Source organism: Archocentrus centrarchus, chromosome 18 (genome assembly GCF_007364275.1).
Source record: "Archocentrus centrarchus isolate MPI-CPG fArcCen1 chromosome 18, fArcCen1, whole genome shotgun sequence".
NCBI classification, from domain to species: Eukaryota; Metazoa; Chordata; class Actinopteri; order Cichliformes; family Cichlidae; genus Archocentrus; species Archocentrus centrarchus.
The window spans coordinates 23710012-23852426 of NC_044363.1; the positions used below are offsets into that span (position 1 = coordinate 23710012).

The 142415-nt window shown below is 41.2% G+C and overlaps 8 protein-coding genes, 2 non-coding genes and 2 pseudogenes across 20 annotated transcripts in view; 6 read left to right on the top strand and 6 right to left on the bottom strand.

The window, feature by feature from the left end:
* Window positions 1-1181: 1181 nt before the first annotated feature.
* hgfac (HGF activator) lies at window positions 1182-19974 on the bottom strand. 3 transcript variants are annotated; one of them, XM_030753949.1, is made up of 15 exons: window positions 19737-19974; window positions 19586-19637; window positions 19150-19243; window positions 14669-14742; window positions 14421-14564; window positions 13155-13286; window positions 10661-10771; window positions 9987-10161; window positions 9067-9164; window positions 8306-8347; window positions 7911-8175; window positions 6058-6197; window positions 5590-5730; window positions 5049-5191; window positions 1182-1383 (listed from the first exon to the last, which is right to left on the bottom strand). In XM_030753949.1, exons 1-15 carry the CDS (start codon window positions 19800-19802, stop codon window positions 1195-1197), a joined length of 1866 nt encoding a protein of 621 aa, XP_030609809.1. In that variant the 5' UTR covers window positions 19803-19974; the 3' UTR covers window positions 1182-1194. The 3 variants fall into 3 exon arrangements, with proteins under 3 accessions (XP_030609809.1, XP_030609808.1, XP_030609810.1); XM_030753948.1 differs by having other exon boundaries at window positions 6058-6212; XM_030753950.1 differs by lacking the exons at window positions 9067-9164; window positions 9987-10161 and having other exon boundaries at window positions 6058-6212.
* Window positions 19975-23392: 3418 nt separating this feature from the next.
* On the bottom strand, window positions 23393-67193 carry LOC115797188 (regulator of G-protein signaling 12-like). Of its 5 annotated transcripts, XM_030753695.1 has the most exons (18): window positions 66992-67193; window positions 64362-66217; window positions 61000-61092; window positions 41528-41549; window positions 39129-39298; window positions 38215-38307; window positions 37491-37634; window positions 36670-36852; window positions 36415-36562; window positions 35590-35687; window positions 35249-35440; window positions 34042-34115; window positions 33800-33926; window positions 33273-33369; window positions 32921-32976; window positions 32351-32462; window positions 31567-32124; window positions 24595-24878 (listed from the first exon to the last, which is right to left on the bottom strand). In XM_030753695.1, the coding sequence occupies exons 2-18, from the start codon at window positions 66150-66152 to the stop codon at window positions 24595-24597; spliced, it is 4242 nt and encodes a 1413-aa protein (XP_030609555.1). In that variant the 5' UTR covers window positions 66153-66217; window positions 66992-67193. The 5 variants fall into 5 exon arrangements, with proteins under 5 accessions (XP_030609557.1, XP_030609556.1, XP_030609560.1 ...); XM_030753697.1 differs by lacking the exon at window positions 61000-61092 and having other exon boundaries at window positions 23393-24878; XM_030753696.1 differs by lacking the exon at window positions 66992-67193 and having other exon boundaries at window positions 23393-24878; window positions 64362-66152.
* Window positions 67194-68860: 1667 nt separating this feature from the next.
* Window positions 68861-71302, bottom strand: msantd1 (Myb/SANT-like DNA-binding domain containing 1). The gene is made up of 3 exons (XM_030754027.1): window positions 70867-71302; window positions 70494-70787; window positions 68861-69491 (listed from the first exon to the last, which is right to left on the bottom strand). Exons 1-3 carry the CDS (start codon window positions 71118-71120, stop codon window positions 69200-69202), a joined length of 840 nt encoding a protein of 279 aa, XP_030609887.1. The 5' UTR covers window positions 71121-71302; the 3' UTR covers window positions 68861-69199.
* A 5216-nt stretch (window positions 71303-76518) lies between these two features.
* dtx4a (deltex 4, E3 ubiquitin ligase a) lies at window positions 76519-89772 on the bottom strand. 2 transcript variants are annotated; one of them, XM_030753906.1, is made up of 9 exons: window positions 89642-89772; window positions 89203-89417; window positions 86586-87777; window positions 79058-79119; window positions 78755-78916; window positions 78613-78674; window positions 78097-78417; window positions 77902-77991; window positions 76519-77812 (listed from the first exon to the last, which is right to left on the bottom strand). In XM_030753906.1, the coding sequence occupies exons 2-9, from the start codon at window positions 89408-89410 to the stop codon at window positions 77582-77584; spliced, it is 2328 nt and encodes a 775-aa protein (XP_030609766.1). In that variant the 5' UTR covers window positions 89411-89417; window positions 89642-89772; the 3' UTR covers window positions 76519-77581. The 2 variants fall into 2 exon arrangements, with proteins under 2 accessions (XP_030609766.1, XP_030609765.1); XM_030753905.1 differs by lacking the exon at window positions 89642-89772 and having other exon boundaries at window positions 89203-89425.
* A 733-nt stretch (window positions 89773-90505) lies between these two features.
* Window positions 90506-90577, bottom strand: trnaa-cgc (transfer RNA alanine (anticodon CGC)). Its single transcript has one exon. It is a non-coding gene; the product is annotated as a tRNA-Ala (tRNA).
* Window positions 90578-97020: 6443 nt separating this feature from the next.
* coro1b (coronin, actin binding protein, 1B) lies at window positions 97021-109451 on the bottom strand. 2 transcript variants are annotated; one of them, XM_030753643.1, is made up of 12 exons: window positions 109280-109451; window positions 109027-109159; window positions 107121-107326; window positions 106796-106918; window positions 104948-105077; window positions 102356-102537; window positions 102083-102202; window positions 101527-101631; window positions 101286-101431; window positions 99094-99151; window positions 98668-99006; window positions 97021-98589 (listed from the first exon to the last, which is right to left on the bottom strand). In XM_030753643.1, exons 3-12 carry the CDS (start codon window positions 107322-107324, stop codon window positions 98467-98469), a joined length of 1530 nt encoding a protein of 509 aa, XP_030609503.1. In that variant the 5' UTR covers window positions 107325-107326; window positions 109027-109159; window positions 109280-109451; the 3' UTR covers window positions 97021-98466. The 2 variants fall into 2 exon arrangements, with proteins under 2 accessions (XP_030609503.1, XP_030609502.1); XM_030753642.1 differs by having other exon boundaries at window positions 109011-109159; window positions 109280-109450.
* Window positions 109452-110597: 1146 nt separating this feature from the next.
* On the top strand, window positions 110598-110685 carry trnar-ucu (transfer RNA arginine (anticodon UCU)). Its single transcript is given in 2 exon segments — window positions 110598-110634; window positions 110650-110685. It is a non-coding gene; the product is annotated as a tRNA-Arg (tRNA).
* Window positions 110686-111033: 348 nt separating this feature from the next.
* LOC115797144 (oxysterol-binding protein 1-like) lies at window positions 111034-124573 on the top strand. 3 transcript variants are annotated; one of them, XM_030753630.1, is made up of 17 exons: window positions 111034-111350; window positions 112888-113060; window positions 113167-113375; window positions 114236-114398; window positions 114670-114781; window positions 114912-115095; window positions 116497-116614; window positions 116912-116969; window positions 117203-117367; window positions 119187-119432; window positions 120133-120253; window positions 120396-120499; window positions 121524-121619; window positions 122030-122217; window positions 122688-122923; window positions 123042-123080; window positions 123194-124573. In XM_030753630.1, the coding sequence occupies exons 2-17, from the start codon at window positions 112924-112926 to the stop codon at window positions 123334-123336; spliced, it is 2319 nt and encodes a 772-aa protein (XP_030609490.1). In that variant the 5' UTR covers window positions 111034-111350; window positions 112888-112923; the 3' UTR covers window positions 123337-124573. The 3 variants fall into 3 exon arrangements, with proteins under 3 accessions (XP_030609490.1, XP_030609493.1, XP_030609491.1); XM_030753633.1 differs by having other exon boundaries at window positions 116915-116969; XM_030753631.1 differs by lacking the exon at window positions 111034-111350 and adding an exon at window positions 111415-111588.
* Window positions 124574-130598: 6025 nt separating this feature from the next.
* On the top strand, window positions 130599-132976 carry LOC115797145 (N-acyl-aromatic-L-amino acid amidohydrolase (carboxylate-forming) B-like). The gene is made up of 6 exons (XM_030753634.1): window positions 130599-130914; window positions 130998-131193; window positions 131284-131377; window positions 131452-131559; window positions 131646-131758; window positions 132684-132976. Exons 1-6 carry the CDS (start codon window positions 130622-130624, stop codon window positions 132927-132929), a joined length of 1050 nt encoding a protein of 349 aa, XP_030609494.1. The 5' UTR covers window positions 130599-130621; the 3' UTR covers window positions 132930-132976.
* A 428-nt stretch (window positions 132977-133404) lies between these two features.
* On the top strand, window positions 133405-137748 carry LOC115797086 (N-acyl-aromatic-L-amino acid amidohydrolase (carboxylate-forming) B-like; annotated as a pseudogene).
* Window positions 137749-139525: 1777 nt separating this feature from the next.
* On the top strand, window positions 139526-141744 carry LOC115797087 (N-acyl-aromatic-L-amino acid amidohydrolase (carboxylate-forming) B-like; annotated as a pseudogene).
* A 473-nt stretch (window positions 141745-142217) lies between these two features.
* Window positions 142218-142415, top strand: part of LOC115797088 (N-acyl-aromatic-L-amino acid amidohydrolase (carboxylate-forming) B-like) — a 4320-nt gene continuing 4122 nt past the window's right edge. The window contains exon 1 of the mRNA XM_030753561.1: window positions 142218-142229. Coding sequence (XP_030609421.1) covers window positions 142218-142229 — 12 coding nt within the window. The remainder of the gene's footprint in view (window positions 142230-142415) is intronic.

The following is a 142415-nucleotide window of genomic DNA, read 5'->3' on the forward strand; positions in this document are numbered from 1 at the left end:
TTCCATTTACAACAGTCAAGGATATTTATATACCTATAGTTCATTTACTATGGTCCAAATCAGTTGATACATTTGTAAACTTGTAGCTTTTTCCCAGAGTTTGGATAAATTTCACACAGAGAAAAATAAGCAAAACCAAAATGCACCAAGAATGTTCAGTTTGCTCATTGGCCAGATGCTGGGGTGGAAGCAGCAAAAGCTGTTTTAGTTCGCACCCGAGTGCGATTACCGTGTTTACACCTGCACAGAAGAGCCACACCAAGAGGAAAAATGGACTAAAGAGCTCAGATGTGAAAACACCCTGAAAGCATATTTATAATTTCCAGGAGTCATCTTCACCCCCGGTTCCCACTATAATCTGTGTCCCTGCATTTCATCGACTTGACAAGCAAAGGGGGGGCAGTCTGATTTCAGGGGTGTGTTTGGTTCCCCCTTTAGCCATGACCCTGGAGCAAATCACATGCTCTAAGTATCTCTTGTCCTGTTAGGGTAATTTTAAGCATATTCATAATACATATCATACCCCTTTATTATCTTTAATTTCAGGATAGTTGTTACTTTATGTATTTGGTTTCATAGTTGCAGGTGTTTCAAAAGCTCATTCATAAAACCACCTTCAAACTGAACTATTGAAAGTACCACATCATATCTGTACAGTCTAAACTCTTCATGTAATAATATGGATATCAGCAATATTTTTCCCAGTTGTGCAAATGCAGCTGTTTCTCTTATTTTATTATTGATATTTCACTGAACAATGAGGCCTTTCAGCACTTGTACAGTTGAAGGATTCCAGACCATGAGATTAATCCATCTACTATTTCTAAGGCCAATTTTGATATATAATTAAAAAAAAAAAAGGTTTATAATTTCAATAAATAAATTGAACAGTAACAGATCTCAACTCTCATAAAATCCAACTTCATGATAATGGAGAAAGACTGTGGTATTCAGCTGCTGCCCTAAAAGAAAAAAAAAAGCTGGTAAATGAACTTTGACCTTAGCTTGTTTTAACTATTGTAAACAGCACTTTAACAAGGACACTCAAAGTTTTATGAAGTCACTGAAGGTTTATTCAGTCATATTTCACAGTTAAAAAATGATAACCTATAAACTTCCACAAGCTTTACAATAATAAAATAATTAAAGTTCAACTATAATATTTTTAAACATCTCACACACTAAAGATTATTTCTAGGTAATATCGTTTCGTGAAGCCTTGGGTTTGGGTTTGATCACTGAATCGATCCAGTCGATGTAATTCACTACTCTTGTATAAACTCCGGGTTTATTGGAGCGGCCGCAGCCCTCTCCCCAGCTGATGATCCCATACAAGAAGCTGACGTCATTCCTCGCACAAGCCAGCGGACCCCCGGAGTCACCCTAAGGAGACGCACAAGTAGATGTACAAATAAACATACACACACAGATCAAAGTCTAGGTACACTAACGGCTGAGTCACACACCTGAAATTTAATATATTCCCCAAAATTACACTCCATCTATGAGATAAACAGAGGAAGGAGTTTAAATATTTTGCACAGCAGGACGAGTAGGTACTCTGGTGCTGCAGACATGTCTGACTTTTACAGACTAAGACCATCATTACCTTCCTTCAGTGCTTCACCAGAGGAACCCCTCCTGCCATCTTAAGCGCTGTTCCATTACTGTGAATGTCAACCCTCTGATGTCAACCCAAAGCTGACGCAGGAGGTCAACTACTGTCCCAGAGACAGTGAAATAAATGTATTTATTTTTTATTCTATATATTATTTGCTATTATGTCATAAATTCACTTGCATTTAAGTTTGTAATTAAATTGTCTTAAAAATGCATTAAGTAAAATGTTAAAAAGGTAACATGTTAAAAAAAACTGTCTAGGTGTGCCATTGTTAAAATAAGTTATTGGTTAAAATATTGTGATCTTTATGAAAAGTTTGTTTGATGCAGAGTGTAATGGTCACATGGTCAGAGTTTAGTTGAGAGCATGACCATTAGCACTGTGAGCCAGAACTATGTATGGATGCAGAGCAAAAACATACCACCACAAAGTAACCTTATTCTGCATGTGGTCCAAGAGACGCACACAGTAATGGTCTTGATTTGTTTATATGGTGTGTAATGTTAACATGCCTTTACATGGACATTTTCAGTGATTTCATTTGAGCTTAGCACGTTTCTGTTGTGCTAGCATGTTTGAGATTGTTTATGAATGGATATGAGCATGAGAGACTTTGACGGGACTGAAAGCTTTATGTTGTAAACCTTTATGTCCTTTATTTTATTTTAGAAGAGAGAGAAAAAACATCTTCAAAGACAGCAGTGAGATGCGTGGCCATTGTTTCATTGGACCTACATAGTTAGAACTACTGTGTCAGTCTCAGGAGTTCATATTGCCCACAATGCTTGATAATCTATATTTATTTCCAATACTACAAAACAATAGGAGCAAAAAGCTGGCGCAGCTTGTGCCAACTCAAACTAGGTCTCACAGTTTGGCAGTGAACTAGACAAACTGACTAAGCTAATGCTACCTTCATGGGCATGAATGTCATGGTTATTTTGGGCTTTTAATGATTTCTTTGAACTGTTCTTTTCGGTCACAATGACAAGAGGTATGTTTGGAGGAGTAAAGGTGAAGCTGTCAAACCTAAGAGCATGTACAAGCTGTCAAGCATGGTGGTGGTAGCATCATGCTGTAGGGCTGTTTTGCTGCCAGTGGTACTGGTACACTGCACAAAGTGGATGGAATAATGGAGATGAGTACCTGCAAATTCTTTTACTTCACTTCAAATCAGCAGCTATATCAGGGGTGGGTAAACTACGGCCTGTGGGCCACACCTGACCCATTGGTCTTTTTAATCCGGCCCGCTGAAGATGGTACAGAATCGCCCAAATCAAATCATATCATAATTATGACTGATGTCAAGGATTCTGAGAACTGCTACAACAAAACTAACACCAGACTTCGATGCACCAGCAAAAACAACACTGTTTCCACTAAAAGTAAATGTAAGTACTAACACTCTAATGCCTTTTTATGTTTATGTTTGATATGTATGCATCTGGTGCTGGCCCGGCCCATCGATGTGGCCCCAGAGCCAAGTTTGCCCACCCCTGAGCTAGATGATTGAAAGTTGGACACAACTGGGTGTTCCAACAGGACAATGATCCCGAACACACATAAAAACTGGTTTTGGAATGGATACCGAAGGCTAACATTAAGCTTCTGGAATGACCCGCCTAAAGTCCTGACCTCAACCCTGTTGAAAATTTGTGGTTTACACTTGAATGCCAGGTCTGTGCCAAGAAACCAAACAATTTAAATGAACCAATTCTGCCAAGAAGAGTGGTCAAATATCCAGCTAGAACTATCCCAAAATTATGGTGGCCCTGAGATGTCAAACGGTGTCATGCTGTGAGTTGTTGCTGCGTCCTTTTTTGGCTGAGCCTTTCTGGTAGGCTCCTCCCAGTAGGGTGGAGTTTTGGTTCCCACTCTTTGGCTGCACACACCTCATCTCCTTATCCAGATCCAGTACCTAAGGACCAGTGGTGCCATCCATTCTCTGCCAGATAGTCTGCTTTCCACAGTGGTAATCAGGCCAACCTTTACTCTCTCTCCACGACCTTGTTTCCTGTGCTTACCTGTTTTTCCAGAAAATCCTCCCTGTCAGCCAAAGAGCCTCCACGTCCTCACTCCCCGTGTCATCACTGAGTTTCACTATACCTGCCTTACCTGTTCGGATCACTCACCACCTGGACTCCATCTGTTCATCACCCTCCTACCTGCCTGCCTGCTCACCCTCCAACGCTTGTTAAACTCCAGACTCTCGCAGCACCCAGTTTCCCCCTCTCCCAGCACCACCTCCTGGAGACCAAGTAGGCCAGAGACTTTTCTGATCATGCCATCTACATTGTTTAGGAAATATAGTTGAACAGACTTTAATATCCTTCTCTCTCTCCTCCTAGCGGCTTCCTGTTCCCTGGACCTTCCCTGCTCACTCCCTGAGACAACTCAGTACCTATTACCTAATCTTGTATTAAGTAACGACTGTTCACTGCAAAGCTGTTTTCAGGTTCTGCATTGTGGGTCCATTTATTTGTCGTTTAAGGAAGAAGAAAGAAAGAACCAGCAAGTGAAAAATGCTGCAAAAGCACACAAAACACAATGAAAGCTGATTAAAACACAAGAGAAATAGGGGGAAAAAAAACAGGAAAAGCTCACAAAAAAGGAAACCCATGAAACGCAGTGTTTTTGAGGAGATAATAACATGACAGAACAGCTGTGGAAGTGACAAGCTAACATCTACAGTATTATATGAATCATGTGATTAAAACACTGATTAATTTGCATCTTTTTCTCCCTCAGAACACTGAAGCATCCTCTACTTCTTTTAAGTCTCTCGGTGCAATCCTTCGCACGTTTTGGTTTCTGTCACTTCTGCATCATGTTAATGTCTCCCCAGAAACACTCATTGTGTTTTGTATGATTTTGCAGTGTTTTTCTATTTGCTGTTGTTTTCTTCAGTTCTGATGTGTTTGACCTCTCAGGGCCACCGTACAGAGGATTGGCAGTGACTAACAAAAGCGTCGGTGCAACTCGCTAAGACATATTTAACCAAATATTAGACAGGGTGTACGTATAGTTTTGACCTTGTGTGGATTGGAGAAAATTTAAAAAATATAACAGTTGAAACTTGTGCACCAAATTCTTGTTTTTGAAAGTCATTAGAGATGTATACTGCACATATATTCTACCCTGGAAAAAGGACAGTTCAAAGAAATCATTGAAAATTGATATGGTACAGTAATTAATTCCTGACTACAATCATCACTCCCATATGAATGGGATTTTTACCTCCAGAACCTCACTGTTGAGCCCTATAGCGCTGGCTCAATCTCCTGCCTTAACTGGAACTAGAACCTCAAGCCTTGAGTTTATTTAAAATTTAAAAAGATGTTTCTATTAGAGGACTGTATATTAGAACACTAGCACTTCTTTGGCAGAGTTATATCCAATAATGACTGTCCTCAAAATGCTTTCCTACCTGGCACGCATCAGTGCAGCCGTTAATCCCTGCACAAATCATGTCAGCAGTGACGTGGTTGCCATAGACTTCTGGCTTCCTGCAAATATCATGAGGAATCAGTCTCACTCCAGCCTGCTGCAAAGTGGAGTACCCCTGTCCCTCTGTCAAATAAAACACAAATGAGTCATCGTGTTAGATAAAAGATCAGAATAGACTGAGCTGTCTTCCCATTTTTTTTTTTTTTGTTTGTTTCTTCTAGTCCTTATGCTAAGCTAAGCTAATCGACTGCTGGCTGTGACATTTAGCTCTCTAGATGAAAGCTAACGAGCAAAGTGACAAAATGTTTCTTTTATGTGCATTAAAAATAAATCTAAAACTTTTCTCAAAGAGGAATAGCAGTCTAAACACATTTGGCCCTGCTGCTGCAGTTTAAACATATAAACAAATAAATCATTCACTGGAGTTGCGCAACAAATGCACTCAATGCACGAATGTAAATATTTGTCATCATGATAAAACGGAAATGACACGGTTCTGCCATGACCTCCTCATTACTCACTCTCTTCTGTATGTCCCCAGCCACTAATGGTGCAGCAGTAGCGATCAGGGAACGTCATGCTTTTGTCTGGGAGGCAGATGGGCCTGATGAACGGGGTTTTCCTCACACATTTCCCGTCCTGCTTCTTCAGTTTGATCAGAACTGCCCAACAGAAATAAAATGTTATGAAACGGGCAAAGAAACAGAAAAGTTATGAAGGGAGTGGCAGACTTTCAAAAGGCATTTTCTGCTGCCTCGAGAAAATGCCACACCCAACCATCAGTGTATGTAGGTGTGTGTACGTGTACTTATGTGGGGGGAGCGCAGGGACACAGCTGTTCAGTGATGCACAGCTGTGCACACAGACTGGGGTCTTAAGAGGGTTTGTGTGTTTCTGAACAGGGACAGGAGGTCTTCAAGTTTGTGTGAGTCACTGGCGTGTATGTGTGTGTGTGTGTGTGTGTGTGTGTGTGTGTTTTTAATGATTACCAATGTCATGCAGTGTTGGGTTAAACACTGAGAACTGCTTTGGAAAGATGTAGTCCTCCACTCCAAATGTCCTGGTGTTGGGATCCGTGGTGTTAAACTTATGCTGGCCCAGCACCACACGGATTTGAGATTTCAGGGGGCTATGAAAAGACATTCTTAATTTATTCATTAGCATACTAAAATACACACTCATAATACTCATAAAGTCAAAAACTTGAGGTAACCTGGGTACTTCACCAACTACTGCTAGTTGGTGAAGTACCCAGGTGGGAAAAAAATTAGAGAACCCAGACTGCCTCCAGACATTTGTTGTAACAGGACATTTAGCTTTTAAGGAGCTGAAAAATGACGCCAATGCAGAACTTCCAAAAACTGCAGTTTTTGCATTATTAGAGATGCTGCTGCTTTAAGTGACAGCAACACCCCATCTTCTGTACAGAAATTAAAAAAGATGGACATAGCTTCCGGGTCGGAAAAGTGAAACTATTGCAGACGCGTCTTAAACCTGCATTCTTTTTATTGATCAGCAGGGGGCAACTGTTCTGGATGCAAAAAAGATTTTGAAATGTAGAGAGGTTGGATTATTGGATGTGATACAACCACTGGTCACCCCAAAAAAATGTGTGTTCTCCAACCACATGGTGGGCAGTTGCTGGAAGCTGCTGGCTGTCACTAGGCAGAATTGGTTGCAAAGAGTGTGCTGCTCCAAAAACCTCCTTGTGATTGCTTGTGTCGCACTTTGAATGTTTTGCCACCGTTTGGAAAGTAGTTGGCGAGTGTTTGCAGAAAAGTTAGCATCTTCCATGCAAACTATGGGGAAACACCTGACTCTGCAAGCAACCAAAGCAATACCAAGGAGGTTTTCACTAATACACATTTTTCCCTGGTGACCGGTGGTTGCTAAGGGGGTCACTGACCGGTCTGCAGCCTGTGTGTCTGGAGCTTTAGAAATCAGTTTCACAGAGACAGTATATAGTTGCAGCGTGCTAACCGAGCTTACCAACCAGTCATCGGCTGACAGCACTTTCAGCCATGTGGCATGAACCCTTACCACTTGGCCAGAGGGTCGCATCAGTTTAAGGTTTTTAAGTTTACACAAGCTATATTAAAATCTAATGATTTTAATATAGCTTGTGTTATGAAAGTTTCAATTAATTCTGTAACTCTCTTCTCCGTCTACACAAAAGCTAAATCCCCTAGAGGTTGATAATTATGTTTTATACTGTGAATTGAAATTAATTTTTTCTAATTAAAAAAAGCTAACCATGCCCTAAATGTGTTAAAAACACAGTTTAGAAGTAAACAGAGTATTTAAAAAGAAGCCTTGCAGATACCATATACTGTATTTTACTATATGCACTCTGCTAAGTGTTTCCTATGTAACACTGAATTGCTTTAGCTAAAGCTTTGACGTACGCACAGACATTTGCACGTAAACATGACCACATGTAAATTTCGACATTCAGACATTCGAGTAAAACCTCAAACTTAATGTCTAAATATGGTGTGTTCATATATCTTTGATCCCAAAGGGTCGTGTCTTTGAAAGCCCTTTAAATTGTGACCTCTTCCTCAGCTGGTCAGAAAAAATTTCTGAGAAACAGTAGAAGTATTGTGATTTTTCTTTTCTTTTTACTTAGCTGCCTTTAGTCTTTCATACACAGACTGAACTGGGCTCCCAAAGACATGCAATTTCTTAAAAGACTCACACTTTCCAAGGTTAATAACTTTTTCCAACTTATTAAGAGATAACACTGTGTACAGTGGTCGAAACGGCTGGAAAAGCTCAAAGCATTTTCTATTTTTCAGTAATATGCATAACATCCACTGTAGCTGTAGGACATAATACATACTTGCTGAAGAAGCAGTGGGCCGCAGAGATGACCCAACAAGAGGAGATGAGACTGCCGCCGCAGAAGTCCGACTGTCCGATGTAAATGGCTGCCATCCATGGATGAGCACCTTCCAGAGACGAGCTTCCCCCCATTATCCTCGCTCTGCTTATCAGTGGCCTCTTCTTGTGCTTTGTCCCACACACAGGTTTGCTGGCCGGCTTGGAGGTTTTGGGCTTTTTAACGGTGGGCAGGACGTTGGATGGAGTCAACATTCGCGAAGAAGCTGAAAAAGTTAAGACAGAGGATTATTTTAAACTTAGTTTGTCACTATAAGCTGCAACTTTCTAAAAGCAACTAAGAGCCACTAACAGATAAGATCAGTCTAACAGCTTTTTTACGGGCTACCAAAATACCTCTTTTGAATATTTTTGATTCAGTTGCTGGCTGATTTCCCCCTGCAAGAAGCAAAAAAAGAAAAGCATGTCTATAGGGTGCTCAGGGTGGCAAAGCTTCCTCTGCTGCAAATCATATGTTGAGGAGGAACCAGAAAAAGCTCGTGGATTCTGTGCATACTCCTGGCATCATGACAGACAGACAGCTGTGCCAAACCCCACTCACCACATAAACATTTGGCTCCGCCTCACATGGTGATTCACGGTGAGTCATATTATTTTCCTCATATCTAATCTAGCCAGTGCTTTTTCTTTTTCTTTTAAAAAAAAAAAAAAGTCAACTTGGCTGAATTAAACTTTTGAGAACAGCATGACTCAGCAGAGATTAGCTTTGTTTTTTTTTTTTTTTATCTCAAACACTGGATTTTTCATTAAAAGCGGAGGCATTTAATGAGCCACTGAGCAGCATTTCAGTGTTTCTTGAATCAGACAAAACAGTGTGTATGTCACACAATCGAGGCCGAGAGAGCGAAGACGCTGCTGCACTGTGTGGCCTTTGTGAATGATCGCTTTTTGTAGCGACAGAAGGAATGTTCAGAGAGTGGCAGATGAATAAATATGCTTTCCCTGAAAAAAAGGAGTTGTACAAGGGGGGGGGGTGCCTTAATTTTATGATAAAGCATATCTAAATTCCAATATACCACCTCAATTACAACATTTACAACATAATTATGCATTTATATTCTGCACACAAACTCTGTCCCTGTGTCCTGGTTACTCACACACAGCCATCACACAGGAGGGGACGTCACAGTACTCCCAGGAGATGGCGCTGTCTTTTAGTGTGTAGCACCACGGCTTCTTGTCCCCGTCTGGGTTTCTACACACAGAGAAACACAATGGACAGAGTGTGTGTGTGTGTGTGTTTGTGTGTGTGTGTGTGTGTGTGTGTAGCACCACTGCTTTCTATCTTTATATATTGCTTCATTAGCTGAATGGCTCACATGGGCTCCATCACTATTCAAATCCACACACTGATAATTCCACATTCTCCTCTGCATTTATGTCGTGCTTTAACAACTAGGATTAAGGTTTTAGTTTTAAAGCTGCAATATGTAATCTTCCCAATAATTAATACTCTATCTGAGCCTGCATGTAAGCCTAAATCCCACTGTTTGCTTTAACTTGGGACAATTTGGGACACATGCCGTTTGCTGTCAGTATGTCTGATATATGTATGATATATTAAAAAAAAAAAAAAAACAGCTGAGAAAAGCAGTAATAAATGCACTAAGGGTGAATGTGGCAGAGATAGGCCTGTTTTTTTCTTTTTCCTTTTTTTTTTACCCCCCTGATTGCAGGCAGGGTGCATTCAGCATGATAGTTTCAGGGTTTCCTGAGTCACATGAATGACAAGTGTTGGCACATGGAGCTGACAGATAAGAGGTACACAGCTTTTGCTAGCTCAGGGTAAAAAGTTGGATACTGCAGCTTTAAAATATAAATTATGGGAAAAGTATACAGAAAAGTGGCCATCCAGATAAGCTCGTTTGTACCACAGCACCCACCAGAGGCTTTAATATCTAACTGTTTGAGGAACTTTACATTTGTTTTGCATTAAGCTCTTCTATGTCTGGATGCTATTAGGAATCTACAATAGCAGCCATAAAGACAGGATGATTTAGCACACACACACACACACCTGCAGTAGGCATGCTCCCCAAGACCTTTAGCAGATGATGCAACCACTGTGCCCACATGGAGTTCATCAAACAGCAGGTCTGAGTTCCATGGCAGACACTGGGCGCCGGACACGGTGGTGCCCACCACCCCTCTGTAACCTGTGCCCCTGTTGCTATAGCACTCTGTCTCTGGCTCTGCTCACGCACACCACAGGGAGAGACACGGAAACAATCTCAACCGTAACCACAGTAAAACACAGATATGTAAACAATATGAATGTGATCGAACAAACTCCGGATGCAGCTGATACCTGTGTGACGACAGATCTCATCTCTTGACATCAGAATGAGTCAGAACACATTTTAAAACCTCTCCGAACGTGTTAATGACACAAGTTACAACAGCTGAGTACAAGCTAACAAGCACACCCTCACCAGCAACCATTAATCAAACTATTATCGTCCACACATGCATGAACATGAACCTATGCATACATGACAAAAACTAGTCGCCTTCTTTTTAAAGCTCTTCGGAGTACCATGACCTGGATGACTGGGACTCTACACAGACATACTGTTCTCTACTATTTTCAGCCTGATACAAACACCACTTCATTATAAGGACGCTATAAGAGCAAATTTTGCATTTTGAACTGAGTGAGGGAAACAGAAGCATAATACTCCTATTACTTACCAAGACTACAGTGAGGTCCACTGTAGCCATGTCTGCAGTAACACACTTCCTTTCCAGTGGATATGATCAGTCGGCATGTTCCATCATTCTGGCAGGGGTTTGTACGGCACACTGCACACATCAAGACAGACACTGTCACATCCTGATGCTGTTATCTTTGGCAAATAACTGCTATCTAATTTATAAACAGAGACAAATTGCCAACACATTGTAGTTGTGACTGTGTTAATGAACGCAACTCATCTGCAATGCATCTCTTTTACATTAGGGGACAAGACTCGACTGGTTGCCAGCTGGTTATATTCTGGTTATATTTCTATATAAAAGCAAGGCCGCTGAGTGTCTATGTTATTTTGCAGTTAAATCACCATCCTGCAGCAACTACATCACTATTTGTGGAGGAATTTCTGAATTGTTGCCTTCTACTCATCATCTTGACACACCAACGTTGCTACAAGCCCCAGTCTTCAAAACAAGTATATCAAAGGTAACAAGACTGCAATTTCATTGCACACGATCACAATAATGTGGTTGTGTCCAGTCACTGTGACAATAGCATTAAGCCCCAGTCACACAGGCCTAGAGACTAGTTGGCAACCATCTGGCAACCATCTGGCAACCACCGGTCACAAGGGAAAAACATGTATTCCCAGACTGGTTGGCAAGTGGTCGTGGGAGGTTGCTTGCTATTGTTAGGTGAAATTGGTCGGAAAGAGGTAGTTTTTGTCAGAAGTGTACATACACTCATCATAGGCATGAATGTCATGGTAATTTTGATCTTTTAATTCTTTTATTGAACTGTTCTTTTTCCAGGGTAGAACGATTGTACAGCGGACATCTTTGATGACTTTAAAAAAAAAAACAAGAACTGGGTACACAAGGGAGCTTTTAGTGCTGCATCAAAAACTGCAGAAACAGAGACAGTTCACCTTCAAAGTAAAACTTGCACTTTTTGGAACACATTGGTTTCAGCATTAAGGCACAACTTTTACTTTGAAAGCCTGTGTAACTGGGGCCTTGAGGTAACTTTATGCTGTCTGCTACTCCTAAAGAGAAAGCTCAAACAGCAGATAGATGGAGCTGCTGTGCTCACTGCCAAAGCTGTGTGTCTGAGAGGACTATATTAGGGATATTCACTCTTTATTAAACCATAGAGAGCCAAGTATGGGGAAAAAATGGACATATATTGACCTCATTATTTAAAACTTCATTATGTTGACATCTGTGGATCAAAAAAACTTTTAAGTTGAAGCCCCAGTGAATTTTAACCTGACTCTACAGTTCTTTGATTTTTGGTTCACTCTTGCTGTTCTATCTTTTTTTTTTGTTTTTTTTTTTTATTCTTGGCAGAAACGCTCTGGTACCTGTCTAACACCAAAAGGCACACAGACCACACAGTGACTTGTTGGAGAGCACAGTGGAAATTGAAGCACCGCTCTTTCACCCACAATAATCGTTTAACATCAAAAAAGAAGTAGAAGAAGAGGCCGAAAACATGACTCTGAGTAATCACGCTCTCTGCTTGCTAAAACTGTTCCCTAATATATTCATATTATGTGCTCTAATAGTGTATATGTTATGTATCTGGGTCTGAGTAGCCTCCTGTGAAATATTACAACATACATAAACCATGCTGGAGAACAGTGATGCCAGATGTGTATTGGGTTTTATTGGAAGAGGGCAGTTTGTGCTTTGCAAGAAAGAAAAAATACTAAGTAAAAATAGTGTTTAATTTCAAAACAATGTTAAAATGGGGGTGGGGGGTCCTGTTCAGATAGCTAGAAGAAAGTTTTTTTTTGTGATTTTTTTGTGTTCTGTGACTGGTGTAAGCTAAGCCCCTATCATCATGACAAAACCAGTTTCAGCTGAGGGAGCATGAAAATACCTCCCTGATTCTATCTCCTTTATTCTGGGGAATCTGCTAAACGCCCGTGAACATCCCCCCCATTGAGATGAAAGCACCCTATGGACCCGAGGGGTGTGTCCTAAAACACCATTCCTGAGTCACAGTGAGTCATATAATCTGCCTTTTCTTCCACGGCAAAGTTACTCTTGTAACTATGGAGCTGTGATCAAAGAAAGGGTAGGGCATGTCTTTCAAACCTTCTGTTATGAGCTGATTTTTGAGAGAGTGAAAAAAAAAACATTTCTTCAGGCAAAGAGGAGATCTGACACTTTTTTGGAAGTTTGAAATCAAGTTGTGTAATTAAAAAAAAAAAAAAAAAGTATTTGAGTTGCTGAGGTTGGTATTTTTTCCTCTTTATGTTTGTTTACTGTAAATAAACAACTCCAATAAGTAGTAAAATGTAACTCATTGTTAGTTCAATGAACTGACAATAATCTCAAATGTTTGTCAGAGTGAATAGCACTGAAGTCATTGTAGCCCACCGTATTGGGTTTCACCCTTATCATCCCAACAATAAGAGTGAACCACGGAGCAAAAAACCCCGGACACAGTCAGAGCAGAGAAACAAAAGCAGAAAGCACGTCTTACTTGTGTAGTGGACTCTTTTACACTTGATTTCCCCTGCCACACATGTGCACTGTTCCACATTACGAAGGTGAATTCGTCCCCAAGACTCTCCGATGTCATAATAGCGCAGGTGCACGGTTTCATGGCACTTCTCTGAAAAGCCAACACAACACATGAAAGGCGTCGGGTTGAAATGGGAGAGGAGATTGAAGAGCTCAATGGAGCATACAGAGCAAATCTCTGATGGCTAAGCTGCTGCAATGGATACATTTTCCTGTGTTTTTCTAGCTTCTCTGACCGTTTTGGTTGCAACTGATTGGACGTGTGAAAAGTGAAATCTGTTTACCAATGGCACACAACTGCATGTAATTATAATATTATACCTCTCAATCAGTTATTTTGCAGGGTATCTTTGCAGAGCCATGATCAATACTCTGGACGTAAGACTACGACTCAGTCTTTCAACCACATCCCAGAGTCCAGATTAGCAAATGGAGATTGCTCAGTTGTCAACTTGATAACATCAGGTCACATCTGTCTGTGGCTTGTGAACATTCAACTGAATGCAGTTAAACCGATTTAAAGCCAATTACGCAAACGCCATTTGCTGCTAGAGATGAAACCTCACAGTGTCACTACCTTGGTTCCTTCTGAAGTCCAGCCCACATTTTGACAGGTTTGGGAACCAGTCATTATGTGAACTGATAATCACAGTCTGATGCTGCGTTTGTCCATCATTGGTGAATTTCTTGCCCCTCATATAAGTGATGACATCAGTGATTCCACCTTTGGGCGCAGCAACCCATTTTTCATTTTAAATGTGTAAATATGTGGAACTGACTCTTCAAGATGAGGTGGTGGTGCTGGCAGAGGCAAAAAAGGGTTATATGAGATGGGACTGAAAACCCAGGATAAAGCTGGTAAACAGCCCCTTAACTTAACTACTGTTATACTCTGCAACCTTTCTGAAAAGCCAAGTTAACAGATATAGCCTCTCTTTGTGACTCAAAAGACTCCAGAGAGGAAGAAGTTAAGGCTTTATAGTCTGTTTCCTTTACTAAGCATGCATTTGATTACAGTTGTTTAGTTGGCATGCTTTTGGGGGGAGTTCAGTCTACATCTGTGTGTGACAGATGACTAACAGGCAGCCCAACATGCACTCTGATGTGAAAATTTTCAGGGAACAGGCAAAAAATATATATATATGATCTGGCAAAACCAAATATGAATAGTTGAGAATGCTAATAGTACAGAGGTACTGTGTACTATTACTATAAGACTACCTACTTTGCTCACATATTCTCCCAGAGAAGCTCTCAGGACAGGAGCACTCAAATGTGTGCCCGTGTGGTATCGCTGTGCAGACGCCGCCATTCTGACACGGGTTCACCTGACATGGATCCGTGACTTTGCGTGAAGTGTGGACAGAAACTGAAACATATCCAAACATAATCAGAGGGAGAGCAACAGCAACATTGTAGTTTCTCATTAAACAGAACTGGAATGCCCGTCTGCAGCCAGTCTGGTGAACTAACCATTTGGCTGCGTTTTCTCTTGAGCGCAGAAGCCCCACTTCCTGTCCCGATCAAAATTGTGTGTGAGAGAGCACCTGGGACAAAGGAAACAGGAATATAGTCACCGGCAAATCACCTGGATTACAAACTAAATAAAGATGAAATGAGGGCTGGGGAGTACTGTGCAAAAAATGTTGAGCCACCCCTCATTTCTATATAGTTAGCTAGGAAAATGAGAAAAAGGTCCAGCAATTTACTGAAATGTGCATGCATACATGGAAATACAGTATAGAGGGCAAAAACAGCATTTGTACAGCTCTAATGCGCTTGAAAAACAATATTTGTTATGACCACTTTTACTGTTCAACATAGCCTGAACTGCTGCTTTTTAGTTATTTCTTTAAGTAGTCTTCAAGAATAGTTCTTCAGGCTTCTTGTCAAGTCAAGTGCTGCATCTCAAAACGGTCTACAGTGCAAAGAGCAATGAAATCAGAAAATCACTTTTACTTTCAACACTCACAACAGTAGAGGTTACAGTATATGGGAGGTGATTGGGATTCCAACTTTTAGTAAGGCACCAAGACCCTGTTTCACTCTAGCTTCATAGTGAAAACTACCACTAACTAAATAAAAGAGAATTATTCTCATGATGCTATTAAACATGTTGATTATTAAATGCCTCTCCAGAGTGACGCGCTGCAGATGGTGCTCTGCAGATAAGCAGAAAAAGTCTCCTGTCAAAGCAGACTGTTTTTGAAGTCTGATATGTAGGAATCTACTGTAACGGAATATTTATTTTTAAAGTGACAGCATTTGGTGCTGTTCCTGCCTGAGGTTTCATATTTCATATTAAAATGTAAGTTAAATGGCACTGCTGGAACGAGCTAAGTGGAAAGGTGATTCAGTCATGTCGAGCCACATCTGAATCTGAAAAGAAAGAGACTGAAAACATGAGACTGAGAATGCAACATAAAAAAATGCATTACAGTATTCTTATAAACACTGTGGGTGTGTGTTTACATTCTGAACTTTTTAATTGAAGTATTTTCATTAAAAAAAAAAAAGAAAAAAGAATTATCCCTCCGCTCCTTTTTTTTTTTTTCACAAATCACACCCTGATTACAACCTCAGTAAGCATATCCTGACAAAGCTGTTAGCATGTCTGCAGACTGTTATACTGTCTGATTTGGACATATAGATATTGTGACATAAAATTGCTTAAACCATAACAGAGGATTTTACCCAACCCTAAATCAAAGCCACAAGCACTGACACCCTGCTGTAGCACCCTGCTCTGTGATGCATCTTATACCAAACTACACTCGCCAACTCTGTCAATCATCCACTAATCTAATCTACGTAACATTAACACACCTCTTCTCTACTCTTAATGACAAACCCATCCTGACGGTGAGCTGATGAGCACATCACAGAAACATGCGGGGTCAAACTGCTGCAGCTTTACGTGTAGGTGGACCAGAAAATGTTGGCCCACGTATAATTGCGTACATGTTGCTCCAGCTTGCTGGCATCCACCCTCTCTGTCTCATTTCCAAGTAGTGTGAAGACTGAAAAGCCCTCCAGCGAGTCTCATGTTGTTTTTTTTCCAAAATCATAAAAAGATTTTATTGTTGTGTAACAATCTGACGTGATTAAAAAAAAAAAAAAAGCACCATGATGGTTTTACTGTGGCAGCTGTTTATATACCCTTGGGATAAATGCTATGAAGTCGCCAAACTTCATTTATACTCACATTTTTAGAGATCAATTCTCCATTTTAGCTTAACAATTGCTAGTGATAACAGTGTGTTATGATAGAATCATCATAGTCCCCACTGGCAATTCAGCAATAAGCATTTTATTAAAGCTTTTTAGCTCATTACTTCATTAAATTTGTGATCGGATGGCACTGTCGCATAAATCCCTCATCTCTGTGAGCTGTAATTAGGTGTGACTACACACCCCAAATACTCTGCATCAGTGTACAAATCACTGCTATTACAGCAGTGATGGAAAACACCAGTGTTTTTGTTCTTTTAAGAACATGCCAAAAGCCAGGATTACTGATTAGAAATAAGAACACTGATGCTACATCTCTCCCTCCAGAAGAAACCTGCACTCTGGACCTTCCAGCCTCACCAACAAAGACCGACTGTGTCTGGATTTTTTTTTCTTTTATATCTATAGATAGGAATTTAAAAATATGATATTAATATATTGGCTTATATTCTTTATACACACGAATCACAGTAGACTCTGACCATACTGTGAAACTCGCACCACTGCAATCATCTCTGACACACCACAGAATCTGTCACTTAAGAGGAAAAAACACACCTAAAGAAGCAAAAAGTAGGAGTATTTCTATCATTTGGTAATGATTATTAGGATTCTCTTTGCACAGCTGTCTGCCATTTCCCCACGTGGGTTTCTTCTTCTTCAGCGTCAGTTCACTAAAGCTCATTTTAGCCTCTTCAATCAATAACTACCACCACAAAGAATCATGAAGTCGTGTCTGGTATAAGGAATCCAGATATTGATTTCTGGAACCAGTTTAACAATAATTGTACTACAAGGGGATGCTATACAGTATATCAAAACATTAATATTTTGTCACCACTTTACACATGTTCAACTGCTTATTACCACAAATATCTGGTCAGCCAATCACATGTCAGCAGCTTAATGCATTTAAGTATGTAGAGACCTGCTGAAGTTCAAACTGAGCATCAGAATGAGGAAGAAAGGTGAATGAAGTGACTTTGAAGGTGGCATGGTTACTGGCACCAGGCAGGCTGGTCTGAGGATTTCAGAAACTGCTGATCTGCTGGGATTTTCCCACACAAACCATCCCTGGGGTTTACAGAAGACAGTCTGACAAAGAGAAAATATCCAGTGAGCAGCAGCTCTCTGGGGGGAAATACCTTGTTGATGAAAGAGGAGAATGGCCAGACTGCTTCAAGTAGATATGAAGACAAAAGTGATTCAAATAACCACTCATTACAACCAAAGTATGCAGAGGAGCATCTCTGAACACACAGCATGCTGAACCTTGAAGCAGATGGGCTACAGCAGCAGAAAACCACACTGGGTGCCACTCCTGTCAGCTAAGAACAGGAAACTGAGGCTACAGTTCTCAACAAAATTGGACAACCGAAAATTGGAAAAACATTACCTGGTCTGATCGGTCTTGATTTCTGCTGCAATATTTGAATGTTAGGATCAGATTTTGGAGTAAATAACATGAAAGCATGGATCCATCCTGCGTCGTGTCAAAGCTTACAATCTCATTGCACATTCTGTATGACAATAAAGGCATTCTATTCTATTACGGCTGCTGGTGGTGTTGTAATGGTGTGGGGGATAGTTTCTTGGCACACTTTGGGCCCTTTAATAGCAACTCAGCATTGCTTAAACACCACGGTCTACCTGAGTGTTGTTGCTGACCATGTCCATCCCTTTATGAGGGATGTGGTCCTGCTGATCTTCCAGCAGGATAACGCACCATGTCACAAAGCTCAGATCATCTCAAACTGGTTTCTTGAACGTGACAATGAGTTCCCCTCCCTCAAATGGCCTCCACAGTCACCAGATTTCAATAGAGCACCTTTCAGCTCTACTGTGTTGTATGTGGTGGAAAGGAGAGTCACATCATGAATGTGCAGCCAACAAATCTGCCGCAACTGTGTGATGGTATCGTGTCAATGTGGACCAAAATCTCTGAGGAATGTTTCCATCATCTTGTTGAATCTGCGCCACGAACCATTAAAGCAGTTCTGAAGGCAAAAGGGGGGCCAACCCAGTACTTGCAAGGTGTACCTAACAAAATGACCAATGTGTGTAAATACAATAAGTTCAAGTGAAATTCTGCTGCATGTGCAGACTGTGCTGAGAATATTGTCAAGTCAAGGCTAGTTGCTTTTATTTCCACGGCACATTTAAAAACAACAGGAGCTGAACCAGAGAGCTTTGAAGTCATCGTGGTAGAAAAAATGCAGTGACAACACTGAGTGGGCAGAGCAAAAGTCTGAAATGCAAATATGACAACCGCATATCATCAAGATAGCAAATAAACAAAAGATTATTAAGACATTAAGACTGAAATGGAGTTTGTGTCATTACAAACTATGGAGTGACAATTTGTAAATTGTGTTACTGAAAAGCAGCTTTTTTACATTCCAAATCATGTGAAATAAAAGTGACACATCACAAATATCAGACAACATAAACAGTGACACAGATGTAAGTGATGGCCCGATGATATCGGCACACACAATCATGAGCTAACACTTGTGAAGTGTGTGAGGTGCAGTGCAGGTGTGTGGTTTGTTGGTGTGTGTCAGATGACTGGTAAATATGACGAGGGAGCTCTTCTACCTGTTGACTGGTGAGCTGTCATTTTGTCTGACACGAGAGCATTTTCACTTGATTACAAGGACGTTACAGACGGCTTGTGTAACCGTAAACAGTAGATTCAGACAGGCTGGCTAATAAGGACTCACCACGGTCTTGAGGACAGGATGGTGATGCATTGATGATGAATCCTTCCACCCTGACGAAAAGGGAATTTACATTCTTGGCCTGCGATAGTAAGAACTGCAAGAGGAAGCAGACAAAAAAATTATTTACAGAACACAAAACATTAGCAACCAGAAATTGTCTTGAAAACATTCCCACCCACACTGGTTTGCACACACAAAGACACCTTTAACCTCAAATGAAGGGGCAACAAAAAGCAAGCAAGCTGCATTCCCTCCCCAAGACAGACAGGTAACACTTATACAAACATCAGCCCACTCAGGATTTATGTGTGAAGCAGCACCAACTAGATGAAAAAAAAGGATGAAATTCAGTGCGCATCGGCCCCTCCATCCCCCGCGTCCTTCTAAATGAAACACAGGATCTGAATACAAAAATAAAAAAAAAAAAAAAACCTACCTTTACGGCTCTCCCTTAATGCCTCTGCTTCATACGTAGGTGCTAATGTGTGCTGAAATCAAAGGAAGAGAAATTATTCCACAGTTTTAATGCTTTCAAAACGCGCAAAAACAGAGACGCGCATAATTTAAGTAGGATGGCTGAAACTTACCGCTCCTGCACTGAAAACGCACAAAAGAAAGAGCGTCACGGTGTGTGCCATCACGAAAGTTTGCATCTGTTGGTCCCGGGTGTCCGGAAAAGCTTTTTTCCTGTACTCGGAAGAAAGTCCGTGTGCGTGTCACGTAATATCTGTCAATGTCAGAGTCCTCAGCCCGTTTTTGGTCATAGGAAACCTGGGAAATCCTGCAAGTATTATCCTGTCCCTCATAAGTTGAAGATGTATTGAGTAAACCCGTTGCGTCATTAGGCATGTCTAACGTGGAGGCATCCTGTATCCCGGCTGGTCTTCCCTCTGCAGGCGCCCGTAGTTTATCATTGCAACTTATCGACTCAAAAGAGAAACAAAAACTTTCTTGAGGCGGGGGGGGGGGGGGGGGGGGCTCCCTGCGGGCTGCGCAGTCCTACCCCATGTGAAGTTTAACGGTACTTAGTCACACAATATTAGTTTTGTTTTGGTTTTTATCCTTGGTGTAGTTGTGCATTGTTTCTGTGTTTATCGTTATGATATTTGAATAAATAAATAATGTAAGTATACACTCACGGGTCACTTTATTAGGTACACCAAGCTCTTTTACCTGTCTTAATTCTTCATGGCACACATTTAACAAGGTGCTGAAAACGTTTCTCAGAGATTTTGGTCCATATTGATATGATAGCGTCACACAGTTGCTGCAGATTTGTCAGCTGCACACCCATGACGCAAATCTTCCTTTCCACCACAACAGAGCAAGTCCAGCTCTCTGGATACACTGTGTTCATAAAGGGATGGACATGTCAGTAACAATACTCAGGCAGGCTGTGGTATTTAAACAATGCTCAGTTGGTACTAAGGGGCCCAAAGGGATCCATAGTCACTTCAACACAGACTACTTTAGGAAAGATGCTGCATGTTCCAGGGATCTATCCCTACCTGATGCTCTTAACACCTTTTATGCTCACTTTGAGGCATCTAACAAATTTCCCACCATCCGACTCACCTCATCACCAGACGAGCAGCGTCCCAGACGAGCAGCGTCCCAGACGAGCAGCATCCCAGACGAGCAGCATCCCAGACTCACGATTGAGAAGGTCAGGAGGTCATTCCAGATCCACATCTTTAACATCTCACTCTCATAGACAATAGTTCCATCCTGTTTCAAAACAGCAACAAGCATCCTTCTTCCTAAGACCTCAGCTGTATCATCACTGAATGGCTATAGGCCAGTAGCACTCATGAAGTGTTCTGAGTGGCTGGTCGTGGAACAGATCAAACTACTAATCTCTCCCAGCATTGACCCGCACCAGTATGCATATAGGAAGAACAGGTCAACTGTGGATGCTGTCTTAGGGGTAGTCCATCTGGCTCACACCCACCTGGACAGCAGGGACTCATACATCAGGCTGCTCTTCCTGGACTTTAGCTTCACCTTTGACACAATCATTACACCTACACTTGTTCCTGAGCTGGATATTCTTGGCCTGAGCTCCTCACTATGCAATTGGGTCTTGGATTTTTTTAACAAACAGGAAGCAGACGGTCCGAATCCACAACATCACATCTGCCCCCATCACCCTAAACACTGGCTCCACTCAGGGATGTGTCCTCAGCCCTCTGCTATACACTTATGACTATTCATCCATATTCCCGAGCACCCACATCATTAAGTTCGCAGATGCCACAGCAGTGGTTGGACTCATCTCAAATAACAACGAGATGGAGTACAGATTGGAGGTCGAACACATGGAGACCTGGTCCAAGTACAACAACCTTTGTATCAACGTGGCCGAGACCAAGGAGATGATCTTGGATTTCAGGAGGAACATCATCCGCTGTTCTACCCCACTGTGCATGGGAGGAGCAGCAGTAAAGTTTGTCTCCAGCATTAAATATCTGGGGGATTCACATCACTAACACCCTCACCTGGAACACAAACTCTGGCTGTCTTAACAAGAAAGCCCACCAAAGACTCTACTTCCTGAGGAAGCTGAAGAAGGCTGCCCTGGGGACCAAAATCCTCACTTCCTTCTGCAGGTGTGTGGTTGAGAACATATGCATCACCATGTGGTATGGGAACTGTTCTGCTGCTGACAGGAAGGCTCTGCAGAGTGTGGTCAAGTCTGTTTGTAAGTTATTATTTGTAAATATATACTGTGTTTCTTTTGCAACTTGCACTGGAGGGACCTCGGAATTTTACATTCATTCCTGTCACGTTTTACATGAGAAGAATGACCAAAAAAAGCTTTTGAATCCTTGAAATTGTGCCATGAAAATATCCCCCACACCATCGCACCACCACCAGCCTGAACTGTAGACACAAGGCAAGATGGATCCATGTGTTCATGTTATTTACTCCAAATTCTGATCCTACCATTCAAATGTTGCAGCAGAAATCAAGACTCATGAGACCAGGCAACATTTTTCCAATTTTCAGCTGTCCAATTTTGTTGAGCCTATGCAAACTGTAACCTCAATTTCCTGTTCTTAACTGACAAGAGCAGCATCCAGTGTGGCCTTCTGCTGCTGTAGCCCATCTGCTTCGAGGTTCAGCATGCTGTGTTCAGAGATGCTCTTCTGCATATCTTTGTTGTAGGGAGTGGTTATTTGAATCACTGTTGTCTTCCTGTTGACTTCAAGCAGTCTGGCCATTCTCCTCTGTCATCAACAAGGTATTTTCTCCCACAGAACTGCTGCTCATTGTATTTGTTGGACTGTCCTCTGTAAATAAACGCTAGAGATTGTTGTGTGGGAAAATTCCCGTAGATCAGCAGTTTCTGAAATACTCAGACCAGCCCGCCAACAACCATGCCACGTTCAAAGTTGCAGCAGGTCGTCTTGACCATGTCTACATAAATGTACTGAGTTGCTACCATGTGATTAGATGCCAATGAATATGAGGATAAAGAAGTAATAAGCATTTACCAATTTACTAATATCTTTAATGGGTCTTTAATGTGCACTCCCTTCACTGACATTTCAATTCATATTTTTTAGGTAAACTGTCACTTGCCTGCATTTCAGCACAGAAACTGTTCCTGTGCTTCTCATTTTGGAGTTCACTGTCGCAAAATGCAAGTAAAACAAGTGTGTGTGACTACCAAAAGTAGCTTCAGCTGGAAGATATTTACAGGTGTTTTACTCAGTAACATCTCAAGCAGTTAAGATAACTGAATGTCCAATCAGGAAGTGAATTCAGGACCTCAAAGGAATTATTCTTAAGAAGAGCTCATCAAACAAAGTACCTCTGAAATAGGGAAAGTATGCAAGTAAACTATCCCTAAGTTTCATATCTTGTCAGCATTCCAGCAATAACGTGCTGTATCAAGTCAAAATCCCCTAACCTCTAATTTTCACCAGCTGTAATAATCTACTTCCAGATGTTGGGTTAAAAATACAAAGAGAAGGCTGGGCCTCTAAATAGCACATAAGTAGCAAGTGAAGGTGGAGTTTCCAGATGGGAAACCATTCAGCCATGACAACTATGCTGTTAATTATTTGCAATGCTAACTAACTTAGCAAACAGAGCTGATCAAACATGCCAAGTATGAAATTAAGACATTTACAACAAAGAAGTATTCCAAGTATTCCTTGTCCCCTTCTGTTACCCAATTAAAGTACAAAATTCAAGACTGTGTGTTGGTTGAAATTAGAGCCATCAAAGCTTTTTAATTATTCAACAATTTGGACAACCTCACAACCACAGAAGCAGAAAAACCAGACAATAAAGGTACCGCAATGTATCATCTGTAAAACATAGGAAGACAATATAAACTAGATATAGTCAAATATTCAAGATTCCTGCCCAGGTATGTGGTACTACTTTCTAATAGGGAAACATAAAACAAAGGTTGAGCTTTACTTGCTAGTTTTTGGGGGTTTTTTTTGTTTGTTTTTAATTAATATTATTTCAATTGCATGTCACAGCTTTCCTTGGCATAAAACTAGCAGAAAAAGGTAGTAGGAGGGCACTGAATCAGAACTTTAATGTAAAGGTACACAATGTATCCAAGAATTAACAGTGTAACAGCTTATTAAATCATTTGATAATAGTTTAGAACTTGTTAATAACAACTTTAACAAGCGTTTTTTCCTGAGCTTTCATCTTTCGGTTTTCACCAGCAGAAGGCTGCCAGTTATTCAATGATTTATTTATTCATTTTCCAAAAACTTTTTCTTTTTTTTCGTTGTTTAGCAGCTTAACAGAAGGTTGGCCTTGTACAGTAATGCTTTAGAAATCAGAGATACCTCAGTGACAGGACTGTTTTATTCATATCTATTATGCAACCGAGAGGAAAGGTGGACGCTGCGTGAAGATGTTTTTGTCAAACTTTATGATGTATCTACAAGTTGAAATTACTTTAATAGCTTCATTAATAGTTAATCCCTTTGGCTTGGCTTTTGTCATTCACTAATGCTTCTCACTTTTTAGTTGGTCCTTTAAATAATCTTTCTGGCTTCTCATCAAGCAGCGTCCTGTAATACGCCGGGTAATTTCCACTTTTAAACTGTGTATAATGCAGGCCTTATTAGAAACTGGCACCACAAAGTGAGTTTCAGGCTTCCGTCATGGTATTATTCAATCTAACATGGATCAAAATAGTTAATTATCAAACCATATCAATAATAAAACATATCACTGTCCCAAAATTACAACCAGTACTAAAACTCAACAAGAAGATGCCAGAATTTTTTTTAACAAATATACAATATCCATCACCATAATATTGATCCTCTGGCAAAACAAACAAACAAACAAAAAAACCCGACAGCTTGTACATGCAGCACATTGTTTGACTACATCTCCTCAAACAACAGTCCCTCAGGCTTTAAAAGTGCAGCAATTGGGGAGGGGCGGGTGCAGGGGTTCCCTTTACACAATGGTGGCCTTGTAAAGATCTGTGTTGCAGTCCTGGCCCTCCGGTGGGTTGCGGCCATTCTGGGGCATCTGGGCATTCCTCATTTTGCTCTGGCACTGTCGCAGCTCGGCGACGTATCCCTGAAAACTCAGGCTCAGCTCAGAGTCCTCTCCCTGGGACACTTCCGGTGTTCCTTCTTCAAGATGTACTTCCTCCACATCCATCACCTCCTGAGCCGTATGTGCAGAGTCAGCTTTTTCAGTGGGTGACTTGGTGTTGGGGGTTGTTTCTGTCACTTCTGTGGAAGGGAGGAAAAAAAAAAATTAATTGACATTATGGACAGCCAAGATATATTTGGATATTGCAGAGGATGGGTGGGAAAGCCCATGTCGAATTCAGTGTTTGTTTGTTGTTTGTTTTTCTGGCCTCTTGCCAGCAGAGGTTAAATGCAGAAATAAAATAATTTACATATAATTAATGTAAATTAATTATATGGAACTGTTCACTCAAGTGTAAAGGGATGTCCACACAGGAAGTGACTAGCACTGACATGGCGACCACAGACCACTGAACGCTAATGACATTCTGTACATTCAAGCGACAACGAGCAAAATAACCATCTGTGATACAAAGTGGGCCGGTCCCAAGGTAAACTTTTCTCAACTTTGAGGGGCACGACTACCAATGACAGTGAAGAATACTGTTAATTGACAGGGTGGTACATTACCGGGTAATCTTAGCAACCAGAGCCTGGACAGTCTACTAGTGATCAACTGTCAGCTAAAAAAAGGGTGGACAATAAGCAAATTGCTTCAGTGTGAACACCCATCTCCACCAACTCCACCAACAAAATACCTGTGCTTAGTCACTAAATCCTGGGCAACAGCTAGTTTCTAACATCATATGCTGAATGGTGCTGGGTAATACATAAGCAGTTTTGTTTCATTTATTTATTCAGGAGCACACGGACCAAAGCTGAACCTAGCAGACTCACGGACATGGAAAGTATAATCAAGGTCTTAGAAATTCAAAGGTGAAAGCTGAAAAATGAAGCTAAAACAGGAAGTGCAAAAAAACTGCAGTTCCATTAATGGCCACTTGGAGACTACAATCCCCATGTTAACCCTTTAACAGTGGGCGATAGCCGCCGATACGTCTGTTACCTGTCCTTACTTGCTGTGAACAGCTGGTTAACTCCGAGCGTATCACCGCTGAGACATCAGATCAAATGTACTTTGAATTGCCATAATTACGTGACCGTTTGTCCTATTGGAGAAATTCAAACGGTTTCTGAAAGCTGAAAATTGTGCTTCACACCCAACATAGAGTTATTATGGTAATTGTTACCGGAAGTCCGTGATGATTGAAGTTTGAGCATTTTAATGCAATTATTTGACAAATAACATGGGCTGAGGTTGAGGTTATATGAACAGCCAAAAAGCTGAGAAGTTTGTGCTCCGTTTTTGGTCAGTAAATTTCGAGTACTATTTAATTTTTGTGTTAGCACTAACTAGCAGTTATCTGTGTTTGCGTAATTTAGCCATACAGTCTGTGCAGTCAATGCACCTTGGTAACCATGCTTGCCGACATTATCAGATAGCTTAACACTCCACCCTCCCCACTACTGGCTACAAAAAAGAAAAACGCAGCAGTCAAATCAATGGGTGATGGCTGGGTGGCAACTTCCATCTTTTAGATACAGTCTATATTTTCACTAGGCTCCTCTTACCTTACACTTCATATCTTGATCTGCTATTTAACAGAAACATTGCTGAATACCCAAATCACAACATTTCTCTCATGTTGCTGCAAAAAACGTCCTTTTACACAGGAGTGACTGTGCAGATATACAAAAACCCTATTCATACTTTGCCCTCGCATCTATTTTACTTCTCATTACACTGACTGACAGCCAGATGTTTATCAAGGCCATATTACAGTTCAAATGTGCTCAAAGAAAATGTGTCACACAGTGTGAGTGCACATACATTTGAACTCTGCTTCGCTTGATTTCAAGTTGAATACTGTTCAAGCGTTGCTGTGTAATCACTGCAGCTGTTGTCACGACAGATTTGATCTGCTCAAGGTTGCTTAACTTTGCCAGTTCATCAGAAACAACTAAGACTGTGACAGGATTAAATATCCTGTACAGTAATTCACTGCAATAATATCTGATGTGATATAGCTGATCATCACTGTCTTTCTTTCCTAAACCTCATGACTTCATCGCAAGACCCTGACAGGATAATAAATAAAACATGCTCAAACTTCCCCTCTCTTCTAATGCAAGTGCACTCAAGAAGCCACAAACCCAATGTGTTTTTTTGATGCTGGTATTAGAGCTATGGGTGATAAACTTTCCACATCTCATGTGAACCATGTGGCCCCTGGAGACTGTAAACACACCAAGTCAAACGCAACACTTCAACACTTAGATTCTCTGAACTCTGTTAGCTGTGATTCACTGCTGTCCAGTACAGATGTAAACACAGCCTGTGCGCTCCAACAGCCGACCTTATACAGACCCTCGGTCGACCTCCACCTTGTAACAGCACACAGCCTGAACAACCATACTGGAAGGAAAAACAACAGCAAAAAACCCTTTAGTACTTTTCCAGTTGTGTAATAATTTCCAGCATTACATCATTTTGATTACAAAATGTATCTAGTGTTATTTGTATTTTGCCTGGGGTGCTAATAGGGCATCGAAGCTGATTATTTTCAGGCCAGTTGTTTCCTTAATGGACAATTTATTCGAACTATAGCGAAAAATGTGAGAAATACAAGTTTTCACAAACGATACCTTTAATTAAATGTTCTATTCCATCTGTGGAACAGTAAAAAACTCAGGGATTATTCAGTCCACAATCATGAAAGATAGAGGAAAACAGCAGACCCTCACACCTTGAGATAATATTTGATCTGGTTGGAACAATTAATCAACTATAACTGTTATTAAAAAAAACACAAACGGACTGTTTTTTTATATAGGGCTCATTCACACACGCATTCATACAAGCACTTTCTACATTTAAGTGCTTTCTATCGAACATCCCCACACACAGTCACACTCCAATAAACACATCAGGAGCAGCTCGAGGTTCAGTATCTTGGATACTTTGGCATGCAGACCGGAAGAGCCACCAAACTTCCAGTCAGTAGATGACCTTCTCTACCTCTTGAGCCACAGCCACCTAATGGACAGGAGGCTGAGGTCCCCCCTCCCAGTGAGTTAGTTCCCACCACAGAGTAATCCAACATCTTAGTCTCACTGCCACTGTACCACCAGGATTTGTACTGATGTCAAAACTTTTAGTATTATTACTGAACAACTGAAGAAGCCTTTTGGATGAGAGGTGAAACATCTTCAAGAAACTTAAAGAAGATCAATTGCCTTTTTTCAAGCTCCAGAGAGTATTATTTACCATAAACCTACAAGATAGGTGTTTAAATTTGAATATTTGAGTTAATGCACTTTATTTTGCTCAGTCATAGGAGATGAAAGTCATGTAGCCATTACTCAAATGCAACTTCTGGGCCTGGTGTGCACTTCTACCATTTACTCATGTACATATTCAGTAGTGTACTTGCTGATCAGTCTGTGCCATGTGATAATGAAGTCTTAACATAGCCGTTTAACATAGCCATGCCCCCTGTGGCGACTCCTTCAGCAGCCATGGCAGCAGAGAGGGAGCTGAGACCGAGCAGCCAGACTGGAACGGATCCAGCTCCAGTCTTCACTGAAGTTCTCTGCCAAAGATCTGTGTCAAGCCCTCCTCTGAGTGCCAGATGGGTGATAAGGCTGGCCTGGAGTCAGCTGCTGTTGGCTTTGAGAACCGAAAAGGAAGAATCAGGTGAAGCGGGCTTGAAGGACGGCTCAGCCACGTGGTGCCTCAGGTGCAGGCAGCTAAAACTGGGTCATTATAAAGCACTTTTTGGAGATAACTCAGCCCTGAGATAGAGTCTCAATTACTCCAAGGAATCCTTTAATCTTCCCTGAGCATAACCGCAGAGAGGAAAAAGGAAACTCGTGATAAACAAGTTCTCATCAGGAACTTGCTGAATTAATGGCTGCTATAATTCATTGCTTAGTATTCAGCCAGAGACTGCAGCCTGTTCTTGTTTATGAAGAGGGCAGCATTATTGTTGACTTAACCAAAGGCACTTTAAATTGAATCTGAATCGGTGCTATGTGAATGGAGATACACTGTGTAATGTCGCCCCCTAGTGAGCTGCCGTTTCCCCACAGAACAAAGAAATGAACAGAGACATGCACTAAGAGGGAGCAGAAAATTCAGTCTGTTTTGTTTTTTCATTTATAATCTAATTATAGCTAATTAAGCCCTGATGTGCCCAGTAAAGGTTTTAAAAGCAAATGTAATGCCAAAAATACTCACATCAAAGAAGAACTTTAGTCTTCTTTTGGATGCAAATGGTGTATGTTTCAAGATACTCGAATAATTGTCACATGTGCACATTAATTACTTTGCATTAGAATTAGAGAAAATATGAAAAGTGATATTGCATGATGCACTTCTGCTGCTGTGGGAGTGATGTCTTTGACTTTTTGAATGACATTAAAATGGAGGTCCATGTTGATCCGCTTGTCTCTGCTGCAATCTCGTTCCCTCAGAACAGCAGAGGGCGTCAGTCTAACAGTAATACAGAAACTGACAAGAGATCTCTGCAGTGCCTGAAGTCAGCAGGATGACAGATAAAGATGAGAAATGCTGCTACTGCACAACATTGGCATCACTGCACTTGGAATTAGAGCTGTAACTGTACCGTGTGGGTGGTTTTTGTCTTAAACTTATAAGAAAGCCAGTGAGCTTAACTTTCCACGCTCAAATGTAACAACTCCGTAAAGTCTAAAAAGTGAGAAAGTGGAGGCGTGTTAGCTTGCTGCACATTGTACAGATCCCAGCACAGACTCGGGTGATACCAAGGTGGCAAATAGTGTTAAAAACGTGGCTATACTGATTCATTGCTCTGTTCCTGTTTTAGCAAGCGGCAGAAAGAGAGACGGAGAGAAAGAGGCAGGGAGATAGATGAAAACCAGTAGTGACAGTTTCTATCTGTAGCTCAGACAACTGTGGATAAGGTTACCATGGTGCCCGGTGGTGGGAAGAATCAGCCTGATGTGCTTAGCAACCAGAAAAGAGGAATGAGGCTGTATGAGAGCTGAAAAGCTTCGATCTGTCCTCATCTTGGGTTTATATGTCCCCCTTTACATTAATACGGTCATGTTTGTGCCCCTTTAATAAAGTGCTTTGAAGTGCAATAAAAAAGAGCAGCCTTTGTAGTTGGAACAGATGTTGAGTGTGGTTATCTTCTTCTTTTTGACGACTTCACAATATTTCAGGGAAGGCTTCTATTTGAAGCCACGATCATAACATGTAGGATATCAAAGACTGTCACATTCCACTGTGAAGTAAGCCAATACTGTTACAGATCACATCACCACTTAACATAACATCACAGAAGCACATGCACGCACACGCATATGCACGGCGAAGCGGGAAAAATGACACATAAAGGCGGGAAACTTGTGCAGGAGATGCCCATGCACTCGGTGCACGATAAACCAACGCTGAAGCAAAGCTTTGCAAACCCAATGTGAAGATTAACCCACACACACACACATACAACGCAGCAGTGGCCCCAACAAAAAAGAAAAAAAAATGTGATACAACAACAACAACAACAAGCAGGTCGGCTGAGCAAAGAGACCAAACAAACACACACCACACTGAGCAATCCTTGCAAGGGAAATTAAAAAAAAAAAAAACCTACACACACGCACACAGCAAGCAGCGACACCGTGAAATGAGCGCACACGGGGAAGGACACGGAAGAGCAGGAGCTGATGAGCGGAGGAAGCCACGAGACACACACACAGACAAAAAAAAAAGACACAGGAGCTAAGAGAGAACGGGAGAAGGCATGTGGAGGCGGAGAGGACAAGCGGGGGGGGGGGTTGAACTAATCTCACAAACGTGTAAAAAGACAGACGAGAGTGATTTCCAATTCTAACATTTATTAGATCTATTCAATCACAGGTACAGAGATTATTGGCAGTGATTATCTACAACAGGCACCTAGAGAGGAAGCGAATGAGCCTGATAAAGAATGACAGGCACTTCAACAACGTCACCAGTGCCAAGGAGCACTTGTCCTCCAATGACTAATTATTTTTCACCATTGCTCAAATTGCTACGGCGTGAGCCAACAATGTTTAATGACTCACCGGTTTTGTAGCATTGCGTAAGGGGGGGAAAAAAAAACTAGCTTTTTGACACTGACATTGTTGAATTGCTCTTAACTGGAGGAGATGGGATGGAGAGGGATACAGCATTTATTTGTATTGACTGTTAGGCATTTGTAGGTCCAACACTGTGCAGCAGTCTGGCTTGTTTTTGTACATGAAGCTAATCTTTTAACGAATCATCTGATTTCTAATCTTCGGTACAACAGCTGGTGTCCACAGGTACTGTCAAATATTGATCATTAATCTCTATGCATTGTGTATATTTTATTAATATTCAACAGATTTGCAATCAGTCACATTTGCATGCACCCAAAAAGGACAAAATATTTCACTGGAATAAGCTAATGCCAGTCACATGATCAACTCAACAATTTGTGGCAAGGGAGGTGACTACCAAGTAAACGTTACTCACGGAACAAAATACACACATCACTATTTACAGGTCAATCTGAGTGTAAATATGATCAGTCACACACATGCTTTGCTGAGCTTGATAACACAAATCAGGCAAACTGAGAAAGAGTCGATATCAATTTGTCATTAAAGTGCATTAGAGTCAGTGTAGTGGGAGTTTTATTGTCAAAGTGGTCCGGTTCTGACCACAGAGGGCACACACATGCATGTACAACACACACACACACACACACACACACACACACACACACACACACACACACACACACACACCAAGCATTGGTTTGTTACACCGTAGAAATACCTGAACTGGACTTTCCCTCATCGCCTGTGTCTTGAGACTGGGTGCAGGGTGGTGGTGGGGTGAAGTTGGCTGCTGGCAGGCTGCTATTGAAGGACGACACGGGTGATGGTGAAGGAGGCAGCAGAGTGGGGCTGCTGATGTCGCCTTCACCCACGAGAGTCAGGTCGGAGTGGACGTCCTCCTCAACTGTGCGGAGGGTTGGGCGGGTGTCTGAGGGCCGGAGGATAGGGGACATGTGCGTGCCGAAAGTTGGGTGGCGCGGAGGGGGCAGCAGGCACCGCCTGGCCCCGGAGTGTCCGTTCGCACTGGAGCTCAGGGAGGAGTCGAGGCTCTCTGAGCGTAGGCTGGAAGTGAGGGGACTGCGGGAGGGGATGCCGTTCTCTCGACTTGGTTTCAGGGAGCTGGGGGTGGAGCAGGCCAGGTCGGAGGAGACGGAAACAGAGGAAGTGGGTGGAGTCAGTCGCAGGAAGTCAGGAAGCACCAGGTCGTCTTTGTTCAGGAGTCCACGTTGGTCGTTGGCTCGGGTGCTCTGCGCCCGGCTCAGCAGCTCAAAGAATTCTGGAAAACAGGTCAAACACGCTTAAAAGTTTCCAAACACACGGAAGAAAAGGATTAGCTGGGTTTAACATGCAGCAGAGCAGCCTCACTGAAATAACCCTCAAAGAGCTCCCAAAGACATGAGTTAGTCCTAAGGCAAAGCAAAGCTAAGAAATCCACCACAAGGTAAGAAAAAAAAACAAACAAAAAAAAAAAATGGAAAGACAAAAAGAAGAGGGGGATTTACCTTCAGCTTCATCTATATTAATCTTTTTCTGTTTTCTCTTTTCCCTTGGGAGTGCTGAGTCTGGTCCACTTGGTCTCACAGAAAAGTCCTTTGGTGCTGACCTCTCATCTCCCTGCAGATTCAACAATAACAAGGCACTCTATTAGGGGATGGAGGGACGGGGTGGGTAGGGAGGTCATAATGGAGGGGGGGGGGGCAAAGCTAAGTTTGAGCTGCTAAGCACCCTACTGAGTGGTGTCCAGATTTACTGAGACCTTCAGGTAAAGATGAGCCTGGTCCATCTGTCGGCTGTGTGTCTTTAAGGACCCTGATAATATCTAGACTAAGCAGGATCTGCCTTCATATGGTGCAATAACTCAAGCAGAGAAAACAGGAGTGAGTGAGTCAGCCACAGGCAGTGTTAGGGAGAAGACCAAAAAGGAAAAAAAAAAACTTATAGCTTAGCATTGGCTCAATGTTAATGATGCCATTAAATGATGTTGCAGAAGTAGCGCAGCAGCAGAAAAGTACAAAATACCAAATCAGGACTTTTTAGCAACATGTGAGAATAAAGATGTGAGGAGTACTCACTGTCGCAGAAAAACTCCGGGTTGGGTGACTTTTTAGGGAGGAAGACTTGGATTTGTCTATTAGAGAGAGAGAGAGAGAGAGAGAGAGAGAGAGAGAGAGAGAGAGCGAGAGAGAGAGAGAGCGAGAGAGATGTATATATGAAAAATTCATCAGGTTGAGATGCTGATGAGGAAAAGAGTGAGACAGGGGGGCACTTGAGACATAATAAGAGACGTTTTGCAAAACTTGCATACGTTAATCAGTGGGATGACAGAAGTGGGCGTGATTTACAATTGGCAGTTACATTTCTGGTGCCTTGATGAGAAAGGGCAAACCAGTAAAGGGTTGTCTTTTGTCCATTTCTCCATTCTACCTTTCACTGAACAGGGATCCGCTCGCTCCAGCACAACTCGCAGGCCATCCAGACTCGATATGGGAGCACCCAGATCCAGAGGCTCAGTCTCTCCGCTCTATTATAAAATAAAATTTAAAGGTCAACATGTTAGTATCCTCACCTGTTGAGCAGAAGTCTAAATATTGCTGCAGCGTGTGTACCTTTGCTTAATTTATAAACTATCTTTCAGCTCTGGTCTACTGTATAATACTGTTCTAATGCCTGGAAACCCACAGGACTAAAATAAATCTGACAGGGGTTTAGGGGGAGGAGTAAAGACTCGGCATGTTTGAGGAGTGTCGTCATTCTTAATTATAGCCCTAGTGCTTCGTCTTTGCAGGCTGGGCTGAGTCAGAGTGCTAACCACCGTGTAGAGATGGAAAAGGATGCGGTCGTTTTCCTCTCCTAACCATGATACTCCACCCTGTGGCACTGTCACACACTACACAGTCTGCTGTCTGGACAACAGGAGCTCCAAAAAGATTAAGGCACTGGGGAAAACTTACTATTTTGGCCACAAGATCACTGAGGTGGAGACCATATTTGGCCACCACGGGCCGCAGGACCTCAGTGACTGGCTTGGTCGGCTTGGCTTTCAGTCCCACAGAGCGGTTAATGGGTACCAGGTCCAACCTACCAGTGAGCAAAGAGCATCAAAGTAAATGTGACAGCAATGAAAGCATAAACTCAAAATGAGAAACCAAAGGCCATTAACAGACTCAAGGGAACAATGATTGATTATTCATACCTAAACAAGGTACGCTTCTCCAGTCTTAGCTCTCTTGAGCTTAGGGTCATACAGTCTTGGTCCAACACTAAAGGCTGAGAGGAAAAAGCATGAAACTGCCCATTAGCAGCACATAAAGACCCAGGACCAAACACAGCACTGTGTGCTGTAAACAGTAAGAAAATGACTCATCTGTAATTGTCACAGTTCAAATCAGCTAACAGTGAGTCCTCAGGTGGGCTGTACCCAAACATTTAATTATTTGGATATTTGTTTGTTGTGCAAGTATCTGGTTTTTAATTTGGGGGTGTGGATAATGCGGGGGTTTTTTTTGCAAATGTGAAAAGCTCGAGTGCACGGTATCTGTTTCACAGGGAGCGCTGATCATCACACTTCAGTTCACCTCACTGTCGCGTTGTTGTTAGAATGAGTGACTTTTCCTACTCCTCTCAGTCCTCTACCAGGCTGTTATTAGAATTAACTGCCTACTGAAATATCTTCTTTCTCTCTCTGTCATCTTTTTACATAGAAATACAGCTGAGATCACAGCACAGCTATCATCTTTAACACGTGTAGAGGGAGTTTTGTCAAATGATATAAAAGTTATAAAATCAGACAAGCCCGTCTACTGAAGTTCCTTGTTCAAGATAATTAGAACCATTTTTGCTTCTTTTTTAAATTGCGGGAATATTGTCTGCTTGACACTTCACCTCACTGTTGCAAAGTTAGCACTTTGCTGCAAGATTTGTCAGTTTTTACTCAAACAACTGTGGGCATAGATGAGGTTAGAGCCCCAGTGATTTATTGGCCAATGTTATCTATTTGCCAATTTATCGTATTGGTGTTTATAATGGCTGATGAATGAAAACTTAAAAAGTAAAGAAGAGATGGGGGAGACACCCTTCAACCACGTTATGAGTGTTGCTGTTGCACAGTCTGTCCATCAGAGGATACACTGCAACTTTCCTGCTGACAACACGTGTTTGGAATGCCACAAACAACGAGCTGATCCGAGCAGAGCTGAGCGTAAACAAGTAATCTATGACTGGTTGTGACAGTAAAACAAGATTATTTTTAAACTGTGTTGTCATATTATCCCAGTAAGGACTCATCAGTATCGGTCTTAAAAAGCCTATATTGATCAGGCTCTAAGCAGCACCCAGAGTGTTTAACTTACTGAGACAGCGGCAGTAGATGTTTGCACCATTTGTCAGCAGTTTGTTCTCACCTTGTCTCCTGCCACCAGGAAAAGGTCCACGGCAGCAACATTGACACTAATGTTCTGGCAGAGTTCTTGGAGAACTTCCCTAATGGAGGCACCGGGCCGAAGGCTGATAGAAGAGCAGGAGCCGTCGGGCAGCAGCACGCTGCACTGTTTGGGAGAACGTTCCCACGCTCCAACAGAGTGGCGATTATCAGACTGAGGGCAAAGCATTCAAAAATCATTTTTCCTTCATGTGACTCATAAACAAACAAACAAAAAAAAAAAAAACTACTGTGGACCTATGATGATGGCTTCACCAGACACTGAGCTGTGTTGCCATGGTTACCTGTCCAGAGGAGTCTTACCTCAATCTTGCCAGCGGAGCAGGAAGTGGGCATCTCCAGACTGGTACCAGAAGACAAGGAGCCCTGGGACTCCCTCCTCCCATTACTTCCCCAGTAATCTGCACAAAACAGCGCAGAGGATGATGGATTAGTGCAGATCAGGGAGACATTAACACACTGCTCACTTTAGATGACACTTAGAATATGCAACACCGACGTATAAACATGACTAATAACAATGTTTCAGTATCGTACTTTGTCTCCAGAAGATCTTGGCAAGCAAAACAGTGCACGTTTTATCAAATACAGATATGTGAATAAACAGTGGGAGGTTCATTTAAGGACAGCTGCATTTAGAGAGTGTAAAATGTAATATTAGGTAACAAAAAGCTTTTTTTTGCACATGAATGGCAGGAGAAACAAATGATAAGAAATCATTACTATTTCACTGATCTTTAAAGTCTAAAATAAAAATCTAATTAAATCAACCCACAACATAAAAACAAATTAAAAACATAACAATAAAATCCTTATCATTTGAAATAAATACAAAATAATCCAATAAATATATTTTAAAAAATACTACCTTTAAAACTCTTCAGTGTACCAAGATGCAACAAGTTATGTTTTTGCCAGGGTACCAGTGGTTTGTGTGTGTGTTTCTGAGTGTGTGTGAGACTTTCAGCGCTGCGGGCCAGATGTGTTTCTTCACATCTCCCCTGCACGTAGCTCATTGTAGCCCCAGAGCTGGCACTGAGTCGGTGTCTTGTTCAAGGACACTCGAGCACTGTAGAAGTTCGTGTTGGGAACCCTTGAAACATTCACCGCTGCTAATTAATTCCTTACCTAAGATAACATCTCCAATTTCCTTCTTCTTCGGACCCTTCCCGAAGCTCCTGTTGCGCGACCACGAGAAGAAGCTGCGCTTCTTGTCGGCGCTTTCGTCTCTGCTGTCTTCATTCGGTGACCTCCCCGGGCGCTGCTTTCTGACCTCCTGCAGGTTAGAAGACAAACAGACCTGTTACCACTCAGTCTGGACAGACATGGGTAATGACAACAACCACATAACTCCACGAGCAGTCCCTTTAACAAATGCTATACCTTTTTTGGGGTAGACAGGGTGGAGCGGTCAGAGCTGGCACTGTGCTTTGAGGGGGCGGGGCTGCAGGGGATTTGGTAGGGGTCCGGCAAGGGCTGACCATCCATCTCAGCACGCATGCACTCCTGGTAAAGGGAGGACTTGAGGAATCGTGAATAACTGTCAAACTTCATCAAGTTGAAGATCTGCAGACGTGGAGAGAGAGGGCGATGAGTAAGACATCAGGAAAGAGGGTTTGAGAAATTGAAACCAAAAAAATAAAGAGAAGAAAATGTGAGATATACAAAACTTAGGGAGTGAAAAAGAGAAAACGAATAAGAGAGAAGGAACTACTAGTGTCAACATATGGTTACAGCTCGTGTTTTGACAGCAGTCTTAACAGTTAAAATTTAATCCTACTCATGTACACACTGGAAATATACAGATCTTTGCCTGTGTGTCTATGGGGCTGTGTGTACAGTACGTGCTAGGTTCTCTGTGGGTGTATGCCAGTTTGTGTTTATCTCTCTGGTAAAGCCTCGGAGCCCTTTTGTAAACAAACGCAGATGGTCACCAAAAAAAGCCAATATGCTTGCGCTAAGCGACTAAAGGCTAGATGAGAACAAAACCCCCTACTGCACACAGAATCCCTCCTCCATTAATACTGTCTAGAAAACGCTTGATCCTCAGCTTGATACCGAACAACTGAAGAATTCAAATGAGATTCTCACAAAGGGCCTGTCGGTTTGTTGAATGTTTTGATAACTGTGGGAGCACCGCATTATTTATCTGCTGCCTAATGTGGAACACTAATAAATAAACTCAACAGCTGCCTTGTTGGTACCTGTAGCTGCTGGGTCTTGAACATGTCGGGCCTTGGGGAGGTAAGGACGTCATCAGCCAGCTGGGCTTGGCTGTCGATGTTGACCGGCATGGTGGCCTTGCTGGACAGGAAGCTGTTGTAGATCTCCCCTGCTCTCTGGGACAGCTGCAGGAAAGAGTCTTTGTTGAGAATTTCAAGAAAAACTGCAGAACACTGTGCTACTAAAAATGCTCTCATCAGCCTTCTCATCAATGTATTTAATGCAATGAAATAAGTCTCAAGATGTGATTAGTGTCCATGTTATGCTACACTATAGTGACACACACACACGTGCCTGTTTTATAGTACCACATTTGTGCCTACACAAAGGGGTATGTATCCAATGCAAACATGCTTGCATGTTGTCCTTCAAGGACCCAGCAGCAGGTCTTTGACGTAACCTGCGTAAGTGGCTCATGCCGTGTGTGGTATTAATTACTTTGTCCCGGTGTTTTATATGCATAAATAAAATAAAACAAATAAAATCCTGGGAGTTTTTTTTCCCTTCCTGTGTCCCCACATTTTGTTTGCTCTGTAGCAAACACATGGAGGACAAACAATTAAAGGAATAAAAGATAATCACAATTTAAACAATTTTTTTTAGTAAAACCTGTGACCTTGTTTGAAGGGGGATGTTCCACCAATTCACAGTGGGCCCCCCAAACAAAACCATGACTGGATCTGCAGCCGCACACTGTGATCTCACCTGCTTTTTATCTGTTGCAGGGACATGACTGAAGTATTCGCAGGCTTGCCAGAACAAGATATTCTCCTCGCTGAATTCTTTCTTGAGAAATTCCTGCGGAAAAACACAGTAATAAAAGGGTTTTTCTCTATGTGATCTCAAACTGGCAATCACTTTCTCATCTTTCCAGTTCTGCTGCTATTAAGACCAGTCGAGCGGGCAGGAATTACTGGGTGTAATGTAACAAGATTGGTGTAAGTGTAGGCGCAGGATGGTGTAGGCGAGCGCAGCTCTGATCAGTGCTGAGGGAAGGTGAGGAGGGAGGTGGTTCTGGGATGGAAGAACTTAATGTTGAGCTTTCTGAAGGTGCTGTGGGCTAAATTCAAAAACACATCTTTTATGTGGGAGGAAATGGTACATGACAATAAACTCACTCACTAGGGTTGAGTAAATTGGTAACTGGTTCTTAACTGTAACCAGTTGCAAACAAATTTACTGACATCAAACTATAGTTTTTACATTATATAACAACTCTTTAACATTAATAGGTCATCTGGAGAAACTCAAGATTTCCCTCTGGAGATGGTGGAGATCAAAACTGAGCTAAAAGGGATGGGTATTACTTATCAGTTGGACTGATATAAAACCGCTATTGCTGTAGGTCTAATAAGTGTTTGCTAACGAGTTTGTCAGTGTTGTAGTTGGAGCTTGTTTACATTTATCTAAAGTGCCCCCAAAAATATTAAATAATGCTTCAAGTTTTCAAAATGTTCTTTTCCACTTTTGCTCATTAGTCTTCAAAAGTAACATCTGGAGTTTCAGGACTCTGATCTACATCAGTGACTCAAATCTAAAGCGCAGAGAAGCTTTAGGGCAAACTCCCAGATAACACGTGATAACCTCTGAAAGGATTCAGACGTCTTCTCCCAGCTTACCGAGAAGTAGCGCACGCCCACGGGATCCTGGAGGAGACGCTCAAAGCAGGAGGACCAGCTGGCCACACGCTGCTCTGGAACCCCTCGGTTGCTGCCTGCTCCTGGAAGACTGCCATTACTGTTTAGGCTGCTCTGACTGCAGCAGCTCTGCAACTGGATTCCACTATAGTCTGCGAGGCAGGAGAGTACAGTGCAAAGGTTAGAGAGCTCTGATGTTAAAGGGTAATTCCAGCCAGAGGGAGTATTGGAGCCATTCTCCAGTGTGGCCTCTCACACTGTCTAAATATAACAGTGGAGTTTTGTATGTTTTACTCGCTTTGAGCAGTTTTAATTTCACTGAAAGTCTGAATTTTTGAGAAGGCAAGCTGCAGTTATACTGTAATTTAATCCATGGTGGAGAAATGAGATCCCCCATAATTAGAAATTTCCAAAAGTAGCTATCTCACTTTAGTATGATAACAGATAATCACATTTGGGGACTCATGCTAATGCTATTAGTTCATATAATTCACCCAAAATTCTCACAACTTGTTTAATAATTTCCTTGTGCAGAAAGTTCAGCTTAAGGAAATCCAAACTACAGGAATGGACACACAATTTGTCAGAAAATTAACAATCCTGTTAGAGAGGGGAGAGTCTAAAGCTTTTTAGACTGTGATTGTTCAGAAAGGCAAAAGGTGCATGAAGACACAGCAGAAGTTGCTCACTTTGCACGAGAGAGCAGCAAAAAGAAAGAGCACAGGACAGAAGGAGCAGAAAGAGGTGACATGGCTGATTACAGGGAGGGACACAAGGAAGTGTGGGTGACAATGCGGGAACTAGTACTCAGCTAAAGTGGGGGCCTCGGCCTACACAGTACCTGTTATCATGGCGGCAGATGGCCACTTCAGAGCTGTGGGCAGATTGAGCGAGGAGCACACAGTAAAAGCAAAAAACAAAAGGGTCTCAGTAGGATTGGTTACACATACACGGTTCTCATTCTGCGGAAAGTCAATTCGCTGGCGCAGGCAACTGAAATTAAGAATTTGGCTTTGCATTTGAGAAAAGAAATGGGAGCTGAGGCAAGTAAGGTGTATTAATGCATATCTTTTTCTTGCCAATCCGCCTGAACGAGAGGGCTAGATTTACAAACAGGTGACATTCGACTGTGGCCTTATGAAATAAAAGCACTGTAAATAGCAGGTGACATTACTGGCTGTGAGTAATGCTGCGTTTCATTTACCGCGGACATCGGATGTCAGAGCCCGGAGTGACATCGCTCCCAAGTTGAGCGCATTCCAGGACTAAAGTCAGAAAAGCAACAAAAAACAAAACAGGATTTGTTTTGCTCCTCAGTGAGTTAGAGCCCTACATGCGTCACTAGCAATACCACACAATTTTTTGTCTTTTTGCACTAAAAAACGCGGCTGTGGCCCGTTCACGGATCAGTGGTCAGTGCTCTGCGTGTGGCTGATTAGTGAATCACAAATACACAACAGTGGCAGTAGTACAGATTATGCATTTAGCAGTTTTACTAATGTCTATGAGCACTGCTGCCATCTTGGATTAAGCCAGGGTTGGCGGGGTGGCTCTGATTTTCTGAAGGGGGTGTCCAGCTGAAAATTCTGACTGGGAACTCCAAAATTTCTGAGTTCAAATGGAATGCAGCATAAAGTGGCCTCTGTATGACCTTTCAAGCCTACACTATATCCTAGTTTAAATAGATGTGCTATTAAAATGAGACAGGCTTTATGTAAAGTATGGGGATATGAGATAAATATATATGTTTTTACAGGAGGGTCAAACGACTCCTCATCTGAGATTCTCTGACAAGCCATTTGTTTGAACTTGGTTTAATGTATTAGGACTGAGGCTTTGGGATCTATGTTTACTACACTGTTGGCTGCTCAGTTAATGAGACAGCTTTAGAAAGCAAACAGCCATGCACATCTGATCCACATCAACAGTGAAAGGAGCAGAGATGCACTCCTCACCGCAGCCTCGGTCAGCTTATTAGCAAACATTGTTAAAAAACTGCTATGAAAGCGAAGACCAGACAGCATACAAGCTTGGAACCCAAAGATGCTCAGCAAACATCCTTTGTTAACGAGGCATGCTGCCTACAGTGAATACATCATGCTCGCTAAAAGACTTTTTATTAGGTCATTTTATTGAGCAAGTACAAAGTTCTGTGTTGAGGGTGGAATGGAAAACGAGAAATAAAAACATCCAACAAAAATGGACAAAATACTGCAAGCTGGAAAGATTAAAAAATGGAAATATTAAGCAAAATTAAGAAAAAGTTATTTACTTCAGTTTTAAGATTATAAATATTAACAGGCACACGGCTTGAATTCCTCTCTACATTTCACATCTTGTTAAAAAAAACAAAAAAAAAAAAAGAAAAGAGTTGTACTTACCACCATCTGACGAAGCAGCAGACTGGAAGAGAACATAGAGAGACATGAGTGAGAAGCTGCCCTCGTGACCTCCTATGCAGAGACAAGAGGCTGAATCTAGTGCTGGTAGCACTGTCCCTTCAGGCATCCCCGTGAGCTGTGTGTCCTCCAGGTTTGTAAGTGCAAGTGTGTGTGTGTGTGTGTGTGTGTGTGTGTGTGTGTGTGTGTGTGTGTGTGTGTGTGTGTGTGTGTGTGTGTTGCTTGGAAAGGGTTGGATCTTGGGGCCTTACACAAGACCATTACTTTATGTGGGTGGATCACTGCCCCCGTACCACAGCTGTTCACACCTCCACAGCAGTACCCCACAGCACAATGTGTGCATTCCTGCAGTCACAAGATCAGGAGTCATCAGGCCATCCCTGGCCTTAACGATGCTCTTTTCACTTGCTAATTCAGGAGGTGGGTGTTTTATGCATGTGTAGATGTCCCTGAGGGAAAGCCAAACAACACAAGCTCCCCTACTGGGTGTGAAAATCTTTTGAGAACTTGGTGTAGAACTGCAGCAATGAACCCATAAACTGAAAGTAGATTGAGAGGAATTATTATTATTAGGAATTATTTCATTAGTTGATTATTGGTTTGACACATCTTTGAATGTTGCTGAGACAAAGCAAGACAAATTGATATATGAAGATTAATTCACAATGGAAATAATTTTTACTTGCAGCCCTAATTGAGTGTAATTAAAGCCAGAGAATAAGGCTCAATAAAAAAACACCACCCATGTCTGATCTTAAGATGGATCAGCGAATATTAACTTGGCAATGCTTCAGTTTGAAATCACTGCCTCAGCATTAGGCTCATGTAAACCGCACTAATAAAGAGAGATTTAATGTGCAAACTGGAGAGCTGCTGTACAAATATATATTTACATGCAGGGGAGGATATGAGAGGCGTATCTTAGGGCTTTGTCCAAGAAAACACCAAGAAAAAATAAAATAAAATGTGTGCGTTGGAGGATTCATCTGAATAGGAGACACTATTTCCAGGAGTGTTTTCTGAGCTGCCACTTCAAAGTGTGAATACTCAGAGCTGATAATACGAATAAACAAGGCTTTCATTGCCACGCTCAAGCTTTGGTTTGAACAGTAAATACACTTTGTGCTTTGGTGCGCTCGCTTAATTGTGGAGCTGTAATATCATAGAGTAATGAAAAAAAACAACAAAAACAATGAATGCTGACTGTTTTTTCCACTCTGATTTTATTCATTGTATAAATTCTAAAACGTTTATTTTTTTCAGTTAGGAGTTTTAAAATCAATCAGCTGGAGAACAGGCCCAGACATATTGTGTTGCAACCTATTCTCTTTACGTACAAAGGCGAGGGGGGTGGGTCATGTTCACTGGCCTGACGGCTCGCTTCCATTTTGGGAGTGACCACATGTAAAAACTCTATCAAACATAGACCACTAACCACTAATTGTCCGTCATAGCCTCTTTACAACTCTGCCGCTGCTGAGTCCAACCCCTATGTCATCAACACCCAAAAGCCACCCCCCTCTGTGGTGGCTCGCATGTGTAATCATGGGTGGGTAGGATGAGGACCAACATAAAGCCAAAACAGAAGAAAAAGAGAAAAGAGAGAACACCCACTCCATCTGTCTGTCCCTTTGGGTCTAAAAACAGCTAAACCTCAAACCTTAAATACACAGAGTGCTATGACTGGAGTTCAGTTTAAGAAAAAGAGAGTGACGTGAATTTTGGTTTTGACCAAACAAAAGGTCTCTGGGTTAAACACTGAAATTAGAATAGGTGTTTTAACTACTCTCAGTGCTTCAATAGTTAAATCTATATGAATGACAAATCAGATAAATATCCCAGTTGTGTAAGAGGAGAAATTCCACAAGTGGGAGCACTACAATAAATCATTTGGTTGTGACATACACATTTGTTGGAATATCTCATGGTTCCAGCCACATTCATGTCAGATAGATTTATCTCAATGACCAAAAAAAAAAGTCTTAATGTCTCAACAATCCTAAGCCCCCAAATAAACTCAAATGTTACAAAATCCAAATTATTTGACCTTATCTGACCAACTGCCACACATAAATTGTTACTTGATTTAATTAAAATTCAAGTCATTTGCGAGTTATAAAAATATAGAAGTTTCCAAAGCCCAAGGCCATGGGTTCAAATGTGTCGTTTTTTGATGCAATAGTCCAAAAATACATAGACTGCATCAGTGTCATGACCACCTTGTTAGCAGAGTCCTGTCTTAAAGCTTCAAGCTGAACATTTTGGCCACATTTTGCTGTTCTGAAAACCAGATGTGACGAGCAAGGAGAGGAGGAGTAACTGACTGAGAAATCGAAGGACACTCTACAGTTGTAACGCTGGTGATTTGGGGGTTTGCTGTGGCTCAGGAGGTCGAGCGGTTGTCTAGTAACCTTTTATCAAGACTGTGAGTGATAGAGGCAATGCATGCAAAAAATAAGTGCTGTGTTAAGCCTTGATTATAATCGGTTGCAGAACCAAACAACCGGTGACACCACAGCACCACCACACCACAAAAGCCACAAAAAACAGGCAGGCGCACGGACATCCACAGGGACCCTCTCGCTCACTCGGTCCCAAGCAGACCAAAGCGGACTTGTGGAAGCTGAATGTATAATGAAGGCTTAAATAGGTCCACGTTCATTTACCATTACTTTCCTATTCATTTAAATCACATGTTGGGGTCGGCCTAAAGCCTACCCTGGTTTATGTTCAGTTTTATTCAAAATAGGACTGTACCTTATCCAATACATGTTTATGTTCTAAGAGTTGAAACTAACGATTGGCAAAATAAAGTCTCCAAGAAAGACTTTGTAGATGCCACAGATCATGTGAACATATAGATCATTTTCCCATCAACTTCTATACAACTGAGCTCCTTTTTGCAAGTAGAAGAGTCGCCCCCTGCTGACCATTAGAACATAGGAAGGTTTGAGGTACTGCATCAGTTTCACTTTCCAGACCAGAAAGCTACGCCCACTTTTTCATATCATCTAAAATGTGATCGATACAGAATTTTTACGACCGATACTGATATTAGTGATTTAAAAATCCTATATATATTGGCTGATTTTTTTTTTCTTCTTTCAGATGCACAAAACATAAGCAGACTTCTCTAACATTTGTTATGTGTAGTTATTTATTTGTTTAAACTCTGCCCAACTCTGCTTAGATCGGCTGATTATTTGTGGTGTGTGCTGCCAACAGGGAAGTTGCAGAGTGCCCTCTGGTGGACAGACTACGCAATGTCAACACATTAGTTGAAGAAGGTTAGTTATAAATGGCAACAACAATAAATAAGAAAATAGCTAATACAGGCCAATAATACTGGCCCGCTGATAAATTGGTGGGGTTCTCATCTCATCTATAGCCGCGTTTCCATACAGAACGACTCGGCGCGGGTTGACTCAGTCAACAGGACCACCACAGTGTGGGTGGAGTTGATACAGCACAGCGGGCAGTAGTCTCATGATGTAACTCGAATGCGACTCAAAATACAACAATAGATGAGATAGAGGCAAGCTAACAGCTAATGCTAGTTTAATATCATCGATTCTGGTGAAGGAATCGCTCATTTGACTCCGCTAGTGACGACACTCCCTGGCCAATCAGTGGCATGCTGTCCTGCGCGTCACATTTTCGGATCGCCTCAGATCGCTCAGAACCTCAGGTGAGTGAGTACGGAAAAAGGACCGGCAAAGTGTACCTGGTCCTAATGGAAATGCCGTCAAATCACAGCAAGCCGAGTCAACCCGCACCAAGTCATTCCGTATTGAAACGCGGCTTATGCCAAAACTCGGTCAAAAATCTGATTCAAGATCCTGAATTCAACAAATGTACTAATAAATAAAATGATAATAAAATAATATGATTTTAACAGGTGTGTTTTCGTAAACAAATAAACTGACTAATTATCTAAATGCTTTTCTCAGATACAAAGAAATTATACACACTGTCCTTCTAAAATTTGACCAGATAAGGAGGTGGAGTGATATGTGCTGCTGCAGTTAGACCACACACTTCACTGTGTTTTTCCAACTCATTATTTCTTCCCTACATGTCAGCTACAATGAGGCCAAAGTGATGACCCTGGCACCTCTAGTCAATACACCTCCTTCCCCTGTTGACACTTCTGGTGACAAACAGATCCACTGTGGGTGGCACAGCAGAACCGCAGGCCTTCTTTGATTCTTTTTATATGAATCAAAACTGCAAATACCCCACTTCCCAACTGGAATTCCCCTAAAAGCTGCCCGCTAAAGTCTGTCAGCCAAATGGGCAATATCACAATTGAAGTCATGGCGAGCTCGCTGACTCTAAAAAGAGCATGATTTGGCTCTCCAGCTGGAAAAGACTCTTCCAGCTTTACTGGGGTACAGCCCCCCACGCCATACAGTCTGGCATCTCGGGACACCACATGCTGAAGGAACGTAGATGATCACACAGACAGATTTATGTGTGTGATCTAAGTTGAGGCACAACAACGCAAACTTTTATCAGTGTGAAACAACTGAAGGACTGACTGCATTCACACCTAGCTAATCTCACTCATTATCGCCTCTTTCAGATTGTGTTACTCATCTTTAAAGAGTGACTTCTTTTATCTTTTGAGCTTGTTTAGGCATGTCTCTGCCCTCAACTATTGGGTTGAAACGTTCCCTTTGCAGTACCTTTTCACACTTCTATACAAAAAGCCCAGTCTGAACTTTTACACAAGTTAAGGCTGATTCTAGCGCTCCACAAAGAAACAGCCGACAAGTCCCTGCCACTTCAAACAGCTGTTCTGACTGGGAGAGAGACGAGCGACAAAGAGGGAGATTAATGAGAAAAACAGCTGAGTGAACAGAAGGAGTCTCCTCGTTTCATACAGGAGAGGAAGAGGAGGCTCAGCTGGCAAGCCACTGTTTACTTACAGTGTTGAAGTTCCAGGTCCTCTTGAAGGAAAGTCTCTTTTTGAGACTCATTGTTCCCTAGTCTGCAACACCAGCAGCAAGCAGACAGAATATGTGTGTGTGTGTGTGTGAACGCATACCTGAACATTCCCCACCCAAAACTTTGCAAACCATGTCTGTACAAGTTGGAAAGAGGGAAAGAGAGGGAGGGAGAATGAGGCAGAAGGTACTGGAGAAAGAGAAAGAGAGAGGGGGGGGGGGTGCAAAAAGAGGAAAGAAAGATTTCCTTACTCCGCAGCTGTTGCCACAGCAACCCGCCTGACAATACATACAGCCCCTGCCACAGTGGCATGAAGGAATCAGATGAATTAACCCCCTTTTATTGCCTTTGCAAAAACACACACTCACTATGTGAAAACCGCACCGGCCTTCCCCCTCTTTTGTTTCCAGCCGGGCCTCTCTCGCTCTCGCTCTCTCTCTCTCTCGCTCTTCCTCTTCACTCAAAAAAAAAAAAAAAAAAAAAAAAAAGAGAGACAAGAATGACCCAGTCAGCTCAAATTGAGACCATATGAATTTTGTTTAATCAAAATAAAAGTTTGTAGCCCACAAGTTGAACTCTGGGCTTCATTATCCGCTGTCACAGAGCACCATTCTTAAACTCCAAATGGCAGCCGTGTCAATTGGTGTTTTTTGTGCTGGCTATTAAAGCTCATGTACCAGAAAAAGATTATTCATTTATTTATTTATTTATGGTTTTAAATCTGGCATCACTCCTCCTCTCTGCCGCAGCACTGTGCCTCCACATATCTGGCAAATCTCTACAATCAGCAGTCTACTGTTTTCAGACCAGCTATTATTCTTAAAGCACGGGTGGCTCATTCTGAGGCTTTCCCGTGGCAAATGAGCTCGCGTTCTTCGGACTTAAACACTGTATCTCATCCACTGTTTTCAGCAAAATTAACAGCATAGTTTTCACGGTAGATTTCTCCTGTTTATTACATTTCCACATGCTTGATCACATTGGGAATTGATCATCTTATTTGAATGGCTGCACTGATGGTTTGGATGGGGCGTTCTTGTTGCCCTCAGGAGCAGCGTGTGTGCTCATGTATGTAAATGCATTTAAAAAAAAGAAACAGAAAGGAGGGAAAGAAATAGCTTGAGTATTGTTTCAAATGCACTAGAATGTACAAATGTCTTTGGGCCTTCACGTGTACACTATAGTGCTTCTAATAGCTCCATTTAACCTTCACACACCTGCCGTGGTTTTTAGAAAGTACCTGTTGCCCCCAGCTGCTTTATACTTTGTAAAAAGCCACTTCTTCAGTATTTGAAATCTTTGCATACATCTCAAGGCAGCAGATAAAAGGCAGCATATGCTGATAAATCTGCACTGAGATTATGCACAATGTACAGCTGCGTTTATCAGGCTGGTCCTGTCATCGCCAATCCTGTGTTTCAATGTGTTTAAAGTGCGAATCCTGGAAAAAAGTGTTTCCATTAGTTGAGTTGTTGTTTCAAAGCAATCAGTGCCTTAACAGGCTTACAGTGAATTTATTTAATCACAAACATGACAATTTATATCCTATTTCACCCGGGCTTTTCGCACCTTGTACTGCTGCGCACATGTGAACCAACGTAGCAGGGATACACCTACGCAGTCCGTGCCTCTAACACCTACTAATTTGCTTCAAAATAATCCATAAGGAATTCACACCTTCATTTATCTGACTGAGGAACACAGCCTCTTGCTATATGGCATTACATCAAGTTGTAGCAAATCCACTTAATGGCATACAGTTTAAGTTGTTTTCAAAATATGGGGATTTTTTTTTTCTGCCAGAGCTCTCTACAACAGCAGCACCCCCCCCCCACCACCACCACCACCCCCCACCCCCCCACCCCCACCCCAAATTAATGGAGCAGTCTTACTGAAATGAAAGCGAGAACTGCAGTTACTGGTCTGAACAAAGCCTCACATCATGTCACAGCTGATCCACACTGAAGCCTAACGAAGAGAAAGAAATTGTGTTCCAAACTGTGCTTTAAGCTGGATCTTTTGAATAGATTCTGCACATAAAACCTGCAACATTTTCTGTCTTTAACCTAATAAATCTGTTTATTAGAGCATGCTTTTATCAACAATGCGAAAACCAGAAACAGACAAGCCACTTGCAGGTGAAAATTGTTATTATTCTGGACTGCGCTGACACAGCTCCTGGAACGTCTCTAAAATCTAAAATTTGTGCTCTAAGGTTTGAGCACAATATTCCCTCTGTATACTTTACACTATCATGGTGGCTCAGTGGTGGAGACATAAACCCAACCTAAAGATGTCACAAGCTAGTGTAGTCCTTGTGCCGGTCCCAAGCCCGGATAAATGGGAGGATTGCGTCAGGAAGGGTATCTGGCGTAAAAACTGTGCCAAATCAAATACGCGGCTTCATCCGCTGTGGCAACCCCCATGGGAAATAAGGGAGCAGCTGAAAGTACCTTCCTGTACTTTACACTGTAGTGCAGAACTGAAAGGCAGAATGTGTGCGCTTTAATGTAAAGCCATAGAGACATATCAGCTGGACAGGGTTTGCCTGTCACACTTATATCAGTATCAGTGCTTGATAATTTGTTTACAAAACATAATGTAAAGAATTATGCTTGGGTAATTTAGAAATTGTGTTTGTCCAGCAGAGCTGATCAGTTAATAGAAAAACTAACAAAAAGTGCCACCTGTACACCTTCGGTGTGTCTTGGCATGGTTATTATAAGTCTGTGTAATTCAACCTTACTTTTCTTTTTTGAAGGATAGAACTATAAACTATATAAGATGGATGCAGACACCACAATAACAGTTTACAGACTCCTGCTTTGATGTCCTGTTTGTTTGTTTGGTATTCTGGCTGTTGTCTTAAACCTGACATGACAAGCAAGGGTTGGATTACCTAAACTCACCCAAAACTATAACGTTCACGCTGTATTCAATAAATCTTGAAAGTAGTAATTTAGACCATAAACTCACAACGAAAGGGTTTATTAACGTCATAAATTAAGTCAGAGGTAGGGTCATTTTGTCATAAACTTCTATGCAATTAGACTACTTTCTGCAAACCAGATGAGTCACCCCTTCTTAGCCATTACAAATAATGCTTATACACTCTGCCCTCATTTGTTGTTACTACGGTGGGCAATATAGCTTAAAAATTTTGTTGTGATATTTCAAAGAAATTTGTGAAATGACATTTATGATGATATAGAAAAAAAAATACTGAACAACATTTTCCCGGTGATGCTCAGCTGAGTGGTTTGTTTAATTCTGAGTTGCACATCACCAGTTGCTAAAACCTCCTCATCGTGTGCCTTCATAGCCTGGTAAAAAATAAACAGAAAAAAATAAATAAATAAATAAAATTCAGGATTCCAGAGGAGACTTGAGCCCAACCGATATGGGATCTTTAAGACCGATACAATACTGATATTTGGTGGTTTAAAAAGCCAGCATCAGACAATATTTGTTTCTTTCAGACATGTGAAACAGATTTCCCTAACATTTGTTATGTGTATCTATTTATGAGTCCTTACTGAGGCAATATAAAAATTCAGTTTAAAGCTAATTTTGTTTTAATGTCACAAGTAGTCATTAATTACTTATTTACACTCTGCCTGCTGGGATCTCCTGGTTGTCGCATTTGTGGTGTTCCAAACATGGTGCCAATAGGAAAGTTGCAGAGTGTCCTCAGGTGCAATGTCAGTGTCACTATGCAATGACATCACTCAAATCATGGTTGAAGGATGTTTCTCCCATCTCTTCTTTAATTTTTTTAAAATTTTAATTTACTGGCCATTATAAATGCTGATACCAATATATTGGCAAATGACTAATATCGACCAAATATATTGCCATGGCAGTATATATCAGTCAGGTTCTATAAGAAACAACCGCCATCAGCATAAAAATGTTTCATCATAGCATGAAGCTTAGAACTTATTTTGTATTTTCCCGAGGGGACGAATGGATTCCCCTCACTGTCACGACATCAAATACAGTACATAAAGAATATTGGCAGATGCAGTGATATCACTTGTATGCTGCCTAAAAATGAGTACTGGCACCAAAAATCCCGTATAAGTGGAACTTTATTTTAATGTGAGGATAAAACCTGTCATGCAGCAATCAGAAGCCATTTTTGGTGCAGAGCTGAGTCATCCACAACTCTTGTTACAAAGGACACAGATCAGCCCTCCTCAGCCCTTTAAGTCTGCGTCTGCCCTTTGACCTCCCTCAGGCAGAAAGCCTTCTGCAGCCAAGAGAGCACGTCTAAGCACATGACAAGGGCAAAACCTGTTGAAATGCCTCCTGAAAGACCTTTTTCTAGTTCTTTGCTTTAGTGGTTACAACTGAAAAAAACCGCCTGCTGCCACAAAGCGAATAGGTTTTGCACGAGCGCTGAGCCTCTATCAATACGTGAAAGATTTCCCGACAGGCTTTACAACAGCAATAAGTGCTGCTTGTCACAGGACTAATTGCATGGTAAGTTCTCAAACATGCAATCATGACCCAAGATGGAAAATAATCTAGGTCTGCTATCTGTGGCAGTCGACAAACTATTCCCTGAAAATAACATCAGAAAGCGCCTTGCATGAAGGCAACTTCCTTTTGAGGGAGGGAGGCTGAGGGTGCGGCAACTGATAAGAGAGAAGACACATCTCTTTTCCAAACATGCAAGGAGTGTAGGGGAGACAAGCAAACAGAGTGATTTGGAAAATGATGAAACTCCTCTGACAGACAGCCCCCTATGTTTGATTTTGGAGGATCCAATGTTTTTACTGCAGTAATCTTATTTGTCACGACAAATCTGAAAGGCCCTCTTATCGAATTAGCGAGGATCTGAGGAGGTCAGCATGGTTATGTGATGCAAAAAGAGCAGGAACGGGAAAAACATGAACACAATGGTCGTCTCGTTAGATCTGTTATCGCTGTTATGTCTGTGGTTCAAGGACTGTGAAACCATACTCACTCCCTTCAGGCAAGAACATATTTGATGATTTACAGACAGAAAACAGTCATATATGTGGCGTAATGCACTGTTGAGTAATTCTATGTTTGTCACAATAGCTCCAGAAATGAGTTCTGATCTAACTGAGCTTCACATGTTCTTGGTTAGTTTTGATTTCACGATGAAGGTTTTGTAACACGCTAACTCTAGTTTGACGTTAGAAGGCATGTGATTTTCCTGGAGACCCTCGCAAACACTGCTCAGATGCTTTGCAGTATTTATAGATGTAGTAAGACGTAAATTTAGCAGAATAATTACAACAAAAGTGTTTTGTTAATCTGTAATTCTTTCATTTTACCTACACAAAGACACAGGAGTGGAAAAGACGCATTATATTTTTAATCAAGGTTGTTATCCCATCTCACCATCTACTACAGTTTACATCATAAGACAAACAAGAACATCTACATGAGGAAAAAAAAGAGTGAAGAGACTGTAGATGTCATTAACAAATTTAGATCTAAGCTTGTTGTGTTATTCATGCATGTAAAAATGACTCTTTATCCTCGAACATTTCCATTGTGCGACTTATCTCTGAAAAGTTTAAGGAAACAGATAAGGATCCAGTATAATGTATCAGTATAATGTTGCTGGATGGTTACGTGCCTGGCTTCTGGCTATTAGCCAAGTGAAGGGTCCACTTAGTTTCCATTTAGTAAACAAATTATCTCTTCAAAGAGTTGTACAAGTGATTTGCATGGAAATCAGTACATTTTCATCCCTTAATCCCACTGATCAGCAGTAATCTATTGCCTGTTCTTCAATAATTACAGGTTAGTCACCACAGAAGAGTAAAGCCCTGCTTCTGTCTGGATTAAACTGGTATTAGTATGATTTGTGCAGTACTGCTGGTGTGCTTGATGTTCCTATTAAATAAAAAGAATCTGACAGGTACTTCTAGCATTCCTCTAAACAATGTGTTTACCCCTTTGCCTTTGCTGCTCTACTCGTTTGCATGGTCAGTAGTGTTGTGCGTTCTCACTACTGGAAATACTGATTCTGCGTTCACGTGTGATTTTCTCATACACCGAACCACTGTGTAATGTTAAAAAGTTCATAAATTAAACTAAACAAGAGCTAAAGGTTGCAGACAACCATGAAGTCTGAAAGCATGAAAACATAACTTTATCTCTATTTGTTGTAAAGTAACAGAGAATGTCAAAGAAGGGCTATATACCAAATAAGCAACAACTAAAAAACCTTTCAATTTACAATGTACAGCTGAACTTCACAAAAACACACTGACTTCAGAGAGGGCAACTAAAACCAGTGATCAGGACCTTTCCCACAGCAGTTTATTATCACAGAGAAAGGGCTGCACGCACACAAGCCTGGAGGGCTCGAGGTGAATAAACCACATAAGATGCAACCACACCCTCCTGCTGCTCCCTTTTTTTTTAAATGGAAAAGAACCACCAGAAATGGACTTTCCAACCTGAAACCAGACACCTATAATTAGCTCAGAGTCCCCTCCGTTCTTCACCAAACTAAACAAAAATGTAAAGTTTTCTGAAAATTCTGGGTGCATGGCTACAGTTGTTTTGTGATGATAACACTATACTAATACCATCTGCTACCTGGAAGTGTAACAAGGCTATAGGTTGCTGATGACAAAGAAGTATAACTCTTTACTTCCTCTCTAAGTCCTACTGACTTTAAACCCCTCTGTCCTTTTGGTCATGCTGGGAACCCAAAGCCATCTGAGTGAAATGGGAAAGAAGTGAAGGCAAGTTTGTCCTGTGTTTATCACGCAGGCCTAGGAGCTGTAAGATGGCATTTAGTTTGTATGGATATAGGGCAAAGCTCGTCAAAATGCAGAATAAGAACTGTAGCAATAGGTAAGACACTTATTCCTGTTGTGGAAACTCTACCAGTCAGCTTTTGTTTAAAAGGCACTTGAAATACTAATTTCCATCAGCATATATTTACTTGCATACTGTACTAGAGTAGCTTTACATTACTGACAGTCAAAAATAATCCATTTTCATCTTAAACTAAGTCTTGCTACAGCCTCACAGTCCATCTTCTCTGTCAAACAACTTTCAGCTTCTCTCCCTTTAAGCTGACTTTCTTCTGATTGGCTGCTGCCCACAAACAGAAGAGCTATGTGCTGGAGATGTCTCTCTGTGACATCAGTGACAGCCAAGTGTTGAAACCAATTCTCAAATGGAGCATTTTATTGCAGTCTAAAGCCTCAACTGTTGACTCACATGATTACTCATACACACTCATACCCTCACTTGGGCGTCCACTACTTTAACAATATATACATGACAACAAAATAAGGAAGAGCACAATAAGTCAGCTTTAAGCACATATTTAATGATATTAGAGTCATCTAGCACTACATCATTTCCCTACCCTTTTTTATTTACTGCCTTTGGAAATACCATAGCACATGTAGGTCACAAACTGAATAAAATGTTGTATTTTGCACAACCTAAAATAATGAGGTCAGGCTTTAACCACACTATACAAAAGGAAATATCATATTTTATGTTGACCAGAGAAAGAAGATGTTTAAAAAAACTGATCAAGATGGAAAGTCAGTGTTTAGGCTGTACCAGCGATCCATGTTTATGACTCCTACAGTGCGATATCAACAAGACCTTGGCCTGGTTCTGCATCATCTCGCCCCAACACAGGGCCAAAAAGATATCAACTATATTAACTTCCCAAGCCTGTCTGCAATCCGTCCTAGTTTCAGCATCTCATATATGAATTAAATGTGCCCCAGCGTTACCTGAGCCTCAGGTTTGAGGTAAAAAGCTGAACACGATGAGCAGTCCACAGTATGCCAGACATGTCTCAACTGTTACCAAGGAGGTTAAGAAAAGAAAAAAAAAAAAAAAAAAAAAAAAACACTGGCAGTTTTAAAGTTGTTCCTCTTTGAATAGCCTCCACACCCTTGGCAGTAGGTTCCCTTTCAGTGAAGCAGAGAAGTTTAATAACAGTAATAGTGAGCGAGGTAAACAGAGAATGGGGAATGAATCAGCTTCAGAACATTCAGACATACCCAATCAACAGGAAATGATGAGAAGCTGTGCGGTTACCTAAAATAAAATAAAAAATCCCATTATCCCGAATGTCGCTAAGTGATGTCATGTGTTGGTGCGACAACAGCCAAGAGCGGAGAAGGAGTCCGCCTGCGTCCAGAGATGGTGAGGCGGCGGGTATTTTCCGTGGTTACAGATGGGTCAAACAGCAAAGTCAGCAACCACAGCCACATCTGTTCAGCTGGTTATAGGCTGCCGCATAGTCTAAGGCCGAGCAGCTGGACAGTAAAAAAACTTTTGTTGTGTTAATGTACCGTTTTTTTTTGTTTGTTTGTTTGTTTTTTCCAGTTGGAGCAAGCAATAAAACATTTTGAGTAAAGAGAAGAAGAGGAATCATAGGGGAGACATTTAAAAAATGTCAGACTGCTTAGTGTTTGCATCCTATAATGATAACCTAAGGACACATATCGTGAGCACAGCAGTCCACCCACTCTACAGAGCTGGCCGTGCGATGCCAGAGAGATAAAAGTGCGTCGTGTTCTCCTTCCATTCCCACTAATCCGCAGGAAGACACGATACCTGCTCATCTTCTCAAGTCTCAACACTCGTTGAGTACAAAATAATATAATGAAGTATGGCATCTAATTTTAGCAGCTATTATAAAATTCCTACTTATTAAAGTTCAGTTTGATGTCTGCTTACACTTAAGCTCTTGCAATGAAAAATATTAACTAGTCATGAAGCTCCATAAAGGAAAAAATAAAAAAAGATGTGCTACAAAGAAGCAGAGAGAAGGCTGATGAATCAGAGCAAAGACATGCCTGCACAAGGCAAATAAGGGCAAGGTAAAACCACAGGCAACCATTTCAAGTTCAAACTAAACTGTAGCTGTTACATGATTCCCTCAGAATAAAATGCTACTGAAAATTCCCTGTTGATTTAATACCATCTGACAGCAACAACACCGGATCTCAGCGTCGCTTAGCCGAATCTAACTTCTCCCAGTGCCGCCAACTCACTGCGAAAAGGGTCATTTCTCAGGGCAAGTGCAAAAGAGCGCACTTCATTCAAAGGCCCATGCAGTTCACAATAACAAGCCCCGGGTCAATTCACAAAACTCTTTCAGTAGAGCATCTAATTTAAAGTCAGCATGCATCCTGATATAGACGCAACACCACATTTTCCTGTATACAGCAGCGCAGTGTGTGTCATGCAGCACATGGGATTTCAGCTGGCACTGGTCAAAACATTCCTCTGACAGACCACACAAGCTAACCACTGTATGCTGCTCAAAAAGCTTCAACAGGAGCCACAAAGAGCCCAAAGAAGGACAAGCAACAGTGGCAGGGGAGATATCCCTGGTGTGCAAGATGAAGGTGCCATCACCAAACACGCAAAAATAATGCAGATGACAGGATTTCGTGACTTACAGAGTTTAGTGTTAAAGTTTGCTCCATGTATGGCGCTGTGTGCTTTGCCTGTTTTCAGCGCTGCTCCACACGCCTGGTGTGTGTAAAAGAGTCCATCCGTTGGATCTCGGCGGTGCGTGTGCGCGTCTGTGTGCAGTGCAGAGAGGCAGAGCTGAACGAGGGAGGAGAGAGCGTGCAGAGGAGCCGAAAATCCTGACAGCTACTGAGAGTTCAAAAGCTCCCTCTCTCTTCCTCTGCTGCCGGTTCCTCTCTCTCTCTCACTCCCTCTCTCGCTCTCTTTGCTGTGAATTCCTCCTCATTCCCTCTCTATTTACCTCCCTCTCCGTCTATGTGTCTTCATGCCCTCTCTTGGTTTCTGCTACGCCCACAGCATAGATCTATTACCCACAATCATGCAAAAAAAAAAAAAAAAGAAAAAAAAAAAAGGTGGTAATGTTTCCACACCTAAAAGGAGAGGAGAAACTTCACACATGGAGCAAAGAAGCGACAAATTTCCCAGCAGGCACATAGGGTATGCCCAAATCAAATGGTGCACATTAACCCGACGGCTTACAGGAACAGATGTTTTCACGTGCTGCAACACCTCAGAGTGAACACAGTCGCAGCAGCCAATTAATGGTGTCATCTCTACAAAGTTGAACACACTGTCATCTGCTGAGCATGGAAGGCGCAAAGCATCTGTTTGCTGCTAAAAACAAGGAGTCTGCAATGAGCGAGACACGGGCTTATAGCAGCAGAGCGATGCAGCGGGATGCGAGGGGGGAGACATTTGCAGTGGGGCTCTGACACAAAAATAATACAAGGATGTACAAAGTAGGACGTTCTTCAACATGCTCAAACACTGAGCGTGCATCTGGGTATTCTTTGTGGGAAATCAGTGGGAAAAATGAATCGATGCATATACAAACACAGGATTATACAACAGTTTGTTCCTCAAGTGAAGCAGAAAGGCAGACACCACAAAGCATCAGATGCTGCTCATACTATGTATGGCACATTAAATGCAAAAGCGACACATCAGAGCCTTTTTACTGTGAGGACAGGTACCAAAAATATGCTAATTTCTAGCCAGTGTGACACACACACACACACACTTCAAAATTGTTCTGGGCTCGTCCGCGACACACTGCAAGGCCACATACAGAGGTTATCCCCAGGTGTCTGCCCTAAAGGCTGAGGGTGAACTCACAAGCCGCTTTTCCACCAACGGAACCCCGTTGGTTCCGGTGCCGGTGCCAGTATATGAACCGTTAAGCGGTTTTTCCACCACGAACGCACTCGGTGCTCGGCCGAAAAACGGGTTCAACTCCGGCACCGCAAGCTAGCTGGTCTGGAACCAAGAACACGTGACGAAAGCGGCAGAAGGGCGTGACTTTGCTGTCTCAACATAAACTTTTCTACCATATTACATGTGTATTACATGAGAAAAGCAAAGCAATTTTCACGGCTGTGTATTAGGTTGGGCTCTAAGGCTGAACTTGCTGCTTTGTATCAGTTCATATCACAGATAAAAGGACACAAAGCGCGTACTTGTCGTCTTGCTCGTATTTTCTGTCTATGTTTCCCTCTGTGCTGCACACAGATGCTGCAGTAGTTTTGTTTGGACCGTAAAACGTGTTCACAGCACAAGAAAGGGGAGCGTGTTCTCCCATGTTTGCGCTCTTCGGCTTCCGTGTCCAGACGAGGACCCGCTCATACTCATACGTAAAGGAGCGGTTCGCAAGCGCGGTGGAAACGCGGGCCCGTTCCTAAGCTTTTCGCCGGTCCCTTTGGGAACAGCACCGGCACCGGCACCCCGGCGGCGGAAAAGGGGTAACAGTGTCCTTGTGAGTCCAGATGCACTGAATGAGAGCTTATCATGTGTGGGCTTTTGTTTTTTTTTTTTAAAGCCTTGTCATGGGAACTGTCCTTCGCAACCATACTCAAGTCAGAAAAAACTGCAGAAATCAAACACTTGGACAGGAATTCCTCTCTGTGCTGTCTGTAATTATATATGCATTAAACAGCGTTCTAAGGTGAAGAGTTTACTGCAGTTCATCAGTTTGATGTGTTCATCATTTGTTGTTTTCCCCCTGAAGGGAATCACAGCTTTCAAAGTTTGGCAGGGAAGACAAGGTCTTGAGTTTCACTGTTTTTTTGGTATCTTCTGTCTCATACACAAAGTCTTCACAGTATTAAAACTCATTTTGGGAACAAGTCCTTCTCCAAATTTGGTGCTTAAGTGAAACCACCCCATCTTGCATGTGTGGGAGTCTTTATAAGGACAAAAGAGTTCCTCTTAGCACACCTGATCTCTGCCCATGACTCCAAGATGAAAGCTTTGGAAATTAAAACCCAGAAGTGAACAGAATGAAATGCCTCTGAAAACCATACATTCCCTAAACTGTTATTAGTTGGAATGCATAGCAAAACCATGACTTGTTTTTGCACATCTCATGACCATTGGGCCTATTACCAGTGCAGAGTTGAAAAGCCAGCATCTGGCATGTGGCATACATAATTTGCACATCTGTGAAGGCACCGTTAACGCCGAACAATACATGCAGCAACGTGTGCTGTCATCCAGACAGCTATTTCAGGGAGAGCTTATCTGAACCACATTCTGCACGTAGAAGCATGGCTCTGTAAAGGAGTCTGGGTGCTAAATTGGCACCCACTGAAAACATTTGGCACATTATGAAACAAAAAAAAAGTACAGCAAACTGTTAAGAAGCTCAGTTCCCAATTCAAGAAAGAATGACCAACATTTTGCTTTCAGCTACAGCAATTAGCATCCACGATTAGAAATACTTTGAAAGTGATATTAAAAGAGCTGTTAAACATGTCCCTGTATTTTTTTACTATCGTCAGCTGTTTCACTGTATACTGTTTGTTTTTTTTTTAATATTTTATAGTGTCCACACATAGACTGTATATAAAAGACGAATACAGCCACCATGCCATCACCCATTAATTAGTGAAATCATTGTGAACTGATCATTTTCACTGTAATGTCAGCAGTAATGTAGCTCTGGCTGTGAAACTGAGGGAAACAGCTAACGACTTGTGACTAAATATTTGTTAGCCAATGAGCCTTTCTGACACCAATGGGGACAATTATTGACAAAATTAACTTCATGTTTTATTCATTGAAACTAGCATTTAAGCTTATGAGCCCTCTGGAAAGCATTTACTGAGGTCACAGAGCAAGTGAGCAAAGACCCATTTTACCATAGACTTAAAAGCAAGAACTTTCAAATTGGCTTCATTTCTTTCAGATGAGGAAGCTATAACCATCTCCTAACTTTCCTTGCTTAACTATACTCATAAGTATGATTACTCTACATATAGAGTTACTTAACAGAAATCTTTGCATTTTCCTGCCATTTCTGGCTATTTTATAAAGAACACACATTTTATGCTTGAATAAATGAAAACCCCCATTAAAAATGTCTAAAAATATTTTTTATCACAGTGCTGGTGATTATCAATTATGGAGAAGACCAAACCCTCTTCAGTGGCTGCATAAAATTTTAGTGTGCATGGAAAAAAAAAAAAAACCTATGATATCTACTTTTTAGAAACATTATCACAAATTCCCTGACTGTAGATAACCACACACAGGTGTCACAACATATGCCAAATTCAACCAAGACAACTCAGACTAGTCTAGGCCTGTCTCTATCCACTGCAGGTGCAAGCAGCATAGAAGTGATAAACCCAAGATGTCAAAACTAATGCTGAGATAAGTTCACACAATGCTTTAAACATGAGAGGACCCAGCTCTCCATTCAGCCAGTGTTATTTTGTACAAGCAAAGCATGGCAGCTCAAAACGTCCCCCTTTAAATTTAACAGTGGGCAGGAATAGATGCCTCATAACAGTGCTAGAGAAGAGATGCCTTAGTTGCTAGGGGTGATGGTATACTCAGAGGTAATTTTATTCTTGATTGATGTAATTAGCTATTTCTGGTAAGCCATAGAAAGTAAATATAACGAAACGCACCATCAAACCCCCACACATGGCGAGGAAATCTTTGCACATGAGCCGGCGAGAAGATAAAAAAGAGAACAAAAAAAAAACAGTTTTTGAAAAGTAAAGACTTTGTAACATAACAAAAAAAAAAGCTACTCAGATTCTCACAATGTGAACATAGAGTGAGGATTAAGAGGGGAGGGGAGGTAGTATTAACAGGTGATTAGGAAAGTGGCTTAAGAATAAAAGAAGGAAGACATACTGCAGTAAACAAGCAGAAACTGCAGCTTTTGTAATCATTTCTAGCCATTTGAGGCAGACCTGGTCAGAACTTAAAGCCTTTTCTTAACAGCGCTGTTTAGTGTGTGCTGAGACCGTCTTCAAGAGAAGATTTGTGGTGTGATCCTTTGAATGCAGTGCGGTTGCTGTTGGCGTGCCCCTGTGTGGACACACAATAGAGTAGTGCCACTTTCTGGTATGTTTTCGTGCCTGTTCATTCAAAGCAATTACAAGATGTATGTGTGTGTGTGTGTGTGTGTGTGTGTGTGTGTGTGTGTGTGTGTGTGTGTGTGTGTGTTTTTGTGAATATGAATCAGAATCAATGCGCATGAGTAATGCGTGCACGCACAGATTATTGGAGAAAGAGAGTTCCTCAGCAACATTAATATGAGAAAATGTGAGTCAGTCGTGCAAGCAGCGCTCATTAGTGGCACCAAACAAACAGGACTGTGCCTCTGGCCGACACAAAGACCACTTTGTGAGCCACCCCTTGCCACAAGTGTAGCAGCAAACATAGAGTTCAAGGCAACGGAAATGAGAGGTTAAAAAAAAAAAAAAGCTGAAAGCAGAGCGCAAAAAGGGGGGGTGGTTCAACCGTCCACATTAATGAGGTAATTTTTGTGCATACAGGCCTAGCAAAATGGGAAGGGCAGAAGACTATCAGAGCATCAAAATGAAAAGACATTTTCCAAGTGGGGAAAAAAGCACCCTAACTGCTTTAAAAAAAAAAAAAAAAAAAAATGAGTACAGAGGTAATAACCTCAATACAAATGTGGCTGTGTTTCAAAACAATAGCATGTGAGCATAAAGAGTAAAGAAGGTAAAAGAACTCACGTCAAGGTCATCCAGCGATCGTGCCAGGCTGAGACGTTTGGCTGTACGACGTTTAGAGGCACGTATAGCACCCATACCCCAAAACCTGGAACCCTAAAGAGAAGAGTTTGTGTAATTGCAACTCAGTTTAAACCAGATTAATTGAAATCACCGTTACTGATATTATCATTGAATACAAGAAGACATTCTCTCTCCCAGAAAATTCATCTTCCTACAAGTTACAAAACTGGAACCTACTACATGCTAGATTACTGTCACTATTTATCTACTGAAATTTCTTGCGTATTTAACTGTAAATTACAACATTTGTTATGACTGTCATAATTTTCCCAGAATTGAACTGTTTGTGATAGTTTTTGCCTGGAGAGTCAAAGATAATAGAGTTACTTGGGGATAGGAGAAAATGAAAATGTAACAGTAAACCAAAGTGAGAATTGAATTTGAGATGAGTTCATTCAAACACATTTTTCTGGAATCTCAAATGATCTGCAAGATCTGACAGATTTCTCCTCTGCCGCTGCTTCTACATTCGCATATAATTGCACACTCTAATGTCACAGTGTGTCAAAAAGCAGATGGAAACACCATAGCTAATACCTTGCAGATACTGCACTCTAAACCAGCCACCACATATTCTTGTGACTGGAGATGTTTTGTGTCTAATGCTTGCAGATAATTACCACTGCATGACATGGGCTCTACCCTGTAATTTGCCTGGCTTCCTGTACAAGATTGTCTTTTTTTTTTCTGATCTAATGCAAGCTGCTGGAAAAAGATGCAATCCAGCGCTGACTCAGAAACACACGTAAAATACTATTCTTAAACAAGTAAGGTGAAAAACTGAAAAAAAGAAAAAAAAAAAACGTAAATGAGAGTTTTAACTTAATCCAAAGCACACTGCAAATATCCTTAATTACCCAGTTATTTACAAACACAAGTCTGCCTACATGCTGACTAATTTGAGTCTGTGTGGCTGAGTGAAAGAGATGACTTCAGAGATACTGGATGCACGACTGTTTTGCACAGAGCTTGTGGATACACAGGGACATCTTGTGGGCAACATAGAAACCAACACTGAAAACAAACCTCTTTATTATCTTCATTAACTTTCAGCAGGTGTTTTCTGAGCTCAGTTCTCACTCAGCACCAACTGACTGTTGAAGTAGTGATATTTTATTTCATTTTAAAAACAGACTCACTGACACCCCTTCAGTGTCGGGAAACTCAATACCTTCTGCGCGTTTACTACTTCCTGTTCCACTTTAATAAGTACAGCCTCAGCATGACTGCTCCTTTATGACCGCTTTACAAAACAGATACTTAGTTTTCTCCTTTACATTATAGCTATTAGGGCTGCAACGATTCATCGATTAACTCGATTAAATCGATTCTAAAAATTTATCGACACAAATTTACTGTGTCGATGCTTCGTTTAAACTCTGCAGCGCTCAGCTGTCTCGGTGTAAGCGGCGCTCCTCACTAGCATTAGCAGCATTAGTGCTGACGTTTTTTTGTGGGTTTATTGGGGGCTGGCAAACCAACATAAAACTGCATTACCGCCACCTACTGGACTGGAGTGTGAATCACTCACGTATACACAAGCACACATTCTAAAAAGCTCTCCGTCGCTACGATGGATTTTATTTAACACAGAGTGGATCATCACTAGAGTTGCCACCTGTCTCGTAAAATACAGAACCCCGTATGTTACGGGACTCCGTGGAATACGGCTCCGTAACATGCCGTGTTCCGTACTTTACGGGACGGGTGGCAACTGTCGCTGACATGCATTTCCACGCCTCCACTGCTCTCTGTGTGTGTTGTGCTCGCTGAGAATTTCAGCTGCTACTTTTGTCTTTACTTCCGCTGTAGCTACCAGAACTGGTTTGCTAGCGAGCGCGGGCCATTAGCACTAGCGATGGTTCGGTACGGGAAGGCCCGCCCCCCAGGACCGAGGGGCTCCTTCAAAATATTTTTTATACTTTAATCCCTTATTAGTGACTAAATATAGACCTGCAGTAGAAACGTATTTTCGAGAATGCTTGTGAATACAAAGCATTACACCATTACTCACACATGCGCCATGGCTCCCGCAGCCACTAGTTTTTCAAAACACTCATAGCAGGCAGCGGTTTTAACTGCGCAAGCGCAAAGAGGCGAAGCTGTGACGGTGAGCTCAAGTAGTGAAAAAGGAAACGTTTTTCCAGCGTCCAAAACAGCAGCTTTTTCTTTTAGTAACCACCATTAAATCTGTGAAACAGCTGGAGGTCCTTCATCAAGCACCTGATCAGCAAGTGTTAAGGTGAAGAAAAGAGAACTTTGTAGCTGCTCCATTCACCGCTGTTTGTTCACATGGCGAGAAACTGCATTACGGAAGTTAAAATATGCAGATAAACTGTTAATAAAAAAAAGTATTTCTTATCCGATTACTCGATTAATCGCTGGAATAATCGATAGAATACTCGATTACTAAAATAATCGTTTTATGCAGCCCTAATAGCTATTAAATGATACAGAAAGCAAAAGCACTATATTTGTCAAGAATTCAAAAAGATGTAGAGTAGCTTGAAAAAGTATTTTTAAGGAGGTCTTCACAGAAGACGGGAAACCTCATCCTTGTTTGATGATGATGATACTTTATTGATCCCACAATGGGGAAATTACAGTTAACAGAACACCAATCCAGGTACAGCTTTGTGTGATTCACAGCTCAAAATAAGCCCTGTTCATCTTATACTGGGCCTTGGTGCAATCACTTAGTTAATCCTCAGTCTGAAACAAGCTGTTTTAGCTCCTCCCCCTTTGAGCCAACTTTCTTCAATTGGCTGCCCCACATAAACAGAACAGCGAGTAGGTACAGAATAGGACACCCATACCCCAGTGATGATGGGGCTGCTGACCTCACAGCCGGAGGTGTGTGTGTCTGGAATGACCATTTTAGGGAAATCCGCTCTCAATGACATCAAGCAGAGCCAATCTTAGAATGCAGTGCCTGAAGCTGTGCTTTTAGAGCAGTCTACAGCTTGAAATGTCGGCTCTTTAGGATCATTTGTATAATCATATTATTCCCCCATTAAACGTTAAAGAACATATTTTCTTCTAAACATTATTATCAGGAAATGTAACCCTTTTGGGCCAAAATGTATGATTAAAAATATGCTTTGTTTGACTCTGAAATAAATTAAATATTCAAAAGTCACAAATGTTTGGAAATGGTGATTTTTAGACCACGGGTCACCTGTATGAACTTATAAACCTCATTAACATTTTCAGTGGCAAAATAAGACAAGCATCTCAATTTTCACTTTCAAATTCGATACATTGCAGCTTTAAAATTTAAAAAAAAAAAAGGTCTTGCTTACATTTCTAGTGCTGCCATCCTTCCGCTGTTTCTGTCTCTGTTCTACAAACTTTTTGGTCCAGTCTTCCCTGGGAGGCAGCATCCTGATCTCAGCTGACTGATATCTCTCTGAGGGTATCTGGCTCATTGGAGGTGGCAGGTTATTTGTGCTGGCACTTAGACTACTGTTGGAGGGCCAGTTGTTGGATATTTCTCGCGGTGCCAGATCACTATTTACGGCTTTTGGCCACTTCGGCTTTGAGAACCACCTTTGGCTCCCTCTGAGAGGATCTCCAAAGAAGTTTGTTTTTTTATCCAAAGGCAGAGGAGGTGGTGGGGGCTTGAACTGGAACTCTAGCCTGGGTGGAGGTCCTCCATAAAAGCTAGCAAGAGAATCTGGGCCAGGTAGTGACTCTGAAAGGGAATCTGTGCTGATACTGTTCTCTGGATCAAGTTTTTGGCCAGACGTGGAGAGGGTTATCGGTATGAGGCCTTCAGCCAGAGGATAATCCCATGGACAGCTGGGGAGGTGGGCCCCAGGATGGTTTTGGATTGCAGAAGGGAAATCCCTGTCTGCTCTCTCCTCAGGGGGAGAAGCATTTCCAATACCACTGTCCCCAGTGCTGCTGGCACTGCCACGTTTGCCAGTGCTTTGGTTCTCTTTGGCTTGCTCCTGAGCTTCTGCATCCAGTTTGACTCTTAGCCTTTCCACAGCCTCCCCCATGTCACTGTAAAGGACGGTTGCAAAGTGAAGAACATCTGGGGGGGTCTGAGGGAATTGCAGACAGCCCATGGCATCCGGATCTGGAGTGCACATGAAGCCAAAACGGCCAGCAATCCCAGTGTGGTCCTTGTGGTTTCCCAGCTCTGGGTCAATGAAAAAAACATGGCAGGAGGCGCACAAGGGACTGTCATCTGGTACACGGCCATTAATAATATGTGCTGTAGTGACCAGACAAAAAAAACGTGGGTCTTCAGTACACACAGCGCCTAAGACCAGGTTCTCAGCAGGGAAAGCTGCCAAAACAGCTCCAGTGTCGTCACAAAGTCGAATGCAATCAAACATAATCTTCATCATCACCAGGGTATGGGTGTCCTGCTCTGTGCCCAGCTGTCGAATTCTCTCCAGAATGGCTTTCGAACAGTCCTCCAATTCACTGGTGTTCAAAATCAGCTCTGTGGAGCTCAGGTAGCCCACCACCAAGGTCATGTTCAAAACACCCCAGTCTGGACTGGCTTCTTCTGTGTCTGTAATAACAGAGTCTACGTCTCCAGATGTTGAAGTTTCCTCCTTTGGCTGCTCAGCTAAAACACTCCACTGCTGTGACCACTGTGACATATCTGGCTCTGAAACCGGCCTCTGTTTGTTGGTTACAGAATGACTCAAGTTGAAGGAGGAGTTGCTTGAGTCATCTGAGATGGTTCGGAGAACACTTGCCTTTTGGAAAACACCACTTTTCTGAGCGATCCCAAATTTTGCATCATTAAGGATGGGGTTTCCCATCATTCGACCTTCAGCATGCACCACCAAGCACAGGGGTCCTTGGCAACTGCCAATCAGCTGCACCACAGTCTCATGAGAAGCAGTGGACACGTCACTTCCATTGATAGCCAAGATGCAATCTCCCTGTCTGAGCCCCACCAAGTGTGCCGGGCTTCCTTCCAGGATGCCGCTCAACATACACGGCCTCTGTCCAGAAATAGTAAAGCCATATCCAGCCCGACCGCGGATGACCTCCACGCTCTTAAACTCGCCAGATGCATTCAAATCCAGACGCCTCCTCGCGCCCTCAGGCTGTCCCTGTATCCTCATCTTTGATGCAGCATGTGGGAACCGAAACACTTGCACGTTGCCAATACTACTGTGTTGTTGTCATCCTATGGTAACACAAAGCACAACACAAAGAAAAAATAAAGTTGGCTTCTGTTCACCATATCAAATTGTACAAAGACTTGATGTATTAGGCTCTTGCACAGGCATGCACTACAATTTATCCAACCAAACTACCAAACTATTTTCCAATAAATAAAATCTCTAAAGTACTGTTGATTAATTTGATTAAAGTGAGTTTTATTAACTGCTTGAAATGGCTCTTTTATTGTTGAATGCTACTAATAAATATTCTTGTAAAGACCATTTATTGAAAACAGAATAACATCGTTTTTATAAGCACATACTAATAGGTGGGGTGTTTTTCTGGCTCTATTTTGCCCTCACTTGGTCAGAAAATTTAATTTAATTTCACCAATTTCACTTAATAACTAAGTGAAGTTACCCACATCAATCTTATTTCTGCAATTATCTGTCAGAGCTAAAACAGAGGCAGCTTTTATGTGCAAACACAGCTTGTATATTACTCCCAGTCACCCCTCCACCCACTCCCCAAAAACACAGAGCCAGCTGGCTCCCTACTCACCGCCACTTTAATGACGGACTCGGTAAACCACAGTTTTAAGATGTTGCAATAGTTACCTCCACACCCGAGTCATTTTATGACCAAAAACAATAAATAAATAAACTGACGAAAGCTAGCTGCTGCTTTACTTTTCCGGAGTTATAGCAACTTTAAGGCGAACAAACAATATTCACGTCAATCAGGAACTTCAGTTTGACAACAATGAGGCTGTTTAGGGACAAAATCTTGACGCTACCTGTTTCTGTAGTGGGAAGCTGTGCCAAATAAATAAATGAAACATCCACGGGTTTTACGTTTATGTCAACGCGAGTCGTCCACGTTTACATTTTCCGCTTCACGCGTCCATTTCTTTTTTCTATTCTTTCACCGCCGTGATTCGGAAGGCCATATGGCAGAGCGAGGGCACCACCTCCGTCCATTCACTCACCGCGGATATCACAAAGCGTCTTTCACTGTAACCATGACAGCGTAACGTCCCCGGGACACGTGACTCCTCCCACTGGCCAATCAGCACGCCCTCTGCGTTCAATATTCAAACAGTGGGAGTGACGCTATTGGCTGACAATGATGGCAGTTGACGGGTTTTATTTTTCCTTAAAGTAGAGTAAAGTATATACTTTACTTTACATATAATGAGCTATTTAACCAATAAACATACAATCCTTAAATAGGGAAGTTATAGTATTAGAAGTTCACTGTAAACTCTGTAATTAACCTGGACATATATCTAAAAGGAGGAGTATGTTGAAATTTAACAGGCACTGCGCACGCAGTGGTGTTAAGTTCATGTAATTAAAAAAAAGGAAAAGAAAACGTTAAAAAAGGTCTTACCCTTATGATTTTGCGGTTACTGCAGTACCTCTCATCCACTTTGCATGTGGTTTGCACCTTCGCCTCCGCTCTACTGCGGCTCTGAACAGCGGATGGTGTGTAAACAATAACTCTGGTCAAAGGGCTGCAACGGTTGCACACTTGACCTTACTACACATGTGCGGTGCAGCTTACTCATTTGCAAGAAGCTTGACAACCGTTTGATATATATATATATATATATATATATATATATATATATATATATATATATATATATATATATATATATATATATATATATATATATATATATATATATATATATATATAACAACAGGAGTACAAGTCTAATGCAAGACCAGTATGACACACTGTTGCACTTTGATTTATTTATTATGGCTGGGAGTATACTATCCAAACACAGGCCACAAAATCCAGTGCATTTGTGGAAACGAACGGTGTTATGTTCTCATTTTCAGGAAGGAGTGACTTCCATTGAGCTGGTGTAATGTGTGATGGAACTAGCCTAATCCCCCATTTCTCCAAATCCTCTTAAAATGGGCTGAAAGGTAAAGAACTGAACATTTCAGCAATGCCAGCCTTTACCTTCAGTTTGCTTTGCATCCCAGTAATTGCACTGTAGAGTCACATATGACGAGCAAAGGTTATCTTTACATAGTTTTGAGATCTCAAGAAAAAGAATCTCTGGTTTTCTGCCTTGAATGAAAGTTTCCATTTATATCAAATCCTAAAACTAAATTTCTATCCAAAGATAAATGCTGCACAAATGCTATCATATGACATTAGCCACCATCAGTGTCTCATGTGATATGAATAGAACAATGACTTGTGACCTTCATCTTAAATAGTCCATATTCCTAGAAAGTGGCAGAGGCATCTGCCTATTGCAGTCATTTTTATGTGTAACTAAATATAATGTCAATATAACACTGCAAAAATCAAGGTTACCAACCTTTTTGCCACATTTGTGTGCAAAGGAAGGTCACGACTATTTCAAGTTGCTATTTTGCACAAAATTACATGATCGAGGTTCCTAAAAGTTCCTTTTTCTGATAAATCTGAAGGAGCTTGTGTTGCCATTTGCTGGCAGCTCCTTTCCAAATAACTGCTGTAACAGTAGGGATTATCGCCTAAATTCTCGTTTCACAGTGCTATAAATGACCCTATTTTGGCATCAGACCTCCCAAACATATAATTATCCTGGCAAAATGGAAAAAATGATGTGACAAGATGTTGCAAGGCTGTTGTTCCCACAGTGATTTTATTAGGGTACTTGGCAAATTATCAAGAAAAATCTTACACAGCTATTCCTAAAATTAAGACGCACATTGGAGCCTGAATTACAGTAAATGCTAAAGTGCCAACAAATGTCATTACAGGTATTAATAACATGTTCATCTTCTACAAATGACATTCCTCCAGAAACGGTAAAAGCCTATTTTTGTGCCTGTCTCTACCATTTCTGCACTGATGAGAGCTTTACACGCAATAGGATAAACCTCGAATGCCAAAATAAAATACTTTTTTGTTCAACAAGGCTATAGGTGAGGCAATGCCATGACATCTCCCAAAAAAAATAAAAGAAATAACTTCCCACTCCTGCCATGCTTTATGGTTTTCCTGGATCCTTCACCCCGCTCTGACCCCATGGGGCTGACGTAGTGGCAGGAAGCTGGATCATCTTCTCCAGGAGGTTCATCATTCGCTCCTGCAGCTGCAGGCACTGGACCTGGAGGAGGTTCTGTTGGTGCATGGCTCGACGGACCTCCCTGCACGTCTCCTCCATGGCTCGGCTCGACCTCTTCTGTTGCTGCAGCATGGCCTGCAAGACTCGCAGTTTCTTTCTCTTCAAGGACAGGTGCTTGCTGGCCTTCCTCTTTCTGGCTGAAATAGGATGGGAGCTGGGGAACAGAGAAGGGAACCTTTCAGAGCAGGCAGCGTCTAGTAAGAAGAGATCACCTCGGGTTCACACTCTCACAGGTTAATGCCACAGTCTTCAACTGCGTCAACTCACTCCCGAAGGCAGAAATCATAGAAGTAAAGGGTTATAAGTATTTTACAACTAACTACTGTAGACCCTGTTAGAGAAACAACATGAATGAGTGACTGCAGTGATTTTTCACAGAAAACCGATGACAACAGCAGCAACAATAATAATAAAACATGTTCAGTTTGAGTTTCAGTCCATCAGAGTGATTGCATTTTTAAAAGTTAGGACTTTCTGGCTGGCTCTCATTTTTCAGCCCTTCAGAGGTTTATTTGCAGGCTAAAGCTTGATTTTAGGGTTAAAGAATTAGGTTTAGTTAGGGTTAGGTTAAAAGTTAAGCGCTTAGTTATGATGGCCAAACTTAGAGCTGAGAGGCTTGGGAATGCATGACTGGCCCCAGAAAGATAGTATGTGTGAGTCAGTGTGGAAACACTTTTAACAGGGAACTACATTTTGCCAAAGAGAGAGAGAGAACCAATAATCTAAACAACGTCAAAATTTAGCACTTCCTTCACCAAAGTCCCCAACAACAGACTCACCAAGTCTGGAGTGTATGAATGACAGACAGACTTACATAGATTTCTCAAATTATTAGTAAGATAGAAAAAATTAATTGAACTCTTGCTATGCCCTATATTTGTATAATTTTTGCATAGCGTTCAGCGTTCAGACAAAGCACAGTAACAAATGAACCCAGCTGAAGGAAGGGAGTCACATTCAGTTGTTGTGCTTGAAAAATGAAAATTGTATAAATCTGTATATCTAGTGGGTTGCTTCCCTGAAACAACAGCATAAAAAGGTCAGTTCACCTGTTATTATCTTCATCAGTGTTTCAAAGGCGCACACACTCAAACACACACTCACACACACACTCACACACACCCATACATTGCGTGTCTTCTCCAGTTCCTGTTACCTGGAGCCCTGTGTGTGCTCACTGTCAGAGCTCAACGAGTCCAGCTCCTGTTTGATTTCCATCTCGTCTGAGGAGCCTGTGTACTCTGGCAAGAATCCCATCAGCCCCTCCTCTGACTGGGGCACCAGGTTGTCTGTGGACTGGGAGGAAGTGGACGGACCCGCTGTGGAGGCCTGAAACTCTAAAGAGTTCACCCTGCCGTTCTCCAGCGGCTTGGAGAGGATCTTCTCTATGGCCTTGTAGTAAGGCCAATCTGGCATCTCCCCGCCTTCGCCGGCTGTGGCTTTCAGTCGCCTGTCGGAGAAAAAAGGCAATCTTATTGTCATGCAACAGCTGGAGTGTAGAGTCATATCTTTGGACGTGGTGCACTTGCCTGTACTGAAAAGACATATTGGTGATTTTCATCTTGATCTCTTCCTTGAAGCGCTGCTCTCCAGTCAGCTGGAAGAACCGCTGGGACATCTTCTCGTAAACCTTAGCGTTCCTCTTGCTCATTTTCAACTCGTTGTGGTGTTCCTCCCACACGTACAGGAGGGCTTTCATTTCGCCATCAGTCCAGTTCGGGGCCCGTCTGTGTTTCTCACTGTGGCCTGGCATCAGGTAGCTGAAACCATCCTCTGACGCCATTTTTTTAAGTGACTCTCTTAGCCTGTGCAGGCTGTGTTTGCAGAAACAGGAGCTTTAGAGGGTGATTTTGAAAGTCTTTTACTGTGCTAAGAGCTGTGTTGAGTCTCCAGAAATGGAGGGATATAAGCAGGAAGGAACACACACCACCACCCTGCCTGTGCCTGTCCCCCTAGTCTATCTGAAAGAGGACTCAAAATGGGGCCTAAGGCAGGAGAGGAATCCGGTTAAAAGCTTTTAGTGCTGCGTGATGTCACAGTGACATCAAGTTGCCTTGGCAACGGTGAGGGAGGCCCTCTATTTTCCCTCCCCTCTCCTGTAACCACTCCCATCTGCTCTCTTTCCCCTCCATTCTGCTTCACTGGAAGCACAAAAAGCTTTTAGTTGAAAGGCAGCAGTGTGAGCGCACAAGATTGCTGATGGTTTTGAAATATGAGCCTCCGGGGAGGGGAGGAGGGAAAAAAGCGCTGAGAAGGAGGAGTGGAGACCATGGGTATGTGTTTCCCTGGCAACAAGGCAGCGGATTTGGTAGTCAGCCAGCACTCTGCTCCATTTAAAAGCTTTTAATAATACACAAGTCATTTTGAGATGAGGAGAGGGAGGATTTGCTTTATCTGGCAGGATGCAGAAAAGAAGCAGAAACACTTGCAGCCTGCAGTTCAAACCTGAAAAGCAAGCCAAGGCGTTTCACTGAAAAGCTGTGAAGCACTTTAGGTGGGAATAACAAAAGGAGGCATCAGACGAAATGGCAGCATGTAGTGATCAACCGCAGGCAGCTCTGCAATGCAATACAACATGCTGTCTCCTGTAATCAGCTTTCTTTTCATAGCCGTGGGCAGCAGACAATGGACCCCTGCAGAAAGGGTTTCTCTGACCATTTGGGGACCCCTCCCCCATTTCGGTGTTTGCAAAGGGCAGCTCTCCCTACCCCTCTGCGCATTAACCATTTTATGTGCATTTTTCTTTCCCTTCCTTTCTCTCTGCTTCCCCTGGTCTCATATTTCTCTCAGTAACATTTATGCATCGAAACCGCACCATCTTTCACACACAGTGACTCTGCAGCATTTCACCCCCCTGCTTTGTCTCCTCCATATTTTATTTTTGCCACCTTAAAACAGCAGAAATGGTAATGCAGTAATGCATGTCATGTATTCTCACTTTAGCTGCATTAGTGACATTAGTTGCAGTGGGTCCAGCTTAACTCAGCTGCAGCCTGATTAGATCTTTAACCCATCTGCTCCTCAGAAACCTGACAGGCGGGCGCTGCATGTTCATACTGCTAATTGGCAGCTTTGCCCGATCCATCACATCTGTCACTTAAAATAAGTCTCTGCTCTGTCATTGCAGAAATGGAAATGCAAATGAAAGTTGATGTGAAAGGTTTTCGGTGTGCATAAAGAAATTTGACTGACATACATAGAGATTATTTTGGCAGGGTTTTGATTGCTGCCTCGGCAGTTTTTGCTCCAGATTAAACAGTCGATCATTTGTTGACTGAGTCTCAAAGACGTATTAAAAATACTGTCGCTTCAGCTGCCCTTTAACCTTTGTTTGTTTCGATGTCACGCCTGAATCCTCTCTCTCTCTCTCTCTCTCTCTGTGGTCTGTTATAATTGCATTTTAGTTCCTGCCGCACATTTTTTCATTCAGTATGGTGGAGGCAATCCAGACTACTAATCCAAGAGCCAGACTAATCTCCGGATAAACTGTTTGATGCACTGCTCATGTCTAGAGGCAGAAGACACTACTGTGAGTGATCCACAAAATCTAGCCCTTTGGTTAAATATAATTATATAACAAGACATACTCAGAGGTCTTGTTAAGGACAGGAATCCAGTTTCTTCTTTTTTCTAAATGTTTTCACTGAAAATAAAACATTGCAGGACTGTGAATTCAACTGTAATGAACCCAGTCTGATTTATAAGCATGCAGTGTGCTGCTTGTTTTTCATACACATTGTGCTCTACACAGTAACTGTACTCACCAGCCACTTTATTAGGTACTACTGTTAGTTAATGCAAATATGCAGTCAGCCGATCACACGGCAGCAAATCAGCGCATTTAGACATGCAGACATGGTCAAGACCACCTGCTGAAGTTCAAACTGAGCATCAGAATGATAACGAAAGGTAATTTAAGTGACTTTGAACGTGATATAGTTGTTGAAAAAGTTGAAAAGTTGAAAAAGAGAAATAAATCCAGTGAGCAGCAGCTCTCTGGGTGAAAATGCCTTGTTGATGTCTGAGGAGAGTGACCAGAGTGCTTAGAGCTGAGAAGAAGACAACAGAAACTCAAATGACCATTTGTTACAACCAAAGTATGCAAAAGAGCATCTCACAGCACAACCAAACTTGAAGCAGAGGGTTTACAGTGGCAGAAGACCACACTGAGTGCCACTTCTGTCAGCTAAGAACAGGAAACTGAGGTTACCGTTTGCACAGGCTCACCAGAATTAGAACTGAAAGATTGGGAAAAATGATGCCTGGCTTAATGAATCTCAATTTCTGCTGTAACATTTGGATGGTAGGTTCAGAATTTGGAGTTAACAACAGGAAGGCATGGATCCATCCTGCCTTGTATCTGCAGGTGTAATGGTGTGAGGGATATTTAAACACCACAGCCTACCTGAGTATTGCTGCTGACCATGTCCATACCTTTATGTCCACAGTGTACCCATCTTCTGGTGGCTGCTTCCAGCAGGATAATGTATCATGTTCCAAAACTCAAATCATCTCAAACAGGTTTCTCGAACATGGCAGTGAGTTCTCTGTGCCCAAATATCCTCCACAGGCACCAGATCTCAATCCAAAAGAGCATCTTTGGGATGTGATGGAATGGGAGATTCACATCATGGATGTGCAGTCAACAAATCTGCAGCAACTGTGTGATGCGGTCATGTCAATATGGACCAAAATCTCAGAGGAATGTTTCCAGCACCTTGTTGAATCTGTGGCATGAACTATTAAGGCACAGACCATTAAGTTTAAATTCATCTATACCTAACTATTTAAACAGCAAACTAAACAGTACAGTTACTGACTAAATAAAAAAACTAAAAAAGTATTTTAAATTTGTGGGTGAAAAGCAGAAGAACATCACAGTGAAGTGTAAATTGTTCCAGGGTGGCAAGTGTCTGCAAAGAGCAGACGCACCTGTTAGCTAAACACAGCTCTACAACTTTTGGGATACATTGAGGAGAATGGTGCTAGGAATAATGCTAGGAAAACGTAACTCACTTATAGCTACTTGGGGGGAAAACTGATAAATGCTACCAATATCAACTTGCTATAAAATTAATTAAGTTAGTACTTTCCAAAGTAAACAAAGTAGGCTGCATTCATCTGGATAATATACCATTGCAAAAATGGTGTTCATTTTTTAGCATTGCAAATGTAACTAACAAGTTACTTTCCTTAGTAAGAGCAATACTTTCAGGCAGTTTCTAAGAAAGTCGAAACACAAATAAAAACACAAAGCCACAAATTCATGGTGTGTGTGTATATACACTGCTCAAAAAAATAAAGGGAACACTCAAATAACACATCCTAGATCTGAATGAATGAAATATTCTCATTGAATACTTTGTTCTGTACAAAGTTGAATGGGCTGACAACAAAATCACACAAAAAACATCAATAGAAATCAAATTTATTAACCAATGGAGGCCTGGATTTGGAGTCACACACAAAATTAAAGTGGAAAAACACAATACAGGCTGATCCAACTTTGATGTAATGTCCTTAAAACAAGTCAAAATGAGGCTCAGTATGGTGTGTGGCCTCCACATGCCTGTATGACCTCCCTACAATGCCTGGGCATGCTCCTGATGAGGTAGCGGATGGTCTCCTGAGGGATCTCCTCCCAGACCTGGACTAAAGCATCCGCCAACTCCTGGACAGTCTGTGGTGCAATGTGACGTTGGGGGATGGAGTGAGACATGATGTCCCAGATGTGCTCAATCGGATTCAAGTCTGAGGAACGGGTGGACCAGTCCATAGCTTCAATGCCTTCATCTTGCAGGAACTGCTGACACACTCCAGCCACATGAGGTCTAGCATTGTCCTACATTAGGAGGAACCCAGGGCCAACCACACCAGCATATGGTCTCACAAGGGGTCTGAGGATCTCATCTCGGTACCTAATGGCAGTCACGCTACCTCTGGCGCGCACATGGAGGGCTGTGCGGCCCTCCAAAGAAATGCCACCCCACACCATTACTGACCATTACTGGTCATTTTTCAGGGCTCTGGCAGTGGTCCTCCTGTTCCTCCTTGCACAAAGGCGGAGGTAGCGGTCCTGCTGCTGGGTTGTTGCCCTCCTACAGCCTCCTCCACGTCCCCTGGTGTACTGGCCTGTCTCCTGGTAGCGCCTCCAGCCTCTGGACACTACGCTGACAGACACAGCAAACCTTCTTGCCACAGCTGGCATTGATGTGCCATTCTGGATGAGCTGCACTACCTGAGCCACTTGTGCAGGTTGTAGAGTCCGTCTCATGCTACCACGAGTGTGAAAGCACCACCAACATTCAAAAGTGACCAAAACATCATCCAGAAAGCATAGGTAATGAGAAGTGGTCTGTAGTCCCCACCTGCAGAACCACTCCTTTATTGAGTGTATCTTCCTAATTGCAAATAATTTCTACCTGTTGTCTATTCCATTTGCACAACAGCATGTGAAACTGATTGTCAAAAGTCGATTTACTTGGAGTTATATTGTGTTAAGTGTTCCCTTTATTTTTTTGAGCAGTATATATGTGTATATATATATATATATATATATATATATATATATATATATATATATATATATATATATATATATATATATATATATATATATATATATATATATATATATATATATATATTGTTTGTTTTTTTCCTTGCCTAGTCAGACTTGATCAGCACTTTCTAAAATGAAAGAATAAACCAGTTCAGGCTTCAGGCTTTCTCTTTGAACCTTAAAAAAATGTTTAATGCAAATTTATGCACATAAAACACAGAGAATACAATGCATACATAAAATATCATAAAGTATAAATGCTTTTGATGTTGGCCTACATTAGTATGTTCATACATACTGCTGTATTTCTCTTGTAACATAACAATCCGGTTCACAGCACACTGAATGCAAACCGACTGGACCATTTTGGCCCAAGCTGGATCCACGTCAAGCTAGTCTTTTGGACCGTCTTGTGGCAAAAACGAAACATGACAAATACAACCAATGAGCACATTCTGTAGTGTGATTAGAGCATTTGAGGCTGGTGTGTGTCCTACACAAAAGTACAGTAGATACAAGCTGTTTCCTTTTGACACTAAGTAAAAAGCACTGTGCAAATCTGAGCTCAGGCAGGAGGTCCAATCCTAGCTTTTCCGGAATTTATGCCTCCTGGGTGGGGGGGGGGGGGGGGGGGGGGGGGGGGGGGTAATGGATTAATCCATGATAGGTTTTCCTCTATCAGTCATTAACATTAATGCAGATACAAGAAGACATAGAAAGCTGTTAAATACACCCATGCTATCAGGGCCAAAGGGTTCAGGAATGTCAGCTTATCTCTTAAGTAGAAAAATACTAAAAATGATTGTTTTAAAGAAAGGGGCTGGTAAATGGCATATAAAGTGTCAGGCAAACTCTGGTACACCAGCAGCTTATCTAAACTTGTAAACCCATGTCTTTTTGTCTGTCAAGCCAAACCCAAAAACAATACAATGGAACACACCATATTAAAACAAAATATCAAATTAATGTATAAAAAACATGAATGAATGGAACCAATATTGTATAATATATCAAGTATTCATAATATACAAGAATACAAGTTAAAAATCAAACCTAAAAAGGAATGTAGTTCTGGAAAAGTACCACTAGAGGTCAGCAAATATCCATGCTCAGATATCCAGTTAAATATCCAGTTTTCAAAGATTTCTCTGCTTCTGCCTGTGGACTAACACTTTAAAAAAAAACATTAATTTCTGAAATTTAGCTTTCATTCGGTTCCACATAGCAGCAGGAGTGGTAAACACTTCATCACTTAAGAAAAAAAAAGAATCAATTAGTTACATTCTTGATATAAAGTCTGACAGTATAAATGAGTAGTTTTTTCCCAAACTAACAATGACTCATATGTGCACAGTGGTCTCAAATGTCTGACTGAATAACATCTGCCACCTCGACACCGTTACTGCATCAGCAAAGAAAATGATTCCCCACGTACGTATCGAAACTGACTCATGCAGTCGTAAGAGAAAAATCGGATCCCAGCAAATTCTGCTGAAGCTATCTCTGTTTAGGGTTTTGTTTTGAACTCTTTTTCCATCTCTCATGTAAAAGTTTTCTCTGTTCACTTTGTCAGATTTTTATAATAATTGGTCTGTCTGGCTGTGGATCCCTTCCCAGGATTGTGTTTATACACTCAAGCCTGGTTTCTTCTTGTTTGTCTTCAGTGCTTTGAATGCCTCTGCTCAGTCTCTGGGTAGACACTCCTCCTCGGTGATGCCCTGAGCTTTGAGCTCTTCGAGGACATTGTCCAAGTGGCCGGGGTCGGGGTAGCCGTGGCCCGTGAGATTGGAGCCGAACTCGGTCTTGTGATGCACCTCGTTCCAGATCACTGTGTCGCTCTCACCGGTAGTGCTCGATGTACCCACGGAGAAAATGAGCCTGCGATCCCATGCTACCAGAAGCAGCCTCAGAACCTGAGCAAAGAGGTTAGTAAAGAAGACGTGTCAATATATTATCATCCTACCCCTCTAAAATTCCAAAGACCAGATGTATCTTTGTTTACCTTGCGTCCCTTCTCACTGTCAGGGAGGTAGCAGTGTCTGGGGAACCCACGTGCAGTGAAGGGTTTGCCTGGATTTGGGTGCTCTGGGCCCTAAAAAAAACAGCAGCACAGTTTGTCACTTCATTCAAAAAGAGGCTTATTTATAAGCTGGTTCTTTTGCTACTAGTGTCACATAAACAATCATATACTGACTACCTGGATGCCAGGAGGGATGTTATATATGATCCGGATGGTTTTGCAGTCTGGGTGGCCAGGTAGGGAGTGAGGGATGACGTGGTACTCCATCTTGCCAGGGGGCTGATTGCCAGTCTTTACTCCATAAATGGTCTTGCAGGTAGGACACTGGAGGCTGCCGTCCTTGTTGCCATTATTGTACATAGCAACAAGGCATTGGAGGTGGTACTGGTGACCACACTGTGCCAGGCGACCCACGGACTCGGCCCGGGAGATGCCACCAACACCGGGACCCTTGTAGCCTGATGGTCCAGCCAAGGCCTCCATGCAGATGGTGCAATCCTGACAGAAAGATAAACAGTTGGAGTTCTGTCCAGTACAGAAAACCAATTTGGTCCAAATCATCTGATCAAAAATCCAAAATGATGTTATTGGTCTGGCCACCTTTAAATGCTGCTTTAAAAGTCCATATATGCTGTTTTAGTGAGAATACCGAACTACAAGAAAAACAGACCTATGATACATAAGAGAACTCACCTCTTCTGGGGGATTTCGAACTTTCTGAAGGTACCGCTTCACCACTTCCTCTGGGGTCTTGCCTACAGACAGAAACACTAAAGTGAGCTTCTTTTTTTAGCCACATATAACATTTGCCTGCCTTCAAGCACCTCAAACTCACCTTTCCGGGCTTGTTTCTTTGTGGTCTTGCGACAGCAGTGGCCCAACCCCGGAACAGGTTTGAGGTCGCTCTTGCTGACAGGTGGAGGATGAAGCACCAGCTTAGGAGGGCGGGTCAGGCAGACAGGAAGCCCTGCTGCACTCATCAAGATGCCAGTTATGCCTGAGTACAGCCAGCAGAGGGGGTATATGACACACTGTATATACTCCTATTGCCAGATAAGCTCTGTATTCTTAATGTGATCTAATTTAAGTCACTTGGATTAATTCAAGTGCAGCAATTAAGGGAGTTCATATGTTTTACCTGCCAGTGCAGGATGTACGGGACTGGATCCATTCAGGTTCTTCACTGGAACTGTTGGGACTCTGCAGCAACAAAAACAAACCTGTATTAATCTACTGATCGCTGAAATGCTAAAAGCATACACCCGACAGGCTGGGTCACCTCCAGCCAGACTGAAGAAATCAGATGAGTCACCTTTGAACAGGTGCAATTAGACACAGCTGGCTGCAGCAGATGCTAGCCTCCACTTAGTGTCACCAGGTTAAGGAGCTTTTGCCGGGTCAAGTGGAGAAATAAACACGACTTGACATACTGTCCTATAATTGCCACATATGGTCAGGATTTAATGGCAGCACAGGACACTTGGCTGTTGTGAAATGCCATTATGAGGCAGAGAAACTTTTATTTTCCTAGTAACAATATGGTGATCGCAAAACTAAAACACTTTCAACTTAAAACAATGAATTTGATTTTTATACAAGACGCTGACGGCATCCTTCATTTTCACTTCCAGTTTATTCAAGTTATTTGATAAGCTTGTTAAATTTAGTAACTTTATTATAAAGATTTTGAAATGTCCTGGTAATTTTAAGCACTGCTGTAAACCGCAACTTGTCATCAAGAGTCAAAATAAAAAAAGGGTAAAACACACAGGAAGAGTCTGCAGTGAGCACAATAACATCACCACTGTGGCTGTACTTACGGTCTGCCAGTTTTGATAACAGTCATCGTTCTTGCCCGCAAGCACTGAAGACCACAGACACGAGTCAAAATATTCCAGCGACAATATCCGAACGCTGCAACTTTTAGCTTCCTTTCCACTTGTTTCTCGCTCTTCTTTAGTATGTCAGTGCTTCTGTCCCTGTCTCCCTCTTCCTCTGCTTGTGTGCTCCTGTCGGCTCGCTCTCCTCTTTTATAGGCCTAATCCACCTGTTTCCATCTGTTGACTAAACTCTGGTTGTAGGCCAGAGATTCTTTACAGCAGGGATTACCTGCCAGTTTCTATGTCACACTGCCAGGCTGCCATAAGGCTGACAGACACGGGCACATATGACAGTATGAAGCACCAAATCAGTGACTGTACACAGTACAATATGTTGATACAAAATAATTATTTAGACTTTAAAAGGCTGATTTTAATATTCTGTTGCCTTTACTGACTCAACACTATAATGAAAACACAAACAGAAGTGAAAGCAGTTACTTCATTTTTGAAAAGAAATCTAAAAACCACTTAAGAGGGGCCTTAATGCAGATGTGGTCTAATGTACTGTGCGTGCGTATGTATTTTTAAAACTGGGCAGGAAATCCTCATATAGTCTGTGCTAGAAAACTGTAAACAAGACACTTCTTAGTCGAGTATCGGGAGGGCAGAAGTCATTTGATGAGGTTTATATAAACAATTATTCAAGAATAATTTGATTGGTTTTTATGTCGATATTCCTTAAGAACTCCGCACATTACACCACCATGCAGTGGTGTGGGGGGACCACAACAACCATGCCACATTCAAAGCCTCTTAAACCCACCCATCAGCAGTATTTCCCTCTCTAAATAAATAAATAAAGCGTCACAGTTAAGAATTACTGGACTGTCCGGTTCCTGTACTGGTCAATCTGATTACACGGTGCTGTGTCACTGTATTTGTTTGTTTACCAACAAAGTGTCCTAGCTGTGGTACTGTCTCACTCACAAAATGCGCGGCTGACTGGCTCGACCCTGAATGGACACATTTGCGTGTCAGGCGTAAATACGTGAGCAACATGATTTAAAAAGATTAATGGAGGTAGAAGAAAAGTGGAGAAAGGTTAAGAAAACAAGCAGCGGCGTGTCATCAGTCACGTTTCTCTGAGCTCATTTAAGCTAGTAGCATTAGGGCAGGGTCCATCTGGAGCGCTGGATGATGGGAACACACAAGGCACCGCATATGGCAACACTCAGGCTGTCCAGGTTCAAGCTCACACCCTGAATCAAATCTAATAAATAAATTAGTTCATTAAAACTTGAAGCAGTGTTAAATCCACTGATCAGGAGCAAATGATGACATGCTAGTTTTGTGGCAATCATCAGTGCGGCAAGAGGAGAAAGGCCCCCCCCCCAACAGGTGCGTCGGCCAAAGGAAACTCGTCACTGTGATGAATGTGTGATGTCGGAGACCCCTCAGATGTTAACACCTCACTTAGAAACCATCTGCTCCATTTCACTGCAGGCAAAACTCTCAACAACAGCACATGATAACAGTGAATTCACCAATCCACCCGCAAAAGATCAGTCTCTCTAAAAAATACAGTGTTATTTATCAACCAAACTGCACAAAGAGCCTAATGTTCTTTTGTTTTTGTGTTTAAAATGATTAAGAGAATGATCAACATCTAGAAATATTATAGTTAATAGTTAAGTAACACATTCGTCACCATATTTTCTTGCTACAATTTGTATGTAGATATACCTTGTACTTCCTTTGCTGCTGCAACACATGCTCATCTTATCTGAGCTTCATGAATTTTATTTGTTCCACTTCAGAAAGCAAAAGTAAGCTGCTTGGTTAAATTCACTGACACTTACATTGTCTTGTAGGTTTTAATATTTAAAGCTCGACAGATAAATATTTGTGGGTCATCAGTGGATCAAGTGGATATGTGCAAGGCTTGTCATCAGAAGTGATAGCCCACAGACGTTTTCCACCTCTTGATAAGCCTGGCTCCAAAACCCCATAGACATCTAGGCTGATTTGTCTGCAAACACTCAACAACTCACTAAGCAGTGGTCAAACTGTGAAGAGTGCAACTGAAATCAGAAATGGAGACTATTTGAATTCAAAGGAAAAGTTGCACCTTTTGAAACATGTTGATTTCACAGTAAGGCACAACTTCTATTTTGAAAGCAAATGTTCAAGTTTCACTCCAGCTCGGTGGTTAGTTAGCCAGTATTTGCAAACAAGTTGGCATCTTCCACGCAAACCACAGGTGACCGCGGCAATCAGCCAAAGCAATTACAAGGAGGTTTTTGGTGCAGCACACACTTGTGACAGATTTCATCCAGCAACCGCTCGTTAACCAGTCGGTGAATACAGATTTTTCCCTAGCAACCGAAAATCGCGAGGATGGTTGCCGACTGATCACTAGCCCTATGTGGCTGACCCCTAAACTGTACAGGGTCAACAGGTGGATCCTGACACTGGCAGCTATAGCAGATATTTTTCTGTGCATTGTTAAGGTTAGCTGATAATTTAGGATGCCATCCCCTTGTCCAAATATGGCCACTTCTGGCTCAAAACAAACACTACCCCCTCTCCCCTCACCAAACAAACAAATAAAACAAAAACATGGATGTGGCCAAAAACTACAATTGAGACTGGAGTTGTTTTTGCAGCAAAAACAAGTCTTGTATAGAAGTGTGTCTTCTTGTAGAAGTCTAGAGAAGAATAATCTTTTTTGCTAGTCTTATTCAATACAACATGGTGTTGATTTTGGACTATGGGACCATTTGTTGTAAAATAGACAATTGTGCCGAGTATGATTTAGGGTACAGTTGTCAAACTCCTGGCCTGCAGGCCACTTCTGTCCCCGCCCCCTACTTCCAGTCTGCGAATTGATGTCAAAAATAACATACAATTTGTCCCTTTAATATACTGTTTTGACATTTTGCCTTCCCCTCCAATTTAGAGGGTTAAGCGAAATGTCAAAAAGTAACTTAAAGGGACTATATATCTTTTATATACAGTCTATGGTCGAGAGTTTACTTTTTTAAATAATTTAAACAGTAGCGCTAAGCGATGCCAAAACAACAGTGTAAGAATTAAAATGACTAAAAAACCACACTGCAATTTGAAGTAATTTTTGTTTAGAATTTACCCTAATCACCCAGCAGAATTCATTTTTCCTAGAAATAATTACATGTGATTTTGCTCTTAACAAACTGTGAATAAAATATTAATCAGAGCAGGTTCAAGGTGCAGTGGAAGCAGAAACAGCAATTCAATGAAAATAACTCCTGATTGTTGTACTTTTTTTAATCACTCACTTTTTAAAAGGGTGAGCCTAATTACATGTATTAATGGATTTAAATAATCACTGGTTTCACCAGGTTTAAAAGAGTGTGGACGTGAGCGTGCTCATGCGGTGCATGAATATGGGGATAAAGCAGTGAGCAGCCTGGCAGGATCAGAGAGCTTCTGAATCTGTGACGTTGGTGGTTTTACCGCAGCAGCAGGTGTGACCATCTGCTGGACTCTCACCTGATATGTTTAAAGAATGGCTCGGTCATGCAGCTCACCTGACACAAAATGCGGAGATTAACGAGGCAGGAATACTAAGCCTGCAGTGACTGGTATTAATCTGAGGCTTAGCTGTTGTAAAAAATGGTGTTATATTGAGGTTGCTTCAGTTAATGCCAGGATTCAGAAAGTTGGGTCACTGTGCTAGGGCACAGATGGATCGGGTCACATGGAAATTATTTTTCAGTATATGTCATGTTCTTAATGTTTGAAACTAGAAACTAGGTGTGTGTGTGTCTGTGTGTGTGTGTGTGTGTGTGTAGACCCGCTCACATGTATGCACTTTTTCTGCACATGTCCAGTTTCACATTAGAGACAGCTACATAAATAATAAGAAACGTCCATTTCATAAAATTTAATGATTGAGCCAAATATGAAGAAGAAAAGTCTATAACTGGAATCTGATGAAATGCACAACTCACAAACAACTCCAACTGCAAACAAGACACAACGATGGTGGAAAAAAAAAGGTGCAATTAAACTGCAAGAACAGTGAACCTTCACCTGACAGTGACCAGACATACAGCTAACCAGCGCCTTCTGGCTCTGATATGTGGATACTGCGACTTCCTTTGCTAATCCTCATGCACTCAGCTCATCATTTAACACTATAACGTGAGACTCTGATAATAAGTTTCAAAATTCTGTTACATCTACTCCTTCTCCCTTACAATAGGAGGTCTTTTTGTTGTATAAAAATGACAACAGCAGCAGAAAAAAACATCTTGTATTCAACTCAAATCACAGTAGTCACATCACTGCTATGAATTACTGCAAAAAGAATTATAGGATGTTATATTTAATATACTTTTGTTGCATATGAATTACAGCATGTTACTGTTAATTTTATCCATACTCTTATCTGAGTGGTACAGCAGAATATGCGGTAAAAGCAACATGAATCACTATTTTTAAATCCTAGTTTTTATTACATTAATCTTCTTGATGCATTGCATTCATTTCAAAATGTTTAGAGTAATTCCCAGTGCAGGGCATTTTTATTGCAGCTGCAAAGCAAAGAAATAACAGCATAAGTTACAGCTAACACCATGCAAAGAGTTTAAACTTTATAGAAATTGCTATAAACTAATGGATTGCAGTATATTAAAAGAGAATTTTTGGTTGTATGTAAATTTTTATATACATTTTATAATGTAAAACTGCTGTTGAAATAATCATAGAATATTTCATTTCATAGATTGTAATGTTGTAATGTTCCTCATGAAATTAATTACCAATAACTGACTTATTAATATGTTATGTTTTTCAAGTGATCAACCTTAATCTTAAGTTTGGAATGCCTGTAAATAAAATAACAAGAAAAGCAGTAACTGTAAACGAATTACTATATTTTATTGTTTATTTATTTAATTTGATTTCCAACAGCAATGGAATCAACAGTATTTAATTCTTGCATTGTTTACAGTCAAAATACAACCTGCCTGTAACTTCATGATAATCTACTGTGGAAAAATGCAAGCCGCCATCCTTACTGTGGGTCCATGATGCCATTTGATATACAGTTGAACCAAAATGTTTGGAACAGCACATCTGCCAAGTACACTGAAAGCAAGGATGCACTGATGCGTATTTGGATCAAATATCAGTCTGATCCTGACCCAAAAAAGCTGGATCAGATATTGGTGACAATGAGCCGATCGATGTTAAGATCCATTCAGTTCAGTTCTCTGTTGTTCTGTGTTTAGTTTATCGCGGGACAGCAGCAGCTAGTGGCAGAGGTAACATAGCATGGAGGAAGCTAACAGCAGCATTTTGGAGGTATTTCACTGTAGCAATAGCTTCTATTTGTATGTTTATTAAAGTTTTTCACTTAACTGCAAACTGTGGTCAAAAACTGTGGACCGACATGACTCTCTCTCTCTCTCCCACTTGCTTGTTGACGTTCACTCTTTGTGTTCGGTCAGAGACCTTCTCTAAGACGCTGCCTCGGTGTAACACTTGCTGGTAAACTTTTATTATTCTTATGGTAATATAACGTGTTGTTGTCAACTTGATTAAATATTACTTCATTTCAGCCGACTTGGTTCAGCACTTGTGTGTGCAGAAGCAAAAGGAGAAACTACTGTGACTATAAGTGGCAGCAGTATGAAGCAGCCCAATGAGCCGCACGTTGATCTAAAGAAGGACTAATGCAAATAAATTAGATTAATTAAACACCAGTAAATTTTTTTTTCACTTTATTCCTAGGCTTGTTTGTATTTGTTATTTAACTAATAAATACCAACTTTTCAGTAAATGTTGGCTGTATTTATTTGTTACATTTTATGTCACAAAGCTGTTTAAGTTGAGCCTGATGTTTATTTACAAATAAAGAGTCATTCACAATCCCACAGCGAGAGAATCAGTACTGGACTGGAACCAGAAAAATTGGGATCAGGTCGTCCCCTAATCGAAAGACTAGCAACAAATACCACAGTTAATTTGAGCCATTTTAGAAGGAAGGATGTGCTCAATCCTAAATACTGTTCTCAGTTAAGTTCTACTATTTAAGTGATAAATAAGAACTATTCGTGTCACTATTTTGACAGCACTTCACTTTCAGTGCCTTAAACGCTTATCTAAGACTGTGTTTGTAGAGTATTACCATCCTTTAAAGTTTGCACAACAAATGTCTGGAATGTGCAAAACATTTGAGAGAGCTCGGCTTGTTTGGTATGAATGCCCCTCATTGTATTTTCGTGGAAGTAATGGAGCCTGGTGGACTCTGTCACAAAGATTAAAGCTCAGAAATGCTAATGAGCATTGATGTCAGACACAATGTAATGACGGCCCCAAACAAATAAGAAATTACTGTCTAAACAAATTTTCCTTGTACTTGTCCTGATGTCTGATTGGGCTCATTTTGTTATGTATATAGTGAACTGTCATGGGATCTGTGTAGTGTTAGTGCTTGGCTCATGATATATAGGTACCTTTCATAGTATACAAGCAGTTATACCTTGCTGGGCTACCTGGAACCAATAGGAGAGCATGGAAGGCAAAACACACCAAGGAACCACAGGCTGTGACAAAATGGTTGGGAAATGGTTGTGACATAAAATAAAAGTATGTGTTATATTTCCATCTATTGAAAACTTGGTTTATAGGAACTTCACAACCTTTCTTTGAGTCATGTGCATATGAGAGAGAAGCTAAGAAAAAACATAAGCCTGTCATTCAGGAGTGTGGAAGATGTGTTTAATTTCACAACTGAAGTGTTGCTGAGTGAGAGGGTTCTCACCATTGAGAAATTTTCAGTGTTTTTCTACTCACCCAGAGGCGATAAGGGCACGTGACTGAGCCATGGCGATACGCTGCAGTGCGGGACGGCTCAGCCCTGCGAGGCTCGATCGAGGTGGCAGGGGCGCCGCGCAGGCGGCAGCACCGGATGAAGACACTGGACCCAGGACGCGGGCAGAAGGTGATGGGGTGCAGGTGGATGCAGCTGTGGAGATGAGAGGTGGGCCTGAGGTGGGTGCTGTGGGGGCAGAACAGGAAGTGGAGAGAGAGGAGACAGAGGTGGAAGGGTGAGGGGGGGGGATGGCGGCAGATGAGGGTGTTGTGGAGGGTGGGGGAGGAGGTGGCAGAGGAGGTGGGAGAGGAGGAGGCGGGGGGCGAGTGGAAGAGATGGAGAGGGCAGCTGTAGCTGATCCAAGAAGGGAAAGAGAGTGGGTGAAACCTCCTCCGTAGCCAAGGCTCGTACTGCCAACACTGCTAGCACCAACCATACTCATACCTCCTGCACCGCCCATACCACCTACACTGAATCCACCTGTTGCCCCAACCCCAACCATGGATGTCCTGTGGGGGGAAAGCGACCTCGACAGGGATGGAGGCCGAGGGAGGGTTAGTGAGCAAGATCCTCCTGGGATGGGGAGACTGCTTAGTTTGGGACTTGGTGGTTTAGTCTGTGGTGGTCTTCGACCAAGTGTGTGAGCAGTCGACATGGTGCCTGCTTTGACACTTAGTACCAGCATACACTGTTGACAGGCACAGGGCTGCCCCAAGGAGGTGATGGCCGAAGCGGGGAGTGCCCCGCTGGGATACGCACTCCCGTTTCCAGTCCCACTGCTGCTCATCCTGATCCCCATGCCCACTCCGGATACATCAACACCTAGAAGTCCTCCATGTCCGGCCATGGATGTTGGCCCCCACGCATGGTGAGACTTGGGCAGGGGCCCGGACACCAGCGGGTAAGCCAGGTCGGAGCGGCGCTGGATGCGTCTGCAGCGCTGCGTCTGCCCATTAATTTGGGTCATGCTTTCGAAGTCAATGAGGTAGCAGAAACCCAGCGGCGCCAGGTCCAGCCAGGGCTGCTGACGGTCACGCGCTGCCTGGATTGCAATGCCCACCTCAGTGTCGTATGCTGTCCAACTGCCAGCGTCGTTCTCCCACTCCCACAACCAGCCCTGGCCTGGCGCCGACGTGGGGTCGTAGAAGCTGCGTCGCACCGGTCTAAGGGTACCTGAGGAAGACAGCACAAATCAGTTGGCTTGAATGAAGTGAATTACTGAATGTTAAACATTTCTAGACATTAGAATGAAGATTTCTTCTGTAAACATGAAGTTCTGCAGCACATACTGAGCATCTTTTGGCTGAGTCCGCTGAACACGATGTCAGGCGATGAGAGGTAGATGCAGGAGGAGGTAAGCAACTGTGCTGCAATTTGCTGTGGACAAGTAGATTACAACCCTAACAAATTCAACATGTCTGTGTTTGCTTGCTAAGAATTTGGGCAAACAGGTTGCCCCTGGTAACAGCACACGATGTTCTGAATTCTGATTGGCTGGCAGCTTGATCCGACCCAAAGCTGGCTGTGTTTGCTTTCCTTGGGTGTCTAGAGAAACTCTACAGAGTCTCCATACTGTAAGGGCTCCACATATCAAATCCTGGTTCCGGGAGGAGTGCATACATTGCTTTAAGACGGATGAGCTTGCATTTATGTTTTACACTTGAGCCTTTTGACTGGCAACAAAAACAGGAAAAGCAGGAAACTGTATAAACAGTATAACCTAAATGAAATAATGCTTTTCATAATTGTGACTCTGGAGCATCATTTAATAATGTATGGTACTAATGAAAGACTAAATACACCAAGTGCTCTGTAGAGTACGTGAGGCCTAGTATGCACAGACACATAACAATATGGGCTTGTTCACAAATTCTGCTCCTGTCAACCCCATTTTTTTCAGTGCCCTCACACTCCTGAAATTCCTCTCCACCCCCCAACCCCCCCTACCCCTCCTGCTGCTTTTTCTACTTAGACGGGGGCACCCTGCCTGACTCCCTCATTTCAGCCCAGTTTGGGTTTAGAAAACAAACCGCACAAAAGCTTTTGTCAACCGGTGCTAAGATAAGGACAATGTTGGGGTGTCTGCAAAAAACATGAGGTATGTGACAATCCCCTGCTTTGTCTTACACTGCCCTGCCTGGCCCCTGCTCTGTGAAGCTGTGGCAGATCACCTCCTGTGTCCATAGTCTCCTAAGGCAATACTGGGAGGCCACGTTTTGCAATGAAAAGCTTCCCGTGTGCACGACTGTACACTTTATCCGATATTATGGCACATGCACACGTATCCTACCGGAACTCACTTCAGTGCTCACACCTTTCAAAATAATACACCTCTTCAGTGTTGCAGTGCATAAATCTGGGAGGGGGGCTGAACTGTGACCCCTATGATGCTATGATTTGGGAATTTTAAATGATTCAATTTATGTCACTGCACAAGATCTTTAAGCCACAACAGAGCAAAAACACATCCATCAAACCATCAACTACTGCTGGATAATCATCAATAATAAGACGGCCTTCACCTCAGGCTCGGCTTCAGTGGTACACCCCCCACTCACCCCCACCCTGTGTCTCTGGCTCTCTCCTCCTCTTTCTCACCTGTGTCTTGTCGGAACTGGTGCATGGAATGCAAATCGATTATGTAGGGCGAGAGGCGAGAGTCCACCTGGCCGAGGACTACACTACCACACCGCGGGTCGCTCCGGATGACTGCCTCGATGTGATGACAGACAGCCGGGCTGTAGGGCCGCCAGCGTCCGTGCTCGTTCAGCCATTCCCATACCACTACGGCGGATGCTAGTAACATCCTACTCCTGGAAAGATAGAAAAACAAAAAAATGACAATAATGAGGCATAAATGAAGGAGAAACCGGGGCGACGCGCATTTAAAGATACCCCGCTGCCGCCGCTCCGCCGCGCAGCCCTGCGCACAGCGGCGCTGCATCCATCTTGGACAGTTTGCAATCCAGATGTGTTTTCAATGCTATCTGGTGGTTTTAAGTGTATCTTTCGGGATGACAGCACATGCAATCCGTACCTTCCATGTTTGTAGTTTCGGAGATGCAGCAATTATTAGGTCCTTTTATTGCACGGGAAAGATACAGAGCGTTTCAGGGGGAGCAAGGAAGCCTTGCAGTACGGTTGCATTTTACTCCCTATGCAGATGAGTGACGTCTACCGAAATCAATTCTCAGGCACAGTCAAGTTTGGCTGAGAGGAGAAAATGCAACTTGGATGCTCACGGTGGTGCAGCACTAGTGAAATGGATTACTGTGACGGACTGGCTTTGATAGTGAATTGTAAGGTCTTTCTTTCTTTCTTTCTTTTTTTTTTACAAAATCATACTATAAGGTGGGATGATTTTAAAAATAGCTTTAATATTTACCGCATTAAATCGGCTCCTCATGTCATAAACATTGCTTTGTAGAATCGTTTTTTTAGTAATGATCCACGTATTTCACTGTAAGAATGAGGTAAAAAAACAAAAAAAAACAAACCCGTGTCCATGTTACATAATTGCTCTAAGAAATTTTCAGCTTCCACTAAGTTTCACCTACTTGAACTTAGGTTTACTTATTGGCTTATCCATAATGCCACGATCGAGCAGCTCTCGCTCCGCTATAAGGAATCTGACCGGCGAAAATAAATGTTTGACGCTCGCGTGTGTGAAGACTCCCACGCCTCCGAGGCATCCAACATCCAATCAGATTCGAGCACGGGGTGATTTTGGCCAATCACAGGCGTACTTCATCTCACGCACTCATTGAGTTGACGGTGCTTAGGAATACAATAATGCCCTACCGCTTTAAAATGTTAGTTTTTGTTAACACGTTTTTTGTTTTAAGTTTAAAGTTATCTGCAAGATTAAAAAAAAAAAAAAAAGACAGCTCTAAAAAAGTCTTGGAGATGCCGGGGATTGAACCCGGGACCTCATACATGCGAAGCATGCGCTCTACCACTGAGCTACATCCCCATTGGCTGTTCCAGTCGTTTTAGGTTGAATTTGGCGTAAACACGGAAATAATACATAAAAGTTATTTTGTTAGTTTTTGCGTATTTGTCTGTTGTGGTTAAAGCGGACGACACGAAACTTAAGGATTACCGTTAGCGCATGTTGCTACCAAAATGATGAAAAGCCTGCATTCATTAAGCACGGAAGGATTTCAGCTTCGTCATGCCACGATCACGCTACGCACAAATACTTCCGCCGCATATTTGCATCACTTCATATCGTTCGCATATTTTACAGTAAGGATACAACTGCATACATTGTATTTTCCACACGTAGTTTATTAAATCTTAGGCCATTTGCACACCGCATAAAAGTTTGAACATTTATATTCAATTTTTTATTTCATTAAAAGAAACAAAATCATTATTTAATCACTATGGTTAGTAACTACAAACAAAATCATTATTCTTTAATTACTATGGTTAATAACTACTCTAACTTTTGAATTCTACAAATAACACAACAGTATAAACACACTTTTAAAAAATTTTCCAGTTTTAACTTTTCATGTAGATGAAAATGAACATTTAAAGCAAAATTAAGAAAAAAAACCAGTCTAGTTCATAATGTCAAAATATACACAACTATTACACAAACATTCAGAATACAAGCCAGTGTGTTCCTGGATATTTATATAACTGCTTTATTCATCAACTACATTTATCATCCTGAACTGAGACCTGAGGAAAAAGAGGTCATGTGAGGTCATGTGAATTTAAGGCTCTTTGGTTGTCTTCCATGTGATGCATGTTTTATAAGCATGTGTGTAGTTTTCAGGCTAACAGGAGGAATTTCCTTATAGCAGACCTTTTGGGGATACTTGTAATTATAACGCTGATATTTCTGAAATCGTGGTTACAACAGTTTTTGGCAGTTTCCTCAGTCTCATTCCTTATTTCTGATTCTCACAGCGCGGTCACATCACCTTTACTTTCACCACCTCCTTCTTCAGACCAGATCGCACTTCCAGAGAACTGCTTCAGATCAATCAACAATCCCGGACCTCCGCTTGCCTCAGCTTTGCTCTGCTCTTCTCCCATTTTCTCCTCTTTTTTTTCACTTTTCTCCTCCATCTCTTCCTTTGCCTCGGGCTCATCCGTAAGTTTGTCTTGCTCTCCTGCCGCTGAACTTGCTATGCTTGAGTTATCATTTGAAGTATTGCTTCTTTTCTCCTTAGCTTTACCAGACTGCTCCACATCGTCCTCCTCCTCTTCTTCATCTCCCTCTGTGTCACTCCCCTCACTACCACCACCATCCACCTGTTCTTCTTCATCTCGAACTTCCTGCATTTCCTCCCCATCCTCCTCTCCATCACTTCCAGGCCACAGCTGGACACCAAGACGGGTCCCCACAGCTACTGCTACACCTCTCACCTGGTCCCTGAGACCTCCTTCTTTGTAGACCATACGCCGGACAGTATATTCTCCATTAGTCTCCCTGTTCAGCTTCTTGTACAATACAAAGAGTGCAACAAGGAGGACTAACAGTATTATAGAAAGGACCACCACCACCTTTGTATTGTCTTGAGTCATTCCTGAAGCAAGGCAAGAAAAGAGGTTCGAGTTAGTCTGGTTACACCTTAGGATTCATTTGTTTTCATGAATGCTTTGGAGGTACACACATGTTTGCATTCAGTTAGATGAGAAAATCAACACCATTCACATCAGTACTTGTGTTGCAGAACCCTGAAATCTGTTAGCCTGGCTTAGTATAAATAGATAATTTTACAGGGAAAGTCACAGGTAGATACAAGTATCAAAATTAGTTCATAAATTCTTTAAGGATTATTTCTTTTCATAAATCCCATTAGCCACTGAAAACTCAAGATAGTGGCCTTCGATAAAGCCAAGAAAATCTTTTTTCTTTTTCCATATTAAGTAAATAAGACTTGACTTTCTGCCTTTCTGATCTGATCTTCTGACCTTAGTATGAGATCATATACAATCGACTATGTAGAAGTCAAATTTAGATGTCTCAAATTACTCTTATTTTTTTTTTTTTTAAACAATTCACTAACAGGGATGTGGGGTGTAATAGCAGTAGTTTTTTTTTTTTTTTATGATGGTTCAGGATTTAAAGTAGTTTGTTAAATATACAGAAGGTTTCTAGTTCAATGCCCGGCTCTTGCATCTGTATCTTAAAATGTCCTTGGGCAAAATAGTGAAGCCTAAAAACCCTGTGATGCATTCATCTGGATCTGCAAGTTTATGTGAGCATTAAAAATGTGTTTGTGGGTGGAGCTAGCTGTGTAAAGAGTGATAGGTGTAAATAAATTACAGGCCATTTACCATGGGCTAAACTAGGGTTGAACACTAGCTGAGCTTATGCACTTTATAGTATTTTTTGATTTGCTACATGAGCTGTGCAGCACAGTGGTGCATTGGTCGCCTCACAGGGAGAAGGTTCTGGCTTTGAACTGTCCAGATACCTGCCTGTCAGGTTAACTGGTGATTTAAAGTGACTGTTGGTGTAAATGCTTAACCATCTGTCTTTGTTAGCATGCTTTAAAAAAAAAATAATGACAGAATGTGCCAGCATGAGAGAGCTGAAAAAGGGTATAAGAGTCTTCATGCACCAAATACACAAAATTCACTGAATCACATGGGAATAATGTGATTCAGTGAATTTCCAATAGAAACTAGGCTGCCTAGTTGTATGGTACACTGTGCAATTACTTAGTTTTACTTGAAACAAAGAAGCTCTGAAGAAGTTTTTAACTCATAAATTTGGCTCATCTACAGTCAAAAGGAGTAAAAACCTCTGAAATGTATCCAGTGGTTGAAATTCTGAGTAAAATGAATGTTTCCTAAGATGGAAATGATGACTAAATCCCCATAGGGGCAAATATGCAAATTTTGGCACTTGTATCTGCTTCTGAAAGACTGAGCTGTCTGCGGCATTAAAAGATTTAAAACTGAGGGAAAGTGCCAATTTAAAACAAAACAAAACAGGTAAGCTTTACAACCGCTGGAAGGCCATTTGTGACGCATTACACAACAGCTACTTTTCTCCTGTTGCTAGGTTAACCTAACTGGCTGCTTCGGCTTCATATTTTTGTACATACATGAAAGGAATTTTAATCTTTTCATCACACTCTTGCCAAGAAAGTCATTAACTCTGTTCCCCAAAAGACTATTTTTTTTTAAATGGGTCCAATCTTACATTTAAAAGCAGCTTTCACTGTTTCTTTTAGCACGGGTCTGGCTTGTCATTTAACACAGTGCAGTCGAGGGAACATAATGGCAGAAAGCTCTTTTTCAGGTTACGCTTCAAAACGATGGAAACTGAGAGTCTCCACTGACTCTGTGTAGGGCTTCTGAACCAGGTTTCTACTTTTAACTCTTTCCAGCAGCACAAATCTGACACTGCTACTATCAAATATAATTAAAAAAAAAAAAAAGAGTATTACCTCCTTAGGAAAATTTCCTGTTGAATAAAATAAAATAAAAAAAAGCAGTCTCTGATAGTTTGGAGTCTCAGTTACAGGCTCAACTTTACATTCACAAACTCCTGGTGCTGTCACAGCAGCTGTGAATTTGTCATCAGAAGATCCATTGGTGAATTTGATATTCGGGATCTAAAGAAAAAATGGTAAATCGATAAAGTTACGGCACCCTTACAGCTAAAACCTTACATCCCTTAACAGTGCATAGTGTACCCTTGCAGTACACTATCGTTTAAACAGCAAGTGCACAATAGAAACTACCATTTTAACTCAATTTTACAACCAACTGGAGAATCGCGTGATTTTTGATGAAGCATCATTAATTATAGCTTTTTAAATCGAGTGGAATGCTTGCTGCATTGCTCAGTGTTAATCTGAAACTTCTCTATATGCAAATGTATTCCTTACACTTTCATATTAAGAACATTTCTATTCATGCTGGTTGAAATATAACACAGGCTCACGAGAGTTATATACATACTCAGGCTGTAGAAGGAACAGGAAGTCTGCCCTTGTTGAACTGCTAACTGCGTTCACTGGGATGGCAGGAAGCTTTGCAGACCGCTCACAGCGTTGCTGGTTTCCTGTCAAAATGATAATTGAACAGCATCAGTCAGCCCGCCATGGGTGGAAACTTTTTCACCCAGGGTTAATCGGGCTGAGATCCGACATTATATATTGCAACACTAATCAAGAATTAAAGCATGTCCACTTAAAAGACCAATTAAAGCTGAAATGTATCAGGGTAACTGCCCTAAGTGGTAAATTACTGCCTGCAGTACTGTAATTATACTTCACATGTAGCCTTGAATACTGTGTGTTAAAGAAATGCTTCAAGTACTTCAAAAGGAGAAGTATTCCAAAATCAAGTCAGGGTAAAAGCAGAGAAAGCAGTTTCATTGTAAAATGAGCACAAAAAGAATTAGCTTTTCTTTTTTTTTTAAGCAAGGAAATACACTTTAAAAGAAAAACTTACCAAAGTTGTGCGTAAAAGATAATATTTGTGCTGCCAGAGAGCGAAGAATGGCAAGAGGCTTTCTTGTGTCATTTAGGGTGTGTTTGAAAGAGTGTGACAGCGTGTGTGCGGTGCGGAGAGACAAAAAGAGAGAGAGAGAGTGGGGGCGACGCATGACATGTGAAACAGAAACAGCTTGCCGAAGCCCTCCGAGGAGGTGGTGAGAACAGAGATTAAAGACATCAGCAGGGTGTAGTGAAGCGCACAGATAAGAACATGCACAATTATTTGTGGAAAGAGGAAGATGTATATATGAATTTGCCACTTGCGAGGCTGACTTACCATTTTAAGACTGCAGTACAGGTGCAGGTACGAATGGTGTGAACTGTATTTCAAGAGAATACAGAACTCATGCATTATCCCTACATTTTTTTTACTACTTGTAACACAGTTTAACCTTGTCCAACACCATCTGTCAGCGGCCTGTCAACAATTTTGTCTTGCTGTCAAAATTTATTTACTTTTAAGTGAAACTTTTTTTTTCTATTGGACCCAAGAGCTAAACCCCAATCCATAATTGTTTTATTTCAGAAAAAAAAGGGGGGGGGGGGTTACTACATATTACAACAATATTTTAACCTATCAAAAGAATGCAAAAAGTTCAAAAGCTGTGCTAACTATGAAACTAGTCTGCCACATCCTGTTTTTGCACCACTGGTGTGCCTGCCACAGCCCAATGCACGGCAAAGACAGTTCAACCAAACCTGAACAGTAATTTTGGACTGTACTACTCTGCTCCTCTCTTTTTTTTAGAAAAAAAAAAGCCAAGATGTATTTCTGATTCTATTGTATTTTATTATTATTAAATAAGATATTCTATCTTATTTTATGCACTTGTTTTTCCCTGTCAACGCTGAAAACCCATGTCTCTAAAAATGTAATCGTAACTACAAAAAGTTAAATAAATCAAACTGAGGATATTTTTAAAGGAGTATCGTGTTGCTTACATAATTCAGTGACATACCATTCTAACCTGACATTATTATTGCTTTATGAACATGTTCAGATTTTTACTTTCACGCCTACAGAATGGAAGGAACTTGCTGGCTTCTCTGCAGGGGTTTTCATGGTTGATTGGGTTTAATTTTCATTTTTAACAGATCACAGATTTGTTCTGTTATTCTTCCTTTTGATAAAAGCCTTTCTAACAAACCTTCAGCTACCTTCTAGCACAAATCAGCTAAAGTTGCTCATTTTGTTCAGGTGTCCCAGTCGAAGACTGTGGAACTGCAACATTTGAGAACCCATTTCACTTTTCTGTTCTGTTATCTTCAGACTGCAACCAGAGACAATCACATCTGAAACCTTTTTAAGAGTGACTTTAACTCAACACTTGTGGTGTTGAACTCATCGGCATGTTCAAGAAACCAGTTTGAGATGATGTGAGTTTTGGAACATGGTGTGTTATCAGCAGATGGGCACACTGTGGTTATTAAGGGATGGACATGATCAGCAACAATACTCAGGTAGGTTGTGAGGTTTAAATGATGCTCGGTTGGTACAGTACAAAGGGGCCCAAAGAAAATATGCTCCACACCATCACACCGCCAGCAGCCTGAACCATTAATACAAGGCAGGATGCATACACACTTTCATGTTGTTTAAACCAAATTCTGACCCTATCGTGTAAATGTTGCAGACAAAAACAAAAATCGAGACTCACCAGATCAGGCAACGTTTTTCCAGTCTTATGTTGACCCCGTGTGAACTGCAGCCTCAGTTTCCTGTTCTTAGCTGACTGGAAGCAGCACTCAGTGTGGTCTTCTGCTGCTGTAGCCCACCTGCTTCAGTGTTTGATGTGTTGTGCATTCAAAGATACTCTTATGCATATTGTGGTTGTAATGAGTGGCTATTTGAGTTACTGTTGCCTTTCTGAAGCTCAAGCAGCCTGGCCATTCTCCTTTCCTTCTTGGTGTACATATAAAAAGGCAATTGCTCATAAAGTAAGAATTAATGTTTATTGAACTTTCACAATGTAGTCTCATTTAAACTGCTACTTGTTTTACAGTTGATATTAAGTCAGTGCATAAATAAATAAAGTAATAAAGGGGTAGTCTTAATGTGGAATGTAAAAATGCTATTCTACATTTGTTAGAAGTAACAGATTAATGCCTCTAAATGTACAGTAATAGCAAAAAAAACACACACACAAGAAAAAAAAAACTATGCAAAACAAATCTAAAAGTGCCTTTTCATCTTCATCAACACAAATATCGTTTCAAAATGTAGAAAAATCTTCACACTTGAGCTTCCTTTTTCTTGCCACTGCAAACACCCACTTGCTATTTGGAATAGATTTATAATGGTTTAGTGAGACTTAGCTGCACAGTCACTGTAGTGTAAGGTTGTATATTCATCTGAACTGTTTACAGAACAAAAAAAAAAAAGGGTCCTGTGCCCACTGGACAGCTCTTTCACATGTTTGGAAGTGACAAGTTTGGAAGTTTGTTGCTCAGTGAAATACCAAACAAAAGATCCTGACTGCTTCTTAAGAGGGCACGTGATACTGCTGCCTTTCTGCACAGTAAAAAACAAAACAAAACAAGGAGCCAATAATAATTCCATGTATACGTGGTTATGATGACGCTGACAAATGTCTTTCCTTATAGTGTTACATTGTGTTATCTTTATGCTGCTCTCGCCTGACAACATGAGGTACAAAATCACAAGTGTTACCTTCTCACCGACTGCAAACACTACACACAATTACAATATACATAAATATTCAACTACACTTTCATCAGCTATCACTCACATGGTTCCCACTGCCAAGGACAAAAGATTTCCTACAGTTAACGTTACGTGCGGTGTTCTATAATGAAGTCGTAAAACAAAGCACAAGTCACGCCACGGTTAACAACTGGGGGTTCGATATGACATCACAGTTTTAGCAGCTTAAACTACCTGATTAAATAGCCCTAATGGTTACATTTGTCAGTGCATCAGAGAAAGAAAGACATATTGGCGGTACTTTATAGCTTTGCTATAGACGGTCAGCCTTCATTAGCTCCAATATAATCCTTTTCAACACAACTCTGTGCGTCAATTTGAGGCAACTGTGCCGATGCAACTCCTTCAGGGTCCTTCAAAATGAAAGCAAAGTTCAAAACTGCATTATATGCACCACCACATAGCGGCAACAATATCCTTCATCTGATAAACAAAGTATTCTCTGACTGCAAACTTCACTTTACACACATAACACCCAATTCTCGCCCACATACTGTGATACTGGAAACAATAGCTGTAAGCCCCTATTATTCACAATTAGTTGCTGCTCTACACTACACTCTTCAGCTCACACAGCTTAAGGTACTGTTGATTCTAGTAAGGCTATGGTCTATGGATTTAGTAAAAATGCCATCTGAATGTAGTGAATCTTCTGCTTTCTCATACATCCCCATCTTCAATCCGTGCAAGCTGCCTCTCCAGCATCTCAATTCTCTGGTTCTGAGCAAGCACGACGGCCCGCAGAGCTTTCATTTCTGCTAACAGCTCGTTCAACACATCATCCTAAAAGAAGAGGAGAAAAAGAAGTCAGAAAAAGCTTACAAATGTTTTAAATCTGCGTGTCACTTTCTCCTGACAGACCTCTCTCTTTGGCCTCTCACTGTGTCCGTCCGTTTCCCTCGTGGCTACTCTTGGCTGTGGCATCTCTTCTTCCGTCTCCTTGCCGGCAGAGGTAGGTGTAGATGTGGGAGATGCTACATTCCCTGATGAAGGTGGGGCGGCCCCGGTCCCAGAGTCCTGAGAGACGAGCTTGGGCTTGCTTCTGAGGGTGTCTCTGTGTTTGGATGGAGGAGCTGTGTAGCCACCACTCAAGGAGACCAACAGCGGCGGTGCGTCCTGCCCAGCGATCCATTCATCAGCCAGAAGAGCTGGATCCAGGCCGGCTGTGTCTGGGTAAAGGTCTCCCTGAAACAGATCTGACTAGAGAGGAAATATGGGGATGGGATCTTTTTTAGTTATTAAAAAAGCTGCTCATAAATTCTCCTTTAAATGCTGTGTATGGCTTACCTTTCGTGGTACAGTCATAGAAATGGGTTCCACTTTCCTTTCATGCAGCTTATAAAACCTATAAATAGCCAGAAAATCGAGGATAAGTTTTGGGCAATTGTGTATTATTCTTTCCCATTTTTATGCCTCTTTTCCACAAGTATCTACTCAGCTCAACTGAACTCTACTCTGCTTTACTTGGTTTCAGTCATTTTCCATTACAATTGAGTACCAACTCAGCAAGGTGTCCTGAAAGTCCCGTGACGTCATTTGTATGTGACAAAACACAAACAGTTGCTCTGCCTAGCTGCCTCTGGATTCTGTAACCAGTCACCAAGCTCAAAAACATCTGTAACATCTGTTAGTGTGTTGCTTGTTGTCCCTTGTTGCTGGGTATCAAAAAAGGCGGGTTTGTTACTAGCAACCTGGTCATCATAAATACCCTTAAGATATGGTTTCAATTTAGACAGAACTTCGGATTTAATAGCTTTCTTCACATCAGCCCTATACACAATAATCCTCTTTTCCCTCCAGCGAGATCAGACTCTGAATTTATTCTTTGGCAAAGACAAAGCATACACATATTTAAAGATTTGTACATCAGTGGTGTTTTTGCAAGTTTTAATGACTTATCACATAAGTTTAACCTTCCCCGGTCCAGCCTCTTCCGGTACTTCCAAGTCCGCCACTTTCTTCAGTGCCATGACCCTAACTTTTCAAATTTACCTTTGGAGTCTGCTTTAGATGAATTGTTAGGAATGCCTTTCAACCCAAAGAGACTAACTTCAAGAATAAATGACTGGATAGCCTCTCCAACACTTGAAAACACCAGGGCAGAATGGATAAAGGAACTGGGGGAGGACCTGGAGGAGAATATTTGGATCAGTGCCCTACAAAGAGTGAATGACAGTTCCTCTTGTGCTAAGTTAAGCATGATACAATTCAAGGTTCTACATCGTATTCACTATACGAAAGCTAGACTGGCAAAAATATACCCTAATACAGATGCAGGTTGCAACAGATGCCGGAGCACCCCTGCTAATTTAACCCATATGTTCTGGGGTTAAATTAGCAGGGGTGCCACCTCCTCCAGCCCATCCTCCGGATGGGCTGGAGGAGGTGGCTGGGGAGAGGGAAGCTTGGGCTTCTCTGCTTAGGCTTCTGCCCCCGCGACCCGGCCCCGGATAAGCGGAAGAAAATGGATGGATGGATGGATGGATGTTCTGGTCATGCCCATCCTTGATGTCCTATTGGTCTGGGATTTTTAGAATACTGTCAGAGGTACTTGATGTTAGTCTTCAACCCAGTGCAGCAACAGCTATATTTGGTGTCATAGATGGGAGATATTCTACAATGAAGAAAAAGCATAAACACATAACTGCTTTCACAACTTTGCTTGCACGCAGATGAATATTGTTACACTGGAAATCCCAGAACTCACCTAAATTGTCCTTGTGGCGGAGTGATTTGATGCAATTTATACAGTTCAAGAAGATTAAATATACACTTAGGGTCCAGAGACAAGTTCTTCTCTGTCTGGAATCCAGTACTGTCACATCTAGCTGGACTTCAAACCATGCCTCATTAGTAAACATCTAGCAGTCTGCTCTCCTCCATGTCTTCATATATATTTGTTCTCTTCGGGTGTTCTTGCACAGTTTTGTTTTTTTTTTTTAATTCCTGTTTTTCTTTTTTAATATATGTATGCAACTGTGTATGTACGTGTGCGTATATGTTTGCATATTTACAAATACTTTTTTTCTTATAATTATTGCAACCTTACTTGTTAATTGAATGGGTGAGTGTCCTGTATGTTAATAGAAGGGAGGGATCGGTGGGTTGGAGGGTGGTTACATTTAGGTATTTCTTTTTCAAAAAAAGGAAACTATGAGCATTGTTTCGGGGACATTTTCCCTATGCCTGTGTTTATGTATACTTTGAGATGTTTAATGCTCAATAAAACATATACACAAAAAAAAAAAAAAGTCGCTCTCATGACTCATCTAGCGACATCACTCTCTGGCCAAGTACTAAAAATGAACCTGGTACCAGGTACTGCCACCTAATGGAAAACTCTAAAAACGAAGTCGATTCAAGCTAAGTAGGGACTAGTGGAAAAGAGGCATGAGGGTATTGGTTAGTTCCTAAAGCAGCTGGGCATTTTTTTTTTTAATATTTATTTTTTTTCTAACGGCTAATCATACGGTTCTTACCTGGCAATTTCACACTTATTGACATCAACACCTCTTTTACTCAGAAAGCCTGCACCCCTTTGAGGCTCTTTGCTGCTGTATAAGCTGAGGAAGTGAACGTATGGGGATTCATCAGTCACTTCAAAGTATCGGATGGTGCAGTCCCCCTGAAAGCCAGGAGATCAAAAATCAAATCAAATGTGAAATGGCACTGCAGGTAACAGGCTAAATTCCTATTTGCCACACGATGCCAAGGCTTCACCTTTCCACACAGATAGACCATGTTTGTGTCAGGGTCATAAAAGGGTAGAAGAACTCCATTACTCGTATCCATTTCTTGTATAACCATTGGCTCTGAGAGATCTTTCTGTAAGGCAAAAGGATTGCATATTTTGCACATCAATTCAATTTGAATTTTATTTATATAGCACCAAATCACAACATTGGTCATCTCAAAGTGCTTTAATATTGTAAGGTAAAGACCCTACAATAAAACAGAGAAAACACCCAACAATCAAACAACCCCCTAAGAGCAAACACTTGGTGACAGTGGGAAGGGAAAAACTCCCTTTTAACAGGAAGAACCTCCAGCAGAACCAGGCACAGGGAGGGGCAGCCATCTGCCGCGAGTGGTTGGGGGTGAAGGGAGTCACTGTCCCGCCATATAATTAGAAACACTGGATTAACAATAACACATGTTGTTGTGTCTCAACAATCTGCACAAAGGTGTAAAAGTGCTAAATTCAGTTCACCTGCATTAAAGCCAGAAGCATACTGAGCCCTCTGATTTCTACATTACACATAAACAAGAGGCTTACCGTATCCCACAAAGCCAGCTGTCTCTCACTCATACGGCTGAAGCCCGTGGTCAGGATTTTTCCATCAGAGAGGAACACGGCTCTCATAGGCCTGGTACCATCATGCACTTTCTCTCTGACCTAGGAAAACAGTTACAAGCAGACAGAACCATCATAAATGCAGCGTAACAAGAATGCTAACTGAGCCAGGAAATTAGCACCATGGGAGTGCTTTATCACAAAGGTCCACCCTTTGACCGCATCTGCACACTTAACACGAATGTGAAATACAACCTTGAGGACAGTGCCTCTCCGTGGATCAATGACACGCAGGGCCTTGTCCTTGCAGACGGTGCAAATCACACTGCCATCCTTGTTCCAGCTGACACTGTAGATCAGGTCTGGGTGGGCGTCGCCAAGCTGGTACACTAGCTCCCCCGTGCCCACATTCCACACACAGATCACATTATCACAGCCTAGAGAGACAGAAAAACATCCAAGGAAGAGGTGTTGAAGCCTCAATGTGGAGAGGGTACAGGGTAAGGATGAACAGATGCAAATATTTATATGACCCCCTTTTGTTTTTTTCAGTATCAGTGCTTTGTCTTGGGGAAGATAAATTATCAGAACAAGCAGTATTATTATGTACCTTCCTATTGCAACACATTATTGATACACTGACAGCAAATATCAATATTTAATAAAAACAGGTTAGATTAATTGATGGTTCTAAATTGACCGTAGGTGTGAACGTGAGAATGATTGTCCGTCTCTCTCGCAACAAACTGGCGCACTATCCGGGGTGTACCCTGCCTCTCACTGTATGATGGCTGGGATAGGCGGAAGAAGATAGATGGATGGATGGATGGAAGGATGGATGGACGAACAGACTTTTAATAAAACATGATGGCACTCTAAACAGACTCAGGATTTCAACTTGAGTCACAACCTCATTACTTCTTCTCGCTATGTTCATCAAAGTAATGTGGGTAAAATGAAGAGATGTTAACTCTCAGTGACGAGCGCTGGGGAAAATTGTGGGCACAGAGTAAAGCAAATCAGAGAGCAAAGTATTAACTGAACTGACACTTTAAAACTGAATAACAATGATAATACATACACAATAACATAATACAGTGGACACACTACTTAGTCCCTGCATTTTGCCTTTTTAAAGGGATTCCCAGACATTTTGGTGTATTGAGCTTCACAGAGTTGCTGCATCGAGACGCCATCATTATCTCATGAACTGTGATTCCAAAATGTGCTTTTCTTAAAAGGTGTTATGGCTTGGACTGTTTTTCAGAGTATAAAACTAGCAACTGGCTCCTCACTGACATGTTATGGATCAAGCTGTAACTCATCTGCATGTGTAGCTTTTTAATTGTTGTGTGCTAAATAGTTCAATCTGTCTTGCTGGTGCAGTTACTTTTAGGAGTTTGCGGGTATAGGTCATGAATAATCACATCATTTTCTGCCTAATTATGAACAGCTTTAGATATTTCACATCAGATATTTCTTTTTTGATATCATTAGTTCAAAGTAGATGTAACTAAGGTGGAAAATTAATTTCCTCCACTTCAGATTAACATTTCAATCAAAATGGAGTGGAGCTGTTGTAAGGAAAATTTCAATAATTAGGGAGTAGATGTGTGACAAGATAGCAATTCCCCTTAAAATACAATTAATAATAGTCTGGTTGTGGAGATAAAGTGAACAATTAACTAACTTGTGGCTGAGAAGCAGAAACTCTCAGGAGGAAACTGGGCGTGAGGAAAAAAAGACTGCAGAGTTATTGCACTGCCACAATCAGAATTAAATAATCATGATAATACATTTGCCATGTTTTCTGCCTTTTTAGGTACTGTACACATAATATGATGCACAGTATTGATTGTCTTGGACTGTATTGAGTATTGCAAAACTGTTAAATAATGAGTAACAGTATAATAGTATGACACACTCCGATTTTAGTTACCTTTTTTTCCTTTTAAAGTTACCACCATAGCTGTTTTACCATGTTGTCTTGCTCACTACCAGCTCCAACTTATGCTGAAGTCCAGCAACGCGTTTATAGCTACTTAAATTACAGAGTTAATGCACTTACTCCTAAGCCGGTGGAAAAATGAGGCACAGTGAACAACATGCATTCTTCTGAGCGTGCATTAAGATAAGTGGTAGCTCACATTCTTACATTGGCTACAGCATCTTGCAAAAAGTTACTTTATGTGCTTGTGTGTATAGCTGTGCTTCCTTGGCATTAGAATACGTTTCAAATGGAAACCAGCTCTGGCAGCTTTTCAGCAAAGTGTAATTATTTTTCAGGTTAATCACGTGCTATGAATTGCTGAGGAGGGAAATCCTATTCCGTGCTTGTATTATGCAGCAGTATTTGAACTGGCTGTTACTGAACACCAACACAGCAAGATAAGAGCTGCTCTTCAACTCTCACTGTTTACAAATGGATGGGTGTACGCCACTTTTCTCTGGATAATGGGAGATGTTTAGCATGGGGGAAACTACAGCTCGAGTATCGCTGTCACCATATTTGGGGTTTGTTTAAAAGGTGAAATGTCGCCTGGATATTTAGTACAAGGCAAAGCTGACCTTAATTTGTCATATGAAACTCAGGTGCAGCACATTTCTACTGTGCCAGCACAAGCCCTTTCTTACAGATCCCTGTTCTATGCAAATATATGTAAAGCAAAAGAGAAAACAACACCAGTCTGCTTCCACAGTAGCACAGTTTAATATCAAGATGATGCACCCTACAAAGCACAGTTTTAAAAACAGTCTTCGTGAGTTGTCACAGTCATTTTCCAAGATGTAAACCACGTATGCTTTTAGGGGAAAAATGGGACACTACAACGGGACAGATGATACTACCTGCAGTTAGAAGGATGTTGAAGGCAGTTGGGTGCCAAGCCAGGATTCCCACTCTTTTACTGTGTCCCTCAAGGGTCACAGTGGCATCAGTCATTGGACTTGTCAGCCCACCATCTGGGATCTGCCAGACCTTCAACATACAGCAGACATTATGGTGTTGTATAATTTTTGCAGTTTTCATGCCATAACATTAACCTACAGTGGTTCCACACAGAGTTTTGTTTGTTTTTTACCCCACTTACTGCTAACACTTCTATCGGAACTTTTCCATTTGCCCTTCCTTCTATTTGAATTACATTTTCTTATCTGCATCTGAATTGACTTCAAGCCACATTTATTTCTACCTAATAAATATAACGACTAGCTTTGCTTAATATAAAGGTTAGAATAGGGGAAACAGCCAGCTTACACTATGTAAAAGATTAAACAAGTTGTAAAATTTTAGCTAGTGAGTTTTAGAGTAACTGAATAGCTAAAATGATTACTTTAGACAGAGCTACGCTAGTAACTACCCCATACCCAGTCTTTATGTGAAAGTAAGCTAGCTGGTGTTGGCTGTAGCTTCATGTTTAGATTTGATGTCAGCTGTCGGATCTCATTGGCCTGAATGATTAAACTGAAACAAATATGCTTTTCAATTCTCGGTGGACATTTCTGATTTTTGTTTGATTAAGTATAAAACACAGTATCTGCATCCCAGTACAGCTTTTCAGTACCAGCAAGAGTGATTTTCTTCCTGTCAAAAAATAGTAAGGTGTGCCCGCAGAACACAGGCTGGGTGCTCGTCAATCATTTACCTAGTCAGTAACATTATCTTTAACCTTAATGCTAACCCAACCGTGTCTAACAGCTGAGGAATGCCAGCTTGTGTTTTGCAGAGACCTCTGCTTAAGTTTGCCCTGCTGTGATCAGGGTAAACTGCCACAACATTAACTTGTTACAGTGTCAACTAAACACTGCTGAAGACCAAGCACACCCCCTGGCAGTGGCCTCCAAAATAGGAAGCTGCTCCAAAATGGCTAGAGGAACATATCGAGCCCCCAAAGTAACCTCAGAGCTGACAGGACCCCCTTTCTCTATTCTGAACACTACAGGATGCCCTCACAGGGTCTGTGTCTACACCAGCGCTGACATTATGGACAGACCTCAGGAGTCCAGGCATGCTCAAAAAGGTCACTCTGCCCCTAAATACTAGATGACATACTATTACAACTATAAGTCAGATATACCCACAAGTTACTGTAGTAACAACCATGCTAATTATTTGGTTAACGGAAGCTTAGATCATCTGCTCCAATCACAGCAGCATAACTGAGGAGGACACAGTTTTTGACGTGGATGGGCCTATGCAAGTCAGATAAGTCTCTTTTTAGAACTGAAAGAGGTCATCATCAGCTTATGAGGCTCTTTTTAAAGCATGACTTTACTTGAAACTTGCAAAACAAATTTGCTGTGACCGCACTGTGCGTTTATGGTTATCACACATACTGGTTCATGATGCAGTCTCAGATAGGCTGCTTATGCGTGAACTTGTTGTGTAGGTTGTAAAGGGAGTAGCATTATTCAGTCCTCTTTTTTGTAATGTAATTGTAAAATAATTTGAGTGTAATGCCCCCCTGCCGCCACCGCCGCTCTCCCCCAGTCAAATCCATCTGCTCTGGTGCAGATCCTGGTCTACAACCTGAAGCGTCTGATTTGTTTTCCTTAGCAGCAGAAAGAGAACCAACACAACATTAGGCCAGTGGTTTTAGGGTTGCGGCTGATATGACACCAGATGAAAGATTCCTGATAACAGGGCCACAAACCACCAACACAGAATTTCACGAGGTAAGAAATTTTTAAATCTACCTTCACTGTGCAGTCTTCTGAGGCACTTGCAATGACATTGTCATCATGAGGACACCACTGGATGTCCAGCACTGGTGCTGCGTGACCACAGACTGTGGGACAGGACTGGTCGATTCTGCCACTCTGTAGGCAATAACAAAGTTTCAACCATTAATGCGTTATCTATTCCTACTAATGGTATCGGAAGTGGATAAAGTCTGCAAATACATTAGTCAGACATGAAGCAGGGTTTAAAAAGTTGGCGACGTAATGCTTTTAGTGGCAAAGTGGAAGAAATATTGATCCACTGTTCATCTGATACTCTGTGTAAAGTAGGAAATTGAACCTTGCTGATCGGAACAACGAGGAAGGCCCCTCCTCCACCTGCTTCAATGATGACAGCAATGAATTTGGGGTTGACCGCACAGAGGGGATTGTCCCACGTCACCCGGGACACTCTGACGTCATCAATGCAGTGCTCCGCTTTCCACGCCTGGGCGAAAACATGGCGGAATTTGCTCTGCCTGACCACACCTCTCCGGAAAGACATACCTGGAGGGGGGAAAGAATTACACGGAGAAAAAAGTTACAATCGAAGCAACTTTAAATGGATGATTGTGGCTGAATGACAGCAAATAATTAACTGATCAGCTGAAAAATAACAAGTTACAGTTCTGTCAACAAATAGCAATGAAATAAGCAGGATAATTATTAAGCACAAAGCTAATAAGCTTGAAAAGAAAAATCTTTCTTTTCATTTGGAAAATGAAAAAAAAATGCTACTTTTCCTCATTTAATATGAATTTGGACTTTAAAAATAGACTGTTTCTTATTTAAACTGGAGGTTAACTGAAAGAAGCAACCTTAAAATGTCTTCTTGGGCTACTCAGATGTCCATTTTTGACTAAATTTGATACAGAAAATTAGATCCTGACCAGTATAGGATTTTTAAGACCAATACCAATAATGGTGATATTTGATATTTGGTGATTTAAAAATCTGATATATCGAGGGTTTTTTCAGACACATTTATTATGTGCATTTGTTTAGCAGTCCTTGGTAAGATGGCAATACAGTTTGAAAATATATATTTTTAATGTTTTACTGTCACAAGTATTTGTTTACACACTGCCTGACTCTGCTCAGCTCAGTTTCATTTTCAATTTCATTTATTGGCCATTATAAATGCCGATACCGATATATTGGCAAATAGCTAATATTGGCTAATATATCGTCCCTCACCAATATATCGTTCATGCTCTAGTAAAAATAAGCATTTGCCACATCTAAGACCACTAAATGTACAGTTACAGGGATACAGGAGTTTTTTTGATTAATGCCCCACTTTATACCTCCAAAAATATAATGCAAATATCTAGAACCATATAACAAAGAAACTGATTTTTCAAGGCAGTGCTCAAAAAACGAAAAGATTCTTTTAGTTTTTATGTGTTGCTGAAAGACACCTAGTTATACTTTTCCTGGTTAATATGTTGCAGTCTCGTGTGGGATGGGGAAAATGTTTGGCATTACACAGAAATAAAGGGTGCCTGACTAACCATGCATGCTTTATTAAAAACTGCAGATTTAGTCTTTTGATTCCCCAAACCCTGCACTAATACTATTGTTACTGTGCAGTTGATTTAGTAAATCCCCTCCATCTTCAGATAGTCAGCGAGAAAGACACGTGGCTTTCAGAACAGTGGGTAAATTCTTTCATACTAGGAGTCCGTCCTGAAAAGTACAGTCAGGCTTCAGTGGACAAAAGGGCATGATCCCCCTGAAACCAAAACATGCCGCTGCAGAGAGGAGAAGGGGGTTGGGCAGTCATAGTTGCTGAGAGAGGAGAAGCAGTAACTCTATATGCCATCTACCAATGCTTCACAGTGGTCAAAGCAAATTGTGTATCAGGAGCTATGAAGGCTACAGAGGGCTCCTCTGTGAGAATAAAACCACCCCAAATCCTGTTTGCTGCAAAGTCCGGCACTTCCGATCTGCATTTAAACCTGTGTTATTAAACAGTGTGCTCCTCTTCTATGATAATATATTTATTAAATATGCAGCATCCTTGCACCATTTCTGTTCGGGTTCCCATTGTCTGCTCACAATAGCAGCCGATAAGACAGCAGTTGGTTGTTGCAAAGAAACAACTGCAGGCATGAGCAACAAAGAACGCGCTTTAATCCCACAATTAGACATTTCAGGTGATTATTTTCCAGTCTAACAGCATACCTACCTGGGTTTTGACAGACCTCTCTTAATTGGAAGAAGGATCACCAAAGACTCGGGCGTGACAGGAGGAGGCCAATAAAATAATCCTCCGCTAGCAGCAGTAACTTAATCCTCTCCTGCGTCCAGGCAGGCATTCACGTAGATCGCGCAGACCTAGAACAAAAACTGTTCATTAGGGGTGGAGAAATCCAACCTTTAAAAAAATCAAATTCTGAGCTGTCTTCGTGTTACTTTGATAGTAATTACGCATGTCTGCTGTAGCACAAGTCTAACCTGACAGAGCATGTCCCGCGCTGATAAAGCCGCACCGACACGGTTGCACGGCGCCGCTGAAAGTAGCCCGGCTGCGGCTGCTGATGGTACGGTAGGGGGAGGGATGCAGACGCGGCTCGCCCCGTCTTCCTTCACAAACGACTGTTTTTGGAGCGACGGCTCGAGCAGAATCCCAGACACTTCCGCTCATGGCAGGATGTGTCAAAGACACGCAGGAGTAAAGAGCGATATCTTCCGTTTACGTCCACATTCCTGTCTGCCAGACCGGATGATATGTGCGCACCTGTGAAACCTGTCTGAAAACTAAATATATATCAATCAAACATTAAATTTACCACTTATAATCGGTGGCCAGCGTCACCCTTCACATTTGCACATGCATAAAGCAGATTTACATTTTTGATTTGTATAAACGTTTTACAAAGAGGTTGAAACAAAAACAACTACAACAACAAAATATCTTACTTTAAAAAACCTTACTTAAACTCTAAAAATAATAATCATTATGAAACCACATCAAAATATTTAAGAGCATATATACAAACAACAACGAAATAGGTTGTTAAACCTAAAAAGAAAAACAGGCCCTCCAGGCAGAGAGTATATTTCTGTATTTGTACAAGTAATCAGACTCGATGCTGTGACGCTGTTCAACAGCTGAAATAAAGTTTCCAAATTATTGTGCTGTTGCAGACTGAACAGGAGCTGTGTTTAAATTCTCTGAAGTTCTCTTAGTTTGCTGATTGTTGAGAATAAAGTATAGAGAGTAGTGGAATTAATATTAACATTTTCATTTTTCAGTCATTAAAATCCTGTGCCAACTCGTTGTCACTAGAAATAGGGAAACTATGACGAGACTTACGTTGTTAATCTGTTGCGCGTGCAGTAGCTTGTGACTTTAGCGCCACCCAGTGTTTGATAAAGCACAAGGACACTCAGTTTTGTTTTGTTTGTGTTTTTTAACCTTCCCAGGGTCGCCGGTTTGAGCGCTGCAGTCCCCACGTGCAGAAAGCAAATTAAAATAATAATAATAATAAAAATAATAATAAAAAATGTAAAAAAGCCCTTTGTAGAAGGATAAGGTTAAAGGGCACATTTATGGTTATTTATACAAAGGAAGTTAAAATTCTGAAGTTCGTGAAGTAAATGGCTGTGTTTTGGGGGCTTTCATATCGGTCATACATAGTTAGACTACGCTGCATACTCGCACCCAGAATTCACTGGTTAAAACACAGACACTATAAATCCCCTGTAGAATACAAGTCTTCACGCTTTAGTCAACATTCATATAGCATGGCTCAGCAATAGTGCAACAGGTGGCTCCGTGGCGCAATGGATAGCGCATTGGACTTCTAGGCATAGATGTAGCCATTCAAAGGTTGTGGGTTCGAGTCCCACCGGAGTCGCATTTTTTGAGGAAAAATTTGTGAATGTGCCCTGCATGTGATGAACCTCGAACGGGTTTTCCTTAGTTTAGAGATGTGATGATTAAAAACATTCCACGTAGGCATTGCCTCGCGTGTAATTCTCCTTAAACTTCATTTTTTTCTCTCCCAGGTGATGCGTTAGACTAACATCAAAGTCACTATTGCTAAGATGAACTGTTAACTGTAGATGCTTTAACTGCAAATAATGTAGCGATTGCTACTAAATAAATGCATTAAAAGTGCCAAGGTAGGGAGTTTAGCTTAATGCTAACCAACGTAGCCAGCCATAGCTGTGTTTCTACACGGAGGCGTAGTCGGGTTGCACCGGGTGTAACTAGCGAGCTAACACTAGGCCAGTTAGATGTAGCTAGCTAGCTTTAGATAATTGTCCGTGTGCGCAGCCGTAGCATGAACGCTTTACACGCGAATTTTGAGAGACAGCAATAAAACTTATTGCTGTCACTGTGTTTTAAAGTCGCACTACTGTTGTCGTCGACGTGTTCGGCTTATTTGTTTTTCTCCCCTAGCTGTCTTGTGTTTTCTGTTAGCCTTCTGAGCTAGTCACAGTGTCGTATGGGTATCAGAGTTAGCAGTGACTTCGCCCGGCTGCTGGTTGCCTGATCTTTCATTTTGGACACGTCAAGGTAAACATTTAGCCATCGGCGCATTTGAAAGCTAGCTCATGATGAAGCCAAGCTTTAATGGTCGCTCTTCATTGCACTGCTTTTCAAATATGCACACGGCAACTAACGAACATGGAGCAAACATGTCAGATTGAGTTTGTTCACTTTAGCTCCTGTTAGCGATCACTTGTTATTACGGAGACTCCGATTTCTCTTAAGTGGAGCTAATGTAAGCTAACCTCTGGTGTCAAGCCCGTCTGTATGTTGAGTTATCAACTTATTTCTGTTAGAATAACAGTTGTTTCCTTAATTATTAAACCACTGTCATATTTATTTAAAAGAGCATTAGACTTAATTAGACTGATATCTGTCAACGGATAATGTTTAGATTATTTTCCAAGTAAGAAGACAAACTGTTCAGCTTTATTAATTTCTTCCTCAGATTCAAAGATTAATTTTATTGGTAAAACGTGTAAGCAGTCAGTGTGTACTGATTTCTTGGTCGACCTTTGACCTGTTACTCCACACTCAAAGATCAGTGTTGACACCCACTAATTATATTAAAGGAGTTCAATATGTTTCTGGACTGTGGGAGGAAGCCAGAGTACCGAGAGAGATCCCACTGTCTCCTTGGAAGTTCTACAAGCTTCAAACAGAAATGGTGGATTTGAACCCAGGACCTTCTTGCTGTGAAGCAGCTGTGAAGCAGCACTGCTAACAACTGCATTACTAAAAACATGTAGTTAGTGAGGTTAGGTTATTCTAAATTGTCCATAGATGTGAATGGTATTCTCTCTGTGTGTTAGCCCAGCGACAGACTGGTGACCTGTCCAGGGGGTACCCTGCCTCTTGCCTTATGGAAGCTGGGATTGACTCCAGCCCCCCCACAGCCCTGAATTGGATAAGTGGAAGAAAATAAATGGAGTTCAGTCTGGAAGTTGGGATGTAGTCAGTTTAAATGATTATCTGGATGAATTGTTTGTGTTTCAGAATGTCAAAAAATGGGAATTTGATTTCACACCACTCAAACTAACATTAAATTTAGACCAGCAGTCTAAATTCTGCAGATATTCAGGTCTGTATACTCAGGTTATAAAATAATGGTTAATCTTTACATTTTAGGAGCCCAGTACAGTAAATTTGTGAAACTTTTGTTGGAGGGGAAAACAAAACAAAGCTTGTCAGCCTTTGTGCTGATGAATCAAATCAGAATTCATAATAATAAGACTTTATTTAAATAGAACCTTTCAAAGGAGACTTTGACAAATGGCATTGAGAGCTGAAAAAACAACAACTGGATGTCAAGCAAGTGATCTAAAACAAGTCACTGTTTTCGTAACCTTTGTCATCACCTAGATTGTTCCAAACCTGATTCACCCAGACTGCAACAACAAGGTTGATTTAAATCTAAGCCTTACAAAGGTGAGGCTTAAATTTAATCAAAACAGTGAGAACGGCCACACCTGAGAATTCAAAGCTATGAACTGTTGATTAACTGACTCACTGTTTCAGTCAGTGTTGTTATGTAAGTACTAAAACTTTCAATCTGCCCCTCAAGGTTCCTCCAGTCTGTAGCTTAAGTTTAAGGGGTGTGATGTCAGAAACCAAGACCCCCACTCCCACCCCTGCTGGAGACACATACAAAGGATGGGTGTTCAAGTGGACAAATTACATCAAGGGGTATCAGCGGAGGTGGTTTGTACTGAGCAATGGGCTGCTGTCATACTACAGGTACACTTTTCTGCAAAACATTGGTATAGTTAAAATACATGTATATTATTCTATTTAGTTGCATTTTATTCCCAAAGTCAAATGATGCTCTTGTAATTCTTTACAGAACCCAGGCGGAGATGGGTCACACATGTCGAGGCACAATCAACTTGGCCACAGCTACTATCACTGTGGATGATGCCTGCAACTTTGTCATCTCCAATGGAGGGGCACAAACATATCACCTGAAGGCCAGCTGTGAGGTGGAACGTCAGAGATGGATCACTGCCCTGGAACTGGCTAAAGCCAAAGCGGTCCGCATGCAGGCAGAGTCAGGTAAAACAGACAAAATAGAGGAATTATTTAGTGCTTGTGTACTTATTTCCACTCACAGCCACTTTATTAGGTTCACCTTCTGTGTACTGGGTTGGACCCCTTTTCCCTTTGTACGTAATTCAACAAGGTGCTGGAAACATTCCTCAGATTTTGGTCCATATTGACGTGACACCATCACACAGTTTCTACAGATTTGTCAGCTGCACATCCATGATGTGAATCTCCCGTTCCATCACATCCCAAAAGTGCTCTATTGGATAGAGGTCTGATGACTGTGGAGGCCTTTTGAGTGCAGTGAACTCATTGTCATGTTTGAGATGTTTTGAGCTTTGTGATATGGCTGGAAGCAGTCATCAGAAGATGGGTACATAAAAGGATAGACATGGTCAACAGCAATACTCAGGTAGGTTGTGGTGGTTGATGCTTAGTTGGTTCTTCAACTACTTCAGTTGGTTATTTCAGTTATTGTTGCTTTCCTATCAGCTTGAAGCAATCTGGCCATTTTTCTCTGACATCAATTTTTGTTGAGAGAACTGCTGCTCACTGGATATCTTCTCAACAACCATGACACGTTTAAAGTCACTTAAATCACCTTTCTTCCCCATTCTGATGCTTGATTTGAACTTCAGCTGGTTTTCTTGACAATGTTTACATGCCTAAATGCACTTAGTTGCTTCAGTGTGATTGGCTGATTAGAAAACTGGTTAACATGCAGTTGCAACATGCACAACAGTGTACCTAATAAAAAAACCGGTGAGTGTAATTTTTCTAATCGGAGGCAGTGAGTGAGTTAGATATGGGTATGAGAAAGCAATTTTTGAATTGATTGTTTTGCTTTTCTCTGTTTGAATTCTTAACAGATGACTCAGGCGATGACTTCTCATCATCATCCCCACGCATTGCACAAGGTGGGGGGTCACAAAATTCAGAAGTCCAGTCTGCTCTCAGAACCCTGGGCAACAAAGTGGAGGATCTGAGCACCTGCAACGACCTGATCTCAAAGCATGGCTCTGCCCTCCAGAGGTCAGACTTGAACTTGTGCTTTTTGCTTTAATCTTCAGGCTAATACATGGCACGTCTCTACTTGTCTACCTAGGAAGGTTGTATCATGACTCAAATACGCACATGATTAACATTCAGAAAAAAACCCCTCAAAATTTGAAGTAATAACTCTGTAGCTTTGGCATTCAGTGACATGTTCAGATGTTTTGTGCTCAGAAGAGCCTATTATAAAGCCATTGATGTGTAAATTGATTACATATTGTCCAAACACCCAAAATTCAAATTATTTCAGGTCCTTAGCTGAACTGGATGGTTTACGTCTGACTGGAGAGGCCGGGGATAAGATTCGTCAGGTGACAGAAAGAGCCACTCTGTTCCGCATCACCTCTAACGCCATGATCAATGTAAGTGTCACAACCTTCTTCAGTCTGTCTACCTCTGCCTCATTAATTTATAATATAGATCAGAGGAGACCATGTCACTCTCTTACTGCACAGCAGTTTGCAAAAGTGTTTTGGTAATTTTGTCTCTCAGGCGTGCCGAGACTTCCTGGCGCTAGCTCAAGCTCACAGCAAGCGATGGAATAAGGCCCTGCAGGCTGAGCGGGAGCAGAGAGTGAGGCTGGAGGAGACTTTAGAGCAACTGGCCAAACAGCACAATCACCTAGAGCGAGCATTCAGGGGGGCTTCACAGGCTAATGCTAGTCCAGACAATAAAAGTAAGTTGTGACCCTGACAAGCACAATGGGAAAGAGTTGTTTCCTAGCTTAGTGTTGTTTCTCTTTACTTTGTTTCTTTATTGCTTCATCTTTATGGTATTCATTTATCCCCTTTGGAGTTGTCAGGAAGGGCATCCGGTGTAAAAGGGGAGAGGGGGAGAGGGGTTTTCAGCCACCTCATACATGCTCTTGTCCAGTCCTCCAAAATCCCAACTGCACGGTGCTTGATGTGGATGACGTTGTGTGCTGACTGGTTGACAAGTGGGCAGGAGCAGGGAAGGGGGCAACAGCAAAGTTTACCAGGAGTGGAAGAAGGATGAAAAAAACCTCGTAGTTTAAAAAAAAAAAATACAGCATGATAAGCACAGCTGCAGTTTCATTGCCTTTAACACTCAGTTTCACTTCAACTCTTTATGTGTTAAAACTTCACTATTCTCCTTGGCTGCCTGATAAAATGACAACAGTGTAAACAAGAGTAGCCCAGAGACTGGTTGTATCACATAGTTATGACACTGCCCTTATCTGATAACAGACGCTCTCTGTAGGTAGATGCACAGCCCGAAGCTGTGTGCGGGCTGTCATTGTGCTACCACCACTGAACCATAATTTCACCATCAGCGTTTTTGCACTTCCTGTTCCTTTGTCCTGAAGTCAGGGAACTCCTGTAAAGTTTTGTTTCAAAGTGGCTAAATGACTCTGCAGAAGCAGAGACATTCAGCTGCATTATGCCAAACACAGGCGCACACACAGGTGGTGACATTAAAGTAATGCCTCTGAGGTGTAGTTTAATTATGGGCTAATGTTACTGTTTTACTTCCTGCCATTGGGTTTATATGCATCCAAAATGATCAAATTGATGTCAGCTTGTTGAGAGTATTCCTGAGCAAAACTTATAAGTATCATTAACTTCATTTCCCACGGAGATTAATTTCAGCAGTAATCCGAAAGCCTTTGGGAAAGATTTCACTGGCTTTTTGTCAAGTGAACCAGGGCTATGCTAAATTGTGGTTGGCATTCAATCCACAAAGATTTTGTGGTTACTGCAGCTTTTGTGATGAGACACAAGGAAACAAGGAAAATAAAATCAAGATCTGAAACTAACAATGGCACTATGTAGTAATAAAAAGATTTCTTTCTAATTCATTAAACTTGTAAAATGAATGAGTTGTTGGCCGAACCACAGGTTGGGATCTACTGTTAATTATCAGGTAGCTGTTTAAGCCAGTTTTCCCAAGCAAAATTTCTAATGAATACATCATCCCATATTAGCAGATGTGAAGGATTGCAGCTTTTTTTGTCCTTCTTTTTTTAACATTAAATGCCATTCAATTCTTAATATTCTTGGAAAATCACATTTCAGTTTCCGTATATGGAAAAACTTTGATGGTTGTTTTTGTTAAGGTGCAGCTGGGCCAGGGAAAGGTGAGGCCAGTGACGAGGATGACGACAATGAATTCTTTGATGCCATGGAGGAGGCTCCGGAGTTTATCACTGTACCTGCGGACCCCCAGTTCCACAAGTTAGTATCTTTTCCTTAACCCCCCCAAACACATGTTTACCTGTCACTGAGTCATGTTTCCCTAAGACTTTGTGTGTGGCTTACCTTTTTTTTATTTATTTATTTATGTATTCAGACCACTTCCTTGTATTCCATTTAAGTATGTAGTTTCCTAAAGCCAGTCGGGCATTGTGTTGTCATGGATTGTTTTGTTTAGTTTAGTTTAAATTCCTCTCGTGACACGTCTGTTAAAATACCTGATTGTCTACCAACCTCTGTGTCGCTGACAAAATGTGTTTATTTTTTTATCTCTCACAGAAGGTCGAGCAGTAGTATCAGCGGTTTCAACAGTGAAATATGTGCTGATGACCAATCGGTAGGCCTCAAATGTCTGAATCACTGAAATCTTATTTTAATATTGAATCCCGTCATTTAAGATAACAGAGGTTAAGTGAAAAGCTGCAATAGGATGACAGGTTTATTCATGCATGATTTTATTGCTGTGGTAATGAATGAAAACTATTTTTAACACTGACTCAAAGGGAGCTGTTGGACAAAGATTTGTTTTCACTTCCAGCGTGTTTATTGATAGATGTTTCTTCCTCTTAGCTTAATGAGGAGCCTCTTGTGATGAACCAGGAGTCCCCCTCCCAGGAGTTAGTACCCTTGAAGAAGAGGCGGAAACGCATCCCAGACAAACCAAACTACTCTCTCAACCTTTGGAGCATCATGAAAAACTGCATCGGCAAAGAGCTGTCTAAGATCCCGATGCCTGTAAGTGTTTTGTTGTACAGATTCCTAAACATCCAGTCAGAGTCACTGAAAGTTTGTTGCCTCTCTCGCTCATCCATCTGTGCAACCCCCATTAGCTTCTCTTTTCATATTGTTGTGGGGTTTTTTTATGGGTCGCCCAAATATGTTAACATTTTAAAATTTTTGTTTTTCATCCATCTAAAAAGGACATCTGATCAGTTTACTTGTGGACAATCTCTTTGCTCCTTTTGTGAAAATTGAATTTAATGTTCAGTCACAAAGAACTTTGATAAAATACTTACAGCAGAGCATCTTATTCATAACATTCAATTTATAAGAGTGTTTGTGTGCCTCGTAACACCCCTCCTACCCCAACCTATCACTGCCTATGAAGTCTAATAATGTTTCGCTAGTTTGTGTAGTTAAAGCAACCCATCATGAAGCTGGAGCCTCCTTTCTGCTGTACAGGGTTAGCGACATTCTGTGAGAGCTTTTGAAGATGAAAATATATTTATCGACAAATCTACTAAGATCAAGTTTTGTTTATTCGTGAAACACACTGCAGGTCACACTTAAGATCTGAGTCAGGAGATCTTAAATCCTAAAATGTGCCACCATAGAGTCCAGACACACAGATATGTGTCAGGCCTTCATCTTGATCATTGGTGAGATAACTGAGCCCATGTTTGGCTTTGGCCTCTGTCAGCTGAAGACTGCATCATCTTGGCTTCAGTCATAACAAAGACTCTGTTGTGTGTCTCTGCTACAAACATGTGAATATGCATGTCAGCTAAGTACAGCCTAGCAGGGAGAAACCATTTCTTTTTTAAAGCATTTTGTGTTAATTGCATGCTTTATAACTTGACATGTTGGAACACATTTGGACAATTTTGTTAGAACATTTATGTTTCCAAAATCAGATTTTAAGTTGAGGATGCACTGATCCAGCTTTTTTCCCCCCGTTCACATATAAATACAGTTATCTTGGCTTTCGGTATCTGCCATTAGCCAGTACAGATCTTCTACAGTACAGATCCAATACAGTGCTTCTCACTGAAAAGAAGCGTCTGGGAATCAGTATTTTATGTGTAAGGCAACATGAGGCTCAACTTAACATCTCACATTCCGCCAGATCACCGGTGATCTGTCTATGGTTGAGGTTTAGGGATAGGGTTGGGTTTTGTTCTGGTTGCATGCTAAACTGGCGAACTTTTACTCTAGATTGACTGCCAGTGACCTGGTAGATGTTAAGTGATTTAAACATTGTTTCCTAAATTTGTACAACAGAACAAATGAATGCCATATATATTTCTGTTTACTAAAGAGATCCTCTGTAACAAAAAGTCTTATGTAAGAATTTATTTGCATTTGTTTGATTTCAGCTCAGTGTGAGAGTCTATGCTGTTCTTTGTCATTTGTGACTATGCTAAATTTACTTCATTCACAGTAGAGCAGACCAGAGACACATGATTATACTAATAATAACTCTTTGTCACTGTAACTGTAATAAAAGCTTTCCAAGAAGTGAAGAGGGAACACAAAACTGACCACAGTTTGTGGTTGAGTCACAAAATATAGCATCAAGTGTGAAATACCTCAAAACTGCTGATGCTTTGCTGTTAGCTTCCTCTGTGCTGTCAAAGCTGTCCCAGAAGGAAGCAGTGCATAGTCTAGTAAACAGAGAATAATATAGAGCTGAATTGAATAGATCAGCCTGTGGTCACTTCTACCCAGTCTAACTTTTTGATTCAGGATCAGACCATCCATCCGTCTATCAGCTTGGTTACTGGCAATTATACAGAATGCAACTATAGTTGAATATTCTCATTTTGCTTTCTAGGTTAATTTCAATGAGCCCATCTCCATGCTGCAACGGTTATCTGAGGACCTCGAGTACCACGAGTTGCTGGATAAGGCTGCTAAGTGTCAGAACTCTTTGGAGCAGATGTGCTACGTGGCTGCCTTCGCAGTTTCCGCATACTCAACCACCGTCTACCGCACAGGAAAGCCCTTCAACCCTCTGCTGGGAGAAACATATGAGCTGGACCGAAAGAAAGAAAGTGGCTACCGCTCCCTCTGTGAGCAGGTGAGGGAAGAAAAACAAACAAACAAGAGACTGGAAGGCTTTCGAGCAGGAAGTGAAACTCAAGATAGACTGAATGCCAGGAAGAACGAATTAAAAAAATATATCCCACTGACTCAGCATTAGGAGACAATTGTGCTTCTTTTTTCTGTGAATTTGGGGTTACACATGTTAACAGGGAACCAGAATTGTTTACAAATCAGATCAGAAATGAAAAAACATCATATTTTTTAAATTTACGTAGAGACCTGAAGTGGTCACTTTTTTTTGTTTTTTTTTAAAATGTACGTAATAAATTTGGGCTCATTACACCAACCTAAAACACTCTAAAGTCACTGGTTCATCCTGAAAAAGCTTATTTGTGGAGGAGGAAATAAAATGGATGCTTAAATAGTGTGTGTGTGTGTGTGTGTGTGTGTGTGTGTGTGTGTGTGTGTGTGTGTGTGTGTGTGTGTGTGTGTGTGTGTGTGTGTGTGTGTGTGTGGTGTGTGTGTGTGTGTGTGTGTAAAAAGTTTAAATCATGTTTAATGATGAGGAGAATAATTGGATTTACAGCGTAGAATTTGATGCCGCTGTATAAATTATTTTTCATGTCACATTTCAGATTTATTAGACTAAATTTGAGTCACATCTATTAGGAGTCACTCAGATCTACAAAGAATAGCACATTGCTTTGTTGAATCAATTGTCACCTTTTTCCCAGGTGAGTCACCACCCGCCAGCAGCTGCACATCATGCCATCTCCGATCGTGGCTGGACCCTGAGGCAAGAAATCACAGTTGCCAGCAAGTTCAGGGGCAAATACCTCTCCATTATGCCTTTGGGTAAGAGACAGCCTGGTTCAGAGTATAAAACATGCTGTTCTTCCACATTGCCGAGGACAAAAGATCTATGCAGAATTTATGATTGACAGAGGAGTGTACCAGTCCACATTTTTTCATAATAATTTCACAATTTGTTTTGCAGGCACAATTCACGCAGTCTTTAAGAAGAGCAATAATCACTACACATGGAAGAAAGTTACCACCACGGTGCACAACATAATCGTTGGAAAATTATGGATCGATCAGGTGAGCCCACCACCCCACCCCCCACATGCTAGGAAAAGTGCCAAAGAAGCGACACTTGACACCGACTAATTGCTCCAGTTAGTTGGTGCGGTGATCTTGATTTGTAGGGTGGATACCAAAAACAAAACACACACACACACACACAGCTAGCATTGGTATGCTGGAATTATGTAGTTAAACTTCTTTGAACTCGTGCACGTACACAATATACAAAGGTACTTTGAGCTGCGCCCTTACTGAATATTTGTTGTCAGAGACATTTTCTATGAAACACAGCAACCAAGCCAGAACCTTTGGCATCATTTTGGAAAGTCATCTCAGTTTTGACAATCATTTTAATAAGGGCACCAGAACTGATTTCAACCACTTACAAGAAATCAAAAGTTGCTAATTCTCAAAGTGACTGAGAGAAATTGGCCCATGCATTCATACCGAGCAGGTTCAGGGTTCTAGCTAGTGGATGATCGCCTGGTGCTGCACCGGGTTGAGAATGATCCAAATCATCAGTAGGATGACTTCTGCTTGTTCAGAATGCAGCAGCCAGAATCCGTACACACATATGGAAACGTGAACATACCCCAGCACTGAAGTCCCTTCATTGGCTCCCAGTTCAACATAGACTTACCTGTAAAGTCCTTTTTATTAGTTCATAAAACTCTCAAAGGTTTGGGTACCTAGTACATCTCTGATTTGCTCAGTGTCATCAGGTCACCAGATGGAGATCTTTGAACTGTTCCCAGAATTAGAGCCAAGTGTGCTGAGGGTGCTTTCAGTTATTGTGGTCCTGTTTTTTGGAATAAACTGCCTGCTGACCTGAGGTCAGTTAAAGCTGTGTCTTTATTCAGAAACAGACTCAAACCTTCTTTCTCAAGCTTAATAATCCCAGTTCTCATTTTTATTTTAACTCTACTCTTAGCTGTGCAGTACTATAATACTACTTAACTCAAGCATTAAGTTAAATACTCATCCAGTTGATATTGTGATGTTTCCCTCCTCACTGTACTTCCATTTGTTTCTCTTCCAGTCTGGCGAGATAGACGTAGTAAACCACACCACTGGAGACCGCTGCCATTTGAAGTTTGCTCCTTACAGCTACTTCTCCAGAGATGTAGCCAGAAAGGTGAGAAAGATGCAGGAGACTGAAAGATTTAGTCCTCGTGTTTCTCTACCCCGCTATCCACATAGTTGGTGCATCAAGTTCTAAGTTTAATTATCTTATGCACAATAAACAGGCACCTTTTATTATACAGGGTTTCCTTTATCACATTATCTAGATTATGTCTATATTAGCTGCTTTTACAGTCTGCAGTTACCTTATGCTGTGTTTTACTTTGATCATTTTTTTGATTCCTTCTGACAAAAAAAAACAAACAAAAAAAACTTCTAACAGGAAAATAAAGTAATTACAGTGTGTTAGGATTTTAATCAAACTGCTGTTGTATTTAACACTCTTTTCTGTCCCCCTGTCCATTGTGCTCGATGGATCATGATGCTTTGCTCTTCTGCTTACTCCCTCTCTTCTGTTTTCAGGTGACCGGTGTGGTGATGGATAAAGATGGAAAGGCGCACTACGTGCTGTCGGGCACGTGGGACGAGAAGATGGAGTTTTCCAGGGTGATGCAGAGCAGCCGAGGAGGCGAGAACGGCACCGAGGGCAAACAGAAGACAGTCTATCAGACACTTAAAGCCAGAGAGTTGTGGAGAAGAAACCCTTTACCGTAAGTGCTGTCACAGCAAAGCTGGGTATTTGTAAAACTGGGACATGCGTCAATTACCCATCTTATGTAAATATCAACTTCTAAGCCAGTAATTGATGACAAGCTATCCCATCTATTCTTGTTGCTGTGTGTTGTTTTTGCTTTCCTGGAATTCTGATTTTGAACCAATGCCAACTTCACAAAGAATAACAAAAAAAAAAAAAAAAAGCTAATCAGCATCTTACATTAAAGTTAGACCTCTATGTGTGTTAAGGCATGCAACAATAACATATTAAACTGTTTAAAATACAATAAAACAAAATTGAGAACTTTTTTTGAACCTAAGAAGCAACTGTGACCTTCAGCTTTTGAAGTAAAAATTAACCTTACACAAAAACATGGTTGTCATCATTAAATGGGTGTAGTTTGTGTGACATATATCTGACAGATTTTTGTCTCAAAGCGCTGCTGTTTTCCGTCATTGTCCTCAGTGAGGGAGCAGAAACCATGTACTACTTTACTGCCTTGGCTTTAACCCTGAATGAGCCAGAGGAGGGCGTGGCTCCCACCGACAGCCGACGCCGACCCGACCAACGTTTAATGGAAGACGGTCGCTGGGACGAGGCCAATGCGGAGAAGCAGCGGCTCGAGGAGAAGCAGCGCAGCGCGCGCCGTGAGAGGGAGAGGGAGGCTGCAAGTCAGCGCACCTCCAGCCAATCAGAAGAAGGTTAGACTCAAACTTGTTTCCTTCTTTACTCCTCTCTGCTCTGCAGGGGCAAAATCATGAATAATGGGGTAAAAATATCTCTGTGACACCCCCCCTTTGTTTTTTCTCCCCCTAAAAGCTGTGGATGAGGACTCTGTTACTGATCCCTCCCTGAAAAGCAAGTATTCTTTTTTCTGATCTTTTAAACTGTCTGCACCTCATGGTTAGATTCATGTTTCTCTAGCTAGAAGTTCTTTAACTATTTTTTTTTTTTTTTTTACCCTCTTTCAGGTGCACCTCACGACAACTACATGGCACTTTGGTTCGAGCGCTGCGAGGACCCAATCACAGGTGAGCAGGTTCACATCTATAAGGGAGGCTACTGGGAAGCTAAGGAACGCGGAAGCTGGGAGGGTTGCCCCAACATATTTTGATCGCAGCACTGATTGCGAAATGCCCTGAAGAGACTGAACATCAAAGGCCTGCTGCTCCCCTTCTTGGACGGCTGCTTCCTTCCAGTGGCTCTCTGTTCTAAGAGATCTCCAGGATGGTCACTGCTCTCCACAGTGAGGGCAGGATTTTCTCTCCCCCGGCTCATATTTGGTGTCCCCCTTGTTGCTGTCACATATCTGGGAGGACTGGAATGAAAAATTTCTTTGCGGTTTGGGTGCTTTTTGTCACGTGAGCACAAGTGGGAGGACGTGAAATGAGCAGTGCTTCCAAATAAAGTTTGTTCATTCTTTCAGATCATGAGCTTTTCATTTGAAGTGATTTTGGGGTTTTCCTGTTGTCATCCATACCATGTCTGGTAATAACTTTTGGTAATAAATAAAAAAGGGGATAAAACCTGATTGTGATTAAAAGTATTTTTTATTGAAATGTCAACTGGTGGCCTTCAAGACTTTAGCAAGTTTTTTTTTTTTTGTTTTTTTTTTGTTAATCTCTGATTTAGTGTCTTAATGTAATGAGGTAATGGTTGTAGTGTGCTCTTTTGTATGATTGCTTATCTGCTCTTCCATCACTTTACAACAGGGCCGCTGTGCGATGCAGTGTGCTTTAAAAAAAAGATTACCTTTCACACTCATGTTTATTTTGGGTATGTTTCTTTACCAAGGCCTAATGGGAAGAATAGTGGTAAAATTATGGTGTGGTTACAAGCCCTAAAAACTTTGTCTTTGCCTTAGAAAGGAAGAACCTGCACTTACTTGCATTTACATCACAGTGTGGATAAAATATTGGCATTTACAGCTGATTTCTTGTACAAACTTTGGAAAAGTAATTCAGAAATGGCAAAAGAAAAAGTTCCAGTGTTGAGAAAATCTCACATTCTAATTTACTTCAATAATAAATAATTAAACTACCCTTTTTCACAATGCTGGAATAATATTTTGCCATTTTTTTAGTCAAGTGGTAACCAAGTTGGCTGTTTAAAAAAAAAATTTAAAAAAAAATGTAAAAGTAGAATACAAGTTTTTAAACGGTGTGGGATGCTTGCTGTGCTTTTGTATTGACTGTAAAACAGACAAATGAGTGAATGAAATAAATGTTCATACATATGCAACTACATTTTGACACCAAAAACACAGGATATATGTATGTGTGTGTGTGTGTGCATTTCATAATTTTGTTTGTAAGTGTACTTAAAAATGAAGAATAAAGAATTTAAAATCATTGCATTATAAAATAACTGATTTTATAAATGTATAAAAAAAAATCATATTGTAGTATTAAGGCTGTAATGTTTTTTTTTCTTGTATTTTTGGTTCCTCTCAATATTGGTAGAAGGCTTTCTTCATTTACAGAAAAAAGGGAGTTTCAGTACTTGATTCAGAGGGGAGATGTGACATTGTTCAGTATTTTGTTTTAACAAAAAAATCTAAAATAAATGCTCTAATGTAAAACAGTACCTTTTTTTTTAAGTTATTAATCTGGGAGTGTGAAGGTTAGCTATATCAGTTCTTTCAAACATTTAGTTAAGTCCATAGGTTTGTAGTTTTGTACACCATAGTTATTTCAAGAGGTTTTACAAAAGTATCGTGTAGCCCTGAAATTTGCCTGAAGTCTGGAATGTCACCAAATACTGTTTCCTCTCTTGGGATGCTCTGTGAGGCCTTTACCGCCTCCACCTTCAGCTGCTGCATGTTTGTGGCTCCCTGCCTTCAGTTTTGTCTTCAGTAACCAGGTGTTGAGATCAGGTGACTGACTTGACCTTTCATTTCTTTGAGAAAACCTTGAGTTATTTTTGCAGTATGTTTTTATACATCTGGACCAGGGATCCTCACATCCAGGCCTTGAGTGCTGGTGTCCTGCAGCGTTTAGATCGGTCTCTGATCCAACACACCTGAATGAAATGGCTGAATTACCTCCTCAGAATTTAGTCACACTTTCCAGAATCCTGCTAATGACTTCTATATTTGACTCAGGTGTGTTGAAGCCTGGATGTGAGGATCCCTGATCGAGACTGTGAAGCACTGTCTGATCAGATTTGCCTGAATCTGAATAGAGAGCACAGTGCTTCATTCCTGCTGCTTCCATCAGCAGTCACATGGAACTACTACACTGCTCAAAAAAAAAAAAAAAAAAAAAAAAAGGAACACTCAAATAACACATCCTAGATCTGAATGAATGAAATATTCTCATTGAATACTTTGTTCTGTACAAAGTTGAATGGGCTGACAACAAAAATCACGTAAAAATCATCAATGGAAATCAAATTTATTAACCAATGGAGGGCTGGATTTGGAGTCACACACAAAAGTAAAGTGGAAAAACACACTACAGGCTGATCCAACTTTGATGTAAAGTCAAAATGAGGCTCAGTATTGTGTGTGGCCTCCACATGCCTGTATGACCTCCCTACAATGCCTGGGCATGCTCCTGATGAGGTGGCGGATGGTCTCCTGAGGGATCTCCTCCCAGACCTGGACTAAAGCATCCGCCAACTCCTGGACAGTCTGTTGGTGGATGGAGCGAGACATGATGTCCCAGATGTGCTCAATCGGATTCAAGTCTGAGGAACGGGTGGACCAGTCCATAGCTTCAATGCCTTCATCTTGCAGGAACTGCTGACACACTCCAGCCACATGAGGTCTAGCATTGTCCTGCATTAGGAGGAACCCAGGGCCAACCGCACCAGCATATGGTCTCACAAGGGGTCTGAGGATCTCATCTCGGTACCTAATGGCAGTCACGCTACCTCTGGCGAGCACATGGAGGGCTGTGCGGCCCTCCAAAGAAATGCCACCCCACACCATTACTGGTCATTTTGCAGGGCTCTGGCAGTGGTCCTCCTGTTCCTCCTTGCACAAAGGCGGAGGTAGCGGTCCTGCTGCTGGGTTGTTGCCCTCCTACAGCCTCCTCCACATCCCCTGGTGTACTGGCCTGTCTCCTGGTAGCGCCTCCAGCCTCTGGACACTACGCTGACAGACACAGCAAACCTTCTTGCCACAGCTGGCATTGATGTGCCATCCTGGATGAGCTGCACTACCTGAGCCACTTGTGCAGGTTGTAGAGTCCGTCTCATGCTACCACGAGTGTGAAAGCACCACCAACATTCAAAAGTGACCAAAACATCATCCAGAAAGCATAGGTACTGAGAAGTGGTCTGTGGTCCCCACCTGCAGAACCACTCCTTTATTGAGTGTGTCTTGCTAATTGCCAATAATTTCCACCTGTTGTCTATTCCATTTGCACAACAGCATGTGAAATTGATTGTCAATCAGTGTTGCTTCCTAAGTGGACAATTTGATTTCACAGAGGTTTGATTTACTTGGAGGTATATTGTGTTGTTTAAGTGTTCCCTTTATTTTTTTGAGCAGTGTATATTTACTAGCGACCTGGTAACACTGGCAGCCATAAATGCCAATGCCTTGCCTGATGTGGTATGTTTTTTTCCTCCCTTCTTCTCCATATTTTTCCCATTATTCTGGTACAAGTTCATTATTCTTGTTCCTCTGTCCATTGAATTTTTTGCAGGGTTTCTGCCAGCCTAATCTGACCTCCTTGTTTCTGTGTTAATTGGAGATAATAATTGATAATGATACACCTACCACCGCAAAGGTGAAAAAGCAAATTACATGTAAAGGTTCAACATTAAAATGGAAGGAGCAGACTAGTACGTTTGCTGATATTTAACAGATCAGCATTGAGTAAGACAATTCAAGAATAGAATAAAAGTTGTTAGACATTACTTTTTGCCAGAGGAATGCTGTTCTATAAAAACCATTATACTGAACTGGTTCAAAGTCATAGTTGGAGTTTGATTAAAATTTATATTCTTTTATCAAAACATTTATAGTTATCTGTTGCTCTGTATCTAAAGGACACATTTAGTAACAGACACTCAGTGTTCACGCTTTCAAACTATCCTATAACTTTCCAAAAAAAAAAACCTTTCACTACAATATGGAAAAAAAGTCATGTTTTATCTTTGCATATTTTGCTTCAACACTCATAATTTATGTTGTGATCTAAAAAAAAGGGGGGGGGGGCCCACTATGTCCCTGCCATCACAGGTTGAGATATAATACATATTCTACAAAATATGTCTTCAAAATAAACAATACACATTGAAACAATTTTAAGCATGCTATAAGAGACTGATAATGTGATTATCTTAAACATTTATACAAATACCTTTTGGTAACCACATCCTAGAACAGACAAAAATTTTTCATAGTAAACAACTTCGAGAAAGTACTGCACTCTTTTACAAGGGTGTTTACTACATAATGCCTTTCTATTTATATAAGCTATAACAATGAGCCAGATATAATGCATACGTATAAGGTACTCACATATTATATTCATGTGTGTGCAGGAATATTATTACATAATGCACTTATACTACATAATCTGCTTATATCAGTGCATTATGTATAACATCACTATAATCATAATGTAGACATGTACAAGAAATAATGGAACCATGTTGTTTACATGTTGCTGAGCTGTAGGTATGGCTTTAATATTGCTCAGTGATGAGTGATAGTCTGTACTATTTATGGCCATGAGTCATCCCTGACCAACACGTTAGACAATGCTCAGCCAATCAGAAGTTGGCATCACAGGCTAATCAATAAGGCTGCAATATAGAACTGATGCTACTATAAACAGACTGGCTCTTTATCTGGAAATTTGGGGTTCCCCAGTTTCTCACTATCAGCTACTGCCAGCTGTTGAGTTGGTAGATATGGGGAATCCTCACTTTCTCCATTTCAGTCAATAAGGGTCAAGTTCTATAGCCAATATGATAATTGGCTATAGATATGATAACATGATTAGGCTAAGCCAATCAGGCACGAGAAAGAGGCTGCATGTCATTAGCATATATAACCATATTAGCATGTATTATCATAGTATACCCTCCATGTTGTTTACTCTCCACTTCAGGTAAATACAGCCACAGTGTACAAAGGGCACTAAACATCTAGGAAATATGAGTATTGTGTTGCACATCTTTGAAGAGTAAAAAATACATATGCCAAATTTCATGGCTCAGCTCCTTGTAGTTTTGGAGACTGATATTTTTACCAAGTCATTTCTTAGTCCCACTTTTTCTTTTCTTTTCTTTTCTTTTCTTTTCTTTTCTTTTCTTTTCTTTTCTTTTCTTTTCTTTTCTTTTCTTTTTGGAGGCATTTTTATATTTTATATGTCCCTCAAAATATATGATTAAAATAGAAACAAGAATTATTTGTATGTTTGAAAAATAAAATGCATTCTTTTTGACATCAATTGACATCCACTTTTATCACTACCAAAACAATCAGGTCACAGCCATAACTTTGCAATATATCATGGTAGTGACTGTTTTGGTAGTGACAGTTTGAACTAATTCTTAACATAACGTAAACAGTGCTAGGCTAAAAATGACTAGCATATCAAAGATTTGGGAAAAATGTTCATGAATAAAAACATGGCCTATATGACTAAAACCAAAAACATTTATTTAGTTAAATTATGAGTTTGGCAGTGACAGTCTTAAAAAAAAAAAATCTGATTTGCCGACAATTACTCAAAAACAGTAATACTTCTGTACTCACTATGGCCGTCAGAGAGAGGAAGCCTGTCTTTATTGTTTGTGAAAATTTGGGGTATGTGCCTGGAAAAAAAAGATTAGAATAGAATAGAATACAATAGAATGCCTTTTATTGTCATTATACAGGATGTACAATGAGATAGGAGGGCCACTCCTGTTCAGTGCCATGCAATAGAAAATCAAATTCTCTAAAATAAAAAATAAAAATAAAAATAAAAAGGCTCTCCCTATGGACCATAACTCTTCTTGTTTCAGTAGTGACATGAAAACATGTGACAGTTGTTCTGACATATATGTCTCGGGTTCATGACAAAACCACAAAATAAGTTTGAATATGTAAAATTTGAAATATATCAAAAAGAAACCTAAAATACAATCAAATAAAAAAAAAATAAAATAATTGAAATAATATTTTCATTCATTGAAATTTAGACATAGTTTTCTATAGTTGCCTCCCAATAAAGTCACATTAAAAAGGAAGATATTATATATATTTAATTTAGTACTATCTGAACTAAAGCTTTGGGATTAAAGAGATCACAACATAACCAGAATAAATATTGTATGAAAATTTAATTGTTTTTTTAAAATGTGTTTTTAAGTATGGGACTGCAAGTTTGTCCACTAGAGAAATCTATCTATCTATCTATCTATCTATCTATCTATCTATCTATCTATCTATCTATCTATCTATCTATCTATCTATCTATCTATCTATCTATCTATCTATCTATCTATCTATCTATCTATCTATCTATCTATCTATCTATCTATCAAAAAATACAGAAAATGAGTATTTTTAAAATCCCTCTGACAAAGAAAATGCAGTTAACTTTCTCATCTCATCAATCTTTTTTTGAACAGTCGGTTCCTTTGTGTATTCCCTTTAAATCTCCTGCTTTTCCCCTCTTTATTTTCCCTGCCAAAGGAGCTGCTTCTTCCACTGTACCCATCATGTGCGCCTCTCTTGCTGTGTCATGCCAGCAGATTTATTTTTAGCCATTTTTTTTCTTTCTGTTTTTTTGAAAGGCAGACTGGAACCTACCATCCTATACATGGGGCAGAGAGAAACAGGGAATATGGGAAAGTTGGGGAGGGGCTTACAGCTCATCTAACCTCACTGATGCTGTGACCACAGGAAGCCACTGATACGCTACATCACACTCAGGACACACCCTGCCTACCATACAGTGTGGTACAGTGCAGTGCAGTGCAGTGGACAGGAGGTGGTTGAGAGACGGTGAGACTTTGTATAACAGGCAGCAACGGCCTGAACAGAGGGAGGGATGGGAATGCTGAATCAGTGAAAATGCATGAAAGCCTGGGAGAGGGTGGAAGAGGGTAAACGGCAGGGGGAGAGGGAAGAGAAAGGTAACAGCGAGGGGTAGACTGGGTAAGATGTACAATATGATTCTGTGCCATTCATCTATTATTTGTGAATGTTGAGCTGGTAGTTCACCCTGCTTTACCTCAAGCCTTTCCTTAAGAGACTTGAATCTCAGAGCTGTTTTACAGAACAGTGCTCCACTAGGGTTTTGAGCTGAAAGTGTCCTTTTACAGTATTCAGCAAGTCAGAAAAGTCAGGTAAGATTTTTCTAAACTGACACTTCCCACAGAGAAACAAATGAGGGAAATCAGGTTTTCCAGCTTAACATCATTTGACACTTGTGCACACTGAATAAATGCATGCTTTGTTGCTGGTTGCTCTCAGTCAAATGGAGGTAGACCAGGTGGTGCCTTTGCCAAAGTTGTCCCGGGTCGCTGTGTGTGGAGGTACCCATGGCAATGAGTTGTCTGGGGTGTATTTGGTGCGAGAGCTGCTGAAGCTGCAGAGGAAAGTGAAGGGGAAAGAAGAAGAACGGGACTTGGAGCCTATGTCGCTGCTGTTGATGCTGTCAAATCCGCGGGCAGTGCAGCAGTGTCGCCGATACGTAGACACCGACCTAAACCGCTGCTTCACCCACGCCACCCTCAAGTAAGGTGATGAGAGGAGATGATAACGCTCATGGTGACAGTTCTAATAACAGTGCGTTGCTATTTTGTATTTTTATCTGCCAGTGGTCCCCTCTCAGACACGGCCCCCTATGAGATTATCAGGTCCCGAGAGCTGAATGGCCTTCTGGGTCCCAAAGGCAGTCCAGAGGCAGTGGATTTGGTCTGCGACCTCCATAACACCACTGCCAATATGGGCCTGTGCTTCATCGCATATTCTGACTACGACTGGATCTGCCTGCACATATTCAGACACCTGCAGGTGAGTAAAACTGTTTCTTAAGTGAGTAAAATACATTCACCCTGTATAGTATGTTTGTCAACTAACATTTGATTTTTGTGACTTTTTCAGAGGGAGATGCCAGATACACCAATGAGATTCCTACATTTTGATGTGTCCAGTAAAGAATCATATTCTCTGGATTCATTGGGAAAACATGGCTTTGGTAAGTTTTTATTGCCTATTATAAATCAAACTTATCAAAAGTAATATTAGTCATCTAAAACCCATGCTCTGCAGCCATGGAGATTGGCCCTCAGCCCCACGGCGTGGTGCGATCAAACATCTATACAGCAATGAAAGTGGGTGTGCAGCACATGCTTGACTGGGTCCGCTTCTTTAACTCAGGTACAGTTACAGACAAGTTGCCAGGTGAGCATTTTTGCCCAGCTGCATCTTTGAAGCCCTCAGTTGTTTTCTGCATTTATTATCAGGCACTGTGTTTGAGGGAGGATTTGTGGACGTGTTCACCATGGTTAGACACATCGACTACCCAAGAGACAGCGAGACCCACAACATCACAGCAGCCATTCATCCTCATCTCCAGGTACGGCCTGAGATGCCTTCACTTTTTATAGCTGCAGTTGTATGAAGTTAGGCAGGGAGCTAAAGTATATATATGTATAGAAACAACATAAAAAAACAAAAACATAAACTACCTGACAATGTACATGTACAAATAACACAAACAAAGAAGAAGAAAAGCTCCTTGTCCCAGGAAAAATAATCAGCCTGTGTTCAAAAGCTCTTTATACAGGGATGAGTAAAGTTTTATTTATAGCATGTCGTCATACCTGCTGTTCAGAAATAATGCATTTGTTCATTAATCTGTGTGCATTTTCTTTTACTGTAGAAACAATTATAAGCACAGGGTTAGGCCTCTTTATACAAACTAGCTTTGTAGCTGGGATAATACTGATCTAGGGTTTGAGTTAGATTAACATTCATCCATATTTGTTTGACCTATTTGGCAACCAAACATTAAAAAGAACAGATGGGCCAAAATACATATTAGTGACTCCATTAAAATGTAACTCCTACAAATTTGCTTTTAATTTTTGAAAATCATGTGTCTAAAACACAGCCTAAGTGGGTACCTGGCAAACTTAAAAAGTAAAAGAAAAAAGTATTAAAGTCCATTGAATTTATTCAAGATTGATGCCACTGAATATCAGATGCAATTGTTTAGGGTGAGCCAATAAATACTTTCCTTTATTCTACATAGCATGGGTTATATGTGGCAATGTGTAATTCAGACACCACAGATCAAAGTCTAAGTCTACAGCACATTGTGTTAGTTAACTAAACTTAAACCTAAGTGTGAAAATAAATTTGACTGAAATCTGAAACATGAATAAAAGATTAACTTGAGAAAAAAAAAAGAACACTAACTGTGTACTAAACAAACTAAAGTTAAAAATAAAAGTGTGCTGAAAATGTCTTTGACAAATATATCACCACAATCCTCACAGGACCAAGACTTCTGCCTGCTCCACCCTGAGGACCCGCTGTTCCAGACGTTCTCAGGGCAAACACTGAGGTATCAAGGCAGTGAACCTCTTTATCCTTTCTTCATCAATGAATGTGCTTACTACGAGAAGGGCATCGCTCTCTCCCTGGCGAGAAAGAGGCGCGTGATGATTCCTGCGATCCGGGCACAGACAGAGCAAGAGCGAGAAGCTAACGAGCAGCGCTTTGCATCAGAAGAAGAGGAGTGAAGGTGTTTGCGACAGACTGATGACTGAATTAAATTTTTACAAACACTTTTATTGAAATAACAGCATGTGTTATGCTTGCTCACACTCACACACTATACTTAAATGTATACTTATTAACCACTGCGGCTCACAGCTGGGGACTGAACAACACTTTGACAAACATCATATGCTGCTCTGCATTCAGGGATAGAGGTTCTAATATTTAAAGGCTGAATGTGTGAAACACAATCTGATCTATAATCAGATGAATAGTGCATCATTTCACAGATATTCATGAAGCTCATAAATCTTTATCGGTGGTGATATTCTAGAAGCATATACCATAAATTTATGGGTAATAATGGTGATTTTGTTTCCCAAATATATTTAACTAGTTTCATTTTCACTTTTTAAAAAAATAGAAATTCACTACCAGTTACTACAGCAACAGTCAGGAAATGTTTGAAATGAAACTAATGCTGCAGCTTATCATGATATGGCCTTTAAAGTACATTCATAATGCCAAAGAGGGAAATGAATTCCCCTGAAACCCCACTGAGACAGTTCATGTTAGAATCAGTCAATCAAGGAACAAATGGAGATCAAATAAATAACATAAAACACCAAATTATATGAATGTACATGGTCAGCAACACAAATAAGTGAATGAGCACTACGATGTTTTTCCTCTTTTCAACAAAATCGGTCACAGCATGAGAAATATAATCAAAAAGCAAACAAAACCATACACTGGATAAACAAATTATAAACACAGTCTGAACCTCACAGCTACCATAAATAATAAATAAATAAATAGAACTGAAGTTAAAAGAAATTAAAGCAATGTTAAATATTCGCAGTCACGGAAACAGTGTAAATACAGAACTCCTCCTGAGGCCACATTCTTTGGCTACGTTTCAAAGCAGTTAACATAAAAGACCCATTACAACACGGCTAACCCGGTCGAAATAACTTTTGTCTTTTGCTGTAGAAGCATACTTAGGGTGTGCCCAGTACACTTATCACTGCCAGCTGATTTCAAAAGTTCAACAAAGTACTAAATCATCAGCTGTCATCATCACACCCAACTGCAATCACATGTGCAGCAGACTCGTAAAGTTCACCAGCAGAGGTCAGTAAAACATGAATGTTTCCCAATTCCATAACACAAAGTGCAGTACAAACAGTACATCTTCTACTGTAATTGTCTCCACAGGGTCTTCTGTCAGCACAGCAGCCAAATGATAACATACATATAGAGGAGCAGTAATCAGGCTGCAGCTTTAAACACAGCTGTCTGTACAAACGTGTTTTTATTTTTCAAGAAAAAAAAATACAAATTTGATTTCCTCCTGTGACTCTTTGGGCATTACATTGTGCAACAAGTCAACAAGAATCACACAGGTTTGAATATTTTTGACTATACGTCTATTAACTACTAACACTTGTGTTTCAATTGTGTTTTCAGAATGCAAGTTTATTTTGGACACTTCTTTTAGACTGAAGAAACAGATTACCACAATTATTTGTTTTAAATTGTTTTGTTTAAATCCTGTCAGATCTTTAAAAAAATCGAAGATGTTTAAAAATATACTGTATGCATATGCCCTTATAATAAGAAGATTCCAGGAACAATAACAATGCCATGTTATCTCTTTAATTGACATATGGCAAGAAAGAAGCTGTATTGACGACTATTTAAATACACACCAAACCTGTATGAATAGTAATTGAAACATTTACTTTCACGTTCTCTTCCAAACAAGATTATTTCATTTTTATGCTTGCTTATGCTTCATACTACTGTACCTAATGTATGCAGTTAACTGTGTGCTTCTATTCTTATTCCTACCTTTAAAAATGATGGAAAAACTATGAAATTAACGAGCTGTCTGGGGTGTATTTGGTGCGAGAGCTGCTGAAGCTGCAGAGGAAAGTGAAGGGGAAAGAAGAAGAACGGGACTCGGAGCCTATGTCGCTGCTGTTGATGCTGTCAAATCCGCGGGCAGTGCAGCAGTGTCGCCGATACGTAGACACCGACCTAAACCGCTGCTTCACCCACACCACCCTCAAGTAAGGCAATGAGAGGAGATGATAACGCTCATGGTGACAGTTCTAATAACAGTGCGTTGCTATTTTGTATTTTTATCTGCCAGTGGTCCCCTCTCAGACACGGCCCCCTATGAGATTATCAGGTCCCGAGAGCTGAATGGCCTTCTGGGTCCCAAAGGCAGTCCAGAGGCAGTGGATTTGGTCTGCGACCTCCATAACACCACTGCCAATATGGGCCTGTGCTTCATCGCATATTCTGACTACGACTGGATCTGCCTGCACATATTCAGACACCTGCAGGTGAATAAAACTGTTTCTTAAGTGAGTAAAATACATTCACCCTGTATAGTATGTTTGTCAACTAACATTTGATTTTGTGACTTTTTCAGAGGGAGATGCCAGATACACCAATGAGATTCCTACATTTTGATGTGTCCAGTAAAGAATCATATTCTCTGGATTCATTGGGAAAACATGGCTTTGGTAAGTTTTTATTGCCTATTATAAATCAAACTTATCAAAAGTAATATTAGTCATCTAAAACCCATGCTCTGCAGCCATGGAGATTGGCCCTCAGCCCCACGGCGTGGTGCGATCAAACATCTATACAGCAATGAAAGTGGGTGTGCAGCACATGCTTGACTGGGTCCGCTTCTTTAACTCAGGTACAGTTACAGACAGGTTGCCAGGTGAGCATTTTTGCCCAGCCGCATCTTTGAAGCCCTCAGTTGTTTTCTGCATTTATTATCAGGCACTGTGTTTGAGGGAGGATTTGTGGATGTGTTCACCATGGTTAGACACATCGACTACCCAAGAGACAGCGAGACCCACAACATCACAGCAGCCATTCATCCTCATCTCCAGGTACGGCCTGAGATGCCTTCACTTTTTATAGAAGAAGAAGCAGAAGAAGAAGAAGAAACAGCCTTTATTGTCCCACAGAGGGGAAATTTGGGTGTAACAGCAGCCGCAGTTATTATAAATATAAATAAAGATATAATAATTCACACTATTAAGAAAAGAATATATATAAAATCAACAAACAATATTAACCTTAATACTACTAATAATAATAACACTATATACAATGTACAATGTAGCCGGGTGTCACGGGGTTCTTTCCAGAAAAAACTCCTCACAAAAAATTGATGGCGTAGTCGGAAAGTTCTGAAGGTGGAATTTTATTCAGCCGGCCTCCCAAAGTGCACAAAACTATTTACAGTGATGCCAAGGCAGGAAAAATACAAAGAAAACAATAAAAAATAAATAAATAAAGTATTTTACAGGTTACTGGGAACTCAGCTTTCCCAACTCTATGGTGCTCCAACAAACAGGTTATCTTCACTGCAACCCTCAGCAGACTGACACTTGACATTCCCGAGTCCTCTTTTAAAACCCGTTGCCCCTCCCACTAGGCATTAATTCATATATTTTTTCCCATTAGACAGTATGTCTTCACATTTCAGATGTAAAATAATCAAACAAAGAAAACACATTGACATAACTATTTACCAGTAACTTAAGCAGGTAAGTTCATGGTAAGAAAAGGAAAAATAACCCAAATAAACAAAATAATGCCAGTTTCACGTGACCCCAAAGGTGCGCGCAAACCTCCCATTTAACCACCGGAAACTCTAAGCCTCGTCTTGCGCTTCCGACTCTCCTAATAGAGGCACCCGGCAGACTACACACCCCATCCTGAGGACCCGTAAGTAACAAAAACAAACGGCCACTCACTGTCGGTTTTCGGCAGCGCTGCGATGACGTTTTTTGCGGTTCTACTATCTACCACGACGATAACGCTGTTCTCCCACTGCCGATGTAAACAAACCGTGAAATGTGTGAATGCCGGTGGAAATGCTTTCATGTCCGCTGCCCGTAATCAGTGACCACGGTGACGCTCCGTCACACCTGGATAATACTGATCTAGGGTTTGAGTTAGATTAACATTCATCCATATTTGTTTGACCTGTTTGGCAACCAAACATTAAAAAGAACAGATGGGCCAAAATACATATTAGTGACTCCATTAAAATGTAACTCCTACAAATTTGCTTTTAATTTTTGAAAATCATGTGTCTAAACACAGCCTAAGTGGGTACCTGGCAAACTTAAAAGTAAAAAAAAAGTATTAAAGTCCATTGAATTTATTCAAGATTGATGCCACTGAATATCAGATGCAATTGTTTAGGGTGAGCCAATAAATACTTTCCTTTATTCTACATAGCATGGGTTATATGTGGCAATATGTAATTCAGACACCACAGATCAAAGTCTAAGTCTAACAGCACATTGTGTTAGTTAACTAAACTTAAACCTAAGTGTGAAAATAATTTGACTGAAATCTGAAACATGAATAAAAGATTAACTTGAGAAGAAAAAAAGAACACTAACTGTGTACTAAACAAACTAAAGTTAAAAAGAAAAGTGTGCTGAAAATGTCTTTGACAAATATATCACCACAATCCTCACAGGACCAAGACTTCTGCCTGCTCCACCCTGAGGACCCGCTGTTCCAGACGTTCTCAGGGCAACACTGAGGTATCAAGGCAGTGAACCTCTTTATCCTTTCTTCATCAATGAATGTGCTTACTACGAGAAGGGCATCGCTCTCTCCTGGCGAGAAAGAGGCGCGTGATGATTCCTGCGATCCGGGCACAGACAGAGCAAGAGCGAGAAGCTAACGAGCAGCGCTTTGCATCAGAAGAAGAGGAGTGAAGGTGTTTGCGACAGACTGATGACTGAATTAAATTTTTACAAACACTTTTATTGAAATAACAGCATGTGTTATGCTTGCTCACACTCACACACTATACTTAAATGTATACTTATTAACCACTGCGGCTCACAGCTGGGGACTGAACAACACTTTGACAAACATCATATGCTGCTCTGCATTCAGGGATAGAGGTTCTAATATTAAAGGCTGAATGTGTGAAACACAATCTGATCTATAATCAGATGAATAGTGCATCATTTCACAGATATTCATGAAGCTCGTAAATCTTTATCGGTGGTGATATTCTAGAAGCATATACCATAAATTTATGGGTAATAATGGTGATTTTGTTTCCCAAATATATTAACTAGTTTCATTTTCACTTTTTAAAAAAATAGAAATTCACTACCAGTTACTACAGCAACAGTCAGGAAATGTTGAAATGAAACTAATGCTGCAGCTTATCATGATATGGCCTTTAAAGTACATTCATAATGCCAAAGAGGGAAATGAATTCCCCTGAAACCCCACTGAGACAGTTCATGTTAGAATCAGTCAATCAAGGAACAAATGGAGATCAAATAAATAACATAAAACACCAAATTATATGAATGTACATGGTCAGCAACACAAATAGTGAATGAGCACTACGATGTTTTTCCTCTTTTCAACAAAATCGGTCACAGCATGAGAAATATAATCAAAAAGCAAACAAAACCATACACTGGATAAACAAATTATAAACACAGTCTGAACCTCACAGCTACCATAAATAATAAATAAATAAATAGAACTGGAGTTAAAAGAAATTAAAGCAATGTTAAATATTCGCAGTCACGGAAACAGTGTAAATACAGAACTCCTCCTGAGGCCACATTCTTTGGCTACGTTTCAAAGCAGTTAACATAAAAGACCCATTACAACACGGCTAACCCGGTCGAAATAACTTTTGTCTTTTGCTGTAGAAGCATACTTAGGGTGTGCCCAGTACACTTATCACTGCCAGCTGATTTCAAAAGTTCAACAAAGTACTAAATCATCAGCTGTCATCATCACACCCAACTGCAATCACATGTGCAGCAGACACGTAAAGTTCACCAGCAGAGGTCAGTAAAACATGAATGTTTCCCATTCCATAACACAAAGTGCAGTACAAACAGTACATCTTCTACTGTAATTGTCTCCACAGGGTCTTCTGTCAGCACAGCAGCCAAATGATAACATACATATAGAGGAGCAGTAATCAGGCTGCAGCTTTAAACACAGCTGTCTGTACAAACGTGGTTTTTATTTTTCAAGAAAAAAAAAATACAATTTGATTTCCTCCTGTGACTCTTTGGGCATTACATTGTGCAACAAGTCAACAAGAATCACACAGGTTTGAATATTTTTGACTATACGTCTATTAACTACTAACACTTGTGTTCAATTGTGTTTTCAGAATGCAAGTTTTATTTTGGACACTTCTTTTAGACTGAAGAAACGATTACCACAATTATTTGTTTTAAATTGTTTTGTTTAAATCCTGTCAGATCTTTAAAATCAAAAAGATGTTTAAAAATATACTGTATGCATATGCCCTTATAATAAGAAGATTCCAGGAACAATAACAATGCCATGTTATCTCTTTAATTGACATATGGCAAGAAAGAAGCTGTATTGACGACTAGTTTTAAATACACACCAAAACCTGTATGAATAGTAATTGAAAATTTACTTTCACGTTCTCTTCCAACAAGATTATTTCATTTTTATGCTTGCTTATGCTTCATACTACTGTACCTAATGTATGCAGTTAACTGTGTGCTTCTATTCTTATTCTACCTTTAAAAATGATGGAAAAACTATGAAATTAACGAGTTGTCTGGGTGTATTTGGTGCGAGAGCTGCTGAGCTGCAGAGGAAAGTGAAGGGGAAAGAAGAAGAACGGGACTCGGAGCCTATGTCGCTGCTGTTGATGCTGTCAAATCCGCGGGCAGTGCAGCAGTGTCGCCGATACGTAGACACCGACCTAAACCGCTGCTTCACCCACACCACCCTCAGTAAGGCAATGAGAGGAGATGATAACGCTCATGGTGACAGTTCTAATAACAGTGCGTTGCTATTTTGTATTTTTATCGGCAGTGGTCCCTCTCAGACACGGCCCCCTATGAGATTATCAGCTCCCGAGAGCTGAATGGCCTTCTGGGTCCCAAAGGCAGTCCAGAGGCAGTGGATTTGGTCTGGCGACCCTCCATAACACCACTGCCAATATGGGCCTGTGCTTCATCGCATATTTCTGACTACGACTGGATCTGCCTGCACATATTCAGACACCTGCAGGTGAGTAAACTGTTTCTTAAGTGAGTAAAATACATTCACCCTGTATAGTATGTTTGTCAACTAACATTTGATTTTTGTGACTTTTTCAGAGGGAGAGCCAGATACACCAATGAGATTCCTACATTTTGATGTGTCCAGTAAAGAATAGTAGTCGATTCTCTGGATTCATTGGGAAAACATGGCTTTGGTAAGTTTTTATTGCCTATTATAAATCAAACTTATCAAAAGTAATATTAGTCATCTAAAACCCATGCTCTGCAGCCATGGAGATTGGCCCTCAGCCCCACGGCGTGGTGTGCGATCATCAAACATCTATACAGCAATGAAGGGGTGTGCAGCACATTGACTGGGTCCGCTTCTTTAACTCAGGTTACAGTTACAGACAGGTTGCCAGGTGAGCGTTTTGCCCAGCCGTATCTTTGAAGCCCTCAGTTGTTTTCTGCATTTATTATCAGGCACTGTGTTTGAGGGAGGATTGTGGACGTGTTCACCATGGTTAGACACATCGACTACCCAAGAGGACAGCGAGACCCACAACATCACAGCAAGCCATTCATCCTCATCTCCAGGTACGGCCTGAGATGCCTTCACTTTTTATAGCTGCAGTTGTTATGAGTTAGGCAGGGAGCTAAAGTATATATATGTATAGAAACAACATAAAAAAACAAAAACATAAACTACCTGAACAATGTACATGTACAAATAACACAAACAAAGAAGAAGAAAGCTCTTGTCCAGGAAAAAAATAATCAGCCTGTGTTCAAAAGCTCTTTATACAGGGATGAGTAAAGTTTTATTATAGCATGTCGTCATACCTGCTGTTCAGAAATAATGATTTGTTCATTAATCTGTGTGCATTTTCTTTTATGTAGAAACAATTTAAGCACAGGGTTAGGCCTCTTTATACAAACTAGCTTTGTAGCCGGGATAATACTGATCTAGATTTTGAGTTAGATTAACATTCATCCATATTTGTTTGACCTATTTGGCAACCAAACATTAAAAAGAACAGATGGGCCAAAATACATATTAGTGACTCCATTAAAATGTAACTCCTACAAATTTGCTTTTAATTTTGAAAATCATGTGTCTAAAACACAGCCTAAGTGGGTACCCTGGCAAACTTAAAAAAGTAAAAGAAAAAGTATTAAAGTCCATTGAATTTATTCAAGATTGATGCCACTGAATATCAGATGCAATTGTTTAGGGTGAGCCAATAAATACTTTCCTTTATTCTACATAGCATGGGTTATATGTGGCAATGTGTAATTCAGACACCACAGATCAAAGTCTAAGTCTACAGCACATTGTGTTAGTTAACTAAACTTAAACCTAAGTGTGAAAATAAATTTGACTGAAATCTGAAACATGAATAAAAGATTAACTTGAGAAAAAAAAAAAGAACACTAACTGTGTACTAAACAAACTAAAGTTAAAAATAAAAGTGTGCTGAAAATGTCTTTGACAAATATATCACCACAATCCTCACAGGACCAAGATTTCTGCCTGCTCCACCCTGATGACCGCTCGATTCCAGACGTTCTCAGGGGCAAACACTGAGGTATCAAGGCAGTGAACCTCTTTATCCTTTCTTCATCAATGAATGTGCTTACTACGAGAAGGGCATCGCTCTCTCCCTGGCGAGAAAAGAGGCGCGTGATGATTCTGCGATCCGGGCAACAGACAGAGCAAGAGCGAGAAGCTAACGAGCAGCGCTTTTGCATGCAGAAGAGAGAGGAGTGAAGGTGTTGCGACAGACTGCTTACTGAATTAAATTTTTACAAACACTTTTATTGAAATAACAGCATGTGTTATGCTTGCTCACACTCACACACTATTCCTTAATGTCTACTTATTAACCACTGCGGCTCACAGCTGTGGGGACTGAACAACACTTTGACAAACATCATATGCTCTCTGCATTAGGATAGAGGTTCTAATATTTAAAGGCTGAATGTGTGAAACACAATCATGATCTATAATCAGATGAATAGTGCATCATTTCACAGATATTCATGAAGCTCATAAATCTTTATCGGTGGTGATATTCTAGAAGCATATACCATAAATTTATGGGTAATAATGGTGATTTTGTTTCCCAAATATATTTAACTAGTTTCATTTTCACTTTTTAAAAAATAGAAATTCACTACCAGTTACTACAGCAACAGTCAGGAAATGTTTGAAATGAAACTAATGCTGCAGCTTATCATGATATGGCCTTTAAAGTACATTCATAATGCCAAAGAGGGAAATGAATTCCCCTGAAACCCCACTGAGACAGTTCATGTTAGAATCAGTCAATCAAGGAACAAATGGAGATCAAATAATAACATAAAACAACCAAATTATATGAATGTACATGGTCAGCAACACAAATAAGTGAATGAGCACTACGATGTTTTTCCTCTTTT

Coding starts and splice junctions, on each gene's coding strand:
- hgfac (XM_030753948.1), bottom strand. CDS start 19,802: ATGCAAACTTTCGTGATGGCACACACCGTGACGCTCTTTCTTTTGTGC. Junction 14,565..14,668: donor AGAGAAAACGCAGCCAAATG/GTTAGTTCACCA, acceptor GATATGTTTCAG/TTTCTGTCCACACTTCACGC. Junction 8,348..9,066: donor CTCCTGTGTGATGGCTGTGT/GTGAGTAACCAG, acceptor TGCTTCTTGCAG/GGGGAAATCAGCCAGCAACT.
- LOC115797188 (XM_030753696.1), bottom strand. CDS start 66,152: ATGAGGATACAGGGACAGCCTGAGGGCGCGAGGAGGCGTCTGGATTTG. Junction 36,853..37,490: donor TCAAGACCCAGCAGCTACAG/GTACCAACAAGG, acceptor CCACGTCTGCAG/ATCTTCAACTTGATGAAGTT. Junction 33,927..34,041: donor GAGAAGCGTACCTTGTTTAG/GTATGAATAATC, acceptor GCTCACTGGTAG/GTTGGACCTGGTACCCATTA.
- msantd1 (XM_030754027.1), bottom strand. CDS start 71,120: ATGGCGTCAGAGGATGGTTTCAGCTACCTGATGCCAGGCCACAGTGAG. Junction 70,788..70,866: donor AATATGTCTTTTCAGTACAG/GCAAGTGCACCA, acceptor TTTCTCCGACAG/GCGACTGAAAGCCACAGCCG. Junction 69,492..70,493: donor GAGCACACACAGGGCTCCAG/GTAACAGGAACT, acceptor TCTGTTCCCCAG/CTCCCATCCTATTTCAGCCA.
- dtx4a (XM_030753906.1), bottom strand. CDS start 89,410: ATGTTACTAGCATCCGCCGTAGTGGTATGGGAATGGCTGAACGAGCAC. Junction 77,992..78,096: donor ACATCCCTCCTGGCATCCAG/GTAGTCAGTATA, acceptor TGTTTTTTTTAG/GGCCCAGAGCACCCAAATCC. Junction 77,813..77,901: donor ACAGTGAGAAGGGACGCAAG/GTAAACAAAGAT, acceptor CTCTTTGCTCAG/GTTCTGAGGCTGCTTCTGGT.
- coro1b (XM_030753643.1), bottom strand. CDS start 107,324: ATGTCTTTCCGGAGAGGTGTGGTCAGGCAGAGCAAATTCCGCCATGTT. Junction 101,632..102,082: donor AGCTGGCTTTGTGGGATACG/GTAAGCCTCTTG, acceptor TTTGCCTTACAG/AAAGATCTCTCAGAGCCAAT. Junction 101,432..101,526: donor TGGTCTATCTGTGTGGAAAG/GTGAAGCCTTGG, acceptor CCTGGCTTTCAG/GGGGACTGCACCATCCGATA.
- LOC115797144 (XM_030753630.1), top strand. CDS start 112,924: ATGTCAGAAACCAAGACCCCCACTCCCACCCCTGCTGGAGACACATAC. Junction 114,782..114,911: donor CCTCTAACGCCATGATCAAT/GTAAGTGTCACA, acceptor TTTGTCTCTCAG/GCGTGCCGAGACTTCCTGGC. Junction 116,970..117,202: donor TATGTGCTGATGACCAATCG/GTAGGCCTCAAA, acceptor TCTTCCTCTTAG/CTTAATGAGGAGCCTCTTGT.
- LOC115797145 (XM_030753634.1), top strand. CDS start 130,622: ATGCATGCTTTGTTGCTGGTTGCTCTCAGTCAAATGGAGGTAGACCAG. Junction 131,378..131,451: donor ATTGGGAAAACATGGCTTTG/GTAAGTTTTTAT, acceptor CATGCTCTGCAG/CCATGGAGATTGGCCCTCAG. Junction 131,560..131,645: donor GGTCCGCTTCTTTAACTCAG/GTACAGTTACAG, acceptor ATTTATTATCAG/GCACTGTGTTTGAGGGAGGA.